The sequence below is a fragment of the Sabethes cyaneus genome, chromosome 1, assembly GCF_943734655.1.
Source record: "Sabethes cyaneus chromosome 1, idSabCyanKW18_F2, whole genome shotgun sequence".
Lineage (NCBI taxonomy): Eukaryota > Metazoa > Arthropoda > Insecta > Diptera > Culicidae > Sabethes > Sabethes cyaneus.
In genome coordinates, this window is record NC_071353.1 from 57,341,667 (window position 1) to 57,485,845 (window position 144,179).

Sequence of the window (144,179 nt, forward strand, 5' to 3'; positions counted from 1 at the left end):
TTTCATCATGGTGTGGGTGGAATCGTAAATCGACCAATCACGATGAAGCGTGACGTCAAACTCCAAAAACAAACCCCATTGTTCGACACGGTTTGTTTTTGTAGTTTGACGTCGTTTGCTGATTTTTCGCTACTAATACCATCAAATGTCTTCGTCTGCCACACCTTTTTAAACCTCATTGAATTTCAATAACGTATATATAGAAGCTCTATAAATGTAAAGTCGAGAAATAAATATTGCTGATTGCAAGGAAAATTGTATCATCCAAAGTGCGAGATCGCTCATAAAAGCGCGATCCTGCATTAAATCGTCTCGGTATCTTCGGCGCACTTTTTCGTTACATTCCAAGCATTAAGTGTACGGAAGAGACCGAAACGATTTAAGCCAAAATAGAACTTTTATGAACAATAGACCAAATCAAGGTGACGTCATCTGGCAGATATTGGCGCCCTTGTTTACAAACAGACCGCAGAGTCCAAAAAAGTTTTAGCTGTTTAAACGGCAAGTTTGTTGCTTAAACCGAGTTTAAACAGCATTAGTACTAAATTTAAAAGCCATTATGCCTGTAAAATGTTAAAACACACGCTACATTCGTTATAAACGGAAAGGAAAGTTTTCCAAAATGTAAACAAGGGCGCCAGTATCTGTCAATTGACGGTATGATGATTTGGTCTATTGCGGACAATCTTCATTGCAATCAGCAATATTTACCAATGGTGAATATTGGCTGCCCTGTATGCCAAATCAATGGAAATTTTCAGTCAACCAGACTTTAAACTTTTATAGGGCTTTAATACGACACGGATATTATGATTTGAATTTGAACTTAGAGGTGTGTTAACGCATTTTTTTCATATGGTATGGTAAATTATATATTTAAAATCGCGCGCGATTCAGTTCATTTCTGTGCTACTACTGTGTGCAATGTTCTGATTTATCTTACAAATTTAGTTTGAGACTTGCACAGAGGCAGCTATTGCATTCGGTGAGACATGAATGCTTCTGAAATAGGTAAGTAACAAAACGCTTCAAATCAAACAAAAAAGTAACATTTTCCGACAGTTACAGATGCGGATTTTGCACAAAGCTCAGATAGTGACCGAGGTCTACCAGAACGAATGATTCTCTACGTTTACCGTGTAGCAGGTATAGCATCAGCTCAACAGATTTCTTTTTGGGAAGAATTTCGTATTGCAAATCCAGATATAGAAATGCAAGCTCAGGATTTACGTGCTATGTTCTTTGTTGAAGTGCTCAGTAATTCACAACATTATGAACATCTTGGCTATACAGTAGTGCAATACCTTAACCCAATATTTAATCGTTATCATACGGATAATTTGGAGTTTGGTGATATGACTGAAGGCAAAGATTTTCTACTAGATACTCCGAAACACGCGATCGCCTTTAACTTGAATTCTGAAGAAATGTCTCAATACATCTCGGCACCGTTTACAGCCAGTCACAACCTTTCGATGCCACCATTACATTTGGAAAGTATTCCACATCCCGAGATACCGCTGTCGCAGAAAGATGACAGAGAACCGTTTGCGCAGGCCTTAAGTGAACTTGTTCGTACACAAGAGGGTGCTGCTGAGACAACCGAGCCTTCGATCACCGAACTTAAAAATCGAGTGCTGTCATTAACAGAAGCCAAAATTTCACTGCAGAATATAGCGGAACCAGGCATGAAGGCCTACGATTTACTAAAGAGCTGTCAAATGATACGGTGTGATGGTGAACGACCGGACGATCAAGTTGTTCCTTTGACTAGTGTTTTTCAGAAGGACCAGTCTAGTATTAAACGTAGTAGATCGGTTGATGATTCTGGAATTGTACTTTCGCCAAGTAAGCGGGCGCGAATTATCCCTAGTAAAAGTAGACAACTGCGGCTAAGACGATTGCTGTCAGCTCCAGCAGATTCATGAATACTTATATTTATTTATTTATTTTACGTTTGAAATAACAAAAAATAAATTAGCAACCTTTTTCATGGCCAGTGTTACCCGCCATCACTTTTTGATTAACGATTTAAACTAATCACTATGAAAAGCAAACATGCAACATCCTTACTATATCCCTCCTTGGAGCAGGAAAAATTGGCAAAATATCATTAAACTTGCGTACAAGCTAAAATTTATTCTTTTAGGTTGAGTCACGAAAATCAAGCCATGCAGCTCCATTTCGACACCCCACAAAAGATATATCCAAAATTTTCTCGTTTATTCGTAAATTCTACTAAAACGCTCGAAAACATTTTATTATTTTCGAATAACTTTTTTTCTTTCCTCCACTCTTCGCTCGATTTATACACGCATTTTTCTATTTGATGAATTTATTCAAAACTAAACATAACAAATACAAATAATCTCTGACTGGGCGCCTTGTGCTCCAAATTAAATTGGTGAACTATTTTTAAATGCACTTTTTACAATATTTATAATATGTAGTAATAATGACACAAAACGTGTGTTTCCTAAGCATGACCTTTTTCAAATTTGTATTTCGTAATTCTTCGCTTAGAGCTACATCAATACGTCGGTAGTTCTAGGGCCAAATATGTTACAGCTTAGAAAGCCCAGTGTCAGCCGATGGCTCGCGGACCAGATGACGAACTTTGTCGAAGGCCGGATGCTTTTTATCCTTCATAAGCTTGAAAATGACGTTCTCGCTAGTCGTAACGAAGCATCCAATTTGCTGCAGTCGTTCAAGCGCTAGTTTTCTGTCTTCTTGTGTACGCGACACAGAACAATCTGCAGCAACGTGCACGGTAAGCCCACTTTTAAGCAAATCCATCGCTGTTTGTTCAAGGCAGATGTGTGACTCCAGTCCAAACAGGACTACTGTTTCTAAATCCGCACCGAAAAGTTCCGTCATTTTGGTCTGAACTTCCGGGATCATCATACTGAACAACGTTTTTGGAAAGACCCCCTTGGCATGAGAAATATCCAGCTCCTTAACAATGTGCCCTAGTTTTTCCGGATAATGTTCAGTTACTATCAAAGGAATATCCAACAATTTTCCAGCTTGAACCTGTTGAAGTTTTGAACAAATGTTTGCTTCAATGAGGATTTAAAGGATAGAAAGCGTGAAATTGATGAGATACGATCGCATTAGCAGGATAAGATTATTCCGATTTTTGTTTGACTCCAGGGCTATCTATTTTGCATATTTAACTTTTTAACTGTAACTTCTCAGCCAAACAAAATTCGAAAATGTTATGTACGGCGCATTTATAGAGTCAATCTGAAGGATTGCTGAACTAAGTACAGCTGGATTTCGAATTTGGAATGGTTTGATTTAGGCATGCCCCGATTTTGGCAACAAAAGTATCCGTTTTTGGCAACACAAAATATTTTACCTAAAAATAAAAAATAAGAAAACTTATCCAATTTAATTCTACTATGTGTATTTTATTCAAACTAGTTCGAAAACAGACACTGAGGAAGCCTGCAAGTCGTAGGCGAAATACGTATCTGTCATTGAATAAAATACACATAGTAGAATTAAATTGGATAAGTTTTCTTATTTTTTATTTTTAGGTTTCGTATTCTACTAAGACGCTCCAAAAACTTCAGACAAAATAGTTTACTTCCAAAAATATGCTTAAATATCAGTCAGTCTCCGCGTACATACTTTAAATGACGAAACAATACTGCCCTAAGTGTGTTCGTGAAAAAAGTTTGCGGCTTCGAATATTTTTATTGCCGTAGGACTACGTCTTACCGCAGGTCGCCAAAAACTTATTTGCACCGCACGCATAGCTCTGGGCGGATTTTGTATACATAAAAAGGTTGCAATCTTTGATTAGTAACATTTAGTCAATTTCTATCGCACTTGCATCCAATTTTTTCATATTTAAAAAGGTTCTCGATTTTGGCAACATAGACGACACGCATTTGTTGCCAAATTCGAAATCCAACTGTATTGCTCTATCTTAAGTACCGTGCAAGTACCATATTCAAAACAGTGCTTAATTCTGAACAGTTACAAATTTTTCTTAAATATTGACAGAACTCTAACTATTTAAACCATTTTAATTACATAAAATCATCAGATGTAGTGTTTAAATTGTTTAAATTGCTAGAATTTTGTCAATATTTATGAAAAATTTGCAACTGTTCGAAATTAGGCACTGTTTTGAATATGGTGCTTGCACGGTATTTACGGCGCACTCTCATTTTACACTGGATGGTGCACAAAGAGCGCTCTTAACAAAAATAATTAAATAAAATTTGGCTCTATATAATAATTGGCTTATAAATGCCCCATACATAACATTTTAGAATTTTGCTTGATTGAGATATTACAGTTAAATAAACAAAATAGGTGCACTCAGTGCAGGACAGCCCTGTTTGGCTCATATAAATTAAAATTATTATCTATTCGTTTATGAATGTTATCAATGGCCATATATTCGATACTCATTATTAGCAGTCTACCTATAACATGCCTTTTCGCCTATTCTATCGTTTTCTATGTTATATGAAAAAAGGGAACTTTCGAAACGTTCGTCTTCAATTGTATTTATCTCCCAATCAGAAATATGAATCGAAAGGCTGAAAGGTATAAAAGACTGAAACCCTGAAGGCTGAATAATATGTAAGGCTGATAAGAAGTGCTTTTTTGACCATTTTTTCTCAAATTTTGACATTAAAATCAATTCCAAGTCGAAGTTCGAATCCGGCTTTTCGGAGAAACAGAAGATACACACCAAAATTTGAAATTGATTTTTAGTACTATGGTGTGCTGAAATTAAGTCAGTACATAAATTCCTTCTGCAATTTGATTTCTGTTTACTGAAAATAAGTAAATCGTTAATGTGCGCTAAATGCCTGTATGCTCATTTCATTACGTCAGCAAAACAGAATTCGAAGTGTATAAGAAAATTGTAGAGTTAACTATCAACTATAATCAAGCTTGTCCTGCACTCAATGAACTTATTCACACTGGCTGGTGCACCAAGGTGCGATCCCAGTGGAAACTGAGAGTGCGCCCTAAATACTAAAGACAGAGCAATACTTAGTTCAGCAATCTTATGGATAACAATATGCTCTATAAATGTCCCATATATATTTTCGAGTTTTGCTTGGCTGAGGTTACAGTTAAAAAAAGCAAAATAAGTTCACTTGCAGGACAAGCCTGACGCCTGATTCTATAGCGCCTGATTTATGGCGCTATAGAACTGCAAAGAGCAAATGGCAAAAAGAGCGCCCTTTTTACACATTGCGCAAATCTTATATGTCCACGAATTTATAACTTTCAAGTGAAAAATGACAGTAGTTTCTAAAGATACTCCAATGTACGGTATATAAATGACGTTCTTATCAATACCTACCAACTTGTTCGCGTTTTTAACGACCGGGTCGAATATTTTCATTCCCGGTCTGAACATTTCCTGCAGATCACACAACAAGAATAGCGTTTTTTTCGCTTCCAGAAAACCCAATTTAGTTAATTGACGAGCCATTATTGAATATATAAAACCAAAACAGCAGTAAAGCTAATACCGCTAATACGCAACGCTAAAGCTAATAAAATCGATCCTAATACGTAATCCTTTCAAAAATTGACGTAGCAGACGTCTGATATCTGATTCGTCTGAGGTAGAGTGACTATATATAGAGTGGCGAAATGTCATCCCAAAAGTATAGATCATTTTGCGATGACGTCATTTTGCCGCCAAATGAAACCACTTGGTGGTTTGTTTACATGGTTTTTGTCACATTCAGCGTTTTCGACCTAAAATTTCGTGAAGGATTAGTGCATCAGTTGCTTTAAAATGCATGCGGGCACTTTCTCTTAAATAAAAACTAAATTTTTTTATCATCTGCCGGACAAAGATAGAAATGAATTCAAACTTTAACACCATATAAACAAACCACCAAGTGCTGTCAAAAAAGTGTGGTTAAGAGCATCCGTGTAATGCTCTATATGCAATGCAATGTGATACATACAGGTGTGGCAATGTTGGTTAAGTGGTGTTAGTGCAATGAAGAAATTTCATCATGGTGTGGATGGAATCGTAAATCGACCAATCACGATGAAGCGTGACGTCAAACTCCAAAAACAAACCCCATTGTCCGACGCGGTTTGTTTTTGTAGTTTGACGTCGTTTTCTGATTTTTCGCTACTAATACCATCACATGTCTTCATATGCCACACCTTTTTAAACCTCATTGTATGCAATAGAGCTTTCCAGTTATGTGTGTATTGGTGCTTGAAAATGAGGCAAACAACAACAGTAAACAAAAGAGATGCATTCCTTTGTCACCAAGGTACAGAATGAATTTCGTTTTCCGCTGGCATAAATACCAGCAAATTTTCAAAATATGTGCTTGAATTTGGAACAGGATGAAAAATTTGACTGAAATATGTGCTCTGCAGTGTGGCAAACGGAGAAACACAACTAGTAATCGCTATTTTCGGTTTGTTCCTCCAGCATCAGCTGTTCCCCAAAATGAGGTAAACATCATGTATATACACGCGTATTTCGTGTTCGCTAGTGTGGGTGCTTGAGCTGTCAGAAAGCTCTATGCTCTAGCACAGCGGTTCTCAACCTTTTTCGGTTCCCGAACCCCCTGGCGGATTTCCCTATACTAGGGTAACCAACCGAATTTGGACCCCTAGAGGAAGTAATTGTACATTTATTGGAATAAAATATTTATTACCTTCTTTTGTTATGCAATTCATTCACGACTCTCTTTTAGAACAACTTACCTAAATGGCAAAGTGTTGTTGGGTCATTTATTTGTCGATAAAAATGTACTATAGACATTTTTATTTACTATGTAGTTTTCATATTTTGGACCCTCTCACTTTATTTTAGACAGTGTCCAAAATGTATTTTGAACACGGCAAATATCAACGAATATATTTTGGACACTCTAAGATTCATTCAACCAGGATGATAGTGCAGTCTACTTTCAGTATTTAAATACATTTAATATCAGTAATTTATCATGGGATGAGACCGTAAATTTGAATATAAAGTCAATCACTGCTTTATTTGCTTTAATTCCGTTTTTTAATTATGCTTTTTTGGAAGACTTTTCAGCACAATTTGATTATTGTAAATAAAAAACCCTCCGTTTATCATGTAACATAACAGTTATCAGTCTTCATGTTTATTGATTATATCGGATGAGAAATTAAAATCTACTATTTAATATAGTTGAAACGTTAGCAAATATCCTCAGGCAGGGGGATAAAATGTAAGGATGTAAGTAAAGTCCAAATTATTACATTCTTGGTATCGGATTCGTCGAGAAAATCCCATCGAGAAATACTTCCTTCTGCGTCCGATAAAATTACTGGAAACGTTTTCAGCGGGGTTAGAACTTTAATTTGCAGCTCACTACCAGTCTCGATTTGCGAATCATTCCGTTCATGATACGATATTTAGTGACAGGGCATTCCTTCCGAGCCATTTTCTTCACCCATTCAACAAGCTCAAGTTCGTCAGCAGGATCAAGTACTGGAGCAGTTCCAGGTCTCGACTGGTTTTTGTATTGATTGCTTAGCCGAAACTTGATCGTCGATCTGGGAATACCGAACTGGCGACATGCTGTTTTAATTGCCACACCGTTACTGATTTCCTGCCAGCATTCAATTATTGCCTCCTCCGAGCGGGCCACTCTACATGATTTTGTTGTATTTTGCATGATGTATTCCCTGATAAACAAGATATTTTAAATAATGAATTGTTATAAATCTTCTTTTTACTTAAAATGCTTACCAATTCAATCACAAATCGAAGAAATAGATAGACGGGTGCATTCAATTTTGCTTTCCACTGAATCTTAATAGGGTAAAGAACTAGTTTTAAGCAGTCTAAGCGGGTCACTGATTGTTTTACCTTATTACAAGCGATGGGTTGACTAAGTGGGGGATATTATAGGTACTATATATATATATATAGTTCGGCGGATAGAAAACCAGGCGAATTGGCATCCCTGATTTATGAAATTAAATTTGAAATTATGGTGAAATGTGCAGGTTTTTACGAAAAATAATCACTGGCGGGTGTTGAAAATGACTAGTTCTATGAAAATAAAGTGTGTTTTTTTAACATTACTCCTGCATTTTGGATTTTGAAAAGCTTTTGGCTCCGCTTTTGACGTTTATTTGGCTCCCGATTTTCTATCCGCCGAACTATATATATAGTAACTATAGGGGATATCAGCATACCAATCTTCTTGCTATCTTTAGTTCTTCAAGCTGTTACCATTGGAAGACACTATTGTTGAGCTAAACTTTTGATTTTTCGCTTTAAAAGTTGGAGCGGCGGAACTAATTTTGAACAGACCGAACCCATTTTCATTCGCAAGGTGCTTTTTTAAGCAATGCTGCAATCTGAATTTTTTTACGTCCCCTTAAAAAGTCCCTCGAACTTTTCCCCCTATTCAGTATGTTCGCGTTCCTATCCGCGACCTACTAATCGGCATCTGATGCGTAATCGGTATAGCGTATCGGCATAGATGCGTAAAATGCCATCTGTCTAAATTGTTTATCGGGGCATACACTCACCGAACCGTTCGGCAAACGGTATTCGTCGTCTCTTTTATTCTCTGGTGTTCTTATGGGAAACTGCGAGTTTGACGTCTCACCCGCTGTTCATAAGGATGGTGGGAGAACAAAAGAGGTAAACATATAGCAGTATAGCATATAGCAAACCATCCGACTCAGAACAGTGTTGTCAAAGCAAATAACATTGAAACACATCGTTGCTTTATTAAATCACTGAGAAAATCTTCGAAAATTATTGAAAAAGCTGTCTTTTGTGTTGTTTTTAATAAAGAAAAATTAATTATGAACATACATTTCTCTTGAAAGTATTGAACCACGTTTTCACCATAGGAGGTTTCAGTTAATTTCAAACATAAATTTCTTATTTCCAGAACCGAAACAGTGTGTTGGCAACACGATAGTTCATCAGTTGTGCTGCAGCTGCTGCTAGTGGTGAACAGGTTCCGTCAATTCAGAATTTGTTTTCGGTTATGTTAGAAATTAATAAAACTTTTGGCTAGTGACAAAGCCTTAGATAATAGAAAAAAGAGACTGAATAATTTGGTATGTGACAATTGAGTGCTTGACTTTTAGAGTGGTTGTAATCAGTGCTGAAAATTTGATGAATTCGTTAGTAGCGAGGTGGCGATTCCTGAAGAGCAGCTGAAAAATGTACGTTTTTGGACAACAATTTTTAATTCATCATATTTCTTGTCGGAAACCCAGTAAATTGTGTTTGTGTGAATCAAATGTATGGTTAAGTGATTTGTGAAGATGATCCTATCAAAAGATTTTGAAAATATGAATAAAAAAGTGCATTTTCGGATCATTTATGTTCAACTGATTAAAATAGGTAACACTGCTTAGCTCGTTCCTTACCCTAGGTAAACAAACTGCGGCCAGAAATCAAAATACAGGGGTGTCCAAAATCTGATGGTAAGAAAATTTTCACGACACAATTTGGACACTATTTTTGTGGTTTTTAATTAAAATCTAGAGAAGAAACCTTCGAAACCACGTAAAATACGTCTTCCAGAATAAAACTAACTGATTTCGTCAATACAAATTCATTGGATTTAGCTATTAAAACCAAATCGAAAATGTGTTGCAAACATCGTTTCCTCTTCACCTACGTCGGATTGTGAGCGGTATGCCCAAGTAACCATAAGCATTAATCTAAAACCGTATATTGGAAATAATTCTGCATCCCAAGTGCCAAACTTTTGTATATTAGCAATCTTAATGCTTATAAAACGTATATTAACATTGTTGATGCATAGAAACATTAACGTAAATCAGCATTAAAGAAAGCAATATATGCGCATATAACGTAACAATATAATGCATTTAGTCAATTGCATTAAAACGAGCCGTAAGTGTTGATGAACGGCTTGTACTTGACTTCTTATTTTGCTATTCTGCGGCCACTATTTGTGCCCTTTTCTATCTGACGGTTGCCGTCTTTTTCTACCCTATTGGTAATGCAGGATAAGTAATTATATATGAGAGGGAATATCACCAAGATTTAAATACGACTAATTTTACCTCACTCAATCACATCCGCTATGGTTTAGATAGCAAAGGTGCAAGGAAACGAATGAGGTTGCATGACTAACTCCCGGTTCGAGCCCTGTCTAGGTGGTAAGATTATTCAGCATTTCAGAAAATGGTTCGCATGCTTTTTTAGTTTTTAAACCCCGACCGAATCTATTTTTATTTACCATAGCAAGCAAACGATATGCCATCGATACTTTTTCGATACGTCGATAATGTAGACAAAATGACGTTTCGTTTAAGCCTCAAACAAACACTGATAATGTTTATTGGATGCTTGTGACGTAGCATTTTAACAACCCGCTATTTCGCCTTTTTAGCATTATGTGAGTTCTACAGAAGTATATGGGTCATTCCACGGGAAATTTACAGTCAAATTTTTTTTTCTCTTCGAAACATTTTTTTTACGTTCTTTGTTTAAAAAAAATCGACACGTATTTTTTTATTTTGCTGTTACTGTAGCATTTAAAAAAACGATTTTTTTCGGATTGCAATACTTTAAAAAATCATATCTTGCGAATTCTAACAGTAACATCAAAATAAAAAAATACGTGTCGATTTTTTTTGAACAAAGAACGTAAAAAAAATGTTTCGAAGAGAAAAAAAATTTTTGACTGTAAATTTCCCGTGGAATGACCCATATAAAGAAAAATATGCTTTTAATCATAGTTCTGTATGCTTATACAATGTTGTCCAAGGACTAGTGCTTAGTGCATACTGGTTACTTGGGTGTGGCAATACACTTTATGATTGTAAATTTTAGCTAAATACAGGTAATTTAAAGTGATCCGAAAGCATTCAGGCTTAGAAAAGAATCCAAAGAATATTATTACGATATCAAACTAATCGAATTTTGAGCTGCTAGGTAAAAATGTGTCTAAATATGTTGAAAGGGTCCAATTCATGTAGGGGTCCAAATCAAGTTGGTTACCCTATGCCGTAATCAACATGATGCAACATCATGTGACATTATTGTTTAGCAATGACATTATAATAACACGATGTTGCGATAAAGTTTCATGTTACTAGATATAGACTAATATATTTGTGACAGCGAGTATAAGCATTGGATAACCTGAATCCAACGTATTAATAACATGAAGTTGTTTATTTATTGCGTGTTTCAATACAGTAACCGGTGAAGTTTTTTGCAATTTCAACAAGACTTAATAGTGCTGCTTGGGTGATTAGCCCCGTGTGATTACCAATGATCACGGGGTAAATCACTTCCTGCATAAATATTCAGTATGTGATATTGCTCATTGCAAGGAAAATTGTATCATCCAAAGTGCGAAATCCAAGGCAAAACTGGATTGCTACCATAATCGTTGGGAAAACGCAATGTGAAACAGATTTGACATGCTAGATCAGTACAAACAAATCGTGTTTATGTGCATTGTCTGCATAAGCAAATCTGGCTTTAGTTTTCAAAAGGTCGCATACCCAGATAACACAAAATCGTAATAGAAAGTCCACATTAAATCGTTTTCATGTCAATTTCACATTGGAATTGTATAATGATTAGAGTATGTCAAATCGAAGTGAACAATAAGTTGTTTTGCAGTCGTGCGTGTCTTCATATACAATTCATGACTGTGAATTATAAAGCAGGATAGACAATTGCAATATTTCATTATATCTATATCATATATTCAGGAGTATTTAGTTGCGTGTTATAAAAACTGCGCAAAATAGAATTACAAATAGTTGTCAAAATTTTCGCGCGTATATCGCCTCCACTTTGGTACATATATGGTCTTATATGGCGTGAAATATAACTTTTTCGTTCAGATATGATTTCGTATACCTCAGTTGCAATCGAGATATACAAACCAATTGTTTACTGGGTAATCAACCTTTTTGCATCCATTATGCGACCTTCTGAAAACTAATGCCAGAAATGATGTCATATTGAGAATGACATTTGAACCATTTTTAGTTTGCACGTAGTGCAAACAAACGGGGTTCAAATTAAAAAGCGTTCAGATTAAAAACGGTCAAACGAACGGGGGTCCACGTTGCACTTGTTGTCGTTACCAGTAAGTGTCAAGATCATAAACAAACGAAAAACATATGGTCTTAGACGTCACGTAAAATACTCTATCCAGCTTTCCACGAGCGATAATGGCGGATATTGAGCACAAGTGGGCACAATTTTTTGACATGCATTGGAGGAGCGTCGAGTTCGCCCTGACGAAGTTACTATGGATACATTTATAATTGTTTGTTGTTCGAGTGTAATAATGTAAACACTGTTTGATTTTGCAGATCAGCTGAAGTGGAACATAACTAAACGGATTCAAACCTTTATAGTGGTTTGCGGCCATAATTTACTGAAGGCACTGGCTCAGAATACTTTTTCACAATCGTGCGAATTAAACATTCGGAACATTACACATTAACGCAAACATTAACTTCATGTTGGTCGAGCCGTTGTCAAGTTTATTCTCGAACAGCGTCTCGACTTGATAAGAAACTTTCCGTTGCGTATTTGGACATTTTCCCTGAAATGTCCGAAAACTGCGAAGCCACAATCCATAAAACTTCTTGTCCGTATAATTATTTTCCTCTTTAGCTGATCTGCAAAATTGAACAATGTTTACATTTTTACATTCGAACAACAAACAATCATGAATATATCCATAGTAACTCCGTCAGGGCGAACTCGACGCTCCTCCAATGCATGTCAAAAGATTGTGCCCACTTGTGCTCAATATCCGCCATTATCGCTCGTGGAAAGCTGGATATATAGTAGAAAGCCAAAAAGATTAATTTTTTAGAGTGTACAGCAAACGTCTGAAATGCGCCCGATATGCAGGCATCTTTTGTATCTCATACGTATTATTGTTGCCAACTGTTTTCAACAAAGCAGAAGCCAGTTTCAAAATGGCCTCCACAGAAATCTCGTATATACGAAACATTACAAACACATCGATTTCAGTTCCGTTGCCAACTGCTTCAAGTTAATATTGTGAATGTAGTAGTGGTCTCTTCGAGAGAAAGCAAAAACTGCTGCTGTACGCTTTTGACAGCCTGTACTGTACTGTATGAGCCACATACAACCACACGGCAGCCCCCGTGTGCGAGCGACCTGAGCTGGTTTGGTTCCGAGCAGTACTCGTAGTTTAATCGGTAAATTTACCCTGTAATCTAGTGTTCCAACAATCGAATGTCTGTGCGGTATGTAGTTAAGTATCCCGGGCGTGTGATGCGGCTCGAGTTGATCAGTTTAGTGTGCCGGAAGTAATCGAAAAATACGCTGAAAAAGTGAGCCTTCGTATCATCTTTTGTCGTAGTGGTAGAGCACCGAGTTCTCTTAATTTTTTCGTATGTGAAAAGAAAAAGCATCGCAGCTTCATTCAGTGAGAAAGTGGTGCGTGAAATCACCGTGAGACGGTGAGCAGGTGAGCGAGTATGTGCCAATGAAAATGCAGCCATCAGTGTGAGAATATTGTGCAGTGATTGGTGAGATCTCTCTGGCTGGTTATTTTCTACTATCATTACTACACTACTACAAATACCGTTGGTGCTATTTGGAAATGTGTGCGGTGCCAGGAAAAGGAAAATGAAATTACATTCATTGAATAGCGGTGTAGACAAAAAAAGGTACGCGAATGTATGGATTTATTTTTAAAATAATATACCGTATGATGAATCTAACGAAAATTAGTGACACTTAACAAAACACTAACTTTATTATTATTATTATGGTGTAGAACATTTTCAATTTTCAATTCGCCTTGTGCCAAAAATCTATTGAAAAGGTGTTGCTTTTGCTAGTAACGCTTTTTCAAATGAATAAACTATAAAAAATGAATTTTTCAGTTTAGTTATTTAGTTATTTATTTATTTATCTGATAGCGTTAGGAAACCTTTTTTGTTTGCTATCTCCGAAAGTCACAATCATTATCATATAGATCATATATGTTTGTTTTTGTATATTTATGAAACCGTTTAAAATTAAGAAAATATTCGTACTTTAAAGTTTTGTTTAATTATAATTTCCTATACGTCATACAATTTCGGAAAAATAATTTAGCTATCGATGGTAATAAATTTTAAGTTCCTAATAACATATTTTACGAATGGAAAGAAAATATTAATATAATATTTACACGATCATTTGTTTAAAAATTTGCTTCAGTTCCGATTTATCAGTCAGATGAGCTCCAATAATGAACGAGGCATTGCATAACCAACTGTTTTAAGGGAAGGGTAATAATAAATAATAATATCTAGGCATATTGCTCAATTCAATTAGCACAGAAATATTGTGCGGAATACAACAAACACTCGGATCAAGTTATATCAAAATAGTCCAAAATTTTCCACACGGTGATGGCATACAGTAAAAAAACGTCCAAAATTTTGTTAGTAACCTGCAAAGTTCGATTGACAATTTTGTAAAATTTTGATTAAGCAGAACTCATACCGTTTTTGATTTTTAACATGGGTTAGTTCCAACTTGACCACTGAATAAACAAACATTTTCGGGTTGTCCGTTTATTGCTTACAGCGGGGTTGAAACTGAAAAACCCCAGAGTGAACCCGACGTAAAAAAGTTCAACCCAGAGCGAAACTAAGTTCAACCTGAGTGAAAAACCAAACGTTTTGACAGCCGTTCGACTGGAACTAGGGCGAACCTGGGTTGGATCTAAACAAAAACAAAAAAGCTATTAAACTAAATACAATTTTGAATTTTAAACACACCGTTTTTCGTAGACTGGAAGCCGTATCCTGCCATGGCAAACGACGCGGAGTAAAACTGTTAAAATATTTTTTTTATTTGTTTTGTTTGATACGAACTAGAGAGCAGTAGAGCGATTTTAAAGCATATCTATATCACTGAAATCCGAAGCGTTGCGTTGAATAAAGCCAAGCACAGCAAATGCTTTCGACGTTATTATACTGATATGCTCATCGAACATTAACTTGCTATAGACCAAAGCTACTGTTTTACCTGACTCACTGCGAATATGCGTGTTATTGAAATAAAACGTAACCATGCGTTTTATTCGTTTATAACGCATATGCAGCTAATATCGATAACAACCGATTTTTTATAAGTTGTGCTTTTGTTATTGCATTTAACTTGTAAAAAGTTGCATAAATAACAATTCAGTTTCACAATACAATTATTGCGTACTACTAGCACTTGCAATATAATGTTTAAGTACGTTATTTTTAGTGATCAAAATCAACGATATTTTCGATACAAGGGCGATATTTTTCGAAACCTTTCGAACCAACACGATACCGCGAATACAACGCTATGCGCAGTGAGTCAGGTAACACAGTAGTGTTTTTAGTCTTGACCTTTAAATGCGGTCAAGCATATAGGGTACCGGAGGGTATTTTCAGCATACTTCTAAATTCAGCCTATTTGCCTTTTCTTTCGCCAATAAAAATACTTTGCCGACATACAATTTTAATATGTTATAACTATTTTCTCAAGACTGTAAGTAATCTACTTTTTTTTTTATTAAAAGTCAAAACCACCTGTTCTTCCACTAGAACTAGGCCATAGGCCGAAAAAATAGATACAATCGCTAAGTCGGCTGAAAATACCCTCCTGTACCCTAGATATATTAATTTGTTTGACGCAATGATTCTACAATTGACGAAGGGACGGTAGGGGAAAATAATGAAAGATTTTTTGAATGTAGGGGAAAGAGTGGAAAGGTGAGGGGGATGGCGGGGTTATTGGTATCTATGCTTAACAAGTTGTCGTTGTGACTCCTGCCTTTTGTCCAATGCTGGAAGGTGCATGGGTGGAACCAAGCTATAATCTGAGATTCGAACGCACAACACCCGCTAGCGCATGTGGTTCGCTGAACCATAGAAGCTCTGGACAAAGGAGACTGCACAACCTCCCTTATTAAGCTAGCGACAAAAGGGGTGGGTTATTTTTAGACAGAAATTGTGCCTCTTCCTTTCTTCCAGAAGAATCCAGCACGGCAAAAGCGCTACACACTCCACTGATCGACAGCGCCTAGGAGAAGGTTACACGTTCATTTCTCGCAATGGGACGAGCGCAAGTATACATGCCGGAGCTTTTGCTGCGAACACTATGAAGTAAGAAAGCACTATGCCCACCAAGCAGCTTATTGGCGATTGGAGAAAATATGCCTGTCGTCTAAAGCTGAGCCCATGGAAGAAATCCTGAAAAACGGAGCCATATTTGCCACTGCGTGCCAGAGTGCCTACTACCAGAACGAAATTTACCGAATCAAGTCACTGCTGAGCAGATTCATCCATTTTGCTCTTCCAACGCTGCAGACTGATCAATATTGACGTCCTGAATGTTCGTCACGATGTAATCAGATCAACTCTGCTCTGATCATCAGCTCTTGTCGCTGATATGCTGAACTTAAGATTGGGTTGTCCAGCTATTCTCGCAATCCTTAACGTACACGCTCAAAGTCGTACTTGACGCAATGGTGGTCGTTTTCTACGCGTACCAAACCGTCAAGTCAATTACTACAGATTTAATGCAATCGACAGTCTGCAACTCCATTTTAAATTTGATGAGTAATTTCAATGTACACCGGATCATACTGGGTTAGTGGCTTCAAATCCAACAAAAATCTTGCTTCGATTTCAATGTTAGTCGCGAGGTTTTGAAAACTCGATTCATTTCGGTAGGGTATAAAGCCTGTAGATATGTATGTATGTATGTATGTATGTATGTATGGGGGTAGCCACCATCGCCTCAAGGCACAGTGGGGCGACTCCATACAAACGCTGGCCAAGCAAAAAAATCTCTTTAAATCAAGGATAATATGTGGTTCTTAAGTAATTTTGGGGTGCTGAGCCCGAATTTCAGGTTTATTTTGCATTAAAACGTATATTTTTTGTGTTAGGGAGAATTTTGATTTATTTTTCAATTATTTTTTAAGTATAATGACGTATAAGAAATGAGGGTCATTTGGAAAACTATTGCAGATGGATTTTTATAGGATAAAACATTATATAAAACAATTCAAAGCAAGTATGAGCTTTAATAATCAACACAAAATCCATATAAGTTAATATTAATCATAAATCCAAACTTTTCCCCTTATTAGTTTTCTTAATCTTTATCTCCATCTTCTTTTTTTTCTTTTCCTTCTTCTTTTTCTTCTTCTTCTTCTTTTCCTTCTGCAGAATCACTAGTTTCACGTTTCGTCTTCAATAGTAATATAGCGTTCTCAGAAAGATTTTTCTAATTACATTTTCCCGTTTCGAAGAAGCTATAAGCTTTATCCGGAGATATAAGAAGGCGAATAAGTCTATCACGATTTGTATTTTCACACTAATTTTTGCATGTAAAATATTGTCTTAAAAATATTGGCAATAACCTAATTTTCGTGAGGGTCAATACCGGTGCAGTGGCTAGCATTCACGCCTCTCACACCGACGACCGTGGTTCAATTCCCAACCCCGCAGAAGTCACGAATGACCCGAGTTGTTAAAGTGACTATAATTAAACAAAAAACTTATTTTTATGCTTCTTCTGTCATTCGTCCTATCAGCAATATAGTTGTCTAGATTCATTTATGACCGCGAATTCAAATTCTTTGCATTGCAGTGGACGTATTATATGAGGACTATACCCTGAGGTTTTTGGTATACAATCAATAAGTTTCGAATTATTCTGAAATAATGTGTTCAAGAACTTGCTATAAGAACATTTCTCAACCTTTTAATTAATTTCATATCACTACTCGTGGTTTCAGAATCAATACCAGGATTGGCATAAGATCTTCGAGCTGAATTTCCGTCATTACTATCGCTGTATCCTCGAGATTTCCTCCAGCCTCTAAAATCTGGTCAATATGCAATATTGACCATACATTCGAAGCAGCCTATCCAACAATGTAAAGGAGATATCCCATAATTAAAATATCCACCGTTTACTTTAAGTGTTTGCATTTTGTCTATATTGTTGAGTTCTGATATAGTAGCCTTACAAGCGTAACATTTGTGCTCTGCGCTAAATGAGACTATATCCATTTGAAAGCTCATATTTTACGCTAACTTTTACCGGTAGTGTCAATAGTGGCGAACCTTGGCTTCAAAACTTTTAAGCGTGTTTTACGCGAAAATATGGCACTTTTTTTGATGAAAATTAAAATTGAGGCATACTATGATAAAATTACTGCATACTCAATCAATGGGCTTTATTCAGCACTATTTTTTGCAGAACTTTTCCTTAGACGCCATTGAAATCCGAGCTACCATTAGACCACTAGCATGTTTTGAAATATTGGGTTATTTTTCAAAAAAACGCTAAAACATGCTGAGATAGCATACTTTCAAGATTCATAGAAAATTCAAATTTTATCATATTGATCTAAAATTTTGTATTTGAACACTTCAATAGTATAGAATCACAGGAAAAATACAACGGAGAGTCGAAATGAACTTTCATTTTTTGGCTGCTGGCCAGCGATTCCCCACTGTGCCAGGGGTTTCCCATTGTATGCAAGTAGAATTACTGCTGAATCGAGTTTATCTACCTAGTAACTTTCATGTCAATGCTGTTCGTGAAGGACCAAAAGGGGTTGGGTGGATCTATAAGCAAGGTCGCTTATGTGATTCCACGGGATATAAGACACTCCTTCCAGCATAGACTTCCGAAATTCTAGATACATAACTTCGCCGTGCAAACTTATCTTGCGTGATGATTTGTGTGCTAGAAGGGCGCGTCAAAATTCTCTCCGACCTTATATGACTTGGGCTGATTACCACATCCCTCATCCAATCTTCGATTTATTCGATACCCTGATGCTCCTTCCCCTTTATGATAATCATGATATATGGCAATGTAATAAAATATGTGTTATATGTATAGACAAATAGACATATACATATATATACATAGACAAAAACAGAACAATCTCACCAGCAGACCTTCGAATGGAATAGAGTTGCATCATTTGAGTTTACATGAGTGCTTCCATTATTAATTTAATTTTTTCTTCTGGTATCTATGAGCATTATTTAAAGTTTCTTCGGCCGGAGTTTTCGCTGCACAGTAGGAGGTGCTTGCTCCATGAGCTAAAACGAAACAAATCATTAAAATAACTTATGTTAAGCTTACCTACTAACAAGGTCGTGTGGCTCAGCCGTCATCCAAACCCGCAGTTTTGAGATCAGGTAGCCGGGAACCACCCATCATCGCACCTCCTAGCTTGGCTACTCTCTAGAGCATTACCTACCGTGTAAGGCCACGTGAAGGCGCTAGGTAGGGGCTTGGGATGGCTGGAGCTATGTTGAACGCTTCCTCATTTTTGCCTTACCCATTTCATACCCGGGTATAAAGCCTGTTGATATGTTTATACAAGCTCGTACTGCGACAACTGCTTCTAGAGCGCAGCGTTTTGCGAAGAGCAAATAACAATATTGGTCGGAAATTTGAAATAATTTTGTTTGACATATTGCTTCTAGGGTTTCAGCACCGGTAAGTGTATATAATTCTAATGTACCAAACCAAGGCGTACGCTTCAAAATTATTTTCAAAATTTTATTCTGAATCCTCAGAAGCCTCTTCTTGTTCGTAATACTGCAACTTGACCAAATCGGAACGACTTATAACATTGCCGGTCTGAAAATTAGTTTGTAAATCGATAGTTTATTTTTGAGAGAAAGTCTAGAATTTCTGTTTATGAGAGGATTTGAACGTCTTATATATTTATTTCATTTTGTAAATTTTTTCTGGACCTAAAAAGCAGCATAGGTAATTATGTATTATTTTTGAGCCTCTTAGTAGAACCCATCTATACATGAGAAAAAATGCAAAAAAAAACTTCTTTTGGTTCTAACATATTTTACACGGACGAAGGCTACAAGTCGTAACCGAAATACGCGTATCTGTGAAGGTCACATGAAATGTTATACATACAATTAGAAGGATTTTTTTTTGTTTTTGCGGAAACAGACTGGAATCTAAGTATTATGTTTTATGATAAAGTTGTAATATACTTACATGACATAAAGTTGTGGATCGCCTGGGCTACTATGGCGCAGAGAGGGTTAATTATCAATGGAATCTAGAAACAAACTACCCTCCAAATAGAACAAAGAAAAATATGTTTGACCAAACAAAAAAACTGCTAACAATTCTCTTTTCTATTTTACAGATTTGCGGTACATTAGATGCACTGCATGAACAACTCTGGCAGCACTGTGCACAACTAACTGTGCAAATTGAGCCCGGAATATCATTACCGCAAGCATCGGCAATATCAACAGAACCGAATACGTGTAAAAATATGTAAAAATCAGTGTGCATTCATAAGATAATAAGCTCGAATTCTCTGCTAAGTGTGAGTGTCTATGTTTGTAATCGAAAAGTAGTCTATCTAAGCATGTACCTATGTGAATAATCGAACGTGAAATGAAATTCAAAATCGTGAATAAAAATTCGATTTTTATGCATTGACCGGTACCGGACGATGTGCAGCAGCTCGGGTCCTAGCTGCAGTCTGCAGGCAAAGTGAAAAGCCTTTCCGGGGCGCAACTCTAGCAGCAGCAGCAGTATCCTGTAGTAGGCATTTCCTATTCTCCCCGGAGTCAGCCGGAGGCCGTCGCACTTTTGCGTCCGCCTTGGCCGACATCCGTCTTGGTACGCCAATGAATCGTCGGCAATCGTTGGACAAGCCAGGTGAGCAAGGTGAAAATCAGCACCCTTCAGGTCATATTCGAGGTTTTGTCTTCATTTTCATTTTGTTTTTCTGCTATTTTGATACCCATTCCAATCTGCGCTGTACATCTCAAAGACAAGAAGGGTGGAATATCTGTACTCTCTCACACAGCGCTAATTTAATTCTGATGGTTTCTGCGTTCTTTGTGATGAGCGGATGACGATCTGTGCCATGCCACAGTGAGCAGCCATAATATAGACTACATCAGCGATCGCCCATTCGGGGTTAGCATATGTTGCTCTTTAAATGCTTTATCGATAACAAATAATTTTTTTAACAAAATATTAATTTTACCTCATCAGGGACATTTTTGGTTTGTTAAGTGTAAAAATGGTAAAAATCAATTTGGTGTCTACCTTGAATGGTGAGAAGTGAGATGGTTCGGGATAGGTATGAGGAGAACTCTCAGTAAAAGTGTTCAACACGGTTCGTTGGATGAATGAAAGCTGAAGCAAGTGAGGAGCAAAGTGGAACCGCAAAAACAACACGTACACATCGCAAGGGAGAGAGATGTTTAGAGTGTTGCCAAACTGATTAGATTGTTTTTGTTGCGTACCGATAGTTATGCTGGTTGGGTTGTGTAGAAGGGCAAACGAGAGAACAGAAATTATGACGAGTTTTGTTCAGAACGTAACAGGCGAATTGTGAAGATGTGCATAATAATCTATACCCATCGGTTCTGCGGAAGGGTTTTTGGTGAATTAGGTTTAGCATGGACGAAATTTTACAACTTACAAGGAAACATCACTATCGGTCACAGGCGTAGAGCTTAACCATATACACCATAGTGTAGTCTTGTCCTATAGAACTTCACTGCACTGCTCGTATAGGTGTAGCCTATGGAACTTTTTTGAGAAAACTTAACTTGAAATTTATATGGGCATCTGACTTAATGGAGACGCTTGGTGCATTGTGAATATCCTGAACGTAAGTAACAGATTAAAATGAAAATGATATTGTTTGGAAAAGGATGATTTGATTGCGCAACAAGCATTTCGAAAATCCTTTTCTTACCCACCTGGAAGTATTATTAAACTTTTCTCATACTGATAAGTGCGGAACAAGTTATTCGTCTACGATACAGGACGGAATTTTCTCTCTATTTAACTAAATACGGTGGCATAATTGAGGCAAACATTCAGAGACGTTCACAATAGTTTTGCTGCTAGATAACTGAAAAAAGCATTCTTCTTTATCTTTTCTTTGTTACGTATCATGTTGAATAGAATAATTGGAAATTATCCTAATTTGCAAATCTACTCCAGCAAACCTGGTTTGATGGGCAGCGAGAATTCCAAGCAATGGATGAAGAAGCTAGCTAGGCATTGGGAACAATATTTCGATGCATTGTTGAATGGTCAACAGGATAGAGTGATCCACAGAAATAGGATCACGATTGAAGATGATGGACACGCTGTGAATCCACCAACTTTGGACGAAATTAGAAAAGCAGCGAGCGAGCTGAAAAACGGCAAAGCAGCTGTTTCTCAGACTGATGCCGTTGCAGGAAACCTTTGCTGGCGAATACCTGTGCGGTGTTCGAGAGGGACGCTCCACGACGGACCAAATCGGACACATCGGACTCGTTTGTGACGTTAGATGGTTTGAAGCAAGATGACGGACTATGGAATTTGCTGTTCAACATTGTATTGGAAGGTGCTATTCGAAGGACAGGCGTGTAGAGAAGCGGTGCCATCATCATGAAATCTCATATGCTCCTAGCGTTTGTGGACGACATCGGTATCATCGGTGTTAACCGTAGAACTTTGAAAACAGCGAACATGCATCTTAAAGAGGAAGTTGCGCGGATAGGGCCTTTCATAAATTGTAGCCAAACAAAATATAAGGTGGCCCGTGGGTGTTGTAGCTGCGGTGGTTTTGAAGTGGTCAACGAATTGGTTTACCTTGGTATGTTAGCGACATCGATGTGAGTCGTTAAGTAAAAAAGCTGCCAACCGGCCTCCTACGTGTTACGTAACCAGCTGAGGTCCCGTAGCTTGCAACTCCATACAAAACTTGCGACCTATAAGACGCTAGTTCTCCCGGTGGTGGAAATTGAAAGAGAGCGGCCGACGAGCTCTTGGCGTTTTTGAGCGTAAGATCCTGCTATCACTTCTTGGCGGCATATTAGACGAAAGAGTGTGGCGCAGACCCATGAATCATGAAATATATAAAACTAGCTGACCCGACAAACTTCGTATTGCCACAAATTAAACTGTGTTGTACATAAATCGTGAATCTCGGATGACCTTTGTCACTGTTTAGCTTGATAAAATAAAGCAGATAGCATTTAAATATTCGCAATCATTACAAACCATTTCGCAGAATACCATTTTGCGGAACACCAATTCTCGGTCTCGGTAACGCGGAATATAGAGTTTCGCAGAATACTCCGTCTCAACCCTTGGTATTGTGGTATCGGACCGACTTCATTGATGAACATCCATATGAATTTGATACACCAGCGAACTCCCTAGTATAAATTGTTCAAACAGCAGTGTAACACAAACCGATTTATTACAAATACAACTCATGCTTGAAGTCAGAGATTAAAATAACATGAAATTGCATAAAATAATAAATAAACCAATTGATTTCCACCTGTTTGTCATAACAGTTTCATTCAGAACACCAAACATGCGTACCGCATTAACGAGTAGAAAAGCTTAATAACACTTCCAGGTGAACGGAAAAGGGATTTTAGAAAAGCTTGTTGCATAATCTAATCATCCTTTTTCAAACAATATCATTTTCATTTTGATCTGTTACATAAACGTTTCGGATATTCACAATGTACCATGCGCTCCCATTGAGTCCCCTGCTCATACAAATTTCAAGTTAAGTTTTTTCAAAAAAGTTCCATAGGCTACACCTATACGAGCAGTGTAGTGAAGTTCTGGATCGACAGGGCTACACTCTGGTGTATATAGTTAAGCTCTAAGCCTGTGACCGATAGTGATGATTCCTTGCTAGTTTTATTACGTTATGCTCTTTGCATGTTTTTGGGTCTTTATAATTTTCCTTTTAATGATTCATTTATGAGAAAAGAAGCGAATAGCATTTTCAAAAATACAAATTTGCAATCAGCTTACTTTCTCCCGGCTTTCGACATTATCTTTTAAATGGAGTTATCCATCGAAAATTCATATACTATTCAAGATTTCGATTCTTAAAATCATACGAGTTTTATTACAATGTTTGTTTTTTATTCATTTCAAATTCTTTCTCTATAACGTGAAAGGCGACTTGATTCGTTTTTTCCGTTTTGTACATCACACTAAAACTACTAGCATGTTTAGCGAATATATAAATAGTGTCGGATCTGTGAATGACGTTGAGTTTTGCTTTTTTAAAATAATCACAAAATACAACCAGTTGCTTACCTTGTGCACAAAAACGGTTGAAATTGAAATGACAGCTAAAAATGATTATTGCCCATGGATGACGTTCGAATTATGGAAGCTTATGAAGATTAAAATCAAGTATCTAAAGAAAGTTAAAAAACATCCTAACGATGCCAGTCTACGAACTATGCTTAATCATATTACAAGAAGAGTAGATATGACAAAAAAACAGAATAAAAAATCTTATTACGGAAAGCTGTTTAAAAACTGCAAGGGTAGTGCCAATCTTTAAAACGGGCAATCCCTTGGATGCGTGAAACTATCGTCCAATCTCTACATTATCTGTCTTCAACAAGATCTAAAAAAATTGCTCGTTTCTCGACTATTAGACTTTTTCAAAGCAAATAATGCTCTTTACAAATTTCAGTACGGCTTCAGAAATCATAGAGTTACATAGCGTTAGCGTTACATAGCGTACCTCCAATTTGCTCTCAATTAGACGCGAGGCGACGCGCAGGGGTTACAGCTAGTATGGTATAAGAGGAGTCACAAATAACATTATCCGCTGTTATTTAACCAATAGGACACAATCTGTAATAACTGGTGATGCACGCAGCTCACTCCAGAAAATTGAGGTTGGTGTGCCGCAAGGTAGCAATATTGGTACGTTATTATTTCTAAGCTACATCAACGACATTGGAAATTTAAACTTGAGAGGGATACCAAGATTATTCGCGGATAACACGGCATTGTTTTACCCTTGTGCTGACATTGGCAGTGTGATATCAGCAATGGAACAGGATTTAAAAATTCTGTCACAATATTTTGACGCGAATTTGCTTTCGCTTAACTTGGCAAAAACTAAATATATGGTATTCCATCCACCTAGGAAAAAACCAACCGGTCACTTAAACCTGTGCGTTAACGAAACACTGATAGAAAAAGTGGATAATTCTAAATACCTGGGTATTTACCTTGACTCTACGTTGTCTTGGGATCAGCAAATTAGGTATTTGCAGCAGAAGATCTCATCTTTATCTGGTGCCATGAGGAAAGTGAGCTGCTTCGTTCTTAGAAAGGCACTGTTACAGTTTTACTATGGTTGCATTCATTCCCAAATCCAATATTTAGCAATAGCATGGGGTCATGCCTGTAAATCAAAACTCGAGAAGATTCAAGTCTTGCAAAACAGATGCTAGAAAATCATATTTAAACTGCCAATACTCTATCCAACTGTCCAACTGTACTTCAATAATAGCCACACTATGTTACCTGTCCTCGCCTTACGTGATATGCAGACTGTTATTCACATTCACAAAGTCTTGCACCAACCAGATTACCACCATGATATGCCTTTAAATGTTGGCAATAGATTGCAAAATACTCGTCGAGCAAATTTCATACAGCGTAGAGCCACTACAAATCTAGGCCAGACGCGAATTTCATTTTTCGGTCCCTCAACTTATAACACGTTACCTGATGAATTGAAACAGATCACCAGCATCAATGTCTTTAAATGTAATGTGAAAAAATACCTCAAAACTAATATAAGCAATTATATAATCTAGCCGTATCAACCTAGCGTATGTAAATTAAAACAATATTAAAAATTTTTTTGTTGATTAAAACCAGTAGCCTAGTTTATTTTTGTTTTTAGTTTAATGTTAAGTTTATTTTTTATTTCTAAGCCCCTTAAAAGAAATCATAAATTCCACTGGGTGCTCGTTGTGTAATAAATTAGTATTTATACCACTTTTGTTAATACCTCAGCTATAAATTTGTGTTTAGTTTGTTCACTGTCCAGTTTTTCCTACTAGCTGAGGTCTGTAAGTGTCCGATAGCAGGGGCTCTCTGTGTGAGCTTTTTGGTAACGGGGGTGTGTGTGGAGGGTTAAGTAAAAAAAAATACTTTTATATACCTAGGCATCCTTTACCCCTGTGTTACGGCTCATTAGTTGATCATTCAAAAAAAGTCGTTAAATAAGTAACCTCGAAAGAGCTCGAAAGTAAACAGCTTTTAGAAAAAATGACTAATCTTTAAAAAAGTATGAAAATGGTAATACAGCCCGGACTCGATTATCCGGAAGTTCATTTTTATTTTCAGCCCGGATAATCGAATCTTATATTTGGTACCGTCATCCGGGGCGAGATTGTGCCAAAAAAGCATATGTTTTTGTTCTTTAGCTCATTATACACACAATTAAGGAACTAAGTTGATTTCAAACCTGTCAATATATACTAAATTGTTCAATTAACAACTACCGTTGGTTTAGTTACAATGAAACCTAATTTTGCTGGAAGTGCATGAACTTTGGCACAATCTCACCCCTTCTAGGGGGTGACATTGTGCCAAAAACATAAAGTTAGGCTAAAAACCTAAACAATGAACATTAGCATGTTTATAAACAATACACATAAATATCAGTATAAAGTAGTTCACATGGGGCCGTCTATAAACTAAGTGGACTATTAGGGGCAGGAGGTCGGCCAAAAACAACGCATCATATAAAAAGTATGAACGAAAATAACCCGGAGAGGTCTAAAATAACTAAAAATGAGTTCGTAGTCAAAGGACAGCCTTTATATAGCCAGTAGCGTTCTAGGGTTAACAAGGGGGAGATATATGAAGGGGTGTATCCTAAGGGGGCATACTTATTTGATCATTTAACAAAAGTAACCATTACTTCGCTCGAGAACTCGCGGCCGCAGAACATGTGGCATATCCCACCCCCTCCCCCTCCTTAAAACTGGCAGTTTATACACGGTATAATATATTCGTCTTATATTAGAGTGTTTATTAAAGTATCTGAAATTTCCAGAGAAAAGGTAAAAATTAGTTTAAATTATTTAGCAGACCTATGATGCTGTTTGCTCCAAAATGGATGATGCAATCTAATCTGTTAAAATATTGTGCTCAATAGTAAAGAATGTGAGTGTGCTGGTGTATGCTGACGTATTTTTGTTGTGTATGTGAAATCCACAAATTGGATCGTTTACTATGGCTTGGCACAATCTCACCCCCGTGAAGCTCGAAAAGTACAAAGTTTCGAAAAATATTATTTTCGTAATCAAAACTTATCCTACGCATAATAACCTTTCAATACATTGTAAATGATTAGTTTATATACCTTCAAGATAGCAAGTTAATGCGATTTCTTGTTTGGGTTGGTTTATGCGGGACATTTTTTACAAGCGTTATTTCCGCGTAGTTTTGATCGCGAACTTTGAAACCCTGTTTAGGCTAAATAGTTTGCTAATATTATCTGTGTTCCATTCTAAGTTATGAATAAATATATTATGTTCATCATCATTTTGAATTTAGGTCACCAGTTTCTATAGATATAATAAATTTTCACAAATAAACATTTTTGGTTTTTGGCACAATCTCACCCCCGTGGCACAATCTCACCCCGGATGGCGGTACTAAACTTTTTTTTGAGTATCATGTTTTTTGACTTGTAGGTGTCATAAATCTATTTCCAGTATTGATTAATCTCCCCTAAAGTTAGAAAATTCCTTTCTTACGATTTTTTTCATTGATGATAATGATGCTGGATGATCGTGATGATGGTGATGATGATGATTTTGATAGTGATGACCATGATGATGATGATGATGTTGATCATGATGATGGTGATGGTTTTGTTGATGATGATTAGTTTGATGATGATAATTTTGTTGATGATGATTAGTTTGATGATGTTGATTTTGTTGATGATGATTAGTTTGATGATGATGATGATGATGATGATGATGATGATGATAATGATGATGATCGTGATGATGATTTCGAGAATGATGATTATTTTGATGATGATGATGCTGATGATTATGATGATGATGATGAATGGTAAATCATTCCACACAACAATTTAAAAATTGGTACCATTATCTGCATTATTGGTCCTGAACCGTTTTTGGGCACCTCCACATCCGCCGTAAAAGGCGAATTGATGACATGGGAAAAGCTAGAAATAGTATCCCGCTGGAATCAAACACAGGGTTGTAGACATGCTAAACAGTTTATCTACCCAAACCCTGCAGTAGCTCAAAAAACTACTCCATTTAACTCGTAGTGAACTACGCACGATCACGGGACTCCTAACAGGACACAGCCCCGCTCTTTATCCTTTATAGAATATCGGCAAGGTATCATCCGCTTTTGTAACTCTGAACCTGAAAGTTCAGTGCATCTGCTCTGCAATTGCGGAGCTCTTGCATTATCAAGCCACAACTTCTTCGGAAGTTTCATTCTTACTCCATATCAGGTATGGAGCCTAAATCCCACAACGGTCATTGGCTTTATAAGCCATGTAGTAACGAATTGGGACACAGGATTACAATTATTCCGCTCAACTCCATCAATGGGTATGAGCGATCCGTAAACTGTGTACAGCAATCGGGGCCTGCCTCAAAAGACGATCATTAAGACTGTCGCAGTGGCCTTTTAACCCAATGTCCTTCTGGCATACAAAAAAAATGCTGGAAAAAGATACTACATATGGTCATGTTCTGCTGATATTAAAGAACCGCTCCTGAATTCCTAGTCTGTACATCCGGAGGTTGATCGGCCACCACCCAATTACCCGCTTCTGCATCTCGCCCAGCTCGTGTGTTGTGTATTCCCGCAGCTCCGGTAGATGGTGTTTTTTTTTATTTTTTTTTAGCGAGTAGGGAAATCTGCTATCAGACACCTGAGAAGACAACTCAGGGAGTGGGGTTTGGGATCCCGACCCCCCACTGGGGCGTGAGGATCCAGACCCACTAAAACCCTACTCGAGTCTCCAGCCTCAATCCCCCCTGGCATCACCCTATCGGTATTACTTCAGGGAGGGGCTATTGTGCTTAACGCACTCTCTTAGATAACTACTGGACTATGGTAGTTAGGCTGTTTATTCGCCGTTGATCGGCTTTCCAGCGGTTTTGTAGCTCAAGTAAGATCTGGGTAGCAGCCGCATTGACCGCTCCCCAGACGTCCGAGCTAGAACACATCCTTTGGACTAAGTTATCCGGAGTAGTGTCCTGTCCGCTCACTGCCATTATGTTGCTTCTCACGCCCGCGAAACGAGGGCATATGAAGAAAGCATGTTCTGCAGTTTTCTCAACGTCCACGCATTCGGGACACGCGGGCGCCTCCGCATGCCCAAACTTGTGCAGATACTGTCTAAAACAACCATGCCCTAACAGAATTTGTGTCAGGTGGAAGTTGACTTCGCCGTGGCGCCTGTTGACCCACTCGGATAGTTCCGGGATAAGTCGATGTGTCCACCGACCTTTTGTGGAGTTAGACCATGCCCGCTGCCATGTGATCATCGAGGCCGATCTTGTGGTACTCCGTATGCCTCTAGTTCCACGTTGGTTGAAACACTCTACGTCCTCGCTGATGATGATACCAATAGGCATCGTCCCCGCTAAGACGCAGATTGCGTCATGTGAAACTGTGCGATACGCACTCGCCACTCTTAAGCATATGAGGCGATAGGTGCTTTCCAGCTTGGCTAGATAACTTTTGGTACCTAACGCCGATGACCACACCGGCCCGCCATACCTGAGTATGGACTGGACCACGTTGGCTAATAGCCTTCGCTTGCTGCCATATACCGCAGAGCTATTAGACATCTCACGAGACAATGCCGAAATAGCTGTGGAAGCCTTCTTGCAGGCATAGTCAACGTGGCTCCCGAACTTGAGCTTGTCGTCGACCATGGCTCCCAGGAGTTTTAAGGACCGCGTTGACGAAATAATGCAGTCCCCGACGCTGCTATTTGCTTGCTGCACCGACTTGCGGTTGTTCACCACGATAACCTCCGTTTTATGATGCGCTAGGTCCAGTTTCCTGGATCGCATCCAATCTTCAACAATGCTTATAGAGTGGGCAGCCATCAACTCTACCTCTCTGATAGATTCACCATCGACTTCCAAGGTGATGTCATCCGCAAAGCCGACAATCACCACCCCTACCGGGAACAACAGCTTCAACATCTCGTCATACATGACGTTCCACAGCACCGGGCCCAGTATGGAACCTTGCGGAACCCCTGCGGTGATTGGAACGCACTTCTGACCCTCCTCCGTGTTGTAGTATAGCACACGATTCTGGAAATAATTTTCCAGGATTCTGTACAGCGACACCGGCATTTGGACGTTCCGAAGCGAGTTGGCTATGGAGTCCCAGCTAGCACTATTAAACGCATTTCTCACGTCGAGCGTGACAACTGCGCAATAGCGAATACCTGTCCTCTTGCGCTGTATCGCCACCTCGGCTGTCTTAGTGACAGACAAGATGACATCCACCGTAGATTTGCCTTTTCGGAAGCCGAATTGGTTCCTTGACAGACCGTTTGTACCCTCAGTGTACTGTACGAGTCTGTTAAGGATTACCCTTTCCAGCACCTTGCCGGCAGTATCGAGCAGACAGATCGGCCTATATGACGAGGTGTCCCCCGAAGGTTTTCCCGGCTTCGGTAGTAGGGCCAGGTTCTGTCGCTTCCATCTGTCCGGGAAGTGGCCAGCTTCCAGGCATCTACTCATTACTGCCCCGAATAATTCGGGAGCCTCCAGAATAGCCGCTTTATTGGCCATATTCGGGATTCCGTCTGGTCCCAGTGCCTTGCTCACCTTTAGGGATTTAGCGATCTCAATGAGTTCCTCGTTCGTAACCGTTACTTCCTCCCCGACATCTAAACCGCCGTCGCCCACGTTACTTTGGAGGCCGACCATCCTACGCTATGGTCTGAGATACTGGAACGTCGGCCGTGGGACGACTCAGCGGCCTGAGGCCAGGGCCTTGGCTCGTGGCGCGGAAAGAGGCCCTCTATGATCCGCTCCAGCATCTCTGGCGATCGCTCTGCGGGTGCCATCACGCCCTTGGTCTTTGCCGTTGCGACCCTGTAGGCATCACCCCACGGGTTCGCATTGGCACTGGCACACAACCTTTCAAAGCAGGCTCGCTTGCTAGCTATTATCCCACTCTTAAGCGCTGCGCGTGCAGCAACTAGTGCTACTCGACATTCTACTCTGCCCTTTGCATAATTCTCCTTGCACGAAAGCAGACTCCGCGGAGTTCCGCAATTTCTTCTGTCCACCAGTAAACCGGAGACCTACCATATCTAGGTCGGCTTTTCCTAGGCATGGTAGCGTCACGCGCTCGCGACAGCACCTCAACCAAATGATCAGCGTTAGGATCGGGCATATCGCGATCACCGCACTCTCTTCGGATCGCTTCCACAAATACTTCAGGATCGAAGTATGATGTCTTCCATCCACGGGTGGTTGGAGTGTTGGCTCTACCCGCCGCCTGCCGCCTCGTTATCTGACCAACACCATAGCGGACCGCCTGATGGTCACTGTGAGTGTAGCTATTGTCTACCCTCCAGTTTCCTATCAGACCAGGACTGCCGAATGTCACGTCGATAATAGACTCTGTACCATTCCTACTGAAGGTACTAGTGGTGCCGACGTTGGTCAGGTCTACGTTGAGCTTTGCCAGAGCCTCAAGCAGAACCCGACCCCTATGGTTCGTGCGACGACTTCCCCACTCAACCGCCCAAGCGTTAAAGTCGCCCGCCACAACCACCGGCCTTAGACCAGTCAGCACAACTGATACTCGGTCTACCATCCGCGTAAACTGCTCGATCGACCAACTCGGTGGAGCATAACAGCTGCAGTAGAACACTCCACCCACTTTGGGTGTAGGAGCAAATCCTTCGTCTGCAGTTGACACAACCTCTTGAACCGGGAACCTGCTTGTCGTCCATATAGCCGCCATCCCGGACCTATCCGAGACCCAGTTACCGTTTCCGGCAGGGATGCGGTATGGGTCCGAGATGATGACAATGTCCGTCAACGACTCAGTAACTGCTTGGTATAACAGCTGCTGGGCCGCGTGGCAGTGGTTCAAGTTTAGTTGCGTTACCTGCACTACGCCCGTGTTTTAGTCGCCGGCGCGTCTGCCGGGCACTTTGGGCCTCCTGTTATGTGCTTAGCGTCCCGTTGGCCTGTACATATCAGGTACTTGGGCGGCGCAGAACAGTCCTTCGTTATATGGCTCGCACCACCACATCTTCTACACAGATGGCTTCTGTCAGGCCCCTTACAGCTCCAGGACTTGTGCCCTCGCTCAAAGCACCGGAAGCAAGCCTCCGGCTGCTGGAACACGCTCAGTGGGCATACGGACCATCCCACCTTCAGCTTGGCCACCTTCAGGGCTGTATTTCCGTCTACTAGTGGAAGTCTTATTGTAGCTATCTGGGTTCCCGCCGGTCCCTTGCGCAGACGAACTGCTTCGGTAGTCACCACCACGTTGCATTGCTCCTTGAGAGCTCGTGTTAGTTCGACCGCTTCAGTGATCTCGTCCAGGTTTTTAAGCTGGAGAGTCATCTCAGGCGTTAGTGCGCGGATCTGTATGCCATCACCAAGGACCTTTTCTGCCAGCACTTTGTAGGCAGAACCCTAGATGGTAGATGGTGTGACCATCCCTATGCGAACGTATCATCGTTCCGCGTCGTACAATTAGAGCCCGACAGTTTCATGTTTCTAATTTCCAATCGTTAGTCCATTTTCGTCACCTGGGTCTTTGCTGATTGTTCCGATCTGGGTTATTACTTATGTTGTTCGTTGCTTTGTCGGTTGGCTTGCATGCCCAGCTCGAAAGCTCGGAAGAGCCTTTACTAACATGGTGTTTATACTAGAAAAACTCGAAAAAAATTAAAGGCAATTTGTCCTACAGAAAAAAATGAACGCATATTTGTCTCACTGAACATATCATTTCATATAAAATGTTTTCAAATTCTATACAAAATTGATGAAGGTTTTTCAACATTTTCTCGAAGAGGAATAAACAATAACGTCAAAACTGAATCAACTTTAAGTGCGATTTTCTCATTTTCGTGTTTTTTAACATGGGACACATATACTGTCAGCGACAGTATATTATGTATAATAAGCTAAACTGCTGCTACTGCTAAATAAGCAGTATAATGAGCTAAACGCTTAAACTACCATATAATGATTCTATTATGAAGAAAAGTGATGCACTCGAAAGACCCTCATCCGGATCTGACGATCTCGCTACTGTTTAATCTATTTGCCAGCAAAACTCTTCATGCATGTGAAGATTAAGATTACCAACTGTACGCAATGAATCACATGGCGCAACGGCTGGCAGTTTGTCTAGGTAGAGAGCTTATTCATCACATCCCCAATTATTTCCTGAGCTTTAATTTTTCCGTAACCCTCACAGGGAAGAATCCAGCAGGTGTGTAATTCGCTGCTGTTGGGGTTGAGACGAGTTTTATACGAAGAACTGTTCAGGCTTGATCACTGTTCAGTATTAGCAAACTGGTTAGTAATTATCAAATATTTACATGTCGGTCTGTAGCTGAAAATACGGATATATTTATTCAACGTGCTCCTGAAATAGTCGCCCAAGACAATTATTTCATTCGCCGCGTCGCCGCAAAATTCATTAGGTGCGTATCCACTTTTAATTTTAGATGTGTCATCGTCGACTGCTCGAAATCTCAAAAATTGTAGGAGTGTTTTTGTTTGCCTGGTAGACAGCATTCACACAAAGCGCGCACCACATGCAAGGCATTAGTGGCCGATCATTCCCATCGGTAAGGTAGTGAAGGTGTTGAAACAGCACTGTAAAAGAGCATGAAAATAATGATAAACTCTATTTCCCGTGCGAGCACCACCCGTTATGTAAATGTAGGGCATCGTTGTTATCTAAAATTGAACTTGAATAACATCTAAAGCAAGATTTTTTTCTGTTCAGTGTGCTTAGCGCATATGTACTTGTCAACGAAATCTACAATTCAGTTTTCGCACGCCATCGCAACGTCCGACATCCGATACTATATTTAGCCGGGTATTATTTGCTGCATGCCGCAGCTAGGGTTATCATCACATTGTTGACATGACATTGTTTCAGCATTACTTTCGTTTTGTGCTAATTGTGACAGTACAAAAAATCTAAACGCAAGCAGTTACTTCAGTGAAAGATTGCACGCTTTTGATAATGAGTTTGATTATCCACGTATGACGTGTTTCACACATTTTGCACATTGGCTCACGGTCAGACCTGGCACATTCTCTTGCTCTCTATCTGTCGGAATTGAACTCGTAAATCACGCCGAGAAGAGTGACAAATTCTTGTATGCTTTTTATGACAGTCACAACACCAGTAGCCGACAGTATGCGACATGTGAAGATGGTCAGCGAGTGCGAAGGAGAAAGCAGGAGAAAATGCGCACACCGCAGAAGAAAGTACTTATTTTCGGATTCCATTCTCGTTGTATTCGATGTTCACTTTTTTTCCTCTCTGCTAGTTGACCGCTGAAGTTCGAAATTCATAAGGATACTCTCGTGCAATGAAATAGTACATTTTGTCGCATGTGTTTTGCAGACGGCAGACGTATTTCGTATTCGTTGCAATGCCCATTCAGCAAAATTTATGACATATGTTCCCTGTTTGCAGAGCTAGCGGGTCTCATGTCTATTCAAGGCTACGACACTTAGGATAATTATTTTAACTTGCATCGATGTGTGATCATTTTCTTGGCTGGTTTTGCCGGCTTATGCTGAGTTTAACAAACCCCTTTTCGTCGATAGAGTGAAATTTGAATAGATACGTATGAATGCGATGATTTGAACTTGGACTCGGCTTCAAACATTTGAAGAGATAACTAGGTATGACCAGTATAATTCCAGGTTAGAAACCTTAGTTAGGTTAGAAGAAGAGTTTATTTTTTCAGGTTGAAAAATCAATTTTCTACGACTCACGCTTAGGCATCATTTTGGAGCAATTCTAGTTTCGGGAGATACGATTTTTCAAACATAGTACCTATTAAAATAAATACGCCCTTTTTTAAAGTGATTCTTGAGCCTAAATGTTGCCAAATTCTGTGGAAGGTGCATATTTCTTCCTATCCAACACGTAGGTAACGTTTATAAGACATACTTCAAGTTTTATCATTTACCTTTTTCACGTGGAACTACTAAAATTTGAAAATTGCAAAAATATGTTTGGTCCCGCCTTCAGAAAAACGTGAATACCTCAGCGAGATTTGAAGATACGTCCATACTTTCTTCGGCAAAGTTCTTCGTCATAAAATTTCCCATCTATACAGTATACGTACGTTACTCTGAGATACTGTTCGATACCCTGTTTTGACGTTTATTTAAATGAAATTTCGAAAATTTTAAATTTTTGCCAAATTCAATAAATTTTTGTAACCAAATATGACTCCAGACATGCCACCATAACTTTTTTATGAATGTATAATTCCAGGTTAGAAACAAATATATTTGAAATTTCAGTACTTCTTTGGATACCTCTGTTTGTTTAATTAACGTTTTTAATAAAAAACGCAGATACACAACTAAAATTTCACTATTTGCCGATAGACAGCGCATCAACATTATGTGAAAATCTCTGATTTTGTGGCACAAATAACCGTCATTTACGGGAAATGTTCCTACTTTTATTCGAAGAAAAGTTTTCGGAGATGCTTCTTTACGTTAAACAATGTGTCGCCATTGTTTCTATCGCTTCAAAGACGGTGTTTTCGACGTTGACGACCGTCCGCATGAAAGCCTTCGATGATCGAATGCGTGCCAAACGCAAGAAAGGAGTTTCACTATTAGAAGTTGTTGTTTGTTAACCTTCTGTCTATACAAAAAAAATACCTACGTTGTCTGTACATTGGGGTCAATTAGACCCCAAAATTCAAACTGCTCTATCTCAGCGAAAAATAGACGGATTTCCGAATTTTCAAATGATTTAGAAAGGTAATTTAATGTACTAAATGATAAAATTATGAATGGCGACACGGCGGGGGACGTTTTGGAGGAGTTTTAGTGAAAACAAATCGGAAAATCGGATTTTTCCAGATTTGTGACGTTTATATCTTGAAATCCTTACCAGCTAGAACGATGCTTTCTTCTACAAAAATATACGCAAACACGAGACCTTCAAAGTCATGTGTGGCATTTTACTGGATTTGCTCGCTGGGTGGCGTTTATTCGCAAAAACCATCTTTTCTGGTCTCAAATTTTTGGTTTCTGCTCGTGTAAATCGTTCTTGTACTCGCTAAAGTTGATTATATAGACAAGATACGAAGTATACATAGTCCGGTGGTAGATAAGATTTTGGTGAACGGTTCAGAGTTCATCCACCAGGTGGTGTACGTGTATCATTTTATAAATATTGGTCGCAGTCAAAGAAGTAGATGACTTGCAAGTTTCCTGTCTACGGCAAGATTGGTCAGGTCATTCTATGATAGACAGTTTAGTACAGCATTTAACCACCAGGTGGCGCTAGTATGCCTTTTGTTTTAATTTATTTATTGTGTATGAACATATTGTTTCGATAAGAGATCGTCGTCTTCGACATTAATTATCAAAAATAAACTAGCAACAATTATTCGCAAGACTATACATATAGCCAATACATTACCGATTTAGCCAGGATGTATGTTAAAACGATCCGCAAAAATTGAACATACTACCGGAAGAAAAAGAATACATCGTCAGCGTCACCTGGCGACCGAAAAATTCTGAACACTATTAGCCATAGATTTTATCTGTCACAAGACCATATTTACTGCAAATCTTGTTTATCTGTCCAATTTTTCCGCGAGCAAGAACGATTTACACGAGTAGCATTCATAAATTTAAGACAAAAATAGTTTATTATTCTCGCCTTACCGCCACCTAGCGAGCAAATCCTGTAAAATGCCACACGTAACTTTGCAGATCCCATGTACGCGTATATTTTTGTAGAAGGAACCATCGCTCTAGGTGGTAAGGATTTCGTGAAATAAACGTCACAAATCTGAAAAAATTCGATTTTTCCGACTTTTCTTCACTAAAACCCCTTCTTGTAAAAGGTCCCCCTCGCCAAGTCGCCATTCATAATTTTACTATTTAGTCCATTAAATTACCTTTCAAAAACATCTGAAAACGTACAATGTACAGACAACGTAAGTTTTTCAATAAAATTGTCGCAAAACGTAAGTTTTCGAAATTTTTTGTTCAAATAACTTCTATTATAAAAGATCTCCGGTAGACACACTAGTCGCGAAAAAAGTAGATTAATTCATTGAAAAATAAAAAAGTTATAGCTTCTCAAAGTGGCCTGGGGTCAAATTGACCCCAGTGTACAGACAAAGGGTTAAGCATATTTAAGACGATTGAATGCCGTAGGAATAATTCAACGACAAGCAATTTGGGTTCATTATGATTCGAAACCAAAGGACGCTGAGCGTCGTTTTTTCGTCTGTGCGAAAGAAAAAGTAGAAAGAATTTTCTTCATCGTACCGAGACGGGTGATGAAAAATGGATTTATTAATGCAAGGCAAAGTAAAGATAGCCAAGAGAACTGCCCGGTAGTGCTTTTACATTGTCGATTAAGTCAAATATACATGCTCCGACGAAGGTAATACTGTACATGTGGTGTGACCAGGTTGGCGTTATTTATTATGAGCTATTGAGATCGAACAAAACGAAATCACAGGGGAAAATGTCTCGCTTTAAAGATGAGATAACAAGAAAATGTGGACGTAAAACTTTTTCCCGTCTATTCGCGGTCACCTTATATTTCAGTAATAAAGGGGATATACAAGAAAAACCTTCCAGGTGGCTTCGAGGTATGACGCTGGCCTAATAAGCTAGTCGTCGTATGTTCGAATCTCGACTGGGAGAGGCTGTTGGAGTCAATAGGATCGTAGCAACTGGCCCTGCAATTGTGCTGCACTCTAACAGCTGGCTGCGAAGTCTGTCGTATAAATACAGAAGGTCAAGTTTCGATAACGGAATGTAGCACCTAGGCTTTGCTCAACCTCAAATAGTCTCAAATTTGCAATTTGTTAAGAAAAATTTGCAAACCTAATGGAGCCTATAAAATTTGAAAAATCGAAAAACAAAATCTCCACAATTTTGCGAGAAACCTTTCTTAAAACACTGAAGTAAACCTGAAAGTCTGATTTGGATTAAATTTTACGTAGGTTTTTGATCAAGCGTAGACATTTACACCCTTTTGACTTAAGAATTATTTTCATGGGAATTATGTTTGAATAATCGTTTTTATAAAAATGCAATGATGAGTTGTAGAAAATTGATTTTAAAACATGAAAAAAGTATAGTGCAATATACAACAGAGGATTTTTTCTCGTAAATTGCATTAACAAGGGGACATCAGGTTGTCTGTATTTACGCCAACATAAGTAAAGCTTTTCATGCAGTAGGAATTGGCAGTATACTGGATGCAGCTTATGATTTCGGCATTAGTTGTACGCTGCTACAACGGGTTAAGCTCATATTTAACACACAGAACACAGTATGTAAAACTTTACGGTTAAGTTTCACAGCCGTTCATCGTAAACTCAGGTGTACCACAAGGAAAACATCTAGGTCCGTTACTTTTCGTACCTGTTTTCCAACATTCTCTCCAGCTTTATCGACAGCAAATATTCTAATAAACGCCGATGATGTCAAACTGCTCTTACCGATGAAGACCGGGAAAGAATGTTTTGCCCCGCAACAAGTTCTAGTTAATTTCGGCAGATTCTGTGCTGACCGTAGGTTGTCAGTTAGTTTAGCTAAGGAATGTTTGCCCTAGTGCGCCGATTTGGCAACAAACTTAACGGTCCGCACGCTCTGCTCGCTATGTTTACTGGCTTAGTTTGTGCCAAACTGAATTTAACGAGTACCGTCTGGAGGCCGCAATATTCCTATCAAATCAGTTGTCGCTAGATAAAATAATAAATAACGGATGTTGTATTTTGACGTAGGACTACGTCTTACGGCAAGTTTTGAGATAGGGTGTCATTCCAAAAAAACAAAAAATGCGAGCGTCACGAAAAATGAAAGGTTTTGAGCGCTAATAGCTCAGCAATTTTCCAATAGATTTTCAATATTCTTACACCAATCGATCGGAAAATCTTCTAAGAATTGACCCAAATGAAGAAAAGTATGGATTCTTGATGTTGAACTATTGAAAAATTGAAAATAATGAACCTATGTTTTACCAGAATTCTCGCTTCATGATTGGTTGGAAGATTCTTTACGATGATCTAAACCTATACCAATTTGATATCTGTGCTTGGGAAGTAAGCCAAAACAAGTGACCAAGTTTCCTCATTTCAACAAGATTTCTTAACACCGCGGTTCAACCTAGACGATTTTGATGTCCTTGCTTGGGAAGCACGCCAGAGAGAGTAACAAAGCCCCCTCGTGCCAACAGATTTCTTACGAACGCGATTAAACCTAGTCCAATTTGATGTCTGTATTAGGGAAGTGTGCTAGAAAAAATGACACAAATTCGTTGTTCCAACAGATCGCAAATTCTTTACTGCGAGACGATTAAACCTCGGCGAACTTGATATCTGTGTTGGAAAAATTTGCTACAGCTGTACTGTTCGGTTTTAATACGACTCTGTATGAATGCGCATGCTTGCCGTTTCATTAGAAGTGTAGTGAAAAGATGTGCTGTTGATAAAATAGGATTGAATTGGTAAAATCCCTTCAACGTGGGAAACTATGGATAATAAAAACAGGTAGTAAGGTAGCAGGAAAGCAACAGTTTGTGTTCTTGATTTTGTTAAATTGTTTTCAAATGCACAATCTTTTGAGAATTGAACGTATGCAATGTTACTACTTTGATAAATGTTACATACAACGCATGTAGCATGTATATATGTTGCATATAGCATGTATACATGAAGAATCGAATTACAAGCATGAATACATGCCACTATCACTACAAAGAGACTTACGTAGTCCTGCGTCACCTATATATGCGGTCGTGTCTTGTACACAACCCTTCTGATTTTTTGTCGATGTTTTATCTGGTCGAGTTAGTTCTTTTGTAGCCTTGGCAATCAGCTGCTTTGCAAATTTAGTCACGAAATTATTAGCGTGGGTCGTCCATTTGAGGTTCGCTTAAAATTTTTCTATCGATCGCAGCTGGGATACGTTGCAAAGATTGGCGGTCTTCGACACAACATTGATCTTCAGCCGGTCCATCTTATGCAGTGATCTCTCGGCGTACTAGGCTGAGGCCAGGTTCGACCAAAAGACCACATCCTTATTCGCGTGCTGCTTCTTGATGAAGGTGGCAACTTCTGGCTGACACTTCGTACTGTATATCTACCCGCTCATCGCAAGCCCCGAAGGAAAGTAGAAAGAACAGCGGCTTAGACATTCCCTTTTCGCTTATCGTCAGCCACAGAATGACCTTCTTCGGGAACTTGATATGGGAGACATATTCGATGTCATCGCTTGCCTTCTTGGTGTGACACGAAAAGTACTCGGTGACCTGTTAGTCGTTCCTATACAGCATCAAGTAGGTCTCGTCATCTATTATGACCACGATGTCGCGCTTCCACCAGCAACTTCAGCCGCTCCTTCTTGGTGCTTGCCTGCTGCTCAGACACGGCCGGACTCGACTGACGCTCTCGTATATAAATATCCATTTTGGCCAGGTTCTTCTTCACCTTTTGGTCGATTGTTTCGACCTCGCGGACCAAGGCGCGGATCGATAAGGTCAATTTGCCCTCGGTCTTCTTCTTCTTTTTCAGTTTCTGTTGCACTTTACTATTGAATTTGCATGTAGAGGTTTTTGGGGCCAGGAAAGGTTTTAGTGATGGTTAGGGACCCCTCCCCCCACTAAGAAAGGGGGCTCCCATACAAATGAAACACAAATTTCTGCATAACTCGAGAACTAATCAAGCAAATGGAACCAAATTTGGCATGTGGGTATTTTTGGAGACAAATTTTTTTTCTCCCCACTTCAGGGGGGCGGCTCCTATACAAATGAAATACAAATTTCCTCATAACTCGAGAACTAATCCATCAAGTGGAACCAAATTTGACATGTAAGTGGTTTTGGAGGCAAGATTTTTTTCTATGGTGAATTGAGGCCCCTCTCCTCTTTAGAAAGCGAGTTATGACCCATCTCCCCTTTAAGAGGATGGGCTTCCATACAAATCAAATGCAAATTTCCTCATAACTCGAGAACTAATCAAGCAAATGGAACCAAATTTGGCGTGTGGAAGTTTTAGATGGCAGAAATTTTTTCTATGGTGAATTACGACCCCTCCCTTGTTTAGGAGGGGGGCTCCCATATAAATGAAATTCAAATTTCCTTTTAACTTGAGAACTAATCAAGCAAATGGAACCAAATTTGGCATGTGGGAGATTTTGGAGTCTTGAATTTATTTTATGATAGTTAGAGACCTCTTACCCCTGCGGTAGGAGGATATGGACTCTCATACACGCACGTGCGCACAACGACTCGAGACATTCGAGACTCTTTCATAAAACATTAGTCAATAAGGCCTATACAAATTTGGAAAAAAGTTTATGTCCTGGTCTCGAAATATTGTTCAAGGGGGGGGGCAAGAAAAAAATAATAACATCAAACCTTCAATAACTAAACAAAGGAGAAGAAACCAGTGTTTATTTTTCCATATTAATAAAAGTTTAATACAAAAAAGTCGTACAGTACTTAAATTTTAGTTCTAACCAAAACAACTTTCAAAATTTTTTGATCCAAGCACATAAAGTAAGTATTCTGGCAGAGATGAATCAATTTGAAAATAGTGGAGTGCTACAGGATCACCTTAGTGAGCCATAAACGTGTAACTTAGGGTGAAATTAGTCGTCATCGATTCTGCCAGTTTCAAAAGCATTTTTTTTGTTTGAAACAAAAATTCTGTTCATGAAAATATATTTGAAGTGTTTAGATTCGCAAGAAGAATGCAGTATTTACAATTTTACGAACAAAACTCCGTTTTTGGGCTCAAAAACTGCTTCCAAAATTGGGCTTTCCGACGAAAAGTTGATGACTGCTAATTTCCCGTTAACCTTCATTTGAATATTGCTTTTTACTTGTATGTCACTCGGATTTGGATAATAGTCCAAATCTGTTTCACTTACTAGTTCAGAACTCTGTAACCACGAAATAGTATCGGAATCTAATCTTCTCGAAAAATTGGCAATTTAGGTCCCTACAACTTTTTTACTTGGAACGCATGTGCTATGCTACCGACATTTTTTAAGAAAAAAATCTCTCACACCATTCACGTTTGAAACCACTTGTTTCTTGGACAACCTTTTAGTCATATGAATATCAGCCCATTCCTCAGCTGATGCTGGTTCTCAACAATAACGTGTTTATCTTTGATATATTAAGGATGCAAACGCACCACTATCAGAAGCGATTGCCATTTTTTAGCTAATAGCATTTGTCCAGTCCGGTGGTGCACTTCGGATGAAGTGCAGTACTGCACTGGAAGTTGTTTTCCAAATATCAGGGCTTCTAACAGCCCTCTGTCGAAGAACCATGAACTTTAATTGAAAAATGCCGGACATCGGCATAACATATGTTCCTAGTCTATTTTTTTTTTGTGCCACAGAATCGACATATATCACCTTGCAGTTTCCCCATAAGCTTCAGATGATAGCGGTTTGGACAATGTCCTGTTATAAGATCAGACTGTTTCGACTGCCTAGCAATGAAAGTGTTATTCCAATTTAATTCCACTTTCGTACATTTCCATACTAAAACTCAATTTTTAAAGCAGAAGCAGATAAAGCTCAATAAAAAAGCAATATAACTTAACATGACTTGATTTGATGTAATGGTCGGGGCCACCGTTGATCCGAATGATAATCACAACATGACAATAGTCAAAAAAGTTTCGAACAGTTCAGTGACATCCTTTCTACATGCGTTCAATGCATGGTAAAAAATGTTATCTATAAGTTTTTCGTCCATTACTTCCAAATTTAGGCTAGGTACTTGGACAATATGGAATAAAACGATCAATTTGGAACCCCGAAAGCACCGAAAGCTGATGTTCCGGAGTGTGTAATTTGTTGTATTTTTATTTTAATCTTATCTACTACCTATGACAGCAAAATATAATCCCACAGCAATTCGGAATATCTCCGTCAAAAGTGGTAGCAAATTTCACTAATACATTGTTTATTTGATTGATGCCTCAATCTAATTCGGTTCTTGCTTCAAGTTGAATTAAAATGGAACAAAATTCAAAGTAAATGGAGCCAAAAGTCTAATTCCAAGCACCCCAATTTTCGACGTCGGAACTTAAAGGTTAAGCACAATAGTCGGCTGTGACCTGTAGCAGGAATCAGAAAGCTAAGATGGTGTAGGATAGTTGATCGAGACTAACGGGATAATTACTTCAACTTTGCACGAATTGGGTAATTTAGAGATGTAAACTCGTTGAATTGTAAAAATCTGCTTACCATTAAAGAATGCAACATTATTGCAATTTATTTTTTTGCCCCTTCAAATTTCGAAAATTTTTGAAGGGGGGGGGTGACATAAACTTTTTTTCAAATTTGTATAAGCCTAACAAGACCACAAAAACTATCTATAGTAACACTAGATCATTCAGGACGAGACGGCCGCGAGTGTTGCCGGTGACCCGCCGTCGGAAGCGCCACCCACTGAGGAGAGGCAACTCCCCGCAGAAATCACTACTGTCTAGGTTTATTTGTTTTCCTAGGTCTATCTGAGTTTCCTGGAACGAGCGACAGTGAGTAAGGAGAGGATCGCGAAATGGTACTTTCCACAAAAAAGTTTTCCATGAAATGGTACATTCCGCTTAAGGTTTTTCGCAAAATGATATCCGACGAAATGTTGTACAATCATGGCGAATATTACTATCCGCTTTCTGGCTATACAATGAGGGGGCAGGAGAGATGTTTTCTACTTTACTGTGAGGAAACATTGCAAATTTGTATATTAAACTACCCATTCTTGGTAACTAATAAGCATTAACATAAGCAGCAAACCAGCATATCTGGCATTATATACTGCACGTTGTTGTATATTAGCTTTTTGACTGCATAGGTGTTGTAAATTGGCATCCAAAATTGTATTCAAATTCTTTGTGTCGGTAATTAGCTGTAAATTAACATTGTCAGCACTATAAGAAGGTTATCAGTAAAGTAGCTGTATATTTTGCCAAAATAGCATTTAAGTAGCATTTAAGGCGACTTAAATGCTTATTGACCTACATTTGAATAGCATTGGTGATGCTTAGTGGTTACCTGGGATGCTTTCATAGTTACATAACTGCCAAAATGAATCATCTAAGGTTGAACTCCTCAGAAATGAGTATGAATAAAATTTGAATTTGAGGTACTTTTACAATAAATTTATCATAAGTCTATGTTCACAATAAAAACTGTTGTAGATGCATTGTTTCTACTACAAAATTTAATGTAATTTTTTTTCGGGACGATTGGCGATACAGCGGACGATTCACTATCAGGTAGCAGGGTCGTCATAGATTCTGTAAATTTCCAATTTTGGTTTTAGTGATGGCGTTTTGGTCACCGGGTCGGGCTGTCTAGGCTAACGATTTATTTCCTCTTCATCAGGGCAACTATGAAAATACAGTTTGCGTAAATTTCAAAGCAGTTTTTTTGTTTGAATCAAAAATTCTGCTCATGAAAATATATTCTGTGTTCAGACTGGCCAGAAGAATGCAGTGAATAATTTTCCAATGACAGAGCACAAAAACTGCTTCCGACGAAAAGTTAAAGTAATACGGTACTGAATGCCAACATGGCCGGAAAAATGGCGTCCAATTGAGGATATGGGTTTACAGGGACTATAGATTATAGAGGCGACAACAAGGCACTCAAAAACCGCTAAAGTTTGAATCAAAACGGAGAGTACCATCAGAAATAAAGGTAACTCTCCGTTTTGATTCAAAATTTAGCGGATTTTGAGTGCCTTGTCACCTCTATAGTCTATATATATATTTATAGTCTCTGTATATGGGTTCCATTGATCCGGCCATGTTGGATTCAGTACCGTGTCACCTTAATGACTGCTCATTCCCCCTTAAGCATTTCATTTTGCTAGTAATTCGATAGTGCAAACCATGGTGTCTATACTCACCATAACAGCAATGGAAATGCCTGCTTTTTGGGGCTATTTATATTCATACAAAATTTGTAGTTTCTGCAATATCAATGGAATAGTAACATTATTGCACATGATATTACATTATGTAATGTTCTTTCACGTCTATTGATATTTCCACAAAAGTGCGCATATTATCGGCATGCTCATAAATTATCTACCTATTTTACTGCAGAATAATTATTTCGGTGGTGTGAACATTTTGCCTGCTTTTGCCATAATACTGTTAACTCTGTGAGACTGGTTGTTCATCAATCCCTATCCTGATCATAAACCTTCTTAAGTTATGAAATAAAATGTACAACAGTAGATTATTCATAACAGAAGAAGCGCAGAACAGGGAGAGCGAAAACTTACATCTTCCATAGCAGAAACAACTCACCAAAACAAACGATAGCGAGCAGGTCGTTGCGCCTCACGTCTCACCGTGTATGGCGTGCGCTACGTTCCGTTTTTTTCACCAACTTCTACATCAGACGTCGGAGAATATTGGCAGACTCAATGCCTGAGTTGGTTTGGTTGATCAATGGTTGCTGGCTAACTCACATGAAAATCCGTCCCGTCTCAACAGTATTGGTGCGCACAACGACGACGGCCCATTCTGGTCGAACTGTGTGCGTAACACTATCACAGTGCGATATCCATTTTTCGTTTCCAACTCGGATCACGTAAAGACCCGTAATGGATGGTAGCAGTATAATGGTGGCAATGGACATAAACTCTGCACGCAGTAGGGGAAAAAGCAAGGAAGCAAAAATCGCGCTTTATTGTGATGGCTGTTACACCTGAGAAAGTTCACCCATGCGAGTATGCTACTGCATGGTGCTTTGGTGGTTGTGTGTTTTGGGTTTTGTTCGGGCACAGGTAATTGGACCGAAAATCAAACAATCATTCGCAGACAGGTCGATGGATTTGCTTTCGTTTAGGCAATATGCCATTGCTTGTTTTTCGTAAGAATTCCAGCAAACTTAATGGGGTCAATACGGTTGCAGATAATAATCGCATTATACTGATTATTATTTTTAATGAGATTTTCTGATATATTTTTTATTTGCAAACGTTAAGTGATAGGATCAATAAGAGGGAGTTTGTCAACTACCTACCAGCGCGCATTGCTGACGTTGTTATCTTATGTTTTGAATGCTGAATGATAGAAAATACAGCATGCTTATACTTTTAACAAATATTACCACTCTCTTGGCCATCTCTTCCCCTGAGGCTGCCCGTACTGCTAGTTGTCAGAAACCAATGTTTCACGAAACAATGCAAAAATCAAGTGGAAGTGGATAGATAGTATGCATAATCTAATGAAATTTGACCCACATTAAGATCAAACAACCAAACACAGTCAAAAACTATCAACTCACTTGTTTCCATTTTAGCAACTCCCACGCACTCGCCATCTCGTTCATATTTGATCCTAGTATTCAGCACCGGTATGTAGCAAACAACAGCAACAGCTCCGAAGGGTACCTATATTTAATGGGTAAAGGAAAATGCAAGCACAGAGTGTGTGTCACGCGAATCGCTTTATTCCGTGCGACTAAACCCTTGCCATACGTTTCACTTGGGGTAAACATTTGTGCGACTTTCGCTATTACGTACAAGGTCAATGATACACTCATGCACCTCGGAACCTCTCAGATGATCTCTGATTAACATAAATGCCTGCCGGTGTGGTACTTTAGTACAGTAGGATTTCGATTATGGCAACAGAAGCGTATCGTTTGTGTTGTAAAATCGAAAACATACCAAAATTGGGAGCCGGTTTGAACTGGAGAAATTTAGTATAAATATCTGAAAAGTTGACTGGTAATCCTTAATCAAATATTTCTTTTACAACTGAAACCCTTTATCGGCTGCAAGCCGATGCAAGTAGGTCTTTTCACAGCCTGCGGTAAAGCGTAGTCCTACGTCAATAATAATATTACCCTTTTGGAATATTTGAAACTACAACAGTTTGTTCATGGCATATACACAAAGTCAATTCCGAAATCGCGGAATGCCGAAAAAGGATCATACTAGAATCGAAATCCAACTGCAGCGGTTCAGTGTCTTTGAGAATTCGGTTACTTATTATTGGGTCGCGTCTGTTTCTGTCTGTGGCTCTATACTGCTGGAAGAAGAAGAAATTGCGTTTGATTTAATTTATAATCTGCTTGAGGAACTTAAATTTGTCTCAAAAAAGTTTGGCAAAACATGGAAATCCATCAGTTTTGGTTCCGTTTACATATGATAGTCGTTTTAAAAATTAAAAAACAAACACGCACAAGGCTAGATTAAAATTCAAGTCTTGGACACTTGGCTACGTAAGAATGGTGTAACGTAGAATAAAATGGCAAAGCGCTTCGATATCCATCCCGGTGCTGGGAAGTTAATCAACAAGTGGACGGAACACTATATTTGCTTCCAAGAAGAGAAGGAAAGAACTAGAAAAGTTTTTACATGATAAGCACTTTGCTCGTGTCGCTCAAGGAGCAATCGACACCGATGTGTCTACCGTACGTAGCGTTTACTAAAATAATTGCCTTCGTTATTTAAGAAACATAATACTCTTCTGTTGTTCAAATCTGATTTGTTATGGGAACGGTATGCTACGAAGATTAGCTTCAAGCAAATAAGACATTTTTTTGAGAAAGACATCAGTCTACTTAACTGTTCGACTTTTTGTCCTTTTAATTTAAACGATACGAAGACCATCGTACAGTTTAATTCCGTTCTTCTTCACTCTTCTTATTAGTCACATTTCCGTATGTTTGGTATCGTCCTGACACTGCATTTGCTGCAGGAAAGGAAAAGATGCGTTACGTGATAACCCAGTGTGGTTCGGGAATAAACGATTAAGACAACGAGAATGAAGTCGAAATCAGCTGTTCGCCGTTGGTGGCCGGTCGCTCCAGTTCCCAACCCGTACGGTTCGCAAAGTTATTTCTCTTTTCGGTGGGTGTGGATAAAAAGAGCTGAAGTTCGCAACAACTTGTTTGTTTACAAACAGTTCGCATGGGCTCGCTACACTGCGGAAACCAGTAGGGCGAGTCGTCGCATGGTATGGTTTGACCTGTTTGACAAACGTGAACACAAAACCACAGCCATAACCATTACCGTTGCTGATTGCCCATTGGCTCGCTGTACGTGTTTCCACATATTGAACTGTAGTAGCAAACATCATGCAATTTTGTGACACAAGCCGGCCGAATATGGGAGTCACTCCGACGCCACCGGTTTGGTTTAAACAATCCCTACGGATTGTTTTCTTTGCTGCTACTGTCAGTGCTCCGTCAGTAGCTATGTAATCGTCCGTAGTTTTTATGGCATACGATGTGGTTACAAAGTACTGCCACTTTTACCCTGTTCTTTACTTTCGCTTGCTGATGCAGTGCCGGTAGTTGTTTTGCAAGTCATGCCGTTGCTGTTATTGCAGTGTGTGCACTTGATTGCAGTGTGTAAATAACGAAGTCAATCGCCGGTGCCAGTACACAATCGTGTTTGTTAATTCCAGAATTGTTGTCCCAGGATCTCATGCGTAAATTAAATCATTCGACGCAGGTAATTTGTCGAGCGGATTCTTCTAGCTGAATTCAGATTAATCGGCTCTGTTTGCATTGATCCCAAGTAAAAGTTTAAATCATTTTACCAGCTAGAGGATTTTCGTTTTTGTTGAGGTTCTCTATTTATTCAGCGAGTCGGACAATTGATGGCTGATTAGTCTTTTCAAGGACATTTGCTATCATATATGTACCAATTGAATTATGCATTTCTTCGAATCGTACAGGACCAGTTTTTTGGCATATTCTCTTTGATGTTTTTCATATTCTGGGGAAAAACTATCATATTGGTAATAAGAACGGCGATTCCCGCCGAAAATATCATGCGCTACCATTCTAGAACTTCAAAAGAAAAAGAAACAGACCCCGAGATGCAGACGAAATACATCACTCGATCCAATGTAGCTCTGATCAGTCGCGTCAGTTTATCCGGAAACCATGTTCTTGCATTTAGTTCTGGCTAAAAGTAAATTTGGACGTCCCTCGTGCGTCACCGGCACGCCCCTTGTGGTAGAAATTGGACCAATTTGACATAACATTGTTTACATGCTTATGAAGCACGACTAGTGTAAGTTTCCTAAAAATATTCCACCACGATGCGGAGTAGTACAGAGTGGAACTGGCACGACGTAAAAAATCAAGGATCAAAATTGGCTAAAGTGCTAAAAATGCCAAAATCAACAGTGTGTAAGGTACTAAATAGTTACAAGGAGAACCTAGTTGTCGAAAGGCGACAAAGAACTTTAAAAACCGGAACTAGGGACCGAAAGCTGAGAGAGAAGATATTGATGTGCGTTAATTCCAATCCTGACATCTCCATCCAAACTATCAAACCATGCGGAAAATCCTCGCTCGAGAAGGGTCTAGGACCTAGGTTTTACAGTGCCAGTAAACACCCGAATCGAAGCAGAATTTGGTAACCAAGAAACGTGCCAGGAGGCGTTTGGACGAACAGGTTTTGACGGAATTTAACGGATGTACTTTAATGGAACCCTACGTGAAAATGGATTTCAAGCAACTTCCCGGTCAAAAATTATACATTGCAACTGGGTTTGGCGATGTGCCAGGTAAGTATAAGTTCGTATAAGGCCATGATCCGGCGAGGAATATGTAGCTGTAGACTGAAGACTGAACCTTCCATCACTTCCTTAACAATGACATCAAGTTTATACATAGAAGAATGTTTAAAGAAACGGATTTACAATTCATTCGTAATCATAAGGGTAACGTTTTATTCTGGCCTGATTTAGCTAGCTGTCAGTACTCTGAAGGTGCTAGAGTGGTATGCAGCTAATGATGTCGATTTCGTGTCAAAAGAGATGAATCCTCTATATTGTTCGGAGTTTCGACCCATTCAAAAATTAAATGGCAATTGTCAAACGATGACTTTGGCGAAGCGAGGGGACAGTCAACAGTGCTAAAGAAATCCAGTAAAAGTGGAAGAAACATGCTGATTCAGTCCCATCTTTCAGTGAATTTTGCAATTAATCTGGCATCCCACAAGGAAGCAATCCTGGGCCCCTACTGTTTTTCTTATTTTTCAACGACGTGTGCACTGGGCTTCCAAAAGGTTGTAGATTGCACTACGCTGTTGACCTAAAAAATTATGTACTGGTCAAACCATAAGAAGATTGCCAAAAGTTGCAAAGCTCATCGATATCTTTTTTCACTGGTGTCGTAAGAATGAACTTTCTATTAGTAAAAGTGCTCGATTATTTCCTTAAAAACGAACTCATTACTTGAAATTATCACATCGGCAACAAGCGCTTGGAAAGGGTACATGCCGTTAAAGATCTAGGAGTGCTGCTCGACTCGAACCTAAACTTTCGGGAGCACTACACCTATATTGTATCCAAGGACAATCAAAATTTGTGCTTTATATTTTGAGTGTCTAAAGAGCTCAAAAATCCATACTGTTTACGTGCTTTGTTTTATTCTATCGCAGTCTATCCTCAGTCCTAGACCGCAGTCTATCGTAAAATACGCAGCTGTAGTTTGGAGCCCTTACACTGGAATTTGGTCTTCCAAACTAGAAGCAGTTCAAAAGAGACTTTTACGATACGCATTAAGGCACCTTCCCTGGTGAAACCCTTCAGTGATCCAGCCGTACCAAGACCGTGGTTGGAAGCTACTCGATATGGGAACACTCGCTAGGATACTCTTCGTCAGGAATTTGCTAGGCGAATTCAACGCTGCTCCACGTGCCTTACGCAGCACAGAATTTCTTCGGCCGGATTTCAGGAGTACCGATAACGGACAAAATGAGCCAATTAGAGCTATGTGTTGTATATTCAATCGTGTATCTGTATATAGTCACTTTGATTTTAATTGTTTTGCTAATTGCATCAGACACCGCTTGCAAAATTTAAATGTAATCTTAATAATTGATATGTCAATTTAGTATGTTTTATTCATGTAGACAATGTTGTCAGATGGATTAATGGTAATAAATGTAAATGTAAATCTTCAACTGTGCAGGGTATGGAGAGTTCTATTAAGAAAAAAGTTCGAGATTATATCAGAACTAGAGAAATTCAATAATATAACACTGTGCAACTTAAAGCCGAATAAAATACTGCATTCCAGTCATTTATCCGTTATAGATTGTTATATGCGTCCAAATTTACGTTTAACCAGGCTTTTTCTGCCATAGCTGTTGTCGAGGGACTGTATCGTATGCTGCTTTAAAATCAATAAAGATGTGATGCGTGGGCACGTTGTACTTCCGACATTTCTGCAAGATCTGTCGGATGGTGAAAGTTTGCTCCGTTGCAGGCCGTATGAAAGTAAGAGTTTGCCTTACTTCTCCCATAAGGTTTACATGGGAAAAGCAAAGCAAACTGTTTTATTCATACGGCCCAGTGGTACCAGCCCCCATGAAAACCGCATGATATTTTCCTACAAAATCTTGTGCTATCGGTGATGGCCGGTGTAATCTGATCTGGGAGAGTACCTTGTAGGCGGCGTTTTCCGGTGTTATGCCGTGACAGTTGCAACAACAGTCGAACCGATCACCCATTTTGTAAATGGGGCAAACCACCCCTTCCATTTTTTTGTAAAGTGAAGAAGTTTTTTGGGGAGAAGAATAATAAACTGGGAAAATTTCTATATGAAACCAAAAATTATATTAGGTCGTTCAATGGCAGGTGGAACTCTAACTCACACTCTATCGGTTAGTACCCGAGTGTTTTTTGTAATTAAACTACCGCCTTACCCGTCACCAGGGATGGCACCTCCTCAGAAGAAAAAAAGAGAAGAGAAAAATTCAAACTGTGCTCAGTCTTCAACGCGATTTATTCTGCTCCGTTTCATTTTAACTGTGCTCTTTCTTGCTGAACGCAGTTGTATGAGCAGCCGCACACTGTGTTACTCATTGAGGAGAATGTTAATACACTTTGAATACGTTGATGCGATGCGCTGACGTATGACAACTACGGGTAGTTTTAATATGGGTAGTGCGTTGAGAAAAAACGACGATTGTCAGTAGCGATCATTGCCATCAGAAAAATATTAATCCATTAATGCAGTTGAATCATGATTCTTACATTTAGTATATTCAGTTGAGTTTGGCTGCCGTGAACGCAACTGCATCATATGGTTAGGCATGTCACAACGGCAACAGTGCGAAAAATGTTATTTAGATATGGCAACATTTGAATTCCCATACATTTGCTTCTTGACGCGTACCAACAGGAAAGTCCCATTATAAACAAAGGCAATTCTCCGCTAAGATTCAAAATATAACGACTTTTGATTGTCTTGACGCCTCTGAGTCTATAGTTGCTGTACGCGCACCGGTTGTTTTGTTTCCACGTTTACTGCTGTAGCTACCGAGAGAACCGGGAGCAAAACCGAAAGTTGCTCATCTAAAGAGCGCATTAAGAAATTTTTCTGCACGTCAGTTTTTCTCATTGTGTTTAGTCTGTTTCTCATTGTGTGGATTTACTTCTCATTTCTGAAAGCAGTTCTGCTCATTGTGTTGAACAAAAAAAGTTGCACTTTTTGCACAATGAGTGAGGAAATAACAAGCCTGCCCGTCACTTTAAAAAACTCCTCCACTTTACAAAAAAAAGATTGGCATTGGACAGCGACAGAGTCAGAGACAAGTAAAACAAAAAAATAGAAAAAAACACTTCTGCCATCCATTTCTCGGGTAACTTCTGCTCGTCCCAAATCTTTGAAATTGCCTAGTGTAGAGCCGTGGTCACCGTTTCTCGGCCATGTATGTAAAGCTCTGCCGGTAGGCGGTCCTACCAGCAGCTTTGTTTGTCTTCAGCAACCCGATTTTTCGTTTGGCTTCTTGGAGATCAGGTGCTGGGACATTCCCATCTTTCATGCTCATTTCTATATATTAGTTTCCATTCCACCACCCTCTGCAACTTCACCATTGAGGTTAAACTGCTTCCACTAGTCAACCCCCTCGCGCTCGTTTGGGATTAGATTCTCTCCCTCAGCTCTCCGTCTCCTTGTGGACTATTTTTGGAGAAGTACAAAAAGAAAGCGGAGACTGGCTTAGGTGTATGGATCACGAACTGCTCGCACCTGGTAAAATTCAAGGGGCTACGCTGGGTCGTTTCGAGGATGCAGTTCAAGGACCCTGCCAGTAGCCGGAATAGAGGGGCTCTACGTGCTAGAAGGGTCGACAAGATTGACTAGCCGAAACGCTCAAAGAAATTGGTGACGAGCAGCCCAGGGCCGAGGAGAGTGGAGAAGATTTTCACTACGAGTTAAGCCACCAGGTTATAATCCACATAAGCTTGACAGCAACGCAATTGAAGACATGGGGTGAATCCCGGTCTACTAGTTAGCATGCACGCCTTGCACGCCGACGGCTCAGGTTCAAACTATCAACCCCGCATGAATCACGAAAGACCCATGCTGTTAAAGTGATTAGGTTCAGATTAAAAAAACTGAAGGCATCGATAGTGTGCGATTCCTTGCTTTGAGAATTGCTACATTATGTCACAACCACGAACCTCGAACAACTACCTCCCAGTTGGCCACGAGGTATTATGCTGGCCTAATTAGCCAGTCGTCGTATGTTCGAAACTCGGCTTGCAGAGGCTGTTAGAGCCAATAGGATCGTAGCAACTGGCACTGCAATTGTCATGTACTCTAACAGCTGGCTGCGAAGTCTGTCGTATAAAAAAAGGTCAAATTTCGATAATGGAATGTAGCACCTAGGATGTACTTGTCACAATCACGAATAGTTCGTCAACCACGTTTACATACAAGACTTCAGTTTCGAATAAATTCTTATAGCATCTCGATTCAATTGGGTAAAAGAAAGGGATAGCCGCGTACTTTTCTGTAACGGCTTACTTTCAGGACATCGATTTAATCTAGGTTCAATGATTGAACGATTAAATCGTTTGAAGACTTTACTTTCCAGACATCAATTTGGTTTAAGTTCATTCGAACCAAATGATCCCTGACAAGTTGGATGGGGAAACTTTGTCACTTTTTTCTTTTCTTCTAAAATCAAGGTGTTTGAATTCGCAAGTGTATAAACTTGCGTTCACGGACTAGGAAGTAAAAGGGTGCTTACATGTGGCTGGTTGATTCGTCGTTAATTTGCGAGAGTGATATTTATACCTGTTCGGTGAAATTAATTTGGTAACATTAATTAATCAAAAATTAATTTTGTAATCCTCTCACCCCTCGCTATCTTGAAAGACAACAGTTATTTCGATTTTTCTTGTTACTTCCGTTTTCAGTTTTCTAGAATCAGAATAAAGTTAACTTACGACATGTACAGGCGTGTTTGATTCACGATACCGAAATTTTAATAAATACAGTCCAGTGAAATGAACTAACCTCTGTTTGTGCTTTATGACGAGCTTGATAAGTTTCTTAAAAGAAGCACACGCGGCACGCACCTGGGGTGACATTGCGATTCCCGTTTCGAGTGGTTTTGGTTCGTTTCGTCCATTCGTTTAACATGGTCGAAACGAACCAAAATCACTCGAAACGAGAATCGCAATGTCACCACTAGTCCATGGGCATCTCGTCCCAGATCTTGGAAATGAGCTTCTTAAATTGGTCCATAGTGCTCACTTTATGTTCACTCTGCTTGGTCAGCATATACGACCATACATAAAAGTCCAGGGGATTAAGATCCGGCGAGCTGGGAGGCCCCAAAGTCTTATCGAGATCTTCAGTCAAATTCTCCCAACACCACGCTTGGACGGTATTCGCCGTGGGGGCCGGTGCGCCGTCCTGTTGAAAGACTTAATAATCTTTCCCGTAGAGGTCACCAAGTGCCGGGGCCACAACCTTCTCCAGAACCTCGGTCTTATAGTACGCGGCGTTGATTTTCACGTTTTTCTCGATAAACACCAATGGAGGCTTCCCACGCTTGAATACGACCATCCAAACCATCACCGACGCGACGCTCTGGATCCACGGGATGTTTATGTGGGACGGGGGGATGCTGGCCAACGTCGGCGCCCAAAGCCGATCATTTTGGATATTGTGCGGCTGTTGGTCAGGAGTTCGTGTTTTCTAATGAGTGTTTCTCATTAGAAAACACGAACTCCTGACCAGCGTGCCGCGAAAGTATCAGTTTTGCTCTGTCCAGCCTCTTCTTCGTTGTAGCCTTTGTTACCCCGTGAACCTTGCGTTTCTTGTACGGCTTGCATCCCAGGTCCTTCGCCATGATGGTGTGGGCAGTTCCGATCGATACATCTTGGTCGACAGCGGTCTTCCTTGTTTTTGAGCTCAAATAAAGATTTATCTTCTGAGGCATATGTTGACCTAAACACATGAACCGATCATTACGAGGGCACATATCTGATATAAATCTTATCGAAAAGATTAAGCCTGCGTTAGTACACATAGCTGTTGATTGTCGAACCTGACATTTGATGTAATGCAGTAATAAAGATATTATTATTGTTTTACAATCCTTGCCCTCTTTTGAAAATGATAAAGGTAACAAAAGAATCCACGAATATTCACCAGTCACGTGAACTCATTTATCACTCATTTATCATTTAGGTCGCGCTTGCACCAAATGTGGATTGTAGTTTGTCTCAAAATCAAATGCAAGGGCGTCCATGGGCAGCGTATTTCCAAAAGGATTCGCCTGCAGAAAATTTTATAAATCACATCGCATCGGAAAGGTCTTGTGTTGTATTGAAGTAGACGGCCAAACTGAGGTGCTTTGGTTAGACAAAGATACTCTGGACAGAGATGAATCGTCAAGCGAAAGTCAAACTGAAACGGACTTTATTGCAGTCGATAATAATTTGCAGTAGACAAGATCACAAGAATTAAGGTTTGAACACCTTGCATACGGATTATAATACGCTGCGGAAAATTGACGGAAAATCCATGGAAAAACTCAAATTTCCGCAGCGACTGAAAATCCGTATGCATTATGTCGGCGCCTTTAGACTGGAACTTCCATTCACGTAAGCTTTTTCTATAAATACTGCATAAATCAAGTTGAAAATAAAATTTAGCAGATTGCATTTCAGTTTTGTTAAATTTGACATAAGCAAAAAAAATGTCCACGTGGACAAACAGGAGAGGGGGGTGGGGGTTGAGCCAATGTCCACGCTTGTCCACGGAGGGGGACGGGGGGGTTGAAAATTGGTATTTTTCTGTCCACGTGGTATCTGGATGGCCCCTCACCACCTTGATGGTTGCTGGTGTCCTCGCCGAACGCGGCCGACCGGATCTAGCACGGTCTTTGACCGAGCCCGTCTCCCGGTACCGACGGATGGTGTTATAGATGAAATTCCGTTTCACCCCGTGAGATTTTAACCGCCGAAATATGTCGCCGGATAGCGTCTCGCAAACAACTTTACTACGACGTTGCGGTACTCCTTCATCGCGCGCGGTAAACAAATAACAAATGACATCAAGTCGACACCTTGCACGTCGGATGTATATAAAGCTAAAGCTGACACCAATACCAACACACAGAATGCACATGATGCGCACTTACACAACGATGAAAAGTTGTATTCGAACTTATTGAACACCCTGTAGACCTCCACTTATCTTGCAAACTTATCTTGCGTGATGGTTTGTATGCTAGAAGAGCGCGCAAAATTCTCTCCGATCTTATATGACTTGGGCTGGTTACCACATCCCTCATTCAGAATTTGATTCATTCGATACCCTGATGCTCCCTCGGTCCCTCCCCTTTACTACAATGATTGGTATATGGCAATGTTATAAAATATGTGTAAATAGATATATTTACAATATATGAAAATTACTAAATATAGCAACAATGTTTTTACCGAGATTAAATAAATTATATATGGGCAAAAATAGACCAATCTCACCAGCAGTCCTTCGAATGGAATAGAGTTCCATCATTTTCCATAAGATTCATAAGTGCTTCCATTATTAATTTAATTTTTTCTTCTAGTATCCATGAGCATTTTTAAACTTTTTTCGGCCAGAATTTTCATTGAATAGTTGGTGCTTCATGAGCTAAAACGAAACAAATAGTTAAAATAACCTACTTGCTAACAAGGTGGTGGGCTCAGTCTTTACCCAAACCCGCAGTTTTGAGATCTGGCAGTTGGGAACCACCCAGCATCGCACCTCCTAACTTGGTTACTCAATAGAGCATTACCGGGTAAGGCCACGTGGAGGCGCTAGGTAGGGCCTTGAGATGGCTAGCTATGGAGCTATGTTGGACGCTATCTCATTTGCCTTCCCCATTTCATACCCTGATAGTGATATTTGTACTTATGCTCTGAAATTATTACTATAAAAATATTAATAATAGACCGAATAATGATACTTAAATGAAACTGCCCTGTCTTGCACTTTTTTAATGATAATCACTTTAAAATCTCTAAACACAACTGCACATGTGTTATTAAATTTATGAGCGTCATAGGTTTACTGCTTCAATAAGATGTATCAAATAAATCCAAGTATAAAACCAACAATGAACGGAATATGAATGAACGGATATGCATCCTTTCCACATGTATTCGTATAACTATGAATCTTACCGATCGGAGTCCATTTTTCTCCTTTGCTCTGTATGTATGGTGGACACCCAAATTTAATAAGAACCAACCTTTTTACGTTGCCTTCTCGGATGCATGAGCTCTCACGATATAGACATTTGCTGATCTGTGACAGTGACTAATGGCACGTATTCGATGTTCGATGTACCTACTTCTGTCTAGAGCACTGCATACGAGTTTTGTATGGTTCTGTGTTGTCGGCCTCTCGGTACCTACAATTACGTTTAGTGCTGACAACCCCAGCTTATTGATATTCTGCTCGCAAAGATAATTAACTGTTATCATCGGTTTTCTGTGTTTACCTCTTTCTCCTGTTTTACACGCCTATTCATTTATGTTTCCGTCCCGAATCATCTCTCCGAAACCATCTTCCGTCAGATAGCTTCAATATTTTTCTTCTTTCATTATCTGATCATTGATTCCGGGCTGATTGATAATAGGGCCACTCTCGCATAATTATCTAATGAATCGGTTTCCCACAATCCGATGTTTTGGAATGGAATATTGTTGTCTAAGGGAATTACGATAGCAGGATCTTGCCCCGAAATCTCCTATTAGTAATACTCCGATTATAATTACCTGCCTATGTTGCATGTGATTTGGTTGCACTCGAATCTCACGGTCATTGTCGTAATGGCTACACACATTCCGGCGAACGTGAATCTAACTCCCAGACAAATGATCTACGGTGGTGCCGTCTTCGAGAAACCAAGCGAGAGCGAGAAGCGTTTCTGTGGCACGTTTTGCACGCACAGGAGAAGCTCCCCGTTGGAGTTGGTTGGAACGAGCATGAAGACGAAAACAAATGCACTTGGCTCTATATGTATCTCATCAGCTGGTAGCGGAGCAAGCCTTCAAGTGTTTGTCTGTTATGAGCTGTCAGAGGCGATGGAGAATGAAGATGAAAATGCGAATGAACTACATAGAGAGAAAATCAGTCGCAAAGAAAAAGATAGCGGTCTTCGTCTGAAAACGTTGGCTGCAGACAGATGTTTCACTTTGTTTTCTTCAGCTATCGATATACTTATATAAAAGCTGTACATTAACAATGGTGCATTGTGGTTCAAGTTCTGTGATCAGTTTCGCAGAAAGGTAGCCTAAAATTTTCTAGTATTAGGGCATGACAGCAGAATCAATCAAAGATGCAGGATTTTGACCAGAAAACTAGCAGTTTTAATCACAGTGGTCAAACGCTCGAGCTACCTGCTTTTCCCGTCGACATTTACGATCCAATCTCGGCTGTTTATTCAACTGGCTGAGCGCAAGAGTGCAAAACCTGTTTCTTTCATAACACTTTATTGCCTGCTTTGGTCTGCAGTGTAGAAGTTGTTTGATTACTCGTGCTCAGTGAGTACAATGACGTCAATGGAACATTTTGGAAGTGTTAAATATGTCAGCTCTAGTCCTATTGCTAGTTCTTCATTGTGGTTCAAACACGCGTCATTGATTTCTGGGATTTCGAAAGCAATTTTTATGCTCAAAACAAAATATATGTTCACAAAAATTTATCGTTGTGCTCTTTACGTCTGTCAGAACACAATGATAAATTTTCGTGAATGTATCATTCGTTTCGAGCATAAAAACTGCTGAAATCAACGATGCGTGTTTCTAGAATCTTGATTCTATGTAGAAATAATATGGCTGACTTAATGAGCAACTGTACTAGCCGGGTGTCACCGTATTAAAGTTTTGATGAAAAGTAGTTTATTTATGATTGCAATATTAAAAAAAATAAAACACAATCTGAAAATGATAATAGTTTTTGTGAAAGGGTTGGTAACTGAAATTATTTTACTCTGTGACGGGTGGCGGTAACATAAATTTATGCTCCTTGTTTCAAGGCCAGAGCCAACCTCGCCATGCAACATTATAAGCATCACATGATAATTGAAGCTCAATTAGCATATGCTTCACCGGTGCCCGGTGCGTTATTCTCTTTACATACATTACACTGCACTGCTAGGTTTGCGTTAGGTTGACACATTGCTGTTTAAACTTAGAAACACACGATCAAAATTTGCACTACGACTAACTACATATGTTGTCTCTGTGTATAGTAATTCGAACAAAAAAAACTTTCGAATGTTAGAAGCTTTGTGTTTTGATTTATTTCATGGGAGTTAGTGTTCTTCGGACTCAAAATACAGCTTTGTACGGCCGAGAAACATACCGAATGCGACTTACGAAATCGTTTTGCACAGTTGAGAAAACATATCGATAATCTTGTTTTTTTTTCACTATTCTATGAATAACAGCTAGGCGCCCGATCTTACTCGAGACAAGCCCTTTTTTGTCGCTCAGCTACTTGTACATCTATTTTCTTTACGGAAATCTTTATACTGAAAGATAATCAAAACCATTTTTCTTAGGGATCATCTACCGCCCCCTTCTTTTATGTCAACCCGCCTAAAGCTTGCTTCATTTAAAATTGGAACTAACTTTTGCTCATATTGTGGCGCTCTTGGTGGACGAATTTGGAAGTTCTTGGCACCCACGTGTCAGAAATTTTGTTAGCTTCACCTATGTATTTTTGACATTCCGCTAAATGACTGTATTTTGCAAACAAACAACATGGAAGCCGAAAGAAGGGGGAAAAATGTGCACAGTTATTTGGAAAATCCATTGTGGTCTGTATCTAGGCTAGCTAAACAGCTAAAATTGTCCAGAAATACCGTATGGCGCGTTATCAAACGGTATAAGGAAACATTGACGACGATTCCGAAGCCTCAAGCTAATCATTGGAGTGGAACTGTCGACCACTCGACCGGAAACTGCGTGGTAAGATTTTGAAGACCATCAAGAGGAATCCCAATCTGTCGGACCGTGATTTGGCCAGAAAATTCGGTGCTGCCCATAGTACCGTGAGGAGAATTCGACCCCGGGAAGGAATCGAGCTAGCAAAAAGACAAACCGAACCATAAAACAGAATAGTGTGGCCAAAATCCGTGCTCGAAAGCTATGCGACCGGGTGCTAACCAAGTTTGACGGATGTCTTCTGATGGACGATGAATCCTATGTCAAGGTTGACTTCGGGGAAATGTCAGGTTAAAAATTTTACTTGACAACGGCTCGGGGGGATGTTCCAAGCAAATTTAAATTGGTTTTTGCTGACAAATTTGCACAAAAATTTGTCCCACCGTGATCACCCAATTTTCACCAGGTGTACGATGGGAATCTTTCCAAATGGTGCCTGCAGTTGGTCGTTCATAAGCCTGCGCCACTCTCCACTTTCCGTTTGTACTCCGCCAAAAAATCCGTTTTGCGGAGGGCATAGTAGGCTCTACTTCCAGCTTGAATGCGTCGATGAATCTCCTTAGTCGTGGTGACTGGAGACCCCAAATACATGAACTTCCTGGTCGTCACCGTCAATAGTCACTATCCGTTTATACTTGTTCTTCTAGTCTGAATGTTTTCGTGGCGGCTTGCAAGGCCTGCGGCACTATTCTCCTCGCTTGCCGGATGACCAACCGTGCTCAAAAGAACCCTCGTTGGTTAGTTCCCCGGACTCCACCAAGGTTATTCGTATTCCGGCTGGTACCATCTGTAAACTACTGTACAGTTTATTTTATGTCTACATGTGCGCAAGACTTCGACGGTACGCGTTATCCAACCGTTTACCAGCCATTTGGTAAACTTAAAACCATCGAATAAACCGAAAGTATTCAGTATTCGAAAGTAGCACAGCAAATCGCTGTTGAGGTTGCAGATGTCATCCAGTCGCTGATCCGTTGTTCTTCCAATTGCGCACGATAGGGCGTTTCTAGGTAGTTGGTTTCTAAAATTTGAAATCGCTTTTCTCAGAGATTCGTTTGGAAGTCTCGCGAATAGCTTCGTGTAATGCGTCCTGATATTCCACAGACTTCGTTTGCGTCTGACTATTTATGCATATAACCTCCCCTTAGTAAGCCCTTGGTACGGGTCGCGTACTACCTTAGTATAGGGGTTTATCCATTTAATCTTTCTGTGATTGCTGTGGTTAATAGCTATCTCAATCATTTTCCTTTTTAAGGACTTTGGATCCTCTATTCTTTGAGTTTTGAGTAGTTTCAAGTTCATATGAACAAGTTTTCAGAAAATTCTGTCATTGTGCGGTTGAGCTGATAGATTGTCATTTGAGTCTACAGTGTGACATATATATATTCGAACAAAAATCATTTTATGTTTGCAGCGGCATATAAAATTAATACAAACAAACTAAGACCATGTGTGTGTGGCATCATGACTTTAGTCTTACTTGACCTAGTTTCATTTTCGTATTGTGTCTCGTTCGGTGTGCACGTATCAGTGTGTGAGTTACGGTCGTTGATAATAAATAAATTACTAAACGGTGCTATGTAGCACGTTTTTTCGTGATCTCCAGCATCACGTCATAAAAAGAGGATTTGTGTACCATATACTAAAAAGATTTTTCGAGACGGTATCTGTTGAAAACCGTAAAAACCCGGAAGAAAACGAATTGTTAGAACTGCAGAGGTCAAAAAGTTTGTTCGAGTATGAATTCATCGCAGTTGCGACCCATCCGCACGGAAAATGGCAGTTTAGCTGAATATCCAAAGTAAAACTCTTCGTCGAATTTTGAATAAGGGATCTGGATATGAAAGCATTCAAAAAAGGTAAAATCCATTGATTAACGGAAGCAACAAAACAAAAACGGCATCAAAGATGTAAACTGTTGCAGGGTGTCGATTACCTGGAAAATCAGGGAAAACCTGGAAATGTCAGGGAAATTCGTTTCAACCTGGAAAAGTCAGGGAATGTCAGGGAATTTCATTTGAAGTCAGGGATTTTTAACACGGGAAGAAAATATACTGAAAAAGCTATGGCTTCGCAAGGATAACATTTATTTCAAGTAGCTGGCACATTTTTACTCAATGTCATCACGTGTGCACAAATGAAATTTTTGACTCACGTGCAACCAATCTGTTGCGTACAAATTTCACAGAATTTCGAAATTTAGAATTTCATGAATGTGCGACTGACCCGCTCTTTACCAGGCCACGTTTCTCAACAACGGATGGACCGATTTGATCGATTTTCGAAATGGTTCACCACCTAATTGATCATTATCAATATTTATTGGATTCTTCGATATTGATCGGATATTTAGCACAAAAGTTTTATGCACAACTCGTACTAAATTTGTTTATTTTGCATGGAAAGTGACATAAAAAGTCCGGTGTGGCTAGTGGATGTTGAAACGCACAGCGCATATTTTTAGTCTGTGCGTGCTATTGTTGAAACAATACATTTTCTGCTTTCTCTGCGGCCAAGATCCTTAAACCCTTAGCAAGATCCTTAAAACACTATTCTACGCTTCGAGAACAACTATTCATTGAGTCATGGGAGTTGACATTTAGAAAAAACCCAATCTTTAAAACAAAGAAATTTTGCATCTTGATAAATCCAGACTTCCGACTTCCGGACCGAAATCTGACTGTAACCGAAACAAGACCGAATCAAACTGAACCAAAATTAGCTTTTGAAATTAGCTACGACATTTAACCCATTTGTGCCGGAACTCGGACTTTCATTTTTATTCTGATATCGATCACTAGTAAAAGCCTACGATTAATTCGTTTTCGGAGGATAGACCATTTCAACCTCAAAATCTTGATTTAGTCAAACAAATCAGTCATATGTGTGAAACTCGACTGGGAGCACAGAGTCGATAGAATCGCAAACCCGAAGTTATCCTGAATATTAAAAGCTAGCTGCAAGTAGATTGAATAAAAACAGAAGATCTGGATTCAAATAATAGAACGAAGCGCGTTGCTCAATTCATCGTCGCAAAAAAGATGAATTTGAATTGAAAAAGACAAATGGATTCATCAAGAAATAGTAATTAAAGAGTTATTAACCAATTTAGTCTAATAAACACTTTGAAAAGAGAAATTAGCGAGATATTTTGCAACTGAATTTTTTCGAAAAACACCTGGAAAAACCTGGAAAAGTCAGGGAATTTTATTTTCACCATATAATCGACACCCTGTGTTGATTGTTGACTGTTTTTCAAACACCGCATCATGCTCAAAATGATTGGTTGTGGTCGGTTTCGATCATGGATGCTCCAAAGCACAAACGGAATGTACCTCGATACCAAAATTCATCAACGGTCATGGTATGAGGAGGCATTTCAAAGATAGGGAAAATTCCTCTTGTGTTTATTGACAAGGATGTGAAAGTTAATGCAATATACTATCTGGAAATGGTCTTAGAACAAAATTTGATACCTTACATTCGGGGTATGGTGAAGAAGATTACGGCTTCCAACAGGATGGAACACTAGCCGTGGTGCAAAGCCAATCCGAGGGATTTCATATCGAAAAAGGAATGGCCTTCAAGTTCTCCTGATTTGAACCCATTGGATTTTTGAGAATGGGGTACATGCAGCAGAAGCTCAACGATTATAAATTTTATAATTTGGATGAATTTAAGTTAGTTATCAGCAAGGTATGGGATGATATTCCGATGGAAGTAGTGCGTGCCGCATGTAACGACTTTTAAAAGCGTTTGAAGCGTGTTATCCAGGCAAAAGACGATTCAATAGAGTAATGATTGTTTGTTGCGTTCTGTATCTATGGGTAAACAACTTCTAAAAGTAAAATTCGAAATTCAGCCTTTATTTACCAAAATATATGACTTTGTTTTTGTTCGAATACATATGTGTCACATTGTACATTCGACTTCTAGTAAGCGTTACCATTCCGAAAATAGTTCATTTATTCATATTGTAGAATGATGGTTTCTATTGTGGGGTGATCACTTCAAAAACTCGTTTACAAAACGGTATTATTAGAAAGTGCATAAGTTTATGCTAGAGCGCAAACGCGGAATGTGATTGTTAATGAGCTATATTTTTAGGCATTAAAAAATGTATCGCAGTTTTCGAGCACGTGCTATTGATTTACAAAATGTTGTTGTTGTAAATCCTCAATAAAATTGCAAAAAGATGGATGCGAAGTCCAAAGAATCTATCTCAACCTGGTCAAATAATGTACTCAATCCTCACATACATACTGAGAGACAAATCTTCCAAACGTGCTGTTCGAACCACAAATTCTGATACCTGATAAATACTAGCAAGTAAAGCAAGCCAATGATACCCCTTAATATCTAATTCTGCTTCGGAAAAAATCAAACTCGTGAACTGTTTGCGATGAAACTTCTTCTTGTTTCACCATGTAAGATGTAACCCGCATGTTTCCCTTGAGGGATTTGCAACAATCGCTCCAAACTGAAGGGCAACAGGTGACGTCTAACGCGATTGCAAAAGTTACCCCGAAAATATTGATTACTTTTCATTACGGCTGCAGACGACAATGACGATGGCGATGACCTATACGCCCGTAACGAAGCCCAGCATCAGAAAGCACACCATCATCGCTGCGGAGTCATTAATTGCGCATGTATGCATTTTCCTGATTCCGTGTTGTTTTCTGTTCTTTCTCGAAACATGGTTCAAATTATTGCTTTTTTTCTCTTCTGCAATCGCTTGATAGCATCTATTTTGATAACATATAATAGTAATTACCATTTTTGTTATTCACAACGTACGATAGCATAATAAGATTGACATAGATTTACCCTAAAACCTTGCGGTACTCTATTGGTAATAAAGAAAACATCTTGTACGTTAACTTCGTGTACGTTCACTACTGTGTTATAATCTTTAAAAAAAATCAGAATGCTAAAATATATATAAAAATACTTATTAGATTCTCTAACATAACATAACATAAAGATGTTGAAGTTCAATGCTTCAGTTGGTACGCTATTTTCCGGATACACCGGATGACCGATTCTGCGACTTCAAACAGTCGCCCTGATTCCGTTTGGTGGCTCCGGCTAAGCGGTTGCGCTCGTCGGCTGCACATTTTCCCATCCCGTCCCGTACCTTCGCACATCGCCTAGCATCTTTTCTGCCAGGGAAAACAACGGAAAAAACGCACCACCCCGCGCACCGCGCGCCTTGAGGAATGATGAGATTTCCTATTCCACCACGCTGCTGTCTGCAGCGGAAAGGGCGAAACACAGACACGTGCGCGGAGTATCGATCAATATAACTGCGCGCTGCCACGAAAAACTAGATATGGAAAAAGGGATATTTAGAATTACTATACACATGCTGCCGTCTCGCTCTGGCGCGGAATCGCTGTTTGTTCTTTTTTTTTGTGTGTATGGCCATTGCTTGTGAGATGTGCTCACTTCCGCTCATTTGGCGGTGGTTTTCCTTGGGCAGGGCGGATTGACGTGAGAGGAGCTATAAAGGTCGTACGTCCTAGTGGGGCTATGCAGAATGAATGCTTTCGCAAGGAGCATAAGCAATCTTGGTATTACGTAGATAGAACAATTAGTGCTGTCATTTGTTATCATTTCAACTCCGACGTCAATCACGTAGCTTTTTTTATTCTGTAAATCGCATCCGCTGCACGGTTCGCAGTATGTTGAAGTATTTGATGATCCTTTATGTATTGTTCATTGCAATTAAGAGATATATCTTTATGTAAACAGTTGTCAAATTATAACATTGGTCAAGTAATCTGATGAATTGTACATTATTCACAATTGGACACAACCTTCCAGTTAGCTTCGAGGTACGATGCTAGTCTAACAGGCCAGTCGTCGTATGTTCGAGTCTCGGTTAGGCTGTGTTTGCTAGGTAGGGTCAGTTGGATCCTTACACTGGCCGCGTAATTTTCCTGTACTCGAACAGTCGGCTGCGAAGTCTGTCGATAAAAAAGGGTAATGTCTAATGACGGTTTAAGCCCACGACTTTGCTTTTATTTGTACATTATCCAATTGTTCTTTATAATGTAATTTTCTAGTCCATTTAACGCAGTCAAGAATAGGAATGGTAAATTAATGAGTTTTGCATAGTCTGCAAAGTTTATCACCACTTATACAAATTATGATATACACAGTTCCTGACAAACTGCATCTTTTACTTTACTTACGATACTTTGTCCTTTTCTTTATAACTCAGCAGCTAATGATGGTGTTATATCTTACCTTGCTGCATCTGTTACATACATATTTCTGAATGTGACCCACATCAAATTGCACCATGGAAGAAACGCTGTAGAAAATTACCTAATTGACCGATCTTTTTCAGACTTTCAGACAATAAAATATAACCCATTAGTGAGCTTCTGGCATATGTATTTCATTCAACTTCAATACCATAACCGTATACTCGCACCTTACGCTTAACTCCACGCATAAGGTTCTGTACAACATCTGGCTGCAGTTTCTGTACGGAAACCCACCTTTTCACAATGTCTTCCTCAGATTTGACCTTCTAGGGATGCTCCCGTAGTGCATGCTTCATAATAGCCAAGTGTTTTTCTTTGGGCCTTAGTTTCGGTGCGTTGGGGGGTTCATGTCCTTGGGTACGAAAGTAACCCCGTTGGCTTAGTACCACTCCAGGACATCCTTTGAATAGTGGCACGAAGTTAGATCCGACCAGAATCGTAGAATCGTTAGATCGTAGGGCCGTCTTGTTGCCTCAACAGAGGAACCACACGCCTCTGTAGACACTCCTTGAGGTAGATCTGCCCGTTTACAGTTCCGGTAGTCACGAACGGCGCAATCGATTTGCCACTTGAACAGCTCGCTCGCCAAATTATGTATTTCATGACAAACTTTTAAAGTTTCTGCTGCTTTATTTCTTCCAGAACATTAAACTTGTGCTGGGCGGTAAAGAACACTAACCCCGGAAGCTGCCGGAAGGCCGCCTTGACGTAAGTCTCATCATCCATGATGAGACAATGAGGTTTCGTCAGCATCTGGGTGTACAGTTTCCGGGCCCGTGACTTTCCCATCGTATTTTGCCGTTCGTCACGATTTGGAGCCTTCTGTGCTTTGTACGTATGCGGTCCCTCCCGTTCCTTGGCTCTCTGAACGAAAGACTTGGACAGATTCAACTTTTTGGTCACATCCCTGACCGAACCTTTGGGATTCTCCTTAACGGGAAGCTAGCAGTCGTTAACTTTTCGTCGGAGAGCCCAATTTCAGAAGCAGTTTTTGGGCCCAAATTTGGGTTCTGTTTATAGAAATGTATTCACTGTATTTTTCTTGCCAAACTGAACACAGCGAATATATTTTCATGAACAGAATTTTTGTTTCAAACAAAAAAAACTGCTTTTGAAATTTGCAGAATCGATGACGACCAATTTCACCTTAAACGCTTCCACAACACGCTTGTGATCCTGATCACTAATAGAGCATCCTACCTGACCACATTTCTCGTTCCGTTCGATGCTCATAGTTTCGTAGGCACATTTAACCACACGACTCATAGTTGTGTGCACAATTTCGAGTTGTTTTCCGATGTCCCGATAAGATAGTTGAGAATTTTTCAGGTGCTTCCGCAAAACCAATTCGCAACGGTTTTTTTCGGGTGACGACCTTTTTTCAATTTTCGAAAAACTGACAGCGATAAAAATACAGTGTACATAAGCAATACTTCTACCCAAATTTTCAAGGGAAAATACCCAATGGGTAATTTTCTACATCGTTTCTTCCGTGGTGCAATTTGATGTGAGACACACTTTATCAAGCAAGGAGTATGTTTTGTTCTGAATATTATGTCAATGAATTCCACCCGGGTCAAGATATTATCTTTTTCGTTCAACTCGTTTATTCGATTTGGTTCATATAATGGTAGCTTAGCGGAGACGTGTTTCTTGTTCTAATATCTAAGCTTATTTTATCTCACTAACGCAGCCAATTTTTAAAAGCATCCTGAAAAATGACGATTACTTGAATCAATTATTTTTCTTGTCAACGGCCAGGCCAATGGCGCAGCATGTACCGCAGAGAGAATTCCATGAAATAAAGTGGAACCAGAAATAATGCCTAATTCCATACAACTCCATGAAATCAAGGGGAAGGAAGCATGCATGGACCTCCCGTACCAAACGCTTCCCATATAGATAGTGATTTATTTACAGTCGTTGGGAGTATCTTTGTTAATAAAGGTCTAGTGATACTCCAGACCCTCAGGGATGAATTAATGGCATTTAGACCAGAAGCCAGACTGCAATTGGCCAAAGATATACCGCCTTATTTCTCTCTCTGAAAATAGATTAGTTTACCAAAAATATTAATCAAAATTAAAAAATAGTATAACACTTGAAAATAAAGTCGAGTGGTTTAGCGCCTGCCTAAAACTACAGTCGTAAGGTTAGGACTTAAAAACCACACCTCCTAGCTTGGCTACTCAAATATGCAAACTGAATTATTTCCAGGTATGGCCACGTGGAGACGTTAGGTAGAAGCCTGGGATGGCTAGAACTATATTGGGCGCTTTTTCCTAGTTGCCTTCCTCATTTCATACTCTGACCTCGGCTTTCGATTAACGCACTGACAGTCACCTTACATTCATCAACTATCGAAGAGGCTGTCCGTAAAGATGAAGTAATCGTTTGTGGGTCTTTTTTTTTTTTGATGATTTCCACTCGATGTACTGAATTGCAGATGATTCTACGACGGAAACAAATGCAGGAGTATCGAGCTTATCACCCATAATTCTCACATGTCAATTAGATTCCAGTTTGCATTATTTGTATAAAATGAAAAAAAAAAAACATTTTTTCGCTAAACAACGAGAGCTGATAATTTTTCAGTTCATTCTTCCCTAAAATACAGTTATCCTCTCTCGCTGATGTACGAGTTGAGCAGACAGCAGGTCTGTCTGTTGCAAAATCAAAACAGAATATTAAAAACTAGAAGACATCTTCACTTCCAGTCGTTTGTTTGGCTCTGTTCCAAAGGGTACTCATTAATGTCTCTGTCAATAATTTGTTCACGAACCTGCCCCAAAAACAACGTGTTTTTGATTGAATCAAGCTTTCAAACCTGATCGCAAGCACCGTGTGCCGTTCTTCAAAATACTCGGGGTTTCCTTTCTCTCGAAAGACTCAATTTACGGACAATTTGGACCGGCCACGTCGCAAGGATGCCGGACCACTGTGCAGTGAAATCCGTTCTCTTTACGAACACCGGCACAAGGGTCACGGCGTGCTAGATGGCTCGACCAGGTTGAAGCCGACACGCGTTAAGCGTTAAGACGCTCAATCAGTTCGAGCTCAGGATCTAGTATTGTGGAGAGGAATTTTTGTACGGCAAGAACCACCTTGGCTCTCTGCTGGGAAACGGAGTTAGTAAGAAATACTAACGCAATTGACTTTAGAAGTTGTCCCACGATTTCACTACGACTAATTGGGGTATTTTGGGCTGCAGAAGACTTTTAAAGTAATGAGAAAATCTATATGGTGGCGGGAAATGCGTAAACACATTAACGCCTATATTCGATTTTGTTTCACTTGCCAGCGTTCCAAACCAGCATTATATACCTTACAGGGTAATACACGCAGCATCCTTGCAGATGGACCAAACGAAATTCTTTCGCTAGATTTTTTTGAATAATTTCCATTTGGTCCCGCAGGAGTTCGCTACGTTTTTGTAGCTATCGATGTATTCACTAATCAGCCTACTTTGAAAAAAGGCTAGATCGACGCATATAATTACTCGGTAAGTCTTCGGCTGTACTCTGCAATCAAGGGACACAGGTTCCCGTGAAGTTTTGGAGCAGGACTTTGAAGGAACATGGGATCAAACTGATCCCATCTGAACATCTGTACGCCATCCACAAGCAAATTCAGTGGAACGGACGATGCGCGAGTTGTCTAGATTATGTCGCGCACATTGCCAACAAAATCATCGCAGTTGGGCTACACCTCATGAATTGCAATATGGGAATTTGCCTAAGGGTGCAGTGGGAGAGCTAATTAAATCTCCCGAATATAGACCATACGCTGTAAACTATTAAAAAAAAAGCCAAACGCAGGAATCAGGGGGCCAATCAGCAATCGGTATATTTCAGTGTAGGTGATTTAGTGCTTTTATAGTCTAACCCTATGTCATCGGAATCAGACTCAGTGGTGAAAAAGTTTTTCAATGTGTATGAACGGCCTTACGAGATACACCTGATCATCCGAGACGATGCATATATTCTTAGACACCCGGAAACCAAGAAAACCTGAGGCATGTTTCATATGAATCTCTTAAAACCATTTGTTCAGAAATGGAGATTGACCGCTACTGAAGGGGGAGTTGTAACACCACTGGTTCAACCCTGAAAACGTGGTTCATTATCAGCATCGCAAAATGTCTAATGATGACTTTCTACCGCATCAACCACCTGAATGTACTCATAAGAGTCGATCAAGTCAATGATCTTGAGGTACTGCTTGACGCTAAACTCACCTTCAACTTACGTCATACCACGGCAATATCGAAAGCTTCCCGGCAACTCGGTTTCATCGCTTGCACTGTACTGTTCGTTAGTACGCCTGTTGATTGAAAATGCTTGGTTGGTTCGGTGCCCCTATCAATTGTCGTGGAATCTGCGTATCGAACATGTGCAAAAACGTTTCCTGAGGCTGCCGTTGAGGGACTTACCATGGCGCGATCCAGTAAATCTGCCACCGTATCCCGATCGTTGTCGTTCATTGGATCTTCAGACACTTGAGTAGCGTATGAAGGTTCAGCAAGCAGTGTGTGTGGTGCAAAGATCTTATATAACAAGATCGATTCATCGACCATCCTGCCTCTTTTATGAACTTTCGTGCATCACAACATTCACAACGCGCCCTCCGCTCTACCGGACTACTGCAACCGAGATTCCATCGGACAACCTTTGGATCTTATGAGCCAATAACTGCCTGCATCCAGACTTTTTCTACTTTTTCTAGAACCGTCGCACAAGTTGTATTGCAAATCAGATATAAGCGTTTGATCCATTTTGGGTAGTTATCCTTCACTAATTCCTAAAGTAAACTGCATTATACTACTCAAAGTAACACACTTTGGTCACAAAAACAGTGACAAAATAGTGCCAAAAAGTACAAGGGTCCATGCTTAGTGGCACGGGCGCAGGCTTGAAGTAGGACTACGAATGTAGAGCAATTCGTGGCATTAGTATTCGAGTGAATTCTGTTACGTTTTAGCATGCCTATAAATCGGAGTTGGCGCGAGTAACGAAAGGGTAAAGAATTGTGTTCTTACATGTGAGAAATTCATAATTTCAACTCTTCAGCTAATTTAAATGGTGGACCTGAAAAGGTCCGTTTGTTAATCTCGAATTCTCAAATTTCTGACTCGTGGTGTCCATTGTCTACTTTCTTCCATCAGTCAGGTTATTGGTGTGTGGATTAATGGTGGGAATACTGTTTATCGGACAAACGCTACTGGTAGGATCTGTAATCAAGATAGACTTTTATGTTTATGATGTTATGAGTAACGAAAGCCGCTGACCGCTGACGATGCGCAGTAAAAGGCATAGCAGCAAAAACTATATCGTTCACTGGCGGATGAGTTGATGGATTCTTCGGTTTGTTGGCGTCTCGTTTGGTGAATTTGCAAGTCTTTGTTGCCTTATCCGGAGAAGCAGCAACAGCTGAAGCTCAATAATTTTCGATCGGATTGTATAGGGCGTAAATTAAATACAATCATAAGGAAGATTAACCCATAGCTCATCTCGTATATATTTCTGTCATCCATGCTAGGGAAGCACTGACGTGGGAAGGCAAAAAAATGCAAATAATTAAATATTAAATATTCGACTCATATTTTCTCAATTATTAAACGTCTGTTAGGGAAACGTGTGATCTACTGTGTTGTAATGGATTTTTTGAAAAATTTCCATTCGATTGATACCAATATCTCTAGAATCTATTGACGGATGACTGAGTTATAAGCGTGCAAACTATAACCACTTTTCGTTACATGTTCCCTTTTCGTTTTTCTAAAGTGCACCCCAATATAGAAATCAAAGAAGTAGTCCTACTTCAAAACCGAGGCAAGAAAACTATTTGCCTCCGTCGTTGAGAATACTTCAGATGAAAATTGTTTGAAAACACTCGTTTAACCATGACTGTTGCGTTTGCAAACCTTAAAAGAGTTACAGTCTGTGTCACAGAAAATCAAACGCATTTTATTGGGCCCTTTAAAATATTCCATTCTATGACCGTCATGTATTTTGCTTTGCAAGCCTTCTCGGAACTATGTGCTAGGTTTGCTTTATCGAATCGAATAGCTTGTGGAAACTGGAAACCAAGCAAAACGAAGAATAACAGTTACGTTAATGCAAGCACACATTAATTCACGGTAGTTATTCTCCGTAGGATTCCAATCCCGCCGTCGCGTCGTGCGAGATACTCTCGCCGATTGTGCAGAACCGCCGATTTTTGTCGTGGCCTAGAGAGTTGATGAGTGGAACGATAGTGAGTGTAACTGAATGAGTGCTTGAATGAATGCGTGCGTGAGAATTTCCGCTCTCGGCGTCCTTGTTTCCCTGACAGTTATCCTGTCGTGGATGCTAGCCCGTATAGAACTGCGCTCTGTGCCGTGGGTGTAGTGTTCCGCTAGACGAAAGACAGTGAAAAGTAAATGTACTGTTGGCTTGCGTGTGCATTGTGACGAATAGCAGTGTAGTGCAGAGTGAATTTTGATTTGGTTTTAAAAATAATCTATCAGAGCTTACTATTATTGTAACATCAAATCGAATTGGTCAACATCTACATTATTTGCAGAAATATTTCACACGGAAAACAACAATTTTCTTGTACCCTAAACTGTTTCGTTTGAATGCTTTTGTCACAAGAAAAAACAAAAGCGGGTTTGTCTTCATATAATGACAATTGAGAATACCTTTTCTTCATAAACGAAGTAGTACTTTGTATGTTTATTTAAACCGCTTTAATGAGGAGATTTAATTTCACATTAGTTTAGAACCGCGTGTTGCATCAATCTTATTTGAAAATTGGCTTTGTTATCTCGAAAGATCTGATTGTTCAAATCCTACATTGGATGAAAACGTGTCCAACAAAAACAACAATTTCATCGTTCTCAATCTCGATGTCCCACACATACACGTGAACATAAATATTCCTGCCAATCTAATCGATAAACAAAGAAAAGTCAGCCAAAATGTCGTGGAATGTTACATGCTGCTTTTGGGACCAACCGTGTGCGTTGGTGGTAGTGATGGTTAAGCCCGTTTGAGAGCCTAGCTCAAACTGTGTTGTGTTTGGAGATTTCCCGGTGAAATGCGAGTGACATGTGAAGCAGCGCAGTTTCCTGTCTATCAGTGAGAGGATTTTCATGAATGACGCCCATGCCGTTCTTTGCGCTGAGATGTTAAAAATAATTAGCTTTTCGAGAATGAACTGTGATAAGTTTGTCAATTAACATACTTTCATTTTCAGTTTGAAATCTGCAGCATATCGCAAACTGCTGCATGTTTCATAACACTACATTTGTTGTTCTGAAGCAATTAGGTACTGTTTCCTGAAAATGTCATTTGCAATTTATTTAAGAACGTTTGGCCGTCGCTTTGTTTGTTAATTTTCAATCTTCACGTCATGAAAAATTAGAAACAATCTATCGTAACATGACCATTACAACAAACTTCTAATTCAGTGTTTACGTTAAGGCGGCACTGTGCTTAGGTAATTGGTTTTGAAACTGCTGTTGAAAATTTGTATGAATTTAAAACTAAACAATATAATTAACATTTGTTGGGCAGTTAGATATGAATATGTGTGTGGATAATCTAAAAAAACAGTGACAACCGAAGTACTGAAATCAGTCACAATTAACGATTAACGTGCATTAAAATATTTTTCATATATTCTTAGATGCAGGTCTATTAATAATTTTAATGCAAATAAAAAATTTAGATTTTGGTTAAAGTGGGGTACTTCTAAAATCCCTTTTACCTAAGATATTTGTACTGAATATGTTTATTTGAGCTTGCGATGTTATACAAAAAGGCGTAACATAAGTGTAGCACACTAGTCCAGCTTTTAATGTGTTGATCATGATATATGGTAAGAAAATTTGTTTATCTACGAATAGCTGAATCATAAAAAGCTAAATATTCAAGTTGATCAAAAAATCACAAGCTTGGGGAATATTTAATCTTTTTGTGATTTGGCTTCGGTCCTTAGAATGAACAACTTATAAACTGTCTCAGTGAGCGATGAATGTTCTGTATTAAAAATGACTACAAAATCTTTCGTTTGTTCCTTTTACTCACAGGTATTCTGTCTCCTCCGGGTCCATTTCTAACACCAAGTCCATCACCATCGATACCAGCGAGCCCACGACTGCAGCCTTCGCCGTCACAGTCACCGTTTCAGCAGCAACAAGCACAGGATGTCTTGCTGGTAACTAACAGTAGCATCAGCCACGTGACTCAGGAGCAAGTAGGTTTTCTGTTTGCTGATCATCCGTAAGTTACTGATACAAGCAAAATTTTACTGCCATTTGACAGGATCGAAAAATTGGAATCACCAATCGACGTCAATCGTTTAACCAACAATCTCAACAACAACAACAACAGCTCAGTAATAATAGTCCGAATGCAGGCACGGTTGTGTACCGGCCAAGTCCGACACAGTCACCGGCCGGGGCGGCTACTTACAGTATCACTACCATACCTGGCAATGAGTTTAATACGACACTAGTGGGTTCCAATAACATCTCATTGAACAAGGTAATCTGGCTTGCCGGCGAACCTTAAAATAAGCTATGAATACAAGTTTTATTTTTCGCTTCCAGAAGGGCCGCAAATCCTCTTCGGCAACTGTGATACATCAGCCGCAGTTACTTCAGTCTCCCCAACAACAACAACAACAGCAGCATACCTTTATTCAATCCCATGTTTCTCATGGTCATGGGACTACAATCGGCACTCCGGTTTGTAGCCCGAAAGCGGCGAAAAAAGCTCTGCAGCAACATATCCAACAGCATCAACAACAGCAGCAGCTTCAGCAAAACCAACAGCAACATCAACCGCAAACAGTATCCTTTGTTGGAAGTCCAATCGCCAGCCCGAGCCCGATTGCGAGTCCCAACGGAGGTCAAATTCTGGTCACCACTAGCAGTCACGGTGGTTTGGGCGGCAGTATTATCGTTGGCAGTGCAAATCATTCAACTTCCCAAGCTACTGCTGGGCATCCATGCTCAGGAGTATCGGCTACTGGGGCTGCCCAGCTAAGGCCTCCCACGCCACAACCTATTATGCAGCAAGTAAGTTTTTACGGTTTTATATAAATTCTTTCATTGGCTGAATATCTAAATTATTCATTTTCATTTTTAGTATCCTGTAATGGGCGCCGGCAATCAAATAGTGCAAATATTTCAAGGTTCTCAATTTATTACTCAGCATCCATCAGTGTCGCAGCAGCAGCAAGCGTCTATTCAGGGACAATCCCAACAACTGCAAAACCGTCAATCGATCATATCGCATTCGCCCCAACCCCAGACGCTTAACAATCAGCCTACGACGCCCCAGCACCATCAGCAGACGCAGCAGCAACAGTTCATTCAGCAAATCATAACGTCCTCTCCGTCTTCTGGATCAGCATCGTCTTCACCAGCGTCTATGTCAGTTGCAGGAGGAACGGTCATCATAGGTGGTGGAGGTGGAGTGATAGGTGGAGGACACAGCCAAAAGCACCAGAAAGGTCCACAACAAATTTTGCCAAAACCAGTTACACCGTCGGTATCCCCGTCGCCGGGTTCTGCCCATCAAAGTCCGCAGCAACAGCTACAAGTTAGTTATAATCCTACCTCTCTCAGTTACAGCGGAAGCAAAACAGTCATGAGTCAACCCAAGACTTCGATGGCAACGGTAATGACCCACATGCCGGCACAACTTCACGTCTCACAGACTACTAGTGGGGGGCAGTATTTAACCCAATCAACTGCACATCAAGCTCAACAACCACAAACCACAGCAACTACCCAACAGCCGCAATTGGTAGCAACACCGCAAACCACACCCACTGGGACTCATACGCCAACTCCTCAGAATGGGAGCTCCATAATCCTGCCGGCGGGTAATTTGAACGCACAACCTTTGCTGCTCAACCAAATGCCCGTTATTGTACATCCAAATACACCTCAAGGCGTTCAGCTTATTCTGCGACCGCCCGCCCCGCAGATAGCCACTCCCAGTTTGGTGATCCACAATACCAGACCTCAACTGCAACAACCACAACCCCAACAAGTGCTGCGAATACTGAATACAAATGGAGCGATGCAATTGGCAGCAGCTCCGACGTTTATCGTTTCCTCTCAAGGGAATTTGGTGCAGCAAAATATACCTGGACTGAAAACAAGTCAGGGGGTTCCCTTGACCCAAATTCAGGGTTTGTCCGGTCAAAGACAACCGCAGCAGCTAGCGGCAGCTATTAATCAGCATTTGCTCAGTCAAGGAGTAGCTCAAATTCAGAACCTCCAATTGAACGGGAATCTGACACAAATCCAAGTGCCAAATGGACTCAATGGACAATTGCTGACATCCTTGCCAACTCAATTTCAGCAGGGTGTGGGTAGTTTTAGTTTACAGAACCAGAATATAAATCTAAACCAGATTGGCAGTGCAAACTTTTCGCAATTAGCGGCAGCTGCGGCTGCAAGTGGGACCACCTTTACATCGCCGCCACCTCCGACTCAGGTAACGCAATCTTCTTCGGGTCAAGCCGGCGAAATAGTGATGAGTGGTGCGAACATTCAATTCACAACAACTGCACAACCAGGAGGAACGATAACTGCAGCTGTGAATACCAACCAAGCACACCAAGCTGCACAGGGACAAATAATCACTGGCTCGTCCTTGGACAGTCAGTTGCAAACTACGCAAATCATTTCGTCTTCTGCTCAGGAACCGATTCGACAACCCACACCGATTATTACAACACAGATACCTTCTCAACAGCAACAGCAGCACCAACAGCAGCAGCAGCAACATTTTTTCACCGGAAATACCATAGCACCGCAGGTCCCGGTTCAAATTCAGCAACCACAGCATCAACTGTTGCCAAAATTCGAACCGGAGAAACCGAAGAAAGAACGCAAAAGTAAGAAAAAGAAAGTCACGCAACCTCCGATTGCAACTGCCGCTCCAATCATTGTGACTCCCAGTGTACCAGTGACAAGCCAAGTTTCAATTCCGTCTGTACCCGCTCCCACAGCATACACCGAACCAGTGTCTTCACCTCCTACGTCGCCTACATACAGCAATACCCACACTGCAACCGGAAAGTTAGATTTAGCTAATTTAATGAAAATTTCCGGGATTGGTATCGAGGACGACGATTTCATGGATACCGATGAATCGCCATCGAATCTACAGCCACCACCTTTAGTGCAGGCAAGTTCAGACTATGCCAATGTTGTAATGCAGCAAAATGAACCGGCGCCAAAAGAGCTTATGTCTCCACCAGCGGCACCGTCTGCTTCTGCAGCAACCACAGACATTATGATCACAATTCCGGCCAGTGTCGCTGGTGGATCAAACATGGATTTTCCTTACACAATCTCAATTCCTACCTCCGGCCTGGAAGGACAAGATGCACAAGTTAAGGTCTCAGCGTCCAGTGATGTCATGGCAACTAAGCCTTTGGCGCCTCATCACCCTCCGCAGCAGCAAGCACAACATCAACAGCCTCCCCAAGAACCACCTCCGTTTATGATCACCATCGATTCATCCGGTGATCCAAACTCGGCCCAGCCGTACACGATCTCAATACCTCGCCTATCATCTAGTGGTAACAGTTTGGATGAGGCTAAAGTAGTTAGTATAGCAACAGTGGCGCCAACCCAAACCGTTCAAACTGTTACCAGCAGCACACCATCAATTACCACTCCGCCAAATACTCTCTGCGTCAACAGTCTAATGAACAACGTCCTGAACACACAAATGACTCCGACGTTACAAAGCCAGATTAACGAAATTCAAAATCAGTTAATCCAGGCTGCAGCGTCGTCAACACCATCGACTCCGACGTCATTCAGTGCGCCAAGCCAACATTGCGCTCATCCCAGTAGTCAACCAATGTCGATGACCACCTCAACTAGTTTTAGTACATCAATTGTCACAACCTCTGCATTGGCTTCTCCGATGACTACTTCCATGGTGATATCCCCAAGTAAAACCACCGTAACGACGCCCAGTAAAAAGAAATCCGGTGGTGGTAAAAAGAATGGAAAGAAACTAGCGGAAAAACCGTTGGAATCGCCCATCAATACCGCTACTGTACCAACTCAAATCGGGAACATACAAATATCACAGATCGATGGAACAACAGTGAATAATAACAAAACAGCTAAAGGGATGATTAATAATCAGATTCAGATCACCCCAATTTTAGACAGTAGCAAAACGAATGCGCCGCAATTTCAGCCGCAGGCTGCAGTGCCCATGAATGTGTCTTCGACAGTTCAGCTGCAACAAGCGCAGTCAACTCCTACGATGACCAGTCAAATTCAACAACCGCTGGTGAACCAACCGATAATGCACACTGCTCCAATTCAACATCCACCAGCAATTTCTCAAATTCCCATTCAACAACAACCGCAGCAACAGCCAACGGCTCAAGGTATTTTATCGCAACTAACCGGAGCACTAAGCCTTTCACTAGGTGAAAACGGGCATTTCATTTTAAAGCACGACGTTAATAGTCCTCAGGATCACCAGTCACAAATGATTCTGCAGGCAATTTTGTCCGGTGCACTTGGAAATGTTAGCTTGGTGAATGAGCCTTCCAAACCCTTACCGCCTGCTCCACTCATTACTCATCAGCAGCAACCAGCAAGTCCCGTAATTCAGCAACACCCTTCCAAAACAGTGGCCACCGTTAGCGGCCAAATCCAGCATAGAAACGTAATTGTTACCAGTTCTCAGCACCAGCAAACGGCAACCGGCCATATAATGGCTACTTCCTTCAATACTCAAGCGAACCCAAATGTAACAACAACGAACAGTTCTCTGCACATCATGCAACAACCGGTTCCGGCAGCTCCTCATCTAGTCCACCAGCAACATCAAACGCTAGGACATACGCATGCCGTCACGGGCATAACACAAAGTTTGAAGGAAGTTCGAAAACACGAAGTGATTACGACGGATTCTGCGCCTCCAGTAACATCAGTGGTTCAGCATCCGCCTCAATCTCAGCAACAGACGGTTGTAATCAATTCGAATGCCCCGAAATTTGTGGAACTTCCCAAAGTTGGTCCCAATCAGCAGCTGTTCTCTCTGAACACATTAACTAACCAAATTACCCAAATGAGCCCTGGTCAAACTACAGCTGCTCTCGGGCCAATGGAGCGTCTATTGATCGTACCAACGGGCATCAATGCCCAACAGCTGGCACAGTGCTTGTTGCAGGGTCAAATACATTTCAATAATATTGGCCAAGTTACCCAATCCAGCGATCCCAAACCAACACCCCCATCAATCCAACCTCAACCACAGCCTCAAACTCAAGTGTCGCACATGCAGCCACAACAACAAAACCAACAAGTTGCTGTCCAAAACAGTGCACATTTCAAGGCGAATAATACAGCTGTGCCAGTGCAGACAATGACTACACAGAAGGTAATCAATCCAGTGAAACCAGAAAAACCTAAACGAAGTCGGTCAAAAAAGGCAGACAAACAGCCACCGACTAAGCCGCAGAGTTTGGTAAAAGTGAATCCGGTCGGTAGTGGGCTGCCGCAGAATGTTATCCTTCAGCCTGGTCAGCATGCTCAACCAATTTTGGCTGAAGATGGTACTAAAATTGGAACCAAAATTGTTGGTACAGTGAATCCGAACAATTTTGTGACGAATCCACCACCCGTTGCACAAGTTCAACCTCAGCAGCTGATTCATCAAATCGGTGCCACAAATAACTGTGGAACCAATATCAATAAGGCTTCAATCGGCAAAACTAACCTTGTGGGACCAGCTGGTCATACTATAAGCGGAGTAACCCAGTGCAATAATCTAATTGTAAACAATGCGACTTTAGGAACGAATGCTCACTGCAGTAATAACCTTAATAGCAACAATAGCAGTATCATCGTCAACAGCAGCAGCACTACTAGCAACACCATTGGTAGTACCAACAATAGCAGTAGTAGCAGTGTAAACGTGGGTGTTCAACCGAGTAACGTAATCAGTGGTAGTAATTTAGGCACCAGCAGTAATAAAAAAGGAAAGGCTCCCATTGCCTCTTCCATTCCCGCTGCTCAAATGCAGCCAGTAGCGCACCAGATGCCTCCATTGGTAAGTGTTAATTCTGCAGGAGGAACCTCAAGCAGTTCCACCAACAGCATTGGAACTCCCAGTGTCGTCCCGAGAGTTCAAACCATCCAGCTAACACCCCAAAAGCAACAACTATTGAAAAGTGTCCAGCATCAAATTCAGCAGCTTTCAGCGAAATTGCAAAACAAAAACCTGCTAGCCACATTAACCATTCCGGCGGATTTTGATCCCTCCAATCCAATATTCAACAAACCACTGCCAGTGCTTACGAACATTCAGGCCATGACAGATCCGGAAATAACGCAAGCCCTCCAACGATTGTTTATTGAACAGCAGAAAATTTTGGCAACCGGAAAAATCATTCCAACCATTCCAGCAGGACATGCTCTCGCAGTAGCGGCTGCAGGTAATGTGGCACCTCCTCTACCAGCTACGATGTCATCTGGATCAACCACGTCAGCAGCAGCCATTGTCAGCAATGACCCGAAACCACAACAGGCAATTGTATCACCGATCAGTGTTACACCAACATCAGCTAACGCTGCTATGTATCAGGGCGGAGCCAATATGCAAACACTGCCATCGCCAATACAGATCAATTCACCACAGGTCGTCAAACAGGATCTCATGTTACCGGCTTCTAGTGGTTGTGCGAACTCTTCGGTAGTTACGTGTACCAGCTCGTCCATGTCTATCACAATTACAAATAGCAATGTACAATCTCAACAGACGAAAGTTTGCCAACCACCAAAACTGTCGGCCTCGGGAACGTCAATCATTCCGATCAGCTCGGCACTACCACCTAACACAACTATGATGAACAGTCAAACGTCCGTTGCAGCATCCAATCAGTCGATTATCAAAATCAACACCAAATCACAACAACAGCAAAATCAAATGCAACCGCAACAAACCCAGCATCAACTAATCTTGAACAATAAAAATGTGACGCTGTCAAGCAACCCTCACACCAGTATTCCAATGCCTTCGCTGGTTCCCACACAGCCGCAACATCCACGTTCTCATTCTATGAGCGTTACAAAAATTGAGCTTCCCTCAACGCCCCCACCATCATTGCTGTCCACACAACAGCATCGTTCAAACACGCCGATACCACCACCACTAGTACCATCATCCATGCCAGTTCCTCCTAATCAAGGAAACAAAAACTACACCGGCCAATCAATAGTGATAGTGAGCGGATCTCAAGCGATCCTGACTAATGCACTTCCATCAGCAGTGGCTGGGTGCAAGAATACCGTAATGTCTGTACCATCAACTGGTGGTGTTGTCCAGGCCAATCCATCTCTTCACATACAGCTGCAACAACCTTCGCAACCAATGACAAACGTACCTCCACCGTTAATTACGATGGCTTCATCAATAGTTCCCACCTCCTGTACAATGGTTTCAACTACGTCCTCCGCCACCATACATCATTTGCCAGTGACAACCACTACGGTAACGGTGTCTACCGTTGCATCTGCAATTACCAGTACATCTGCCATTATGAGCTCGTCAGATAACAATAGCGATACTCCTGTGCCAGTTTCATCAACCGTTGTGACACCTGTGGTAGCCACTGCGCCAACCATTGTTACTACCACCATACCAGGCTGCCCTAAGCCAGTCGTTGTGCCGCGATCAAGTTTGTGAGTGTGATATTAAACCGCTATCAGTCAACCCTGAGGCGGTATATTTACTAGAAAGGCGATCATACATTACTAACGTGCTTTATCTTATTTCACCTGATTTTTAGATTCGAACGACAAATTTCGGTAGATCAGGATGCCTGCACTCGGCCGGACACCTGCACTCCGTTTACCAACAAACAGGATGCGGTGAAACGGTTAATCCGCTACCATTGTATGTTCGAAGAGCGGTGCGAAGCGAACGAAGTAGAGGAGGATGCTTTCGAAGCAGCGGCGCTCGAATTTCCCACCGTTTACCGGAACATGATGAACAAATATCAGTGGCTTCTGATGCAGGAATCGATGGTAAGTGTTTACTGGACTCGCATCGTCGAATTGATTTGATTTATAAACCATTGGGCTTCAGCAGATGGCCGTCTACAATCATCTACAATAGATTTTTCTTGTACCTTTGAGATCCATGCTAAGAACAGTAGGGTTTATTCTGCAAAGCAATCCAGATAGCACAAGATTGTAATAGAAAGTTCACATTATATCGTATGCATGTCAATTTTACATTGGAATTGATGATTAGAGTATATGTAAACAAAGTGAACAATTAGCTGTTTTGCAGTCGTGTGTATCCTCAAATACAACTCATGACTGTAAATTATAAAGTAGTATAATAGATGATTGCAATATTATGTTATATCGTAGTCATATATTCAGGAGTATTAAGTTGCGTGTTCTAGAACCACGCAAGATAGAATTACAAATGGTTCTCAAAATTTTCGCACGTATATTGCCTCCACTTTGGTACTTAAATGTTACGTGGCATGAAATATAACTTTTTCGTTCAGATATGATTTCGTATTTTTCAGTTGAAATCGAGATATCGAGATCAAACTGTTTAGTGGGAAATGACGTGACAGATCACATACGTCCAAAAGTTCGTCTTAAAATTCCACGTCATCCGATTCGACTACATTAATACTGAACGAGAGGCGAAAAGTAGCGAATTAAAATTTGCCATGGCACGGCACTAGCCTTGCAGAATAAGCCCCTCTGTCGTACATACGACGTAATATAACCTACTTTATGTTTTAACGATAACATCTTTAAGTCAAGGCCGTGATGGATTCTATTTGACTAGTAAAAGTATAAGGGACAGAATTTTTACTTCAATTAACCCTCTTGTCGCGCCGCATTTCGTTATACATCCTTGATGGTTCTTTTTTTACGTTACCATACGCTCATGCGGTCGCATTATAGTCTAATTTGTTTATTTTACGTTATTTGATTTATTACGCTAAATTGATTAAAACATACCTTGGAATGGTTATTATCCCCCAGAACAAAATGAATGGATCAATAACTTTTATCCAGAATGTACCTCTGCTCACGGATGAGCACCAGAACCCATATTCAAGTTGCTGCTTACTACGAGCAAACAATACCAGACCAATCCCTAACCTCGAAAACGTAGAAAGCGGGCTCTCCAAAGGGGGAAACATCGCATCCCGATCACAGCAGTAATGATTATCAATACTGTCGTTGGGGATATGAACTTCCTAGTCAGTAAGGAAGCGATGTACAGACCAGTGGCCCAATAGCATGGCTTTATTTCACTCTTATGATGGCTTTTATCATCAAAATTGTTACAAAATTGCAATTACAATTGATTGTTGAGCCTCAAAAAACTACCGAGAAATAATACCTACGCGTGCCTATTGAATTACTTATTTATTGGTCCATGTCCACCTGTCCAGCATAACAAAGGAATAAAGGCAAGGATCTCCACTGACAGCGGTTACCCGCCATGGCTTTCGCCTGTCGCCAGGAACGGTTCTCATCAACAGACCAAATGTTGTTGGGCAAGCTGCGCAACCATGATCCTCTGGGTCTGCCTCTTCTTCGTTGTCCTTGCGGATTCTAGTTGAGTGCTTCTCTGATCTCGTTCGCTCCTCTCCTCAAGTTGTATCCGACCTACTTCCATGTACGTTTTCGAATTTCTGTTGCTATCCACCGTTGATGACATCGACGATGGAGCATCCCTGGCCTCCCTGATCCGTATGGTTATATTAGTCTTGGTACCACCATCGAGCGTTGTCTTACTACCAAGATATTGAAAGGCTTCCATCTGCCCGATTTATTGTCCCGCTACTGTGAAGTTGGTGGGATTGTGAGTGTTCACTACCATAGACTCAATTACTTAGTTGGCCTTACGTTTTATGACAAGGCCTGCGTAACGTAATTCCTCCATGTAATACGGTCCGTAGCAGGTGGTATCCACCTGGTCTTGCCACCTCACTTGCTGTACCCCTCTTCATCTTGTCTCTTCCGGATTTGATGCGAAAACCATTTTTGCAGCACAGTTATCGTTGATTGTAGCAACATGTCCTGCCCAACGTATCCGTCCAGCTTTAGCCACGGAATACTGGGTTCGCAGTAAAGACGCGCGAGCTCGTGGTTCATTCTTCGCTTCTATGAACCGTGCTCTTGCACGCCGCCACCTCCGTGTGCTCGCAAGTCCTCTTCTAGCAGTGTCTACGTTTCATGCCCGTTGAGAACAACCGGTCTAATTAGCGTTTTGTACAATGTACGCTTTGTACGGAGGCTCAGATCGTTTGACCTCAAGTATTTGTGGAGTTCATAGTAGACCCAAACAACTTCTGCCTTTTAATGTCACGGCTAGTATTGTTGTCCATTGTTGCCAGTGAGCCAAGATAAAGGAATTCGTCGTCTACCTCAAACTCATCCCTGTCGATTGCCACGCTACTGTCTAAGCAAAACCTATCGCGCTCGGTCCCGCCCGCCAGTATATACTTCATTTTAGACGTATTTATCTCAGCAGTTCTCACAATCTAACTTATCACCTTTCTTGTAGATAGGGAAAATAACCCCGTCTTTTCACTCCTCCGGTAGTCGTTTCGTATCCAAAATCTTAACAATCAATTAATGCAGACAGCTGGTCAACTCGTCCGGTCCCATTTTGATAAGTTTGCTCCAATGGCATCCTCTCCGACTGCTTCGGTTTTCTTCAGTCGGTGGATGGCTTCGTTAACTTCGTTTACCGATAGAGATGGCACATCCCTGTTGCTTGCTGCACCAATGAAGTCACTTCCTCCACTATCACGGTGACCACAGACTTAAGGCTTGTTCGTGACAAAATCTGGACACCTCAATTTTGCAATAAAACAAATTTGCTAGTTAATCCTTGAAACAATTTTATATCATTTATGTGTGTATCGTTAATAATTATCAAACAAATTAGCATTGCTTATTTGGTCTGCATGAAAAATTGGCGAACTTTGGAGTTTACCCTTGCCATGCCTTGCCAGGGTCAGTGCAGACTTGTTGGCAACCAATTTAGCTGCGTTTGTCCAAAATTTTCGAAATTTATCTATAGTTTAGTTGTTGCTTGTTGTTTGTGCTGGGACAGCTCTCTCTCTCTCTCTCTTCACCAAAGCCCAATTCCACCGATGGAGCGTAACTCTCGACGGTTAGGTGGATTCGCCTCCTTCGGTACAATAAGGACTCCATTAGCATCATACCATTCCAAAACATCTTTGGCGTAGTGACAGGATGCCAAATCAGGCCAAAACAGCTAGGGTACATCATGGGTGTATAGGAACGGTAACAATCGTTTCTGCAAGCATTCTTCACGGTAGTTTTCTTTGTTAACCGTCCCCGTAGTTATGTAACTTTTGCTTGCTCGACCACAGCTGCATATGGCCTGCCATACGAAATATTTTTTGGGGAACTTGGCTTTCTTCGTTGTCTTAAAATGCTCTGCAATGCCATTCCGTTTCATGGCAGTGTAAAAAGACATACCAGAAAGCTGTTTAAAGTCTTCTAGGACATATGTTTCATCGTCCATTATAACGCATGAAAACTTCGTTAAATATTCGCGATAAAGCACACGAGCGCGTGTTTTGGCCGTCGTATTTTGCTTATCATTACGGTTTGGCACAGTCCTCACCTTGAAAGACTTCATGCCTTGTCGTTACTTAGAAGTGTGCATGAATGTTTGCGACATTTTTATTTTACGAGCAATGGTACGTACAGAAAGATCTGGTCTCCTCCGTAATATTTGTTTTACCTTCGCATCCTTGTGGTGGTTCCTCAGATCCGTTTTTGTTCTACTTCCCTTCTTCCTAGCTGTTGTCAAGCGAGTATCGAACGATTTTAAAACACTGTGAACAGTGCTTAAAGGAAATCCAAGCTTTTTGGCAAGTTTTATTAACGAGAGATCCGGATTTTCATTGCGACCGCACTCAATAGCTTTTCGCACCTGCCCTTCCTTCGACGCCATTTTACGCTGAGTGCTTGTAATATAAACAAGTGTTATATTTTCAGAAAGAACAGACATACGTCTACCACTGTGCAAAATATTTTACTCATGGTTAATGTATATCCGAAACTGTGTGTTTAGGGGTGTCCAAATTTTGTCGCGAAGAAGCCTTAGTCTTTGCTACATTGAGTGTGAGATCTGTTGCCTAGGAGCTCTCGAAGAGGTTGTTTAACTTACTCTGTACATTGATTAGGCGTTAGGCTAATCAATATACAGAGTCGTTACAGGAGGCAATCCTGGAATCTGTCTACTGTCAATCGCTCCAACTAATAACTCATGCTCATAACGATGAGAAAAAGTAGCGATTATAAAATGTAGCTCTTTCCCACACCAGCATGATTCGATTCACCAATTAAATCAAAATAAATAAAGCGAAGCAAAGCTTTGGGTATAAAAATCAGACGCTAGTTCAACGATTCTACTGACTAGCGGCACCGTCCAGCCCAGATTCGAGCATACGACGACTGCCTTGTTAGACCGGCATCATACCTCGTAGCTAGCTGGACGGATCTGTATCAAAAATATATAGTGAAACAAAAATGACCGTTAGTTGCGAGTTATCTAGTTAGTTAGTTAGTTAATAAATAACAAATTATTTAACCACTTTATTTTCCTCTTTCACAGCGCCACGTACGTACAACGGAATTGATGATGGTAGACCGCATGCTCATCTCGGACGTCAAAGAAGAAATTCTTCAGATGCAGCTGAATATTAACGACCTTCTGAATCCAACAATACCTGAATTACCACTAAACTTAGACTCTCAGCCACCGGACTTATGGTACCAACAACAAATGAATGCAACTGAAGAGGAAAGTAAGGTCAAAAAGGAAGAACTTCCTTTTGCAAATTCCCTCATGGCTTCCGCTTCACATACCGAACCGGTAGTTTGTTCAGCGGTTATAAAAGAGGAAAACATAAAAATAGAAGGCAATGCCACAGAGGATCTGGTAGCCTATCGTCATCATCCGCAGCTGAGCACGTCTCCTTTAAAGTCCAGCACGGTGCGGCCTTCATCGGATGTGCTGAAGAAAGAGTTCGATAGTTTTGATGACATCGAAAGTGAGATCACGCCCAGTTTTATTATGAAAAAATGTGACAGTGTAAAAGCGCCTCAACCACAAGCTCACCCACCCCCGCCTTCGCTAAGCTATTTCAATCACGTCGGCGAAGATCAATGTTCTGCAAGCGGAACTAGTGGAGCAAAAATCACGGAAGTAACTAAGCCTACCGAACCCTATGATGAGTGGTTATGCATCCAAAAAGAACTAAACTATCTTACTGATGAGCGCAGGGGTGGAAATGTATCTAAAAACGTCAAGAGTCCAGAAGAGGAGATTATAGAAAAGCAACTTGATGATCTCTTCAATCCCACCAGCGAAGAAAAAGAAAGTGACGGTGTTAGTCGAACTCAAGTGGACTCTCCATTGGCGGATTTTTTCAATTCCCAGCAGCAAGACTCCGGTGTAGGTGGAAGTGCTGGTGGTTCCAGTGGTGTACCTTCCGACAAATCGGTTGAAAATCGATTGGAAGCATTGTTTGGTGGGACTCCGCTGCATAATAGGAGTTCGGAAGATAATTCGCCAGAAGCGGTTGTAGAGAAACAGGTTGACTTAATTGAAACACGGTTGGAAGCGTTATTTCAAGGTGGCGAAAGCGCACTGGATAATGCGAGCTTTCTCCATAAAACAAACAATTTCGAAATGATGCAGGTGCAGCTTAGCCAGAAGCGTCATTGGACTACATCGAATGACTGTGATTGGGACGATGGAGAAAACTCTGGGAAACGGCAGTGCTTGCCTGGAAATAATAGATCGCAAGATAATGACCATCGTTGGCTATTAGACTGTGCACAAACTCAAAGTCAACATCTTCCGGACCATGTAACGGGGGGCATGAGATCTCAGCAGAGTAATACGATATCCGCAGGTAATCATATTCTTAATGATAGTGGTGGCGGTAATCGACACGGTTCTAGCACTAACACTAATAATAGTGGCAGCACTACTAATTCAAAACGCACTTCATGGAATGGGGACATTCTACTCGCTTCGGCAACCGGTGATCTTGATATGCTTGATACTAACCTCAGTCTCAGTTTGAATAACATTAACAGCATGTGTGGGTCGGTGGGCATGATGGGTACCGAAGTTCCTTCGGCACATCATGATTCACTACCCGATCATAAATCATCCAAAAATTGTTTCCCTTCTCCTGGTCTAGGGGGAGAAAACTGTGATGATGCTAATCTGATTGGCCTTGGCAGTACCGGTGGCGGTCTCAATAACTCTAGTCATGCACATAGTCATAGTGGCAAGTTGAATTATCTTGATCGTGATCTTCTAGGACTGGACGGACCACACGACGGTTCCGGCAAACATCACCTCCAGGCTTCATCATCTCAAGCGGCATCAAATGAACTACAGCATCAATTGAACCACATTAATTTCGATGCTAGTGGTCACCCGACTTTGAACTTCGAGGAGGACATCAGTCGGCAGGTGCAAAACGCTATCGATTCCATCCTAAATCTGCAGAGCAACGAAACTGAAGCTGCTTTACACTTTCCACTTGATCAATCATTTTTGGTGGACAGTCCACAATCAGCGGCTATGCAGCGACCTCCGTCATCAAACAAGCGGAGATATCATTTGATTAACCGCCTCGATGACATAAGTGATTGTATTAGCTCGGCTATTGAGGACGGGCCAGAGAATAATGCTACTGGGCATCATTCCCATCACAATAACCACCATCTAAACCACGTGCAAGTACATCATGCGCAAACTCATCTACATCATCACCAGACAACTCTTTCCTACCACCATCACAGTCAAGCTAGCACGGTAGGAGCAGGTGCCGGGTCAGCAACGATAGACAGTAGTGGTAACAGTAGCGCTGGTGATCAACCGGTAAAAACTATCATCAAATCCTGACAACTTTCGTCTGTTGTAGCTACAAGTCAATCGTTGCTGCCGGGGCACGGAGTAATGGTAGTTAATACTCCGAACGAGGCAACGGCAACCACAGCAGCAGTGTAGGCGGATGGCAGGCTGTGAAAGTTATTGCGGGGAACTGGAAGAAAACTAGGAGGTTAGTTTAAACGGATAGATCAGTTTGCGGCGGGCCTGTAAATTCTTCTGTATTGCCAACCTAATCCATTGTGGGTCTTAGAATGTTTTTTTTTAGTTTTATGACAGTTTCCGATAGTACGAGATTGATACTGCGGAACGAATTGGTATTAAAATTCAGTTTTACAATTTTGTTAAATAAATATTTGTTATATGTGAACTAGGATATATTCCAAGAATAGAAATAGTGCTATTTTATAATCAGTTTGTTTAATTAATCTTTTTATATTGACGAAGTAGAAAGTTATGGACTTTAATCTACGAATAAAAATATTATTTAAACCTCATTTTGCATCACTGGCACATCGGCTCACCAACGAAAAATTAATGAAAAGTGGAATTCAAATGGATAAAAAGTATTTACCGTATACCGTATAGGTGCATAATGCTGAATACACTCTGAACTGAATCCAGAAAGGCTGATGTCTCCTATATTCTAGCATATATTATGAAACGATATTTTTTTCCATCTTGCAAATGTTACACAGTTCTTTGCTTTGCATTTTATTTTCCCGCACAGTTGTGATTTGAATTATTTGATGTTAAATTGAAAAAATTTGATAAGAATAAGCCGTTTTTCAACCGATCAAAAACACACCGGGTCAAGATGGGCACCATGTCCTAATTCCTGAAAAAGTTTTACTAAAAGCTTTTTACTAAATGGAGGTTGCAAGTGCTTCGTTTTGGTTAACAACACTGTTTTTTAACAGTTCGAAAAATAAACTAACAGCCACTTTGAAGCCTCGAGCTGGAACGGTTAAAAGTTGCTCCTACCGTTAGCGAAATCTACCGAACCGTTCCTTCTTCCTTGGAAAGCACAGCATTTTTGTTAAATAGCTAGAGAATGTTCTTTTTTGTTACTTGAAAAACCAAACTGTGAAGCGGAGGTCACTCTGTGGAAGCATTTTTTTAACTTGAAGGGTATGATGGATCAAGTCTTCCTCTTGTTTTCGGCTGAATACGAACTTAACCCTCTAACGGGCAACACCGTAAAAATGATGCGATCAAGCTAATGACTATTTTATCATGAAAGTACACATAAAAAAACCTTAAGTTCTGATTTTCATGCAAAAATAATTATCTTGAGCAGTGCCAGGCAAGAAAAAGTCCAATTTCTCTTTTTCTTTTTTCATGTCTAACGCTCTGCCCAGATATTTTTTCAATTCAGATATATTACAAAATTAAAACAATGCATGAAATTTACTCATAGAAATTTCTTTTAGGTCAATCATTTTGTTCTAGATGTCCTTTTCCTTCAAAAGTAAAAAAGGGAATATTCGCGCATTAATTATTTTTGGAATTTTTCGGAATTTTTGTTTTTGAAAAATGATAACTTTTGAATGCATGGTCAGAATGTTATGATATTAGTATTAAAATGTCAAGAAATCTGTTCTGAATACATTTTGCATATTGCCAATTAAAAACAAATTTCGTATTCGGCTCTGGAGCTCAAAAAGCGAAGGCCGTCTACAGACGGTCTTACCCGTTAGAGGGTAAAATAACCCGATTACCAACGCACTATTGGCAAAAACGAGTGAAAAAACAGACGGAATTAAGGTAAGGTCTGCAGGCTGATAAAATATAGGTGATCCTATGTAAAATTTTCCGGAGAATCTCGTGGTGCCCACCCCTTTCCTGTTTGCCATCGGGAAGTGCCCCATTTTGCTCATTTTCCCCTATTTTTAACATTCTTTTACACTAATTGAGCTATACCTAGCAAGTTTTTGAGAAAACAGAACTTAAAAACTTGATATTTTTGTGTAAAAAAGTCCGCAGTATCGAATAGGGCTTATCCTATTAAGTTTGGTGCACAATAATTTTTTTGGTAGAACGCGCGTTACCAAGCCGACCGTATCAAACGGGAACCCAACTAATAAAATTTAGGTGCTCTAAACTAACTGAGGTAAACCCTATTCGATTCTGCAGACTTTTTTAAACAAAAATTTCAGGTTTTTAAGTTTTATTTTCTCGAAGTCTAGCTTGTTATAGTCCAATAAGTGTGAAAAAATGTCAAAAATATGGGAAAATGAGCAAAATGGGGCACTTCCCGATGGCAAACAGGAAAGGGGTGGGCACCACGAGATTCTCCGGAAAAATTTACATAGGATCACCTATATTTTATCAGCCTGCGGGCCGTACCTTAATTGCGTCTGTTTTTTCGCTCGTTTTTGCCCATAGTGCAGAGCAACACTTCTAGAATTTACTTGAGGAGTCTTTAGCATCCTGTAGTTTAGTGGTGTGCTTCTTCTAAAGTAATATCATTCCTCATTCACCGCAGGAATGGTAGCTCGAGCATCCGTGGTATTTCATCGTTTCTGTTCAGATGTGTATAATAATAGTGACACAAAATGAAAACAACTTTGGCGGTTGCTTAATTTTTAACAAGTTATGTGACATAATATGTCGCAAAATTGAGGAAAATGGTGCTCATATCACCCCGGAAAGTGCATGTTTTTGAATTGCAAAAACAACTGAAATTTATAATATTTAATAACCTTATTTCCTGGCCGTAAAATGTTGCAGAAAATAAAGGCTGCCAGGCCGACACTTTAATAGATTTTTTCTAACGAACGTGTTTTGTATTCAACACTAAAATATTACCTAATTGTACAATTTAACAAGTTGTACGAGTTTAATAATGCAAGACGGCTTCACAGGTGAGAAATGCAATAAATGCTGTCTCTGAATAAATAGTAATTCTGCAGAAAAAAGTGATGTGCGAAATACAGAAAACATCATAATTAATCAGCATACTGATCGTAATGATGATCTTCCATCAAAAATCCTCTTGAAGAGATTGAAAGAATCATTTTTTTTAGAGATTGCTCTTCGGGAAACTGTTTCTTTCTGCAGAACGGGTGTTTAAATTAAGGCCAATCATCCACTTGGTCTGACTGAGAGTTGTCATCTTTTTGTGACAGACGGAATATTCGTCAGATAATATTATGCAACGAATGAGATGGTAGTTTGCTATGGCCTCTTAAGAGTCCCTAAGATTTTAAGCTCCCATGTTGATTGACCGTTAAAAATACTGAAATCAATCAAAAGTTTTGTCAGCATCTCTGTAAAAAGCGAACTATATTTGTTGTACGAAGATGCTTTGCTTACGTGAGTAAACAGTGCCCTTAAGTTTACGCGCCTTGTTCACAATTTCAAATGATCACAATTTTATGGCTCTTGGAATGCTTATAACAGTTAATACAAATACATTTCATTTGGTAAGCCTGCAAACTGATGCTAAGATAATCCTTTAAAACCGGCAACAACTTACGTGAAACAGAACCAACAGTTGGAAGGTGTTCTCATGAAAATGAACGACTGTAATTATAATAATTAGCATATAAGACTACCGATCTAAATCAATGAAAAATCACGAATGTCGCATCCCGTCGAAGCTGACTTGCCTTGTACATTAAATACCGTGGTTTGGCCATTTTTCGTAAGCGGTCAGATAGGCCACTCACACAAGAGCAGCTCGAATTGAGGATATGACAACGCGCGGTAAAATAACGATCACAACACTACACACGGATTAGAACTTTTTCAACAAAGTGTGAAAAACTCAATCAAAGCGGGCAGCATAGAGTTACAAAAACCTATATAAAATGTAAATTTTAATAACTTTTAGCTTTTAAGAGTGATGCGTTAGTAGTAGTGATAGATGAGAACGTCACGTTTTAAATCTTTCAGTTGAAGATTTTAAGGCAAGCGCACTGATGGTAGCAAAACTAAAAATAAACTAAAGAGTGAAAATAAGACATGATAATACGGTTACGAATTCGTCATGGGCGTTGTCAATGCCTTGCAGGATTCAGCGTAATGCAACAAACTTTGAGTTTATAAAGACTTTTTGCTTTATCTTTCTAGAACAAAGCGAAAAAAACACAGTGACAACAAACTAATGTAATTTGTAGAGATTCTATAAGAGTGAAATCGATATTATATAAGTAGGTAATTTAGTTTTTTCTGTATTATTTTAAATGCTGAATTTATTTAATATTTATATAAAACCACTCCGGAAAGCAAACAAATTTACATTACAAAACACACGGAGTTTGAGAATGGTTGATTATGTTTGCCGTCTGTTTTCTGCATAACCAACCAAATTTAAACGCACTCCAAGAGTTGCCGTTCAATCTATAAATATAAGAGTTTGCTTGCAAACAGGAAGTGTACATAGAATTGAAAGTTTAACTAGTAAAATTGATTAATCTACATTATCAGTGCTCGTCCGTTGGATGTACGACCTATGTTCCGGGAGCATCTTCTGTGCGGATTGGTTCGTATTATTATTATTATTATTACTATTATTAATATTATTATTATATTATTTTCGTCCAAATTAGAGTATATTGAGGTGAACTAAACGATCAAGTAAGATTTGAAGGGCGACAGAGCACAGCTTCAGAAAACCATTGATCAATGTATAAAGAGAACTGTTTAACGAAAATTGAAAATAACTATAAAATAATAATAAAACAGATTTTTATTCAAATTGTGATATTGGGGTTATAATTATCCGAATGCCTTAAATGTCTGGTTTATATTAGGTAAAAAAATGTGTTTAATTCTCCATCCTTCTTTACTTATTCGTCTAAAACAGCAGTGTAATTTTTTGTTTAAACTTGTTTTCTGTGCAAAATAAATTCGTTCATCAATTTTATTAAGAAAAACTGACAACTGACAGGAAGTCACAGTATTTTTTTGATAAAAGCAATTAATGGTTAGTATAGTAACTCGAACGCATGGTTTAATTTTAACAATACTGCATGTGTCGTGAGGTGTACGAATTTACGTTGTCTTGTGCTTAAATGTAGATCTGTTTTAGTAATTCAGGAGAATGTATTTCTTATCCGATACTAAGAGCAAAGCGACAACTACAGAACTCAAGACTGGGGATTCTGTCAAATCACGACGGACAGGGCTAGTACGCCCTCTACGGATAACGGTGGTAACTTTTAGGTTGTATATGTGCCATCACTCTACCATCACAACCACACTGGGATTATTTTATATGACATCAACATCTCACCCAAACATTCTTTCAGATGATTGTGATCACTAACACTTATAAGCAGTAGTAACTCCCTTGGGGTAAGAGATGGCGTTAGTAGTCCTTTGTTATGTATATGCGAACCTTCTACTATACCCAGTCTTGAGTTCTGGAGTCTCCGAGCAAAGTCCATTCTGCGTACAAGGGTGTCCATCCTATAAGTAGGCGTTGGCGATCGATATAGAAAGGCAAGTTGGTCACATCACGGAACGACATCCGATGAAGTGCGCTCCGAGCGTAATTTTTTGTACCGTCTCGAATCTAGCAAGTCAGTATAACCTAGACTGACCAGACGTCCCGGATTATGCGGGACTGTGTCGGATTTGGATGGCTTGTCCCGGATTACTAAGCGTCCCGGAAAGTGTCCCGCATTGGTTAATTTGTCAATCGAAACAATTTCTAAAGATGAAACATAGGAAACTATGTAACATTGCATAAAAAAACCTACTAGTGACACCGCTTGTCAGCCAATGCACCCCCTCCAGTCCAGGCCGACCGACACCTCGAACTCCTTATCTGATCAATGTCGCTGGTGACTGTTCTCTTCATCTTAAGCTTTCGCTTCATTATCCCCCAGTATTTCTATACTGGACGAACCCGGGGACAATTTGGTGCACTCAGCTCTTTTGAGATGGACTTAAAACCATTGTCCATCGTAGGTAGTATGCATGCTGAAACTGCGGCAGGCAGGATATCATGCGACTTAATGAAGGGCAAAACCCGCCTGGCGAGGCACCTCCCCTGTGTATCTCCCAATGCTTATCCGTCATAAAACACTGGCTTTCACACGGATGCCAATGAAACAGATCCCTTGCCAAGTCATGACCTTTTATCACGAACCCATCCCCAAAAGTAATCTCCAATCGGCTACAAACCCTACCGCGAGCCGGAGCATGAAGAATCTAACCCCTGGATTTGGCTGAAAACGACCTTACTTACTTACTTAGGTGGCTTGCCGTCCTAAGACAAAGCCTGTTGAACAAAATTTCTCCATGTAACTCGGTTGAGGGCTACCGCTCTCCAATTCCACGGACACCGAGTACTCTCCGCCAGATCTCGCTCCACCTAGTCTAACCATCTTGCTCGCTGCGCTCCTGGTCGTCTTGTTCCTACCGGATTTGAGGCGAACACCATCTTTGCAGGGCAGTTGTCCGGCATTCTTGCAACATGCCCTGCCCATCGCATCCGTCCAGCTTTAGCCACCTTCTGGATACTGGGTTCGCCATAGAGCTGTGCGAGTTCATGGTTCATCCTCCGCCTCCATACTCCGTTCTCCTGTACGCCGCCGAAGATCGTTCTTAGCACTCGTCGTTCGAAAACTCCGAGCACTCGCAGGTCCTCCTCGAGCATTGTCCATGTTTCATGCCCGTAGAGAACAACCGGTCTAATAAGCGTCTTGTACAGGGTGCACTTTGTACGGGGACTTAGTCTGCTCGACCGCAATTGCTTGTGGAGCCCATAGTAAGCACGACTTCCGCTGATAATACGCCTCCGAATCTCACGGCTGGTATCATTGTCCGCCGTTACCAGTGAGCCAAGGTAGACAAATTCATCGACTACCTCAAACTCATCGCCGTCGATCAATATACTACTGCCCAAGCGGTGTCGTTCGGCCTCGGCTCCGCTGGCCAGCATGTACTTTGTTTTAGACGTATTTACCTTTAACCCAATCTTTTCTGCTTCGCGCTTTAGTCTGGTGTACTGTTCAGCCACCGCCACAGATGTTCTGCCGATAATATCGATGTCATCGGCAAAGCAGACGAATTGACTAGATTTGTTGAATATCGTGCCCCGCGTGTTGATATCCGCTCGGTTCATAACACCTTGTAGCGCTATGTTGAACAGCAGGCATGAAAGACCATCACCTTGACGAAGCCCTCTGTGTGATTCGAATGAACTGGACAATCCACCCGAAATCCGAACACAGCACTGCGTACCATCCATCGTAGATTTAATCAGTTTGATGAGCTTCCTGGGGAAGCTGTTCTCGTCCATGCTTTTCCATAGCTCTTTCCGGTCGATGGTATCATATGCGGCTGCAATGAATAAATGATGCGTGGGAACTCTGTATTCACGGCCCTTTTGGAGGATTTGCCGCAGTGTAAATATCTGATCCGTTGTAGACCGACCTTCGACGAAGCCGGCTTGGTAAGTTCCCACAAATCTATTCGCAATTGGTGATAGACGGCGGAAAATGATTTGGGACAGCACTTTATAAGCGGCATTGAGAACGGTGATCGCTCGATAGTTCTCACAGTCCAACTTGTCGCCCTTTTTGTAGATCGGGACCTGGGCGCCATTCAGGTGTTCGTCGAAGTGCTGCTTCCACCTATCGGTCACCTCACAATCGTCCGTCAGAATACTGCCAGTCTTATCGCGACACATTTCGGCTCGCGGCACAAAGCCTTTGCGGGATCCGTTCAGTTTCTGGTAGAACTTCCGCGTTTCCTGAGAACGATGCAGCCGCTCCAACTCTGCATATTCCAGCTCTTCCAGGTTGTGCTGTTTCTCCCGAAAGATTTGGTTTCGCTGCATCTTCTTCTGTTTGTGTCTTTCCACGTTCTGACGTGTGGCACTGCGCATCTTGGCCGCCCGCGCAGCGTTCTCCTCATCCATCACCCTCCTACATTCATCGTCAAACCAATCGTTCCGCTGATTCCGGGCCACATGCCCGATGGAGCTCTCCGCTACACTGCTGATGGCTGTTTTGATAGTTTTCCAACAGTCCTCGAGAGGGGCTTCGTCCAGCTCGTCCTCTTCCGGCAGTGCAGCTTCGAGTGAATGCGCGTAGTTTGCGGCGACGTCTGGCTGCTTCAGCCGCGCGAGATCTAACCGAGGCTGGCGTCGGTACCGAATGTTATTCACAACGGAGAGTCTTGGGCGCATCTTAACCATCACTAGGTAGTGGAAAACGACCTTTTCTGAGGGTTATTCATCATCGAGTCAGACATATGCATCGCGTTTCGTCACCAACCGGCCGCACAGCGCACGAGACCGGATTCTACACTCAAAATATTCTGCACATAGCTATAATAGTAAATTTCCATATGAAATTCCATATGATTATCATGTGCCGCATATAAACACAATCCTCCCAGAAATACACATAAAAATTACGTATATGCATAGTATGTGCAAATTTTTCGCGGCACATAAATGATAACTGTTTGGCACATAAAGATCATTTACTGGGCACATTGCAAAAATCTATATGTGGGACACATAGAAACTATACGAAAAGTTTTCTCAGTGTAGATTTGTTTATTGTTTGAGGCTTCTGTTGGGCTCCCCACTTGCTCGGTAACACTTGTAGCAATTCCGAGGCGAATTCGCCGTACAGTACAGCGGTCAGTATTCAGTTTTTTCGCCAGAGCACAATCCGTGATGCTGAGATCAGCCTTCACTTTCCGAATGACCCTCAACCGTACTTGACGATGAAAAGTTCAACTCCAACGTCAGGCCTACGCCTTGCGGACAGCCCTGAGAGTTTCCTTGCACCCATCAATTACAGACACCACAGTTCTTTTAGGATAATCCCTCAGTCGCACCAGCTCCCGAGCCGACGCTGTTGGATTCTGCAGGTGACCGCACATAATTACTTTCATTTCTTCTTCTACTGCATGATGAATCGCCTCGATTCTACATCCCGTTAGAAACCAAAACCTACCTAGGTAAGCTGGAAAGTACCTATCGCCTCATGTGCTTGAGAGTGGTGAGTGCGTATCGCACAGTTTCACATGATGCAATCTGCGTCTTAGCGGGTATGATGCCTATTGACATCATTAACAGCGAGGGCGTAGAGTGCTTCAACCAACGTGGAACTAGGGGCATACGGAGTACCACAAGGCCACGATGATCACATGGCAGCGGGCATGGTCTAATTCCACAAAAGGCCGGTGGACACATCGACTTATCCCGGAAATATCCGGATGGGTCGAGAAGGCCACGGCGAAGTCATCTTCCACATGAAAACTGCAGAAAATGCTTTCTTCATATGCCCTCGTTTCGTGGGCGCGAGAAGCAACATGCTGGCAATGAGCGGCAGGACACTACTCTGGATAATTTAGTACAAAGGATGTGTTCTAGTTCGGACGTCTGGAGACTCGAGTAGGGTTTTAGTGGGTCGGCATCCTCACGCCTCCTTAAGGGGGTTCGGGATAGCCAACCCCACACTACCTGAGTCGTCTTCCCAGGTGTCTGATAGCAGATTTCCCTACTCGTAAAATACCCACTATAGTAGATTTGGTTCTTTAAAGAACTGCATGGCACTCCCTTTCTTCAAAATTTGGCTACCGAACTTCCTGAATAGCAGCGGTCTCCACTTTGAGTCAACTAGCTCTCCAGCATGCATGCCAGCTCGCGCCGTGTACCAACCGGGATACGAGCAACCTTAGTGGAGATCGAGTAACCAGCCCCGGTGGAGGCCTGGGGGTTGGTGCAGGCCGAAAATGTCATCCGTAAAAAACACCAGCACAGGAAGTATATAATCTATACCTATAAAGAAGGATTTCTGTCTGTCCTATGTTCCTTATAGAATCGAAAACTACTGAACCAATCGGCGTGAAAATTTGCATGTATAGGTTTTTGGGGCCAGGAAAGGTTTTAGTGATGGTAAGAGACCCCTCCCCCCACTAAGAGGGGGGGCTCCCATACAAATGAAACACAAATTTCTGCATAACTTGAGAACTAATCAAGCAAATAGAACCAAATTTGGCATGTGGGTGTTTTCGGTGACAAGAATTTATTCTAGGGTAATTTGAGACCCCTCCCTTCTTTATAAGGGGAATTATAACTCCTCTCCCCCTTAAGAGGGGGGGCTTCCATATAAATTTCCTCATAACTCGAGAACTAATCAAGCAAATGGAACCAAATTTGGCATGTGAAGGTTTTCGAGGGCAAGAAAATTTTCTATGTTGAATTAGGACCCCTCCTCACTTTAAAAGGGGTGGGCTCCTGTACAAATGAAATACCAATTTCCTCAACTCAAGAACTAATCAAGCAAATGGAACCAAATTTGGCATGTGTGTGTTTTTGGAGACAAAATTTTTTTCTATGATGAATTTGGATCCCTCCCCACTTTAGGAGGGGGGGGGGGCTACTATACAAACGAAATACAAATTTCCTCATAACTCGAGAGCTAATTCAGCTAATGGAACCAAATTTGGCATGTAGGTGTTTTTGGAGGCAAGAATTTTTTCTGTGATGAATAAGAACCTCTCCCCACTTTAGGAGGGGGGACTCCTATACAAACGAAATACAAATTTCCTGATAACTCGAGAATTAATCAAGCAAATAGAACCAAATTTGGCATGTGGGTGTTTTCGGTGACAAGAATTTATTCTATGGTAAATTGAGACCCCTCCCTCTTTATAAAGGGAATTATAACTCCTCTCTCCTTTAAGAGGGGGGGCTTCCATACAAATTTCCTCATAACTCGAGAACTAATCAAGCAAATGGAACCAAATTTGGCATTGGAAGGTTTTCGAGGGCAAGAAAATTTTCTACGGTGAAATAGGACCCCTCCCCACTTTAAGAGGGGGGGGCTCCTGTACAAATGAAATATAAATTTCCTCCTAAATCGAGAACTAATCAAGCAAATAGAACAACATTTGGCATGTGGGTGTTTTCGGTGACAAGAATTTATTCTATGGTGAATTGAGACCCCTCCCTCTTTATAAGGGGAATTATAACTCCTCTCCCCTTTAAGAGGGGGGGCTTCCATACAAATTTCCTCATAACTCGAGAACTAATCAAGCAAATGGAACCAAATTTGGCGTGTAGGTGTTTTTGGAGGCAAGAATTTTTTCTGTGATGAATTAGGACCTCTTCCCACATTAGGAGGGGGGCTCCTATACAAATGAAATACAAATTTCCCCATAACTCGGAAACTAATCAAGCAAATAGAACCAAATTTGGCATGAGGAGGTTTGTGGAGGCAAAACTATTTCCTATGGTGAATTAGGATCCCTCCACACTTCAAGAGGGGGGGCTTCTACACAAATGAAATACAAATTTCCTCATAATTCGAGAACTAATCAAGCAAATGGAACCATATTTGGCATGTGGGTGTTTTTGGAGGCAACCATTTTTTCCATGATGACTTAGGACTTCTTACCTTTTTAGGAGGGGGGGCTCCCATACAAACGAAATACAAATTTCCTCATAACTTTAGAACTAATCAAGCAAATGGAACCAAATTTGGCATGTGAGAGTTTTAGATGGCAGAATTTTTTCTGTGGTGTATTACGACCCCTTCCCCTTTTAAGAGGGTGGGCTCCCATACAAATGAAATACAAATATACAATAATTTGAGTACTAATCAAGCAAATGGAACCAAGTTTAGCATGTAGGAGATTTTTGAGTCTTGAATTTATTTTATGATAGTTAGAGACCTCTCACCCCTGTGGTAGGGGGATCTGGACTCTCATACAAATAAAACAGAAATTTTTGCGAAACTCAAAAACTAATCCAACTCGAGAAATTCGAGACTCTTCCATAAAACATTAATCAATAACAAGACCACAAAAACTATCTATAGTAACACTAGATCATTCAGGACGAGCCGGTCGCGAGTGTTGCCGGTGACCCGCCGTCGGAAGCGCCGCCCACTGGGGGGCTTGCAAAACTCGAGATTGTGACAAAGATCATCCGAGATTCATGATTTATGTACAACACAGGTTAATTTGTGGCAATACGAAGTTTGTCGGGTCAGCTAGTGTGAATATAAACCTAAACAGCTGGCATAGACCAAGGCAACAAAAATGACTAAAAGTATAATACAGAAGTCCAAAAAGTTTTAGTTGACATTATGTTAACAGACACTATCGTGGAAGGCTATTTGTCGGAAGAGCTTCGAAGGTAAATTTTGCAAAAAGATCGTTCAATAGAGGAAATCGAAGATATAGGAAGGTCATTAGAGAGAGTACAGAAGCAATTGAAAGATTTTAGACTTACTCGCGAGGAATGCAATAATGCAGATGTGTTCGACGTTCAGTCGAAAATAAAGCGATGTTCTAAACCACACCCAGCGCAAAGTTTTTCATCGAAATTCAAAAGGGTGGATATTAGATGTTTTAAATACGGATTTTATGGGCATATTTCATCCGATACCAATTGCCCAGCTAAAGGTAAAGATTGGAAGCGCTGTAAAAAAATTGGTAATTTTGAATCACAATGTAGACAGCTAAATAGAGCCTTGTTTTCGGAGAGAAAGCAATCGCTAGAGTCTAAAAAAGTCCGAATGATACAAAGGAATGGTGTACTGCCTAAGGAAGTACAAGAAGTAAATGCAAATGTCGCGGAAAATCATACTGATGTTGTTCAAAAGAATACTATGCATTCTATTCTGGTAATGACCCCAATATCATAAATTGCTGTATTGGAGGTGTAGAGCACCCGATGCTTATTGATTCTGGAGCTGAAGCAAACCTAACTCTTGAAGCAGCATGGCAGAAGTTCAAGGACGCGGGTATTTTGGTGACACGTTGTGAGAAGGGTAGTAACCGGATTCTGAAGAGTTATGCGAACGATAATGCGAACAGCTTTGGGAGTTTTCACAGCTGATGTGTGCGAGGGTGCAAAATGTGTCAAGGCAGAATTTTTTGTCATTAAAGATGGTCAACGATCGCTTCTCGGAGATCAGCAAAGTTTTTGAGGATACTAAAGGTTGGAATAGATATAAATAACGTAGCGGGCAAGCTTGCGCCGCTCTCGAAGATTAGCGACGTCAAGGTTCGCATTCACTTGGATCCGAAAGCAAAACCAGTTTTCCAACCAATGAGAAGAGTGCCAGTTGCATTAGAGCGAAGACCCCATAACAAGAAGACTGGCAACTCTACCGATATTCGGGAGACACTGATGATGGCTCGCCCTGCCGGCTAAGGTGGTCCCTGAGTGCATCTGTGTGAGTGAGTGAATTATTGAAACCGTCATACCAACATAGTCAAACAAACACCTATGCAGAATTCTGGACTGGAATTCTGGAATTCTGGAATGATGACGCATGGCGTTTATATGAAAAATTAACAGAGAGGCCAGTCTTGTTAATAATGGTCTTCGATTAGAGGAAGAAGTTTACAACAAGTTGAACGAGTTTTGTACAGAGAGACATCATCGAGGAGAAAAAGGGTCCGGTGAGCTGGGTATCTCCACTGGTTGTAGTTGGCAAGGCTAAGGGCGAACCGCGAGTCTGTTTGGACTTGAGAAGAGTCAACGAAGCTGTTTTAAGGGAACGACATCCAATGCCATTAACAGAGGATTTATTTGCTAGAATTGGGTCGAATACGATTCGTAGCAAACTAGACGTAAAGGATTCTTTCCTATCCAGCTTTCCACGAGCGTTAATGGCGGATATTGAGCACAAGTGGGCATAATCTTTTGACACGCATTGGAGGAGCGTCGAGTTCGCCCTGACGGAGTTACTATGGATACATTCATGATTGTTTGTTGTTCGAGTGTAAAAATGTAAACATTGTTTAATTTTGCAGATCAGCTGAAATGGAACATAACTAAACGGATTCAAACTTTTATAGTGGTTTGCGGCCATAATTTGCTGAAGACACTGGATCAGAATACTTTTTCACAATCGTGCGAATTAAACATCCGAAACATTACACATTAACGCAAACATTAACTCCATGTTGGTCGAGCCGTTGTCAAGTTTGCTCTCGAACAGCGTCTCGACTGGATAAGAAACTTTCCGTTGCGTATTTGGACATTCTCCTTGAAATTTGCGAAAACTGCAAAGCCACAATCCATAAAACTTGTTGTCCGTTCAATTATGTTCCTCTTTAGCTGATCTGCAAAATTGAACAATGTTTACATTTTTACATTCGGACAACAAATAATCATGAATGTATCCATAGTAACTCCGTCAGGGCGAATTCGACGCTCCTCCAATGAATGTCAAAAGATTGTGCCCATTTGTGCTCAATATCCGCCATTATCGCTCGTGGAAAGCTGGATAGCTTGAGCTAGATGAAGTTTCCAGGGATGTAATGGTTTTTCTGACTTTTTCTGCTCGTGGTTTGTATAATTTCAAACGAATGCCTTTTGGCATAGTGACGGCACCAGAAGTGTTTAAAAAAACTATGGACGAGATCTTGGTCGGTTGAGAGGGAACGTGGTGGTATATAGACGATATCTACATCGAAGGAAAGGATAAAGATCAACATGATAATAGAGTGAAAAAGGTAGGAAATATTAGTTTTTTATGATAAGGCTAGTTTCATTCCTTTTCGGTTTAATTTAAATTTTCTGTATTATTTCTATTGATCGATAACTGCTGTTTATTTTGTTGTAATCGTTAATACCCGTTTAATAAAAAATAAATGAAACAAGGATTGGAATAAAATAATTGGCACAGAAGATACATAAGCGAATGTCTCTTTGTATATTTAGGTTTTAACCAGATTGAAAGAACGGAATGCGCAGCTTAATTGGAGTAAATGCATTTTCGATGCTCCTGAACTCAATTTCTTGGACATAGAATCACGCAATCTGGAATCACGCCTTCTTAAACTAAAGTGACGGCATTAAATGCCTTCAGAAAACCGGAAAACGTTGATGAGGTACGCAGCTTTTTAGGACTTGCCAACTATTTAAATCGTTTTAAACCGAATTTGGCAACAATCGATGCCACGTTACGGGCTCTCACTAAAAACACTCACGAAAAACACGAAAAGGTTTTCGGCGAGATTAAGTCAGCGTTAACAAGATCGACCACGCTTGGTTTTTTTCAAAAGGGAAGATAGAACGTTGGTAATGGAAAGCTTTATAAAGCAATGTCGAGGCTGCATTTTAGTATCTGCACCAGAAGCCCCAGAACCAATGAAGAGGAAACAGATGCCAGATGGGGCGCGGCAAGAAATTGCAGTAGGCTGTCTTGGACCTCTACCAGAAGGTCAATGGCTCTTTGTTGTAGTTGATTACTATAACGGTTTTGTAGAAGTTGTCGAAATGGTTAAAATTACCGCACTGGACACAATACGCGAACTCTCGACAATGTTTGGGAGATTCGGTATTCCTAGGACAATGAGGGCAGACAACGGCCCACAGCTAGGCAGCACATGTAAAGAACTGCAACAATTTTGCCAGGAACTTAACATTGAACTAGTTAATACAACCCCATACTGGCCTCAAGCGAATGGCGAGGTTGAACGTCAAAATAGAAGTATATTAAAACGGTTACGCATCGCACAAGAGCTAGGTAAAGATTGGCGAATGGAGCTAAGAAAGTATTTGTTAGCATACCATTCTACGAACCATTCGGTAACCGGAAGATCGCCTGCTGAACTGATGTTTGGACGTCGCATAAGAAATAAGCTGCCGTCGGTACCTCAGTTTGTAGCTGAGGAGGGGGTACGAGATCGTGATAAATTGATTAAAGAAAAAGGGTGGCAATACTCGGATTACCAACGGAAAGCAACCGAAAGTGCAATCAAGGAAGGTGAATTCGTGTACGTTAAACGAGTAAGAAAGGATAATAAACTAAACACCGAATTTTCATCCGAAATGTTTAAGGTGGTTAAAAGTTTGGGTTCGGAAGTTATAGTCATGTCAACAAAGACTGGAAATGAATACAAACGCTAGGTTGCGCATCTGAAAAAAGCTGAAATTCAACCAGGAGAAACTGGCAGCCATCTGGTAGGCGACGACGTCTTTGGAAATAAGTGTCCTGAACGAGTTGATACACATCAGAGTCCAAGTGAAGCAGCATCTCGGTATGATGAACAAACGGGAGAACGTAGTATCAAGGATTCGGAGAAGTCTACATTGGACGATCGCCCTGCGAAAAGGAGGCGTTTGGAACCTAAGAGGTTTGAGGACTATGTTCCCTTTTGAATTAAAAGAAAAGTGGGATGTGGGATTCTACACCAATAAACAATTATAATTGCGCTACCTGATATGTGTTTGCCTTGCTTCTAAGCGAAAAAAGCGACACGAGGGAGAGCGTAGAGGAACGGGGAGAGATAGGACAACCACGAAGGAAGTCAGACCTGTTTGCTTTGCGGGAAACTTTAGTGAGTGATATAAGGAATAGAGAGGATTACCGTAAGCCTAAACTGTGTGATTATTACTGCCGTACGATATTACAGTTGACATAATTGGTAACGTCGACATGTCATCGTCTTACGCTATCGTCATTAGTGGAGAAAGCTCTGCCCTCACTTCGAGTTACACGTCACTCACGATCGGGTGTTAGCTCTGATATAGATTTATTATCGGTATTAATATACTTACTTACTTATGTGTCCATGTCCGCCGGTCCGGCAGAACAAAGGGATAAAATCAGAGATCTCCACTGCTGACGGTTACCCGCCATGGCTTTTACACCAGGACAGGTTCTCGTCTACATCCCGGATGTCGTTGGCTAAGCTCCGTCGCCATGAGCCTCTGGGTCTGCCTCTTCTACGCTGTCCTTGTGGATTCCAGTCGAGTGCTGCTTTGCAAACCTCGTTCGTTCGTTTCCTCAAGGTGTGTCCGATCCACTTCCACCTACGTTCACGAATTTCTGTGGCTATCGGCCGTTGATGACACCGACGATGGAGTTCCTCATTGGATATCCAATTATTAGGCCACCAGGCCACCATGATGTATCGCAGGCACCGGTTAATGAATACCTGCAGTTTTTGCGTTGTCTCCGCTGAGATGCACCATGTTTCGCAGGCATACAGCAGTACGGATTTAACGTTTGAATTAAAGATTCGGGGTTTCGTACGTAGAGTGATCTGGTTTGAGCGCAAAATGTTTCGCAGACCTGCAAAGGCACCCCTGGCCTTCCTGATCCGTGTGGCATATCAGTCTTGGTACCAAAATCGGGCGTTGTTTGGCTAACAAGATATTGAAAGGCGGCTACCTGCTCAACTTGTTGTCCCGCTACTGTGAAGTTGGTGACATTGTCAGTGTTCACTACCATAGACTTAGTTTTCGCTACATTGACTGTGAGACCTGCTGCTTGGGAGCTCTCGGAGAGGTAATCTAACTTGCTCTGCATGTCGTTTCGGCGTTGTGCGAGCAAGACAATGTCGTCGGCTAGGTCGAGGTCATTTAGCTGCTCCATCGTTAGAGGATTCCAAGGCAATCCTCGATTTGGTCTACTGTCAATTGCTCCAACTAATATATCATCCATAACGATGAGAAACAGAAGCGCTGATAAAATGCAGCCCTGTCTCACGCCAGCAGTAACCCTTATGGGGTCGGACAAGACGCCGTCGTGCAAAACCTTGCTCGAGAACGCCTCGTACTGAGCCTCGATGAGATGGACTAGCTTATCTGGAACTCCTCTACGCCTAAGTGCGCCCCAGATGTTTTCGTGATTGAGTCGATCGAACGCCTTTTCGAAGTCAACGAACACCAGCAGAAGAGAGTCCTGGAATTCGTTGATCTGCTCCAATATAATGCGGAGCGTTGTGATATGGTCTACACATGATCGGCCAGCATGGAATCCAGCTTGCTGCCGCCGGAGAGTAGCGTCGATCTTCTCCTGGATCCGGTTGAGGATTACCTTACAGAGTACTTTGAGAGTAATACAGTGGACCCCCGTTCGTTTGAACGATTCCTCATGCAAACTAACGGGGTTACTTTTTAATTTGAACAACTGGTAACCCGAAATGTGCTGAAACCTGTGTGAACTGGCCGCCCTGCTCTTTGTTATTGTTTTGGTGGTTTGTTTTAGTTGGCAGTTGCAAGTGCGAATATTGCATTTTCCGATCGGATTTCTATCTTAAGCGTTAGGAAAACGAAATGTGAAACCGATTAAACACGCTAGGTCAGTACAAACAAATCGTGTTTATGTACATTGTCTGCATAAACAAATGATGTCATGTTGAGAATGACGTTTGAACCATTTTTAATTTGCACGTCGTGCAAACCAACGGGGTTCAAATTTAAAAGTGTTCAGATTAAAAATGGTCAAACGAACGGGGGTCCACGGTACAGAGCAACGTGATGCCACGCCAGTTACCGCATTCCGTTAGGTCTCCTTTCTTAGGGACTTTGACCAATATGCCCTGCATCCAGTCCACCGGAAAAGTTGCGGTTTCCCAAATATTGCTGAAAAGCTGATGCATCATCTGGGCTGACAAAGATGGGTCAACTTTGAGCATTTCGGTTGAAATACGATCTATCCATGGCGCTCTATTGGATTTCATACTCTTGATGGCTGCTACAATTTCATCCAGCGATGACGCCTCCGAGTTCACGCGATTTATTCGACGAACTGTAGGCGTCATACGCTGCTGGTTTTGTTGGTCTCTGACATTTGAAACTCGGAAGAGTTGTTCAAAATGTTCAGTCCATCGCTTAAGCTGTTCTGTACGGTCAGTCAATAGCTGACCAGGTCTGTCCTTTAGCGGCATCTTTGTATTCATCCTGGCACCACTAAGGCGGCGAGAAATATCGTACAACAAACGGATATCACCATTGGCGGCGGCGGTTTCTCCTTGTTCGGCTAGGGAGTTAGTCCAGGCTCTCTTGTCCCGCCTACAAGCACGTTTAACAGCCCTCTCTAGTTCGGCGTATCGTTGACGAGCAGCTGTCTTAGCCGATCTGGTCCGCGCTCGCTCAATGCCGGCTTTCGCCTCTCTCCGCTCGTCGATCTTCCTCCAAGTTTCATCCGAAATCCACTCCCTCCGCCCACTGCGCGCTTTGCCGAGGGTTTCATCACTGGTCGTGATGAAGGCGGTCTTGATGCCGGTCCATTGTTCTTCGACGGTTCCACCAGGTGGCAACTCCGAGGCTCGAGATTCAAGTTGTTCAACAAAGGCCCTTTTCACCTCAGGATTCTCCAATCGGCGGACGTCGTAGCGGCACCCAACTTTCTCCTCCCGTCGTTGGACACGTGCGACGCGCAGACGTATCTCAGCGATAACAAGATGATGGTCGGATGCAATGTCAGCGCTGCGTTTGTTGCGTACATCAAGAAGGCTCCTTCTCCATTTCCGGCTGATGCAGATGTGGTCGATTTGGTTTTCTGTTCGGCCGTCGCGGGAAACCCACGTGACTTTATGTACTGGTCTATGGGGGAAGAGCGATCCACCAATGACCATGTCGTTGCGGTGACTTAAAATCAAAGAATAGAGCAAGACTTGCCCGGATGATGTCCTGTGTTCGCCAGTACCCGGCCAGCGGACCTCGCTCAGCCCCAGGATTTCAAGCTTCAGGCGGCTAGCTTCCCTTGCAAGTTGAGCCAGCTTGCCCTGCCGGGCAAGGGTCAGTATATTCCATGTTCCGATTCGTGTCCGTGTTTTCATGCTAAAGGTCGTTGCCAATAATCCGGAGAGATTTCTTCTTTCATTTTCGGTAACTTTTTGTATGTTCTGGTACAGTAGGCTGTTAACCTAAGGTCCTTATCCCGCTGATGGGGCTGCCATCTTAATGTGGGCGGGAGCCACTGTGCCCCCTTTCCTGTTAGCATACGACAACCGAAGTTGCGTACCCCAGCCGGCACCTCGTCGAGGTAGGAATAGGAGTTAATGAACAGAGGTTATGGAATGCACATGTTCACCCTTTGCCAGCCGGTATTAATATAGTAATTAGTTAATTGTAACGTGTACGCCTTTTTATTATTTATCACAACGTAACACTCATTAACATACCTAGTGCCAAATTAAAAACTATGGGTCTATAATTTTCAGAAAACGAACCAGTACACAAGGTTTGAAATAAATCGGAGCACTTTTTATCATGGAATTACTAAGTGGATACACCTGCACCCGGTTGATCAGATTGTGTTGATTTTTTTATTGGTTTGAGTTAACAATTATTAAATTATTACAACCGTCGTCACTTTTTTCAATGCGCTTCTTACGGTTGACACGCTGAACTATTTTGAATGTCCCTTCACCATCACGTACAATTGATGGCAGGGACCCATATCATTTTCAGCAATGGATTTGTTGAATGCCAAAACATTGCGCTGCAGCGGCGGAATTACTGTTCACGTTCATTACTGATTTGACCAAATTTTTCAATCTACTGCCCATAGTTGGCCCATTATTTTTCATATAGGCCGCATTCGTAAAAAAGACAATCATCTGAAGTTAAAGCTATTAGGGCAGATACAATTATTTCAACTTTGCTTGCATGATACTTCGGAAATATCTCCTGTTGAGCCAGCACACGCAGCCATAGTACAACTTGAATCTATACAATCCAATGAGTTTCCGAATGGCTTTGATCTGGATGAAGGTCAGGGCCATTGTTTATCTTTCTACCGACCGTAGGTGTCATAAGAACGAAAACCTCATTGTATCAGGCTGTTCTCAAGATTTGCAATGCAATAAACCAGTTTGAACGGCATCGATGCAAGTATTTAAATTTCAATAAAACGATAACTGAAGTCACGGTCTTTCATCTACCGGTTTGTTTAGGTTCTAAATAGACTAGCATACCTATTATCTCTCCATACCGTAGTTGCCTTTCGAATAAGTACGTCATCGACGGGTTCATACCATAGCCATTCGGGCAGTTAACCGATCGACGATCGCATAACGCCACCAACTTGCACGCGGCAATCGTGAACTCGGAACTCGGAAATAGTCAGCGCTTCACGTGCTCATGTTCGCCACGGTATGGCGTCTCTCTGTTGAAAACAACCGCAACGTGTATGGAGCCGCTTGGAGACAAGTTCCGTTGCTGGCGGGTGCTATTACTTGCCTGTTTTCCTCGCCTGGCTCGAGCGGTATGGAAGGATCGCGGATAAAATGAACAGTGTATCAACATTGCGATTGAATAATTTCGATATGCTGATGTAACACTGGCCGGGAACCAACGGTTCAATACTCGAATGCTCACTATAATGACGCATATGGTAAATAGAAGATTTATTAAATATAATTCATCGACTAAAATCAGTTGAATTTATCCATCGTAGTCCATCAGTTTCTTACCAAAATCTGCCCTAAACTCTTGCTGCCTTATAACCTTTCAGACCAGCACAATTTCTCATTGTTCGGAAGCGTGTGTCAGAGACCGCTAGACTGGTTGATATTGAAAGTAAAGTGGATCTCGTCGTGTGCCTTTTTCCCCAACTGCCCCAGCACACCCCACCGGACTTGCCATCGGGCTGAAAACGAAAACACAATCGTTGTGTTTTGCACTGGATGCCCGACGAGGAAGGAAGAGAATAAGCGGCGAACCTCACGATTTTAGTCATTTATGAGGTGCGCGAACGATCGGTTGGGTAAACGAGTGACTTCTTCGTGTTATTACAGTTTACGCATTGCGGTGCTGAAAATTAGTGTTACATTTGAAATTGTCTGAAGGGGTGTGGATTTTTATTTATTACCGGATACCGGAAGGATCAAAATGGTCGAAACGTCAGTGATAAAATCTAGCTCAATGACCAAACTGAGTACCACCGGTACTGCGCTCAACGCGAACGGAACAGATTCATCTGCGAATTTGGACGATCATTACAATCCTTCTGTAAGAATATTGCACATTCCCAAACAACCAGATGGATCGTGCGGGTTTCATCTATCACGAAGCAAATGGGATCCATATCCTTGGGTGAGTTATTGAAAATCGGTGACTGCCTCATCGATACGATGGCTTATGATAATCAGATTGTTAGCAAACTAGTTTTGAGTGATTGGAAATACCGTGACTACCTTGAAATTTTAGCATTAATTTCTTTTTGAACTATTCGGAACTAACCACTTTGCGTTAAATTTAAATTTTTGCTAAAATGTCGTCTGCCGTGACGGTTCTAGCTAATATTTACAAGGTTACGTTTATTTAGAAACCATTAGCACTCAAATTTCGCTAATCAAATTGTTTGTTTGATAATTTGAGGTTTTCTAGCATTGCTCGAAAATCAGTATTGCGGCAATAATTTTCGAACATAAATTTTGTAGCATTGAACTATGACAAATCTCCTCACACTATGCTGATATAAAGCGGATCGAATCGCAGAATCATTCGATGTAAAAACAGCCTCTGTGGCCTTTGTGCCACTGACCATGAGATACAGGTTATTGTCTTGCGTGTTTTTATGGGGGGTCCACTGCGGTAGGATGCTGCTGCAGCCTAGCTAAACTGCGGAAGGAGATGAGTTCAAGTAGCAAAAAAGAGCCCTGAGATTACCATATTGCCATATTTGTCATATTTATCTTATTGACAGTCACATACTTATACGATGTTTGCCATGACTAATTCGAACTGCGTAGGTGTTGTGTAACATCATTCCGAAAAATTGCCGATAGAACTACACTAATGGATTTTTAATATGACGAAAGAAATCTGATGATCGCTCACTGTAACTGCATAAAATTTTGACCTGTGATTTAAGGTAATTACACTCAATTTTGGAAGCTGGACATCTTGTGTATACAGAAGCTTAATGAATTGCATACATTTTTGTAAACAATTGCCCTCTGTCCATGACACTATGACAGACGAAAAAAATCTTGCATGTGACGAAATGTTGTTCCGTAGGATGATTGAACTGGCGCTACAGCATGAAAATTGGTTTCACTAAAAAGTATGAAGGTCAGTGCCTAGGTACACGAACGAGAGGTTCACGTTGAACCAAGGTTAGTCAAGAGTTAGTTAGTTAGGCTAAAATTCCCTCCTGTATGCAATGTAAAGAATTACAAGCAACTAACTGACGCAAAGCAGCAAATTAGACGACCAAAAACATATTTTCTGTCAACACTGTTTTCGTGCAAGGCATTAGTTTAGAATAAATTCTTGCAATGCAATCAGATAAAAGAAGGGAGAGCCGCTCCTTTTTCTATAACGGTTCACTTTCAGAACATCAAATTGGTTTAGCTGTAATCGAAAAGAAAAGTCTCTGAAATATTGGACGGGGTGACTCTGTCACTTTTTGATAGTGTTAGTTTTTGATAGTGGTTAGGATTTCGGCTTATTTCAATAGTGACTTGCTGGATGTTTGTACCTTTGTTATACTATAACAAAGGTCTCAAAATTGGTTGAAAAACACGAAGTTGATCTGAGGTGTGTGTGTGTGTGTGTGTGTGTGTGTGTGTGTGTGTGTGTGTGTGTGTGTGTGTGTGTGTGTGTGTGTGTGTGTGTGTGTGTGTGTGTGTGTGTGTGTGTGTGTGTGTGTGTGTGTGTGTGTGTGTGTGTGTGTGTGTGTGTGTGTGTGTGTGTGTGTGTGTGTGTGTGTGTGTGTATGTGTGTGTGTGTGTGTATGTGTGTATGTGTATGTGTGTATGTGTATGTGTGTGTGTGCGTGTACGTGTGCGTGTGTGTGTGTGCGTGTGCGTGTGTGTGCGTGTGCGTGTGCGTGTGTGTATGTGTATGTGTGTGTGTGTATGTGTGTGTGTGTGTGTGTGTGTGTGTGTGTGTGTGTGTGTGTGTGTGTGTGTGTGTGTGTGTGTGTGTGTGTGTGTGTGTGTGTGTATGTGTGTGTGTGTGTGTGTGACACTTGACTTTAGTCGTCTGTTTCTCGGAGATGGCTAAACCGATTCGTTTGCTATTACGCTTATTTGAAAGGTGTTATCACCTTGTAGATCACTACAGGTATACCTCGATAGTACGTATAGCCGCGCATCGTTTAGCGTACGTACTATCGAAACGTACGTACTATCGAATCACAATTTTTAATGTAAAGTATTATTTGTATTATGCTAAATATTGTCAAAAAATTCCAAATTTTGATATATTATAAAACAAATAATTATTTTAGCAAAATTATTCTTTTTGCCTGTTGAGGTAACAATATTCTTTTAATTTACACCTCTATTGAGTGTGATGATAACTTAACAAAAAAAAGTAATATGAAAGTAATATTTGTTTCTAAGTTTATATCAAAGCTCGGTCACGATTTTTTCTTAATCGGTAAAGACTTCACACAGGCACAATTTTCTTTCGGCTATGACAGGGAGAAGAGTATTTGATAGAGCAGCTTTTCTCTACGATTCGATTCCACAATGTCCTTTATGGTGATTTTTTATTTCATTCGAGAAGTTTTCAAAAATAACTCGTGTTGTTTTTTCGACAGTAGTACATACTTGAAGCTCAAAATTCATACATCGTCAAGTTTTCTGCTGTATTTAACAGCGAAGCTGCCGTCTTTTGAATATAATCTTTCGAATGCTTTCGAGATATTTTAATTTACAAATTATGTATTTCGAATTCAGACCGATGACTCTATGTCCAAGACCGCGATGTCTTTCTTGGCTTCTTTAATCACGATTTTAAAATCCTGAAATATTATAGGAGCGTCCGGTTGTGCATACATTGGCATAGGAACTATCTTCCACCATGTATTGTTAAAAATTTAAACAGAATATATGGGATAGACATACTTTTACTTAGCAACTTGCGCTTGTAAATAAAAGCATAACTGTCCAATCTTCGAAATTTTGAAAAAAATGCATTTGTGTTTAACTTTACAACAAAATTAATGTGGATAGTTTCATTACTAGTGTAACGTGATTTTTTCTCCGAAGAAAGTAAAATAATTCATGAATAATGATGCACAACATATATATTTATAAATTAATCAATTGCTTGCAGTCTCATTTCCACACTTCACTTTTTTCCATATGGGACAGTTATGTTTTTATGGGTAGTAATCGTATTACACGTAGGTATTTGACGAACACCAGTATCTGCAAACGAACGAATATAACATTGCCTGCTGAACCCCCCGTCGCAGTTGGGACGATTGCGAATCACGGAAAAGGTGAATTCTCTGAGCAAAAATTTGCAATATTTAATGCCGATATGTGCAATGACTCTGCCCAGAATGCGAAAATAACTGTTATTTAGAACGTATATTTGATTAATTTACTATTTAAGAACTGTGTTAAAATAATGGTTTTTTACATAATAGAACTGATATTATTCAAAAATTTATAATTATTGAATACGTATTTGCTTGTATTGACTCATAAACATTCATAGAAAAGTTTCTGCTTTATATAGAAAATAAAAAAAAATCATTAGACTAATTTCAAGATTTTTTAGTCTTGACCTTGGAATGAGGTCATACATATATTAATATTTTTTTGAAACGATGGTTCTACAATTGATGAAGGGACGGTAGGGGAAAGAAATGAAAATTTTTGGTGAAGGAGGGGAAGAGCGGAAAGGAGGGGGGGTATTGGTAGCTACGCTTGACAAGTAGTCATTTTGACTCCTACCTTTTGTCCAATGCTGGAAGGTGCATGAGTCGAACCAAGCTGTAATCTGAGATTATAGCCGGATGTTGTGGGTGTTGTGGGTTCGAATCCGGCTATAATCTCAGATTACAGCTTGGTTCGACTCATGCATCTTCCAGCATTGGACAAAAGGTAGGAGTCAAAATGACCACTTGTCAAGCATAGCTACCAATACCCCCCCCCCCTCCTTTCCGCTCTTCCCCTCCTTCACCAAAAATTTTCATTTCTTTCCCCTACCGTCCCTTAATCAATTGTAGAACCATCGTTTCAAAAAAATATAAATAAAAAATCATTGTTGGAAAATGTACGTACTATCGAGGCAAAATGCACGTATTATGGAGGGTACGTATTATCGAGGGTACGTACTAACGAGGGTACGTAATATGGAGGTATACCTGTATTGAATTGTTTTGCGGTCCGACATTTTATTTAAAAGTTATAAGCAAAAATGTAAAAATTACGTGACATGATTTTCTCCGGAACCGCTCAACCGATTTCAACAATTTTAGTATCAAATGAAGGCTCTTGCTGCTGCAATTTTTTCGTGGACAGTTTTATCGAAAACAATCAAGCGGTTCAAAAGTTATACTTAAAAATGTGCTTTTTCAAGATGTCAATTAGTCGAACGTTTCTCAGAGATGGCTAAACCGATTTATGCGCTATTAGTCTCATTTGGTAGGTAATATAGCCTCATAGATCACTATTGATTTGTTTTTTGATTGAATGTTTAATTTGGAAGTTATGAGCAGTCGTGTACAGTATCTTAGTATCAAACGAGAGGCCTTAACGCTGTGAACATATCTGCTAAATCTTATTAGAATTGGCCTTACTTGACTGGTATTATTTGATAAAACATTGATGAAATTATTTAAGTAAATTTTACTGATATGAACCAAATAGAAAAAAAACGCTATCATGTGCTCTTGCGCAAAAATGCTTAATTTTCCAGGTGGTGTGTCTTTGGAACAGTTTATTTAAAAAATATGGCACAACTTTTTACAGTATTAGGATGACCGTAAATCTATCTATTAGGGTGTTACAAATTTTTGTTTTTTTGAATGCGTCCAAAAAAGTACAGTGTCTCCACAAAAGTTGTAGAACACAGTAAAATAAGCTACTTTTCTGTACATAGTAACTAGAGATGGTCGGGTTTGAAAATTTGAATACCCGAACCCGACCCGTACCCGATTAAGAAAAAAAACCCGATTTAATCCACCTAGTGGTGAAAGGAACCTTTGTTATACCAGCTTATATGTCATTTGAAATGGGCATTTCCAGGTCAAATATTATTTTTAATTTGTATTTGAATTTGTAATTTTTATAAAACTGACAGAGTCAAATTCTATACACATCACTTTGAACCAGCGTTGCCAACCAGTTTTTACGAAAATCTGAAAAACGAGAATAAAAGTGTCTGGAAAAGTTTGGCTGCCATTTGCTCCAATGGAAGACAATGTTAGGAAAACGTCTTTTTTTGTCTGATTAGGCATCAAAAAGTCTGGAAAATCCAGACAAATCTGGAAGGTTGGCAACGCTGCTTTGAACTAAAGTCTTAAATAAGCTGTTTCCAGGCCCAGCCATTCTCAAGTTATTCAGATGTGAAATCTGAAAATTATCTATTAAAGTTAACACATGCAAAGTATCCGATAACCGTGGAATCGACCTTCACGAATTCGAACCAAATTTTGTCAGATTGTTCATTATAGGTCAGAAAGCAAACATCTTAAATTTGGTGCCGATTGATACCCCCCACGATTAGTGGCAGTACCTCCTTTTTAAAAGAAAAGACCCGTTTTGTCAAACCTTTTTATTTTTTACTTACAGATAAACGTGGAAATCTCGACCAACATGTCAAAAGGTTCAATGTGTAAATGAGAGATTCTCTATGCGTCTCCTCTCTTATGCTTATTACGGAGACATAAATGCATTTCAACCCAATTGTTCTAAAGGATTTTAGCTTTCCAATAACACCGGCAACCGTTCCATGCAAAATAGATGCATTCAAGTGCATTTATGCCGCCGTAATAAGCGTAAGAGAGGAGGCGCAAAAAGAATCTCATTTGCACATTGGACCTTTCGAAATATTGCCCGTCAAATATTAGGATTAGAAAGAAACTATATTCACATTCAAATTCCAATTCCAATCGAAAATAGTCGAGAAAAAAATGTCTTTTTAAGCGTTTTGAGCTGGAAATGATCATACAGATATCGACACGTCTTCGGAACTTAATTCAATTGTTTGTTAATGCTGTGCTAGTTATCATCCATATGCATCCTAGCGATAAACAATCTTCAGTGTGTATTTTAACCTACTAAATAACTTTATAGAACATATGAAAGCAATGAAAACAGCGTGTACAGAATTTTTGAGCAGAACTGATTTTAAAGTGGCTGTTTGTCTCGGGGTACAATGCTAGCCTAACAAGCCAATCGTCGTATGTTCGAATCTCGACTGATCGGTGCCGTTACAGAGTTAATAGGATCTTTGCCCTAGCCCGTAATTTTCCTGTACTCTAATAACCGGCCCGGCTGCGAAGTCTGTCGATAAAGAAGGGTTAAGTTCTGAAGGACGTTTACACCCATGACTTTGCTTTGCTTGAATTTAAACTGGTTTCTTTAAACAAATCAATAAATTTCTCAACCAGTAAGAGATAGATAGTTACTATTTGCAACAATTTTTGTGAAGACGCTATTTTTTGGACGCGTTTCAAAAATAAAAATTTGTGTCACCCTTCTAAGCGGATTCACGGTCACCCTAAAAGTGTCAGGAAATGTGCTATATTTTATTAATTAACTGCTGCAAAGAAACGCCCGTTGAAAAATTACACATTTTTACTATATTATTCTGTTTTTGAGGTTTAGTTCCATTAAAGGTTTGGTCATTAAGGTTTTCTTGAATAAATTTCATCAATCATTTTTAAATATCTTTTGACCAGTAGAACCAATCCTTATGAAATTTGGTAAATACATTTACAGTGTTAAGACCTCTCGTTTAATACTAAAACAATTGAAACTAGATAAATTATCTTGGTTAAAATCGCTATAAAGTATTGTAAGTTTTAACGTGTAACTTCAATTGCTCATAACTTTCAAACTAAAAGTCCAATCAAAAAACCATTCAATAGTGATCTATCCGGATATATTATCTTTCAAATGAGACTAATAGCGCATAAATCGGCTTGGCCATCTCTGAGAAACAGGCGATAATTATTACGTTGTCAAAACACGTTTTTAAGCATAACTTTTAAACTACTTGTTTGTTTTCAATAAAACTTCCTGAAAATTTTTATAATTCAGCAAGAGCTTTCATTTGGTACTAAGATCATTGAAATCGGTTGTGTGGTTCCGGAGAAAATCGTGTCACGTAGTTTTCACATTTTTGCTTATAACTTTTAAACGAAACATCGGACCACGAAGCAATTCAATGGTGATATACTAGGCAATAATACCTTTCAAATGAGACTAATAACGCATAAATCGGTTCAGCCATATCCGAGAAACAGGCGATAGAAAATAAGCTGCACACACACACATACACACACACACATACACACACACAGACATTGCTCAGTTCGTCGAGCTCTATCGATTGGTATATGTGATTCGGCCCTCCGGGCCTCGGATCAATTTCGTGTTTTTCGACCAATTTCTAAACCTTTGTTATATACTATAACAAAGGTAAAAAACCCGATTTAATCCACCTAGTGGTGAAAGGAACCTTTGTTATACGGTTTTACTTGCTCTTTGAGATAGAAATCAACACGTCTTCGGAACATAATTCATTCATTGGTTAACGTTGCATAGTGCGTAGGTTTTCATAAAGTTTTTGGAAATTGAATAAGTTTACAAAATTTGAACAAAATAGCAGCACCTATAAATTTTGATAGATCCTTTTTTTCATGAAATTACTGAGTAAGGGTAAGTTGGTTGTTACTAATTTGAGTAAGTGCAAGTAAAAGCAAGTTGTAAGAGGAAATATTATTCTTTAACATATTATTCTTTAACATATTATTCTTTAACATATTATTCTTTAACATATTATTCTTTAACATATTATTCTTTAACATATTATTCTTTAACATATTATTCTTTGAATGCCATATTGTTATAAAGTTACAAATCGCTGTTCAACTAATGTATATTCTTCAATTAACTTGTTATGAGCAAAACGTCATAATTATTCAATGCATTAATACTTTAAATTGTTGAGAAAATAGATCAGCATAAACTGACATCACAGAAACGAAGCAATCGGCATGTAAGGTGTACCGCGATTGGCCCTGGAATTTTCTCTCGTTTCTTCATATGGAAAAATGGTATCTGTATGCAGCAAAACTATCAGCAAATAAACGATGTAAATGTATCTGTTGGTAGTCGAGTCATTCGGGGTCAAAATCAAGGCATTTTTTTAATCAAAGTTCTACAGTACCTAAACAAACAAACATAGAGATACTCTATATTCATCTAAGTTGTGTATTTTTACTATTTATACAATTTTGTAATACATGAAAAAGTCATACAACTATTACAAAAAGAGCTGAAAGAGAAAAAACTGATTTTACAAATTCATATACAATGAACAAGATTTTTCTATCTTCGCTGAATAGATAGAAGGTTACTGTATTCAACAAAATTTCTTGTAATAATATGTTCTAAAACTTTGCAGAACACATCAATGTGTTATATTGAAACTGAAGAAAAATATTTTTTTTTATTTCACTTTTAGGGGGATTAATCAAAATTTAGATTGCGCCAGATGATAGAACTTTCAATTTCAAGAAATTTTTCCGAAGGTTCCATAAACCTAAAACCAAGTTTTCCCAGTCAAAATTCTAGCGCGCATGTCTTTTTGGTTTTGGGCCATTGCGCGCGAGTAACCATATTACAAAAGTTGGCGCGAGTGTTGGAGGGTTAATATCTTTTGATCGACAAAACCGATTCTTCTGAAATTTTGCAGATATATTTGCAGCATTAAAATCTCTAATTTAATGCCAAAATAATTCAAACTAGATAAATCATCTTAGATGAAATCGTTATAAATTATAGTAAATTTTAATGAGTTGTATTCAATTGCTCATAACTTTCAAATTAAACGTCCAATCAAAAAACAAATCAATAGTGATCTATTAGGTTATGTTACCTATCGAATGAGACTAATAACGCCTAAATCGGTTAAGTCATCTCTAAGAAACAGGCGATAATTATTACCTTGTCTAAACAGGTTTTTTAAGCATAACTTTTAAACTACTTATTTGTTTTCAATAAAATTTATCCGAAAAATTTAGTGTTAACAAGAGCTTTCATTCGATACCAAGATCGTTGAAATCAATTATTTGGTTCCGGAGAAAATCGTGTCACGTAATTTTCACTTTTTTACTTATAACTTTTAAACGAAACATCGGACCTCGAAACAATACAATAGTGATATACTAGGCAATAATATCTTTCAAACAAAAGTAATAGCGAACAAATCGGTTCAGCCATCTCAGAGAAACAGGCGATAGAAAAGTTGCGCCCCGCACATACATACACACATACACACACACACACACACACACACACACACACACACACACAGACATTGCTCAGTTCGTCGAACCTTGTCGATTGGTATATGTGGCTCGGCCCTCCGGGCCACGGATCAATTTCGTGTTTTTCGACCAATTCCTAAACCTTTGTTATAGTATAACAAAGGTAAAACCCGTGCCCGACCCGAACCCGCAGATTTATTTTTTTTGATACCCGAACCCGATCGCAACCCGTCGGGCACGGGTACGGGTCTGGATACCCGACAATCTTTAGTGTTAAATGAGGTCAATAGATACCCGACCCGACCCGTACCCGGTTTCAAAACCAGAAATTAAAAACCCGTACCCGGCCCGAACCCGCAATTTATTTTCTTTCAATACCCGAACCCGACCCGTACCCGGCGGGTACGGGTATGGGTGCGGGTTTCGGGTAAATTTTCCGCTACCTGACCATCTCTAATAGTAACTGTCTACCTATTGCTGGTTGCGAAGTGTAACGATTGTTTTTAAATGCAGCGAAAATTGAAAAATTGAGATATTGAAAAGCGGCTACGTCACAATTTAGATAATCAATTTTTACACGTAAAAAAAATCAGTCAAAACGATCCTCTAGATACTGAGATACACGCACCGTCGATGAAAACATATGGTTTCGAGGAGAACGCGTTTAAACTATTGTACAGCACTGCACTTTGCTTCAAGTGATCCCACAGTTTTACTGCAAATTCTCAACGAGACCACGTACCGAAAAATACTTTGGGCTCAACATTTCTGAAGGTAAAAGGCTCCTGAACATGCATAACAAACAAGTTTTTCGAGTTTCCAGTGAGGGACCCCCCTTAAATATTAATCCTGCCCAAGAACTTTGCACACGATTTTTTGATTGATTTCAAATATTCCACTAATTTATTAGTATATTACATACACATGCATATGTGTTGATGATAACTATCATTACTACCCATAAATGCATAACAGTCCTATGTGATTTTCACCGATTTTGGGATAAACCTGAGAATCATCTTTATATTGTTCATGCTTTCAATATTTCAAACAGTAATGTTATGTTTGTTCCCAAAATTTTGAAAAAATATCAAACTAGGGTAAGGAACGAGTTAAGCAGTGTCACCTATTTTAATCAGTTGAACATAAATGAGCCGAAAATGCACTTTTTTATTTATATTTTCAATATCTTTTGATAGGATCATCTTCACAAATCACTTAACCATCCATTTGATTCACACAACACAATTTATTGGGTTTCCGACAAGAAAAATGATGAATTAAAAATTGTTGTCCAAAAACGTGCATTTTTCAGCTGCTGAAGGCAATCGCCACCTCGCTACTAACGAATCCATCACATTTTTCAGCACTGATTACAACCACTCTAAAAGTCAAGCACTCAATTGTCACATACCATATTATTCACTCTCTTTTTTTCTATTATCTAAGGCTTTGTCACTAGCCGAAAGTTTTATTATTTTCTAACAAAACTGAAAACAAATTCTGAATTGACGAAACCTGTTCACCACTAGCAGAAGCTGCAGCACAACTGATGAACTATCGTGTTGCCAAGACACTGTTTCGGTTCGGAAAATAAGAATTTTAAGTTTGAAATTAACTGAAATCTCCTATGGTGAAAACGTGGTTCAATACTTTCAAGAGAAATGTATGTTCATAATTAATTTTTCTTTATTAAAAACAACACAAAAGACAGCTTTTTCAATAATTTTAATTTTAATAAAGCAACGATGTGTTTCAATGTTATTTGCTTTGACAACACTGTTCTGAGTCGGATTGTTTGTACTGCTATATGTTTACCTCTTTTGTTCTCCCACCATCCTTATGAACAGCGAGTGAGACGTCAAACTCGCAGTTTCCCATAAGAACACCAGAGAATAACAGAGACGGCGAATACCGTTTGCCGAACGGTGCGGTGAGTATATGTCCCGATAAACAATTTAGACAGATGGCATTTTACGCATCTATGCCGATACGCTATGCCGATTACGCATCAGATGCCGATTAGTAGGTCGCGGATAGGAACGCGAACTTACTGAATAGGGGGAAAAGTTCGAGGGATTTTTTAAGGGGACGGAAAAAAATTCAGATTTCAGGATTGCTTAAAAAAGCACCTTGCGGGTGAAAATGGGTTCGGTCTGTTCAAAATTAGTTCCGCCGCTCCAACTTTTAAAGCGAAAAATCAAAAGTTTAGCTCAACAATACTGTCTTCCAATGGTAACAGCTTGAAGAACTAAAGATAGCAAGAAGATTGGTATGCTGATATCCCCCACTTAGTCAACCCATCGCTTGTAATAAGGTAAAACAATCAGTGACCCGCTTAGACTGCTTAAAACTAGTTCTTTACCCTATATCAGTCACGAGTTACAAATAAACGCATAACAGTCTCAGTAGTGAAAATATAACAATAAACATCTGCTTTTAGGAAATGCCTGGACCGATTTGACTGAATAACTACCAAACGCAGTTTTGTGGCCTAGAAGAATTCTATTGAACAGAATTTGGAACGGATGTACGGTTCCGAAGATATGTCCGGCACAAGTTCCGGAATATATGAAGCTTGACCATAATGAACATAGAAGTACCTTGAATCATAACAAACCCGTTATGCGACACCTCCATGTACTCGATATTGCAAAACTAGACCATTGGTAGTCGTGTGAAATGTTCAAGACATCATCGACCACATTTGAATACGTCCGGGAACGTTCCGGATCGGGGATCAATTTCCGAATTGAACTAAAATAAAACTTGTGACATCTTTAAGTACTCAAAATTGCAAAAGTAGTTCATTTGTCGTCATATAAAGTGTCCAGGATTACATTGGCTACATCCGGACACGTTCTAGGAACGTTCCGAATACTTTCAGGAAAATGGCTAGTTTCTAACTTAAACCAAACCCCAGAATGCGACCCCCCTATTAACTCAAAATAACAAATCTATACCTATAAAGAAGGATTTCTGTCTGTCTGTCTGTCTGTCTGTCTGTCTGTCTGTCTGTCTGTCTGTCTGTCTGTCTGTCTGTCTGTCTGTCTGTCTGTCTGTCTGTCTGTCTGTCTGTCTGTCCTGTGTTCCTTATAGAATCAAAAACTACTGAACCAATCGGCGTGAAAATTTGCATGTAGAGGTTTTTGGGGCCAGGAAAGGTTTTAGTGATGGTTAGAGACCCCTCCCCCCACTAAGAGGGGGGGCTCCCATACAAATGAAACACAAATTTCTGCATAACTCGAGAACTAATCAAGCAAATAGAACCAAATTTGGCATGTGGGTGTTTTCGGTGACAAGAATTTATTCTAGGGTAATTTGAGACCCCTCCCCTCTTTATAAGGGGAATCATAACTCCTCTCCCCTTTAAGAGGGGGGGTTTCCATATAAATTTCCTCATAACTCGAGAACTAATCAACCAAATGGAACCAAATTTGGCATGTGAAAGTTTTCGAGGGCAAGAAAATTTTCTATGTTGAATTAGGACCCCTCCTCACTTTAAGAGGGGGGGCTCCTGTACAAATGAAATACCAATTTCCTCATAACTCGAGAACTAATCAAGCAAATGGAACCAAATTTGGCATGTGTGTGTTTTTGGAGACGAAATTTTTTTCTATGATGAATTGGGACCCCTCCCCACTTTAAGTGGGGGGGGGGGGGCTCCTATACAAACGAAATACAAATTTCCTTATAACTCGAGAGCTAATCCAGCAAATGGAACCAAATTTGGCATGTAGGTGTTTTTGGAGGCAAGAATTTTTTCTATGATGAATAAGAATCTCTCCCCACTTTAGGAGGGGGGGCTCCTATACAAATGAAATACAAATTTCCTCATAACTCGAGAACTAATCAAGCAAATAGAACCAAATTTGGCATGTGGGTGTTTTCGGTGACAAGAATTTATTCTATGGTAAATTGAGACCCCTCCCTCTTTATAAGGGGAATTGTAACTCCTCTCCCCTTTAAGAGGGGGGGCTTCCATACAAATTTCCTCATAACTCGAGAACTAATCAAGCAAATGGAACCAAATTTGGCATGTGAAGGTTTTCGAGGGCAGGAAAATTTTCTACGGTGAATTAGGACCCCTCCCCACTCTAAGAGGGGGGGCTCCTGTACAAATGAAATAAAAATTTCCTCCTAACTCGAGAACTAATCAAGCAAATAGAACAACATTTGGCATGTGGGTGTTTTTTTTGGTGACAAGAATTTATTCTATGGTGAATTGAGACCCCTCCCCTCTTTATAAGAGGAATTATAACTCCACTCCCCTTTAAGAGGGGGGTTCCATACAAATTTCCTCATAACTCGAGAACTAATCAAGCAAATGCAACCAAATTTGGCATGTGAAGGTTTTCGAGAGCAAGAAAATTTTCTATGGTGAATTAGGACCCCTCCCCACTTTAAGAGGAGGGGCTCCTGTACAAATGAAATACAAATTTCCTCATAACTCGAGAACTAATCAAGCGAATTGAACCAAATTTGGCAAATGTGTGTTTTTGGAGACAATTTTTTTTTCAATGATGAATTGGGACCCCTCCCCACTTTAGGAGGGGGGTCCTATACAAACGAAATACAAATTTGGAGGCAAAAATATTTTCTACGGTGAATTAGGATCCTTCCACACTTCAAGAGGGGGGGCTTCTACACAAATGAAATACAAATTTCCTCATAATTCGAGAACTAATCAAGCAAATGGAACCATATTTGGCATGTGGGTGTTTTTGGAGGCAACCATTTTTCCCATTATGAATTAGGACTTCTTACCTTTTTAGGAAGGGGGGGGGGCTCCCATTCAAACGAAATACAAATTTGCTCATAACTTTAGAACTAATCAAGCAAATGGAACCAAATTTGGCATGTGAGAGTTTTAGATGGCAGAATTTTTTTTCTGTGGTGTATTACGACCCCTTTCCCTTTTAAGAGGGTGGGCTCCCATACAAATGAAATACAAATTTCCTTATAATTTGAGTACTAATCAAGCAAATGAAACCAAATTTAGCATGTAGGAGATTTTTGAGTCTTGAATTTATTTTATGATAGTTAGAGACCTCTCACCCCTGTGGTAGGGGGATATGGACTCTCATACAAATAAAACAGAAATTTTTGCGAAACTCAAAAACTAATCCACCCCGGAAATTCGAGACTCTTCCATAAAACATTAATCAATAACAAGACCACAAAAACTATCTATAGTAACACTAGATCATTCAGGACGAGCCGGTCGCGAGTGTTGCCGGTGACCCGCCGTCGGAAGCGCCGCCCACTGGGGGGCTTGCAAAACTCGAGATAGTGACAAAGATCATCCGAGATTCATGATTTATGTACAACACAGGTTAATTTGTGGCAATACGAAGTTTGTCGGGTCAGCTAGTTACAAATAAAAGGAAAACATTTTTGGATTGCTTTGAAATATATTTGTATAATATAACCAGTATATTACATTGATGATAACTACCATAGTGTACCTTCCAGGAAAATGGCTAGTTTTTAACTTAAACCAAACCCCAGAATGCGACCCCCCTATTAACTCAAAATAACAAATTACAAATAAAAGGAAAACATTTTTAGATTGCTTTGAAATATATTTGCATAATATGACCAGTATATTACATAGACATGCGTATGTATTGATGATAACTACCATAGTGTTATCAAAAAGCTGAATTATGTTCCGAAGGCGTGTCGAATTCTAATTCAAATGACAAATGAGATGGTATAACAAAGGTTCCTTTCACCAATAGGTGGATTAAATCGGGTTTTTTCCTTTCGGATCAATTCGTAGAAGATTTTCCGATCAATCGGTGTAGAATGTTTTATTTAATGTTTAAAACCTGACCACTATTCGTGTCTGGATTTTTTGGAATAACTTCGTAGTCTGCTGTTAGAGTACAGGAAAATTAAAGGGCCAATGTAACGATCCTGCTGACTTTATCTAGCTAGCACCGCCTAGCAGAGATTCGAACATACGACGCCTGGCTTGTTAGATCAGTCGCCGCGTCTCAAAGGGACTCGAGAGTGTCTCCGAGATGCGCACGAAACACATCATTCGATCCAATGTAACTCTGATGAGTCGCGTCAGCTTATCAGGAAAACCGTGTTCGTGCATTATGTGCCATAGCTGGTCTCGATGGACTGTATCGTATACTGCTTTGAAATCAATAAAATTGTAATGCGTGGGCACGTTGATACTCCCGACATTTCCGCAAGATCTGCCGAGTGATGAAAATTTGGTCCGCAGTGGCGCGACCCCCGTGAAGACCACCTGGTAATTCCCTGCGAAACCTTGTGCTATCGATGACAGTCGGCATAACAGCATCTAGGAGAGTACCCAAGTAACAATTTGGGTTTTATTACACTCTCATGATGACATTTAAGACCAAAATTAGTCTTGAAAACCACCATAAGAGTACAATAAAACTCGCATTGTTGTTTGGGTATCTTGTAGCCGGCGTTGATTAACGTTATACCGCGATAGTTGCAGCAGTTTTTGTAGACGCATTCCACCTGGTAGCTTACGTTCCTCTGGAATCTTTGAAAATTACCCAGTGTAGAACCGTGGCAAGCGTTTCTTGGCTATGCCAGCCGGTACGCAGTATTACGAGCGGCTTTTTGATCTTCAGTAGCCTGATTTCTTGTTTGACTTCTTGAAGATAAGGTACTGACATTACTATCGTCCAAGGGCACTCCTAGGTTAACTTTCGCCTCCTTATGCAACTTTGCCAGAGGTGTTCATCGAAGAACTGCTTCGACCTGTCGATCACTTCACGCTCGTTTGTGATTTCCTCGCTCGTCTCTACACATGTCAGGTTTCGGTATGTAGCTCTTACGAAATTAGTTCACCTTCTCGTAAAACTTGCAGCTCGAAACAGTTGCTCTAACTCTTCACGATCTCCGCCCTCCTTCGGCGCCTTATACTCGTCAGAATCGTGGTTAACTTGTGCCTTGCTCGTCGGTATTTGGCCAAGGTCTCCCTAGTGGCAATTTTTTTTCTGTATGGACTCATCACTGCGACCAGTATCGTTGATCTATTGTGATATTGCCCGAGTGTTTGCTGTATAGCCCGCACTGCATTTATTTTTGCTATAATCGCTATTGATTGAGCGATATACTTATTGAATTTTATGCGTGCTTGCGTGTAATACGTTACCCTTTCTTCAATGCTTTTCTCTACTTTACCCACCTCGTTCCACATGACAGCGCGCAGTCCCCAATCATAGTCATCCCTAGCAATCATAGCCCCCCTAGTGGCAATGCTCAGATAATTTTTCTAAGCAATTTTATTTCTCTGCACGGTTTGTTGGCATTCCCCATCAAACCAATCATTCTGTACTCTCCGGGGCTTTTCATCTAGTGCAGTATTTTGCCCATCTTCGAGGTTTGAATCACCTAACTGCTTGGAAACAGATAGTGCCTCATTCAGTATTTGCATGTAGTTCTCGTCAAATTGTCTGGTGTGTCTGGTATACGATTGACAGCTTTGAGCGTACATATACTGCTACTAGGTGATGGTTAGCGTTAATACCTGCACCCCGTAGAAAACGTATGCTCGTGATGTTAGAAAAGAACCGGCCATCTATTAGAACGTGGTAAATCTGGTTCATTGTAGGTTGGTCAGTTGATTCTCGGGTCTAGCTTCGTGCCGGCGGTGCACGCTAATGATGCTGTAATTGAAGAAACGGCCCTTTATCTTCAATAGACATATTCTCTCGTTGATCACCTTCCAATCTATCACACGATCCTGCTTACTGCCTAAAACTACAAAGCACGTTCCAAATTCATTAGTAGTGCCACCGCTCCGGCAAAACTGAACCTTTCCGCCACGGATTTTTCAAACCTTTTCTGCTTCGCGATCAATCCGTACAAAACTTTGGAAAATTGAATGTTGGATCGAAATGATCAATTATACCAAATTTGGTTGAAATCGGCGGTGGTCGATTACAACGGATATGATCACTTGAGGGGGATGACCCCTATATAACCTTGAAAATTGAATTCTATAAAACGCCAAGAAAGAATATTTTAAGAGCAAAAATTAATTCAAATTAATTGTTTTGACCAATACTAACATCCTGCGAAGAGAAATCTGAGGTGCATGTAAGTTAAATAATAAGTGTCTTCGGTCATAGCGTGTGCCGCCACCGTCTCAAGGTTTTTGCTAATGATGTCGAGGTCATCTGCGAAGACTAAAAGTTGGTTACTTTTGCTAAAGATCGTTCCTCTCGTTTCGATGCCCGCTCGCCGGATCACACTTTCAATAACGATGTTGAATTACATACAGGGAAGTCCACTCCCTAATTCTCGCATACAACAAAGTAACCCCCTCTCCATCACTTTGCTACTCCACTATTGAGATAGAGCTAGACTGATAGAAAGAAACAGTCTGCAATCCTCGAAAACGCATGTAGACTAATTTCCATTTTATTTCAGCAAAGTAAAATACTATTGACCCTTTACGTGTCGGAACAAAACTGATAGTACAGTAAAATTAGTTTTACCCGAAAACTTTAATTTACAAATTTTTACTTTTTCCGTTCTGATTAGTTTATTCTGCATTGGTAGCATAACCAAAACCTATAACCTGAACTGGATGGCTGGTAAACGGCTGAATAATGCGTACCGTCGGTGCCTTGTGCACGTGTAGGCATAAAATAGACCCTACAGTGGTTCATAGCCTCTTATTCAGCAACTCCTATTCCTACCTCCTCGTTGTACCAGCCGGGATACGAGCAACTTTGGTGGAGATCGGGTAACCAACCCCGGTGGAAGCCAAGGTCGTATGCTGACAGGAAAGGAGGGCTCTTTCGAGCTTCATTTGCCCTCCGGCGAAACAGGGGGTTGGTGTAGCAGGCTTTGCAAGCCGTCACCACGAAAAATACTAAAGCACGGAACGAAGAACAAATAAATTCTGACTGGAACAATCGGAATAGACCCACGCGACGAAAAAGGACTATGGATTGGAAACTCGGGACGTGGAACGACGTGGCCGTGGCCGATCTCTCAACTTCCAAGGGAGCACTCGAGTGCTCTCTAACGTATTGAAGAGCCACAAGTTCGACGTCGTAGCGCTGCAGGAGGTGTGCTGGAAGAGCTCAACGGTACGTACGTTCAGAGATGGACATACCATCTACCAGAGCTGCGACAACACACACGAGCTGGGTACAGCTTTCATAGTGATGGGCGAGATGCGGAAACTGGTGATTGGGTGGTGGCCAATCAATCCTCGAATGTGTAGGTTGAGAATCAAGGGCCGATTCTTCAATATAAGCATCGTCAACGTGCACAGCCCTCACCTCAGAAGTACAGATGACGACAAGGATGAGTTCTATGCGCAGTTGGAAAGTGAATACGACCGCTGCCCGAAACATGATATCAAGATCGTTATCGGGGATTTCGATGCTCAGGTCGGCCAGGAGGAGGAATACAAACCGGTGATTGGAAGGTTCAGTGCACACCAACGGACCAATGAAATGGGCCTAAGCCTTATCGACTTTGCCGCCTCCAAGAATATGGCCGTACGTAGTACCTTTTTCCAGCACAGAATCCATCATAAGTACACTTGGAGGTCACCAAATCAGACAGAATTACAGATCGACCACGTTTTGATCGACAATCGGCACTTCTCAGACATTATCGACGTCAGATCCTATCGAAGCGCTAACGTTGACTCGCACCACTACCTAGTGATGCGCCCAAGACTCTCCGTTGTGAACAACATTCGGTACCGACGCCAGCCTTGGTTAGACCTCGCGCGGCTGAAGCAACCTGACGTCGCCGCAAACTACGCGCATTCACTCGAAGCTGCACTGCCGGAAGAGGACGAGCTGGACGAAGCCCCTCTCGAGGACTGTTGGAACACTATCAAAATATCCATCAGCAGTGTAGCGGAGAGCTCCATCGGGCATGTGGCCTGGAATCAGCGGAACGATTGGTTTGACGATGAATGTAGGAGGGTGATGGATGCGGAGAACGCTGCGCGGGCGGCCAAGATGCGCAGTGCCACACGACAGAACGTGGAAAGACACAAACAGAAGAAGATGCAGCGAAACTAAATCTTTCAGGAGAAAAAGCGCTACCTGGAAGAGCAGGAATATGCAGAGTTGGAGCAGCCGCATCGTTCTCAGGAAACGCGAATGTTCTACCAGAAACTGAACGGATCCCGCAAAGGCTTTGTGCCGCGAGCAGAAATGTGTCGGGATTAGACTGGCAATATTCTGAGCACTTCGACGAACACCTGAATGGCGCCCAGGCGGAGAGCCATGGCGGCGGGGAAAGCGATTTCGACGGTTCAACAAACAGGGAAGAGGTGCCAGCCCCAACGATTGGCGAAGTTAAGAAGACAATCATGCAGCTAAAGAACAATAAGTCAGCAGGCGAAGATGTCATCGGAGCGGAGTTTATTAAAATGGGACCAGAAAAGCTGGCCGTTTGTCTACACCGACTAATTGTTAGAATTTGGGATACGGAACAGCTACCGGAGGAGTGGAAAGATGGGGTTATCTGCCCGATCTATAAAAAGGGCGACAAGTTGGACTGTGAGAACTATCGAACGATCACCGTTGTCAATGCCGCCTATAAAGTGCTGTCCCAAATCATTTTCCGCTGTCTATCACCAATTGCGAATAGATTTGTGGGAACTTATCAAGCCGGCTTCGTCGAAGGTCGGTCTACAGCGGATCAAATATTTACACTGCGGCAAATGCTCCAAAAGGGCCGTGAATACAGAGTTCCCACGCATCATTTATTCGTTGACTTCAAAGCCGCATATGATACCATCGACAGGCAAAGAGCTATGGAAAATCATAGACGAGAACAGTTTCCCCAGGAAGCTCATCAAGCTGATTAAATCAGCGATGTATGGTACACAGTGCTCTGTTCGGATTTCGGGTGGATTGTCAAGTTCATTTGAATCACACAGAGGGCTTCGTCAAGGTGATGGTCTTTCATGCCTACTGTTCAACATAGCGCTACAAGGTGTTATGAACCGAGCGGATATTAACACGCGGGGCACGATATTCAACAAATCTAGTCAATTCGTCTGCTTTGCCGATGACATGGATATTATCGGCAGAACATCTGTGGCGGTGACTGAACAGTACACCAGACTAAAGCGCGAAGCAGAAAAGATTGGGTTAAAGGTAAATACGTCTAAAACAAAATACATGCTGGCCAGCGGAACCGAGGCCGAACGACACCGCTTGGGCAGTAGTATATTGATCGACGGCGATGAGTTTGAGGTAGTCGATGAATTTGTCTACCTTGGCTCACTGGTAACGGCGGACAATGATACCAGCCGTGAGATTCGGAGGCGTATTATCAGCGGAAGTCGTGCTTACTATGAGCTCCACAACCAATTGCGGTCGAGCAGACTAAGTCCCCGTATAAAGTGCACCCTGTACAGGACGCTTATTAGACTGGTTGTTCTCTACGGGCATGAAACATGGACAATGCTCGAGGAAGACCTGCGAGTGCTCGGAGTTTTCGAACGACGAGTGCTAAGAACGATCTTCGGCGGCATACAGGAAAACGAAGTATGGAGGCGGAGGATGAACCATGAACTCGCACAGCTCTATGGCGAACCCAGTATCCAGAAGGTGGCTAAAGCTGGACGGATTCGATGGGCAGGGCATGTTGCAAGAATGCCGGACAACTACCCTGCAAACATGGTGTTCGCTTCAAATCCGGTAGGAACAAGACGACCAGGAGCGCAGCGAGCAAGATGGTTAGACCAGGTGGAGCGAGATCTGGCAGAGAGTACTCGGTGTCCGAGGAATTGGAGAGCGGTAGCCCTCAACCGAGTAACATGGAGAAACTTTGTTCAACAGGCTTTGTCTTAGGACGGCAAGCCACCTAAGCAAGTAAGTATAACCTGAACCAATACTAAACAATTGTCTGAAATTAAATAAAAAACTAAAAGGTATACAGCCCTAAGGATTGTACGAAAGGGTGACGTAGGACTGTGTCAGATCATTAGATCAAAGGCTAATAGGAAACTAGTAAACTGCATTTCTGGCAAATCTATGTTTATAAGAATCTGTGAGTGCCATTGTTTAAGTTAATGTTTAACAGACAAGTGCGAAATATTCAGATTCAATTCTTCATTGTATGCAATGACACTTTGAAACGACTACAACCTCTGAGACATAGAGATTTCTTTTAAAATCAATTGTGTGCATCGTAAAGGTAGTAATGAATGACCAGCCCACAGCTTATTGTATACACGTCTCCCGTCTGGTCTCCTTATTACCAGAACGAAATTCAACGCATCGAAGCTATTCAGCGAAAGTTCATCCGCTTCGCTTTACGTCATCTCAGATGGACGGATCCACGGAACTTACCCAGCTATAAAAACCGTTGCATGCTGATCGGCCTGGAATTACTAGAGGAAAGACGCAATGTGGCAAAAGTATGCTTTATTGACGATCTCCTGCAAGGTAACGTTGTTTGTTCAATACTCCTCAGCATGCTGGATATCAATATACGACGCCGCAATCTACGATATCACTCGTTCCTCAGTATTACTCCAGCTAGGACGAATTATGGTCTACATGAACCAGTGCGCAGTATGTCTCGTCTATTCAATCAATGTTACCATGTATTTGACTTTAATGTGTCTCGAGAAACAAACAAGTATAATTTTAGACGTGTTTTATGTTAATAATCTAAACAGACGAGTATTGTAAATACGTTACTTAGTTATTTCTGTCATTGGGGTGATATTTTACCTGTTGACGTTAATAAAATAAAACAAATAAAACAAATAAAACCTTTACGTCCCCGACATAAAAAATGAAGGTACTTCTAGTTACACTTTTGGCTCTATCTCCACTGATTTTCAATCGATTTTTATGCAGCTAGTCTTAAATAAACCACATTAGATTGGGCTTTAATGGAAAAATATGCTGGTATATTATGGTTCCATTTTCCCGGAGATGTTCCAGGCCGGTGGGATTTTTTTGGGTGTCATAACTAACAGATGAAATAAAATTAGATATCTGCTTAAATGACTGCGCAAAAGTTATCCATTTTATTTCTAGTCACTAATAATGACTTTTACACTATCCTACAGAGTGCTGGCTTACGCCTCACATTTCAGAACATCCGTTGTTGGTTCTACCGGAACTCAAAAGTGGTCATTTAGTAATCTCTACGAAAATATGGCAAATGGGGTATCAAATGACAAGATTTTTCAACACGAGCTCTTTAGTGCATATTTGGAAGTATTTTGAGTCGATTTGGACATTCCGGAACATCCGGCATCGGTTCTACCGGACCTCAAGAGCCATTTGGAATTCTCTTCGAAAACATGGCAAATGGGGTATAAAATCACAGGATTTTTCAACACGAGCTCTTTAGTGCATATTTGGATGTATTCTGAGTCGATCTGCTCAGAGCTCGTGTTGAAAAATCCTGTGATTTGATACCCCATTTGCCAGATTTTTGAAGAGAATAAATGTCTACAAAAGTAGACTAAATGTCTACTTTTGAGTTCCGGTAGAACCGACAACGGATGTTCCGGAGTGTGAGGCGTAATCCAGGGCTCTACATGATAGTGTAAAAGTCATTATTAGTGACTACAAATAAAATAGATAACTTTTACGCAGCCAATTAAGCAGATTTCTAATTATATTTCATTTGTTACTTATAATGACAAAAAAAATCCCACCGCGATCTGGAATATCTCCGGGAAAATGGAACCATAATTTACCAGCATATTTTTCCATTAAAGCCCAATCTAATGTGGTTCTTTTAAGACTAGTTGCATAAAAATCGATTGAAAATCAATGGAGATAGAGCCAAAAGTGTAACTGAAAGTACCTTCATTTTTGATGTCGGGGACGTAAAGGTTAAATAGGATTATGCGTAGCTTGGCATGTTTCAATAATCTTACTTTAACTCGGTTGTGGCCTTTTTAAAAGGGCCATTGGTTACAAATAACCAATTAGAGCCATAGAACGTTCATCGCAAACACGACGTGGTATTCGAAAGTCCTTTTCTTTTAACATGAATGGGAACAGGAACGTAAGTTAGCGACGTCGATTCACTGTCTTTCTCCGAGAAGATTTATTGTTTATTATATAATGACGTATTTACCGAATACGGATTCACCAATTTTCATTTTTCGATCAGGTCAGCGGAGTAGACGAAGAATCGCCAGCCGAAGTGACCGGTTTGAAGGCAGGTGATTGTGTACTGGAGGTAAGTTCAGCAAGTTATTAAACATTAAATCGCCTATCGGTAGGCAATGAAATGCATTTTTTTCGCTTTCATCTCTCGCATAGGTGAACAATGAGGACGTGCTCGGAATGAGAATCGCTGAAGTTGCCGGCATGGTTCGCTCGAAATCAGACATCGTAACGCTACTGCTATGGAGCACCGGCATGGAACCAACGTGCAACTCGGAGTCACTATGTTGTGGACCGATGCCGATCAATTTGGAACGCTTGTCGGCCAGTATGCAAACCATTGTCGCCGCATTGGAGTGTCCCGTATGTTTCGATACCATTCCACCGCCAGTATTTCAATGTCAGAATGGTCATTTGGTTTGTTCTCGTTGCCGCGTGCGGTCGGAGAGATGTGCCATTTGCAGGGAACGCTATAGTTTTGGTCGGTCACTGCTAGCCGAACAAGTTTATCAGTCAATTGCGGAATCATTCAACTTGACTGAAGGTAATGATGGAAAACTTCGAGAAAGGTTGTTTGGAGCCAAATGTGCTCGAAAGAAACAACGCAGTCCATTTAACAGTGAAGGCCATTTGCCGGCAGGGAAACCAATCCATTCGCATACGCACAAATTTTTGGCACGGATCATGGGAAAATCATCCTCCGTAGACAACTTAAGCAAAAACTCAAACTGTGATCAACACGATGAGCTACAAGGATTAAAAACCAAATCTCTGTCGTTGTCGTCTAGCGAAATTTTCCGGTAATAAGGTTATCACAACATAATTAGTCACAGATCTTATAAAAAAAAAAGCATTTTCAGACGAGATAATACAGTTTCCATACCTCGGTGTACCTCATCCAATCGGTTAGCCCCGGAACTGGCGGCTTCTTGCAACAGTTTGACTACTAGACGGCCGACATCTTCCCTTTCCTGTAATGTTTCAGCGGAAAGTTTGGGCAGCATACCGGAAAATGGCATCCAAATCACAGTTCCACCTAGTGCAACCCCAGCAAGAGTAGCCTCCTTGTTCTGTCCATGTGGCGACTATTGCAATGATAAGATAAACGGTAAGGGCGGTGAATACATAAATTCTATCGCAGAGTGTGATTTACACTTCCATGGAATATTCAAACGTCTGAATATTATTGCAATCCTAACCATTCTAGTCTAGCCAACCATAGTCCTATTTGTTAGTTGGCCTTTATATGTATAATTCTGATTGTTAGTTAGCTCCCATTGAGAACTATTTCAAGTCCCAGTCTTCCCCAATAGACCATTATCCTGCGATTAAAATGGACTGACTCTCCTTTGATTTACAGCTTCCGAACTGGAGCAGCACGTAACTGAGCATCACTGCACGCCTATCATTTCGTTTGGCACGGCATCGGCGGAGATTTCGTTTCCGCCAAGGACACCTGTTGACAATGCCTGCTTGGTGTTGATTCTTGATGGTCATAAATTTTGGCTAAAATTAATCTCGAGTCCGAGGTAAGTCTAATAAATTAGTTAGCCACCGGTCGTCTGCATAGGCGCCGGCAAAACTGACCGTTCGTTGCGATGCGTCCTGATTAGGCGTATTTGATTTATGTGATTGCTACATTTTCGATTGGATATAATACACGTAGCACTTTATTCTCTATCCATGCCTAGCCCGACCGGGGATATCTTCATCTCGGCATTACTACAAGGAGGTGAGATTCTAAGCCGAAGTTATGCACTGGAAGTAGTCATACGAAAAGCCGGTCTGAACCAGTTGCTCGGAAAGGAGCTAATTTCACGCTCGAAGATACACTCAATGGAAACCAAATCGTGGAATGTAAGTTGTATTTTTTTTGTTGCACCTTCGGCACACGTGTTAATTATGTTCGTTTCAGGATATCAGTAACACCAGAAGTGGAATATATTATACGAATGAGTGTATTAAATCAACGTTTGATCCGGAAACGGAAGTTCTGCTGAAAGCGAGCATTAAACGTTTATCAGAGCTTTAATTGATCGGTGCAGAATAGCAAAGCCAGTTTAGTGTTGGCCAGGGTTTGAAATTTATTTAAACAACTGGATAGGGTCAGTTTGCCGATCAGTCTAGTTCCTTTCGTTTCGTTGTAATTTATTGAAATAAGTTAATAGTTTTATAATTTACTAGACACTATCGGTTTGTGATAGTGACTACATTTTGTTTCAAATAAAGATTTACTGGCAACTGAGAGTTACCAGCGCTTGTTGTCTCATTGGTTAATAATTCTGATTATTATGTGAATAATGTGAACAATCAACTTTATCGAAATATCTCAGTTCAGGGGCTTAAGGCTTGCTCGCGACAAAATCTGGACTTCTCAATTTTGCAATAAAACAAATTTGCTAGAGGACAATGGTGCGACAGTTCAATCGATATACTGATCTTTTTAATTTAATTTTAATGAAACTTCATTTGTGTATCAGCGAAGATTACTAGAAAGTGACTTGTCGTAATGTTTTTTGTGAATTGTAATGTATTGTGTACAGGGCTTGTTCGTTCACTTTGGCTCAATGTTGATTCATTTGACAGTATCGTCTCAGTCGTGCAAAATTTGGCAAAGTTATGTATGGGACATTTGTAGAACCAGTTATTATCTACAATTTTGCTGAATAAAGTTTTACTGTATCTTTTGTATTTACGGTGCTACAATGCTAGTACCTTATTAGTGACTAAATGAATGCTCATTTAGTTACTTATGACGTACTAGCATTGTAACATCGTAACTACAACAGATACAGCAAAACTTTATTCAGCAAAATTGAAGATGGTAGCTAGTTCTACAAATGTTCCATACAAAACTTTCTTTGCTCGGCTGAGACGGTACTGTCAAACGATAATGAATCAAAATTGAGTCAAAGTGAACGAACAAGCCCTGAATTTGTGTATAATTGTAATCTAATTGTGTAACAATGTAATGCTGAAATCAAAAGATGATAGGGTTTTATGCACATTTGAGGAAGGTCCCGTTGTGACCACCTCAAGTGAGCTTTTCCCCATCCACGTGAAACTTCATTTAGACCGATAAGGTCCAGGGGAGTAGCCAGAAATTTTTCTTAGGCGGGGTTTTACAAAAAAATCTGACAGCCTAACCTTGAAAAGTTAATTTAGGAAATAGAGAATTATTTTCATGCGAAAGCTATTTTGGTTTCTTCATTTCACAAAAAAATCGAATTGAAATGAAAGAAGGTAAATGTTGAAATTGCGCCTTCCAGTTGGCCTGGTGGTACATTGCATATTCAAATCTCGGCTGGGAGAGACTAGAATCGAGCCCATTCGTGGAGCGAAATCGAAACGAGAGACTCAATTTACAGTGAAGGCACAGAACAGAAGTGGAAGTAGAAATCCAAACACGTACACACTACTTTCTACAGATACCAGCGAACCTGGCGGTGTCGAGTCACTTTTTTCCACGAAAACACATGAACACATACGAATGCACACGAAAGCATGTGAAAGCTGCTATGCGATTGGCAACGAGCGTTCTGCTTATATTGCTGTTATTCGCTTCTATGCGAAAACCTTCCCAAAGAAAAATAAAAACAAAAAAGACTCTGTTACCAGTTTTGATCGCGGAATCGTTCGGACTTCCACTTCTGTTCTGTGGTGAAGGTATAAAACCTCTTGGCTGCGCAACGGCGGAGGCTAGCTGTGCTAGACTGAACGTGGAGGCTGGTAGCACAGACTAACAGACGTAACACGTCGAACAAATTTGCTTACGAAACATCGTTTCAATGACACCCCTAAAATTTGGAAAAACACTACCATCACCAGGTGCAGTCTTCGCGCTACGCCAGAGTAGGTTGCTAAAAATTTAGCATTGCTATAAATTTACTTGTATATTTTCTGACAACAGCGCCAGTGCAGGCGATCGGCGTTCTCGCGCAGCGATTGTTGTTTGAGTCTTGGCTTAAGCGAAGGAGGACATGCCCATTCTTGCGAATGATATTTGACGGAGCAAAAGCTGGAAGCGAAGAGCGGCGGAGGTACACTAGGATCTTGTTTTACGTCCACTCATTTTACGTATTTTCCTTTTGCGTCAATATTTCTGCGCCCGAAATTTGAATTAACGTCCTCCTTTTTTACGATCAATTTTTTTACGTCCTCTATCAGTTAAACGAGACTTGACTGTATATGAATCACGAGCAGCAGACACGACTTGGGGAGATTATCATCGAACATCTTGTGAAAGTCGGTAAGCTACGGTGGACCAGACAGGCATAAGAAAAACGATTCTATTTAACAACTCCACGGGCACTCAGAACAGAGGGGACTAACGTGCGAGATGGCTCAACTTGGTCTTGCGACTTGCGCCTTCTGAGATCCTGGGAAATAGGTGACTAGTAACCCAAGATTGAGTTGAATCCAGCCGACTAGTTGAAACAGTACGAGCCACCTCAGGTCTATGCTACTGACGACGACAACGAGGATCGTACAACTAGTTCCGTAAATTTTCCTGTGCTTTAAGCAGTTGGTAGCAGAAATTTCAAGTTTCAAATATCGAAGTGGAGCTATCGACTGTTTATGATTCCAAACTTTATGTTTTCGGCAGGACAGTCATACGGCAAAGCAGAACTCCTTGAGAAAGATGTTAAATACATCGAAACGTCGGGCATAGAATAAATAAGTGTCGTTTTGCTTTGCCGTATGACTGTCCTGCCGAAAACATAAAGTTTGCAAGTTTCAAAGTGTAGAACAAATTTTCTTCTAGGGGGCGGGGTTGAGCCCAAATACCCCCCCGTCGCTATGCCCATGATAAGGTCAGATGAAAAGAAGTAAATAAATTAAATTAAATTAAATAAACAAATTCAAATTCGCTAAAGGGGTCAGTCCTGGCGTAGTGGTTGGCATTCACACCTCTCACGCCGAGGACCCGGGTTCAAATCCTAACCCCGCAGAAGACACGAATGACCCAAAACTGGTTGAAATGACTATAATCTAAACAAAGCAAAAAGACATTCGCTGTAAGGTTTTGCACGCTGACGTCACGAATGAACGCGGTTCATCCATTTGACATCTATTTGGGGTATTTAGTGTTAACTATCTGTTAGCCGAATTTTGCGAACTCGACGTACATAAATTTGAGTTAATCGTCTCAAAAGCGTATTGTCCAGCAGTATTCCCCTCCAAACTACTTGCAATGGCAGTTTTCCTGCTTTTCTGACCTGCCGTAAACGCCTTTAACAATACACTCAAGTCGCTTTTTACGCAAAAGATACGTCCCGCGTAAATCAAAACTGCGTAAAAAAAATCGCGGAATTCCGAAATTCGCGTAAATTTAAAAATTAGCGTAAAAAAACCAAAATTTCGCGTAAAGGGAAAACTTTGTGAATTTCAACACTACGCGAAAAAATAGACGTTTTGAGCACATCCGCGTAAATTCCGAAAATCGCGTAAAAACCAAACCGCGTAAAAAGCCCGCATTCTAAGTCCATGTAAACAAACCACCGATAGACGTCAAAGAAGCGAGGTTATATTAGTCCTTGCAAAACTCTATTTCTCCGTGTGCCAAGTACACGCTACCAGCGACTACCCAAATGTTTTGTAACACACATTACACATTCCAGGCAAAGCATTTACGCACTTAAAATAAAGTACCGAAGACGGCAAAATTTTGCCGAGATTTGGAGAACCGAGCGTTCGGCAAAATTGTTTATGATGCCAAACGTTAGAGTAAAGATCCATAAACGTCGATTTGTAAAACCGAAATTTTCACCGAACACTCGGCTGTCCAAACCTCGGAAAATTTTGCCGACTTTGACGTAAGACTACGTCTTACGGCAAGTTTTGAGATAGGGTGTCATTCCAAAATATCGAAAAATGCGAGCGTTACGAAAAATGAAAGGTTTTGAGCGCTAATAGCTCAGCGGTTTTCCGATCGATTTTCAATATTCTTACACCAATCGATTGGAAAATCTTCTAAGAATTGACCCAAATAAAGAAAAGTGTGGATTCTTGATGTTGAACTATTGAAAAATTAAAAATAATGCACCTATGTTTTACCAGAATTCTCGCTTCGTGATTGGTTGTTAGAAATGACGTCATCAAAGTAGAAACGCGTTTTCACGCTTCGGCTTATAATTCAGTAAATTTTCAATAGATTTCCAAGATATTTACACAAATTGATCGGAAAATCGATTGAAAATATTGAAAATATAGAAAACTATTGATTTTGTTTTTGAAATTGAATTTGAAAAATTTTGTTTTTGAATTGATTTTGAAAATTTGAATTATTTTCATATTTTTGCCTCGTCAGTGCTTCCCTAGAACGGATGACAGAAATATATACGATATAAGCTATGGGTTAAGCTTCCTTATGATTGTATTTAATTTACGCCCTATAGAATCCGATCGAAAATTGTTGAGCTTCAGCTGTTGCTGCTTCCCACGGATAAGGCAATGAAGACATGCAAATTCACCAAGCGAGGTGTTGGAGCTGGAGCACTCGTTTCGCTGCCGTGAAGGAATATGCTGCTGAAGTTCTGAAAGTGGCAGGAAATATGCTGCTCGCGACAACGAAACGATCAGAATTATCGTCACTTGCCATCCGCGACAACGAAGATTTGAACAAATTGCTCTCCCGTGTCACCACTGCTATGAGAAGTGTCTTTCCGAGCATCTAAACTGTTTTGTTGCTGCCCAAGAAGACGGAAAAGAAGGCTTAAATTTCCAGCATATCACGTCGAAAAACCGTTCTTTTAAGAACGAAACATATCTAAAAATAAAAAATAAGAAAACTTATCCAATTTAATTCTACTATGTGTATTTTATTCAATGACAGATACGTATTTCGCCTACGACTTGCAGGCTTCCTCAGTGTCTGTTTTCGAAAACAGACACTGAGGAAGCCTGCAAGTCGTAGGCGAAATACGTATCTGTCATTGAATAAAATACACACAGTAGAATTAAATTGGATAAGTTTTCTTATTTTTTATTTTTAGGTTTCGTATTCTACTAAGACGCTCCAAAAACTTCAGTCAACGAAACATATGTTCATGAAGATTTAAGGAATTTTCACTCACTGATTTTAATTCTATTTAATTTAGATTGATCTGATTGTTCGCTTCTTATCAAATAATTTTAACCGATCACCGCTCGCGCTTCTGTTCGCTTGTTGCTGCTGGACGCTGGTTGAGTTGGCCGTCTCGGAAGGTAAGAAGCAGCCAACAAATATACCAGCTCCAAGTAAATGTGTTCGGTCAAGCGTCAAAATAAATGAAACCATGGATTTAATCAAATGAAAGAGTTTTAGTAACATCTTTTGCATCTTAGCAACACAAATTTATCCATCACCAATGCTACAGTAATATTACGTAGCGTAATTTTTCTTTGGCAGCAAAAGGCGAACGACTCACTGGTAACTTTGCTCTTTTGTTCAGACTGAAATTAAAATGCCCTATTTTATTTAACGTAGATGATAGAATGAAGGACCATGAAAAATGGGTGTGGCCGATTCTTGTCCCTAGCTCTGGTACATAACACGTGGTAAGCCGGCGAACAGCATTATTCAAACGCTAGCTGAGCTACTGCCAACATCGTTTGCCAGGGCAAACGAAAGTCACGCTTGACTCGTGCACGTTTGCGGTGTGTGTGTGCAGTGTAGTGTGTTGGAGCTGGAGCACTCATTTCGCTGCCGTGATGCAATATCTGGCTGCTGAAGATCATCCCACGTCGCTTGCAGCTGGCCAGTTGGAGTGGTATTTCATCGTGATTCAGGACCGTACACGAACGCCTTCGTTAATCGCATAGCTGCTGAAGCTTTCCGGCTGGTCCGTTGCAACAAGCCGTGTCTGGTTAGCGGTTATCGGTACTCCAATTTACCGAACAGAGTATTACGTTAAGTGCGTTAGTGTATGTTTATTGCAAGCTGGAGTTATGATAATCAAACAATCGGTCCTTTCAAGGGCCACACAACGATTGAGTTTATTATATTTTCTTGCCCAGTTAATACCATAATAACACAGACAACGAGGGAAAAGTTGAATTTTTTGCCATTGCGTACGACCAACAAATGACGGAAATAAGCTTTCTGGTCACGGGCGATATTTTCTGCGACTTCCAAAACGTCTGCAGGTTGTAAATACTTTATCAGAAAAGTTGCGAAAAATTTTCAACTTTTTGAAAACTCGCGCGTACCGTCTACCGATTACCAGAGGAAAAGCAGTATTCAACGTAGAAACAGATCATAAAAATTTATTTACTGTTTGGTTTAGTTACTGACTTGGTTTCGTTTTAATAAAATAGATTCAATTAATTCATGGATATAACTTCAAAATCTGTTGAGCATTGAATGTATACAATGTTTCTACTTTGATAAACGTTACGTATGCAGCTTGTATACACGAAGAATCGTATTATTATACACATGGATACATCCTACTATCACTACAAGGAGACTTACGTGGTCCTATGTCAACTATGCGGTCGTGTCTTGTGCACAACCCCTCTGATTTTTTTATTTAAGTGTGCAATATACTAAATACCAGGATGCCACATCCTTCCCCTGCATAAAATGAACAATTCAATATTTTTCAGGTCCATTATATTACATTGTTGGATTTTTAGTTCGGACGATGAAAAATTTTGATGGACGGATTTTAAAACGGTACGACGAATTTTAGAAATAAAGTCAGTTGCGTAATTTCAATAATATGCTTTAATAGTCGCTTTTCAGTGATTTTAAAGTTCACGGATCGGAAGGTAAGTGTGTTTTAGTCAAATCAGCACAAGAACTTTTAGAGTATTCATTACATCCATCCAACAAATGATGAAAATTAGAATAGCTTTACTTATTACGACGGGAATTCGAAATAAACCCTACATCAAAATAATTCGGTTAATTTTACATCGATCAATCGATATCGTTTTGAAATTCTGTTTTGAATAACGAACAAAGTTCTACCGATTGCGGCGAGATGGGCCGTTATCGGCCTCAGCCTACAAGCCTGACAGAAGGCACAACAAAAAAAAAGTTCTACCGAAACTGAGTTCCAGAACTTATCATGTGCTTGCTACGATACTATTTCCCGTGTAGTTACTCTGTGAGCAATTTAATTAGATCAAACTCACTCACAGGCTATTCGTAGCAGTAAATACGCAAATGTATTGCAAATCACAAACCGGTACACAAAGCTTGACGATGTTGCGTTCTGCAAGCAACATCGGTATCAAGCATTGCATAGTGGTCCAAAATGGAAATGCAAAAAGAAATATGATTTTTCTGATTTATCAATTTTATCGATTTAGGACAGGCGTTACGCGTAGCCTAGTTTTCACATTTCCATTTAATTTTGCTGTAAATGTCTTAAATAGTGTACGCGTAACGCCTGTCCAAAACAGAAAAATCTCCCTCCATTATTTGAAAAAGAAATTTGGTTCCAATAAAGATCATTTTCATTTCTGAACCACTGTGCACAGACCAGACAACCGCAACGGTAGTCGGCAT

The 144,179-nt window shown here is 40.5% G+C and overlaps 3 protein-coding genes across 3 annotated transcripts; 2 read left to right on the forward strand and 1 right to left on the reverse strand.

Annotated features, from left to right (window-relative positions):
* Positions 1-2,359: 2,359 nt before the first annotated feature.
* On the reverse strand, positions 2,360-5,538 carry LOC128745337 (isochorismatase domain-containing protein 1). Its single transcript, XM_053842380.1, has 2 exons — positions 5,339-5,538; positions 2,360-3,033 (listed from the first exon to the last, which is right to left on the reverse strand). The coding sequence occupies exons 1-2, from the start codon at positions 5,468-5,470 to the stop codon at positions 2,563-2,565; spliced, it is 603 nt and encodes a 200-aa protein (XP_053698355.1). The 5' UTR covers positions 5,471-5,538; the 3' UTR covers positions 2,360-2,562.
* Positions 5,539-13,159: 7,621 nt separating this feature from the next.
* On the forward strand, positions 13,160-94,311 carry LOC128733002 (mucin-5AC). The gene is made up of 9 exons (XM_053826523.1): positions 13,160-13,668; positions 20,187-20,710; positions 74,718-74,884; positions 74,953-75,174; positions 75,240-75,710; positions 75,781-82,370; positions 82,478-82,715; positions 87,328-88,633; positions 89,051-94,311. The coding sequence occupies exons 2-9, from the start codon at positions 20,680-20,682 to the stop codon at positions 89,638-89,640; spliced, it is 9,615 nt and encodes a 3,204-aa protein (XP_053682498.1). The 5' UTR covers positions 13,160-13,668; positions 20,187-20,679; the 3' UTR covers positions 89,641-94,311.
* Positions 94,312-111,196: 16,885 nt separating this feature from the next.
* On the forward strand, positions 111,197-136,712 carry LOC128745309 (uncharacterized). Its single transcript, XM_053842347.1, has 7 exons — positions 111,197-111,400; positions 134,685-134,753; positions 134,837-135,480; positions 135,541-135,788; positions 136,041-136,209; positions 136,372-136,537; positions 136,596-136,712. Exons 1-7 carry the CDS (start codon positions 111,197-111,199, stop codon positions 136,710-136,712), a joined length of 1,617 nt encoding a protein of 538 aa, XP_053698322.1.
* The last annotated feature ends 7,467 nt before the right edge of the window (positions 136,713-144,179 follow it).

Coding starts and splice junctions, on each gene's coding strand:
- LOC128745337 (XM_053842380.1), bottom strand. CDS start 5,470: ATGGCTCGTCAATTAACTAAATTGGGTTTTCTGGAAGCGAAAAAAACG. Junction 3,034..5,338: donor TTAAAAACGCGAACAAGTTG/GTAGGTATTGAT, acceptor AAACTTCAACAG/GTTCAAGCTGGAAAATTGTT.
- LOC128733002 (XM_053826523.1), top strand. CDS start 20,680: ATGAATCGTCGGCAATCGTTGGACAAGCCAG. Junction 82,371..82,477: donor GTTGTGCCGCGATCAAGTTT/GTGAGTGTGATA, acceptor CCTGATTTTTAG/ATTCGAACGACAAATTTCGG. Junction 82,716..87,327: donor TTCTGATGCAGGAATCGATG/GTAAGTGTTTAC, acceptor CCTCTTTCACAG/CGCCACGTACGTACAACGGA.
- LOC128745309 (XM_053842347.1), top strand. CDS start 111,197: ATGGTCGAAACGTCAGTGATAAAATCTAGCTCAATGACCAAACTGAGT. Junction 111,401..134,684: donor AATGGGATCCATATCCTTGG/GTGAGTTATTGA, acceptor TTTTTCGATCAG/GTCAGCGGAGTAGACGAAGA. Junction 136,538..136,595: donor TGGAAACCAAATCGTGGAAT/GTAAGTTGTATT, acceptor TGTTCGTTTCAG/GATATCAGTAACACCAGAAG.